At 38.4% G+C, this 115,055-nt stretch overlaps 3 protein-coding genes across 16 annotated transcripts; 1 reads left to right on the top strand and 2 right to left on the bottom strand.

The window, feature by feature from the left end:
* Positions 1-11,661: 11,661 nt before the first annotated feature.
* On the top strand, positions 11,662-16,379 carry f9a (coagulation factor IXa). Of its 2 annotated transcripts, XM_028009285.1 has the most exons (8): positions 11,662-11,803; positions 11,881-12,056; positions 12,133-12,157; positions 12,260-12,373; positions 13,178-13,312; positions 13,389-13,696; positions 13,793-13,916; positions 14,251-16,379. In XM_028009285.1, the coding sequence occupies exons 1-8, from the start codon at positions 11,707-11,709 to the stop codon at positions 14,838-14,840; spliced, it is 1,569 nt and encodes a 522-aa protein (XP_027865086.1). In that variant the 5' UTR covers positions 11,662-11,706; the 3' UTR covers positions 14,841-16,379. The 2 variants fall into 2 exon arrangements, with proteins under 2 accessions (XP_027865086.1, XP_027865085.1); XM_028009284.1 differs by having other exon boundaries at positions 13,389-13,916.
* On the bottom strand, positions 16,065-39,613 carry mcf2a (MCF.2 cell line derived transforming sequence a). Of its 7 annotated transcripts, none has more exons than XM_028009275.1 (30): positions 39,135-39,612; positions 33,524-33,592; positions 33,323-33,437; positions 32,873-32,963; positions 31,246-31,365; positions 30,790-30,906; positions 30,504-30,653; positions 30,303-30,418; positions 30,099-30,225; positions 29,631-29,750; positions 28,787-28,978; positions 28,512-28,703; positions 28,260-28,431; positions 27,528-27,604; positions 26,544-26,629; positions 26,326-26,392; positions 26,102-26,217; positions 25,163-25,232; positions 24,974-25,066; positions 24,589-24,681; positions 24,332-24,457; positions 24,011-24,232; positions 22,783-22,875; positions 22,556-22,634; positions 22,077-22,140; positions 20,469-20,569; positions 19,963-20,075; positions 18,754-18,866; positions 18,516-18,619; positions 16,065-18,428 (listed from the first exon to the last, which is right to left on the bottom strand). In XM_028009275.1, exons 1-30 carry the CDS (start codon positions 39,244-39,246, stop codon positions 18,388-18,390), a joined length of 3,351 nt encoding a protein of 1,116 aa, XP_027865076.1. In that variant the 5' UTR covers positions 39,247-39,612; the 3' UTR covers positions 16,065-18,387. The 7 variants fall into 7 exon arrangements, with proteins under 7 accessions (XP_027865076.1, XP_027865077.1, XP_027865080.1 ...); XM_028009276.1 differs by having other exon boundaries at positions 30,099-30,213; XM_028009281.1 differs by lacking the exons at positions 16,065-18,428; positions 18,516-18,619 and adding an exon at positions 20,185-20,284 and having other exon boundaries at positions 18,831-18,866; positions 39,135-39,613.
* Positions 39,614-40,282: 669 nt separating this feature from the next.
* atp11c (ATPase phospholipid transporting 11C (ATP11C blood group)) lies at positions 40,283-94,858 on the bottom strand. 7 transcript variants are annotated; one of them, XM_028009271.1, is made up of 31 exons: positions 94,306-94,858; positions 73,519-73,638; positions 69,917-70,006; positions 63,286-63,366; positions 62,134-62,241; positions 59,461-59,589; positions 59,077-59,165; positions 58,298-58,348; positions 57,811-57,875; positions 57,649-57,730; positions 57,425-57,569; positions 55,595-55,792; positions 54,361-54,531; positions 53,841-54,067; positions 53,179-53,250; positions 53,021-53,094; positions 52,823-52,926; positions 52,556-52,737; positions 51,812-52,078; positions 51,120-51,297; positions 50,926-51,028; positions 50,682-50,827; positions 50,428-50,487; positions 49,303-49,430; positions 48,294-48,429; positions 48,133-48,198; positions 47,896-47,999; positions 47,647-47,806; positions 46,808-46,898; positions 44,045-44,076; positions 40,283-43,755 (listed from the first exon to the last, which is right to left on the bottom strand). In XM_028009271.1, the coding sequence occupies exons 1-29, from the start codon at positions 94,330-94,332 to the stop codon at positions 46,809-46,811; spliced, it is 3,453 nt and encodes a 1,150-aa protein (XP_027865072.1). In that variant the 5' UTR covers positions 94,333-94,858; the 3' UTR covers positions 40,283-43,755; positions 44,045-44,076; position 46,808. The 7 variants fall into 7 exon arrangements, with proteins under 7 accessions (XP_027865072.1, XP_027865069.1, XP_027865071.1 ...); XM_028009268.1 differs by lacking the exon at positions 46,808-46,898 and adding an exon at positions 45,994-46,093 and having other exon boundaries at positions 94,306-94,857; XM_028009270.1 differs by lacking the exon at positions 46,808-46,898 and adding an exon at positions 45,994-46,093 and having other exon boundaries at positions 47,647-47,803; positions 94,306-94,857.
* Positions 94,859-115,055: the final 20,197 nt, after the last annotated feature.

The raw sequence follows: 115,055 nt of genomic DNA, 5'->3' as shown, positions 1-115,055 counted from the left end.
TAGTTCAATATGCTTTTTTTTTATATTTGTGTTTCTGACATCAATCTAGAAAACAACAGAGCTTTGAGGGCATATTGTGACCAGGAGCGGTGGGAGCTCCACTTTTCATTAACGGTGGCTGAACATCACAAAGCCGCCAGCGACTGTCAGCCTGGCTGCATCACAGCACACAGCACCAAGAGTGGATCTGAGCTTTCATTTTTCATGAAGTCACAGTATAAATGTATCATCAGAACACTATGAGGAAACATGAGCTTTGTTCACTTACATTAGATACTGTCAGCTTGTGCTATTGTGTTTTCTAACATCCTAAAATTAGGAAGCGAATACTGATAGCTCACTGGCACACTAACCTTTCTCTGACAATGACTTAAACTAAATTCAAATTCACTAACTTATACCTTATTTGTTTATAAGTAAAATAAATTTAAACAAGTCACTGCCTTTACTTACAGTACCAGGCAAGAGCATTCATAACCCTGTAAGTTTATTTGTTTTTTACATTTTGCCACTTTAACTTTAAAACTTCTCGCCCGGAAAGTTAGCTGGAGATAGGCACCAGCTTCCCTCCCAACCCCACTAGGGACAAGGGTGTTAGAAAATGGATGGATGGGTGGAACTTTAAAACTACAGACTTCAACACATTTTGTTAAGATATCATGTAATAGTCCAACACAAAGCTATAATTTAGTGAAATGCAAGGAGATACAAGATTTGATTTACATTATTTTGCCAATGAAAATCTGAAAATATTAGTATGCATTTGTATTAAGTCCCTTTTAACTCTTATACCCCTAAATAAATGTAACAAGTCAAAACTTCACATATGTTCAGGTCATATATGACGCCTACATTTAAAGTAGAAACAATAATAGTCAAATAAAAGTGTAGAGTGTATTGTATTCAGCCCAGTGAATCTGCACTATTTGCTTTTATAGCAGCGATCCGCATCCACTGAATGAAGTTTTCACCAAAGCATACACAGCTTTCATCAGCAGGTTTTCCCCTGCATTTAGCTGACTCCATTTTCTCTTTAATTTTGATGTCTGTCCCTTGCAGAAGCAAAGCAACTCCACAGTATGATGCTTCCAACTCAGTAATTAAGTGTACAGTATGTTCAGGGTGATGTGCAAAGTTAGTTTATTGCCATAAATGGTTTGATTTGTTATAGCTGACCAGAGTACTTTGTTTGTGTTTCCTCAAACAAAGGAAACACAAAGTGTGTTTGTTTGTGTTTATAGGGCTATAGGACCAATAGGCCCTATAGGAGCCAATAGGACTCCTATTGGCTTTCTTTCAACAGCAGCTTTCTGTCATTCTTCAGTAATAAAGAAGTGTGATATGAATACTTTCAAAAAGCAGTAAAACTTTCTTCAGGACAACAAAACATAATTCCTTTTATGCGAAAGGGCATTTGTGCAACAGGACAAAGGATATGCAGCTTTAAAGTCAGAAAAAAATATTAATTTATGTAGTAAGCTATCTGAAATATCACATTAATGTCAATGATTCATCAAGAGGACGGGGAAGTAGGCGTTTGCCTTGAGGGACTCTCTGTCCCTGTGGATATTACTGCACAACCTTAAAAGAGGAGTGTTGTGAGGAAGGCTCGACAGCGAAGCTCCACTTTTAGTTTTTGAGTATAAAATGAAAAAATAATTACATTTTTAGTACTCTAACTCTTTAAATGAACATTTTAAAGATTGAAACTTAATCTTTAATGTCTCTCTATTGTTATCCAGGCTTGAAGAGTCACAAAATCACAAAACAAACACAGGATTTTGAGAAAGAAAAGTACTGTACAGCTAAACTAAAATAAAATTAAATAAAACAATAACACAGGAGTGTTAGAACGGTTTGTTTAATAGTTATTTGGGCTTTCTGGATACTTTTCAAAGCTTTTCTTCAGACATCAGCTGCTTTCCTACCTGTCAGCAATAAATATTTAAGAGTGAATCATAAGAAATGTGTAGGGTAAATATACAGAAGCCCAGAGATGCATCAGTCTTCCACTGATCACCTTTTCAACACCAGGTTTTCCACTATGAGTGCTTTGAGAATCACTTGCTGGTTTTAAAATATCTTTTTATTTCTGTCAAACTGTTCCATTTCTGTACTTTTATAAGTAAATGGTAAACTGGACTGAACTTATATAGCGCTTTTCCAGTCATTTTCACCACTCAAAGCGCTTTACACTAGAGTCACATTCACCCAGTCACACTCACAAACACACACACATTTATACACTGATACGTAGATCGGTAGGCAAAAAGTAGACTCTACCAGAGTAATTTAGCATGTCTCGATATTCTCAGCAATATAAACTCTGACTCAGCAGTTGCAGCGGGATATGCTGGATGACAGCTGGAGAACAGAACTCTCCTCAGCCCTCTGCACAAAACGTCAATGGCAATAATTTCATTGCTAATAAAAAATGATAAAACTTCAGAAGCTGAAAACAATGTGGTTCAGCCTCAGGTGCAGGAAGAAATCAACCAGACTAAGAAGTAGATCCTTATCTGGAACAACATGACAGTGACGCTAATGCTAAAAACCTGGCTGCCAAAGCCGTTCTGTAAGCCTGCGCCCAAGTCAAGTCAAGTTTATTTGCAAAACACATTTCAGCAACAAACCATTTAACCGTGCTTTACTTGATAAAAACATAATACAATCGTTTTTAATCATGACTAATTATGAAACATTTTGTCAAATGCCATCTTCAAAATCATCAAGCATAATCATCATCAACTATACATCAAATATATTGATCAATGTTCCAGTTATTATTAATCAAATGAGACCCTAAACAAACGGAGTTCTAAACCGGTGTTTCAGCTGTTTTGCAGTTTTCTGGAAGTTTGTTCCAGATTTGAGTAGCATAAAAACTGAATGTTGCTTCTCCATGTCTGGTTCGGATTGTGGAGATGCAGAGTAGACCAGAACCAGAAGACCAGAGAGGTCTGGAAAGTTGATACGATGACAACAGGTCAAGTATTAATGAGAACACGAGCAGCAATAATCTGCAGCTGTTGCAGTAATCAGTTTGACTAAAGATAAATCCATGGATGAGTTTCTCAAGATCTTGCTGGGACATAAGTCTTTAAATTATAGAAATGTTCTTCAGGTGATAGAAGGCTGACTTTGTAACTGTCTTTATCTGTCTTTGCATGTTCAGGTCCCAAGATATCTAGGTAGAAGACAAATATGTTTTAGCGAAGGTCCATCACAGTCAGCAAGAAAATGTAGATCCAGAGTCAGACTGTGCAAAATGTCACATTTTTAAAGAATGACAAAAATGGAAAAAGGAGGAAAGCAACAAAGCTCCCAAGAAGCTCAGAAAGATTTCACTCTTAAAATGAGTTTTGTAATTATAAAAAAATATAATCAAGTTTTGCAGAACAATATCCAATATTAACACTGGAAAGGACTAGATAGAAACAATAATCTTACAATTAGAAATATTAAATTAAGATCTGCAGGCAGCACTTCCTGTTTATGCTATATCAGCGTTTGACAGGATCAACCATGTTTATTTGTGTACCACATTTCAGTAACAAGGTTTAAGGATTTGGTTTTTGTGTATGTTTCTACATTGGAGTCTCTGTGTTGTTGTCTCCAGCCTTGTTTCCCCTGATTATCTCCCTGTGTATTTAATCCCACCTGTGTCCCCTGCTCCCTGTCGGATCCTTATCATGTCGCTGCAGTCGTGTCTCGTCTCCTTGCCTTTAGTTCCTGATGTTTTGGTTCCAGTTGCTACCAGTGTCTGGGCGCCTTGCCTTTTTGCTCACCTGTGCTGCCTGGATTTTGTACTTTTTGCTTGGACTTCTGTTTTGTTCGTTATCATTACTAAACCATAATTTTCACCATAACCAGAGCCTACCAAGTCATCCTCACCAACATCAAACCACAGTTCATGACACAAGGCAGCTCAAAGAGCTTTACATCATAAAAACACAACAGTACAAAGTCATAGAACACAGTTAACAATTAAAATGTTACATTTTACCAAGTGCTGTCGTTGCACATGAAAATGTTGGTTAGAGTTTGATTTATTATGGTTCAGAAGCAACTCTAAGCAGATGGTGTTTTACTCTAGATTTAAAGAAACTCAGTGTTTCAGCAGTTTTACTGGATGAGTCTCCAAGGCGATTATTAAAATCATGCAGCATGGTAGCAAAGGATCACAAGCTAAAAGACTAAAACATAAAAACAACTTACTAAGCTTAAAGGAATAAATAAAATACAGACAATACATTCTTGGGGAAAACAACTTAAAGAAGTGCCTTATGTCTAAAACTTAACAGTTCAGTAAACTGGCTTGAATTTGGCTGCATGCTTCAGATTTGTGGTCATCAGACCAAAACAGTAAGTTTTTTTGCTGCATGCCTTTTTTCTCTGCTCATCGTTGCTTTCTGTGCTCTGAGTTCACCTTAACCGGACGAGGCAGATGGCCGCTCATGCTGAGCCTGGCCCTGCCAAAGGGTGCTTCCTCTTAAAAGGAACCATTTCCTACCTACTGATGCCAAACGCCGCTCAGGGAAAAGGAGATTTTCGGGTTTCTCTTGGTCTAATTTTAACCATGCAGCCATAAAATGGGATGGTGTGTAGGTTATTGTATTGGTTTTGTACTGTGTAAATAAATAAAAAATGTTGATTAAAAAACAAAACTATTTGCTACTTATATTAAATCAGGTGTGATTTGTTGATTTTAAAGGTTTGGAGCTGAAGGTGTGACATGTGTTCACTCTGGGACTGCTGCTTTCGAAAAGCAACTGTTCATCACAGCGTGACAATGCAAGTAATTAACAGGAATCCATCTTTTACACCAGAGCATTTAGCTAATTATACAAAATAGCCTGAGGGAAGGTGATAATGCATGTGCAGTCACTGTAAGCTTCAATCTTTTATTCTCTTTTTAAAATAAGCTTTTTTTCTGACAGCAATGACTTTTGATATAAATTAATTTAATGAGTTTGTTTTTACTCCTCCATGGGCTGCCACCTTATCGTGGTGGAGGGGTTTGAGTGCCCCAATGATCCTAGGAGCTATGCTGTCTGGGGCTTCATGCCCCTGGTAGGGTCACCCAAGGCAGACAGGTCCTAGGTGAGGGACCAGACAAAGTGCAGCCCAAAGACCCCAATGATGAGTAAAAACATTGGACTTGGTGTTCCCTCGCCCGGACGCGGGTCACCGGGGCTCCACTCTGGAGCCAGGCCTGGAGGGGGGGCACGATGGCGAGCGTCTGGTGGCCAGGCTTTTACCCATGGAGCCCGGCCGGGCTCAGCCCGAAGAGGAAACATGGGCCCCCCCTCCCATGGGCCCACCACCCGTGGGAGGGGCCAAAGGGGTCGGGTGCACTGTGTGATGGGTGGCGGCCAAGGGAGGGGACCCTGGCGGTCCGATCCTCGGTTGCAGAAACTGGCTCTTGGGACGTGGAATGTCACCTCTCTGGTGGGGAAGGAGCCGGAGCTAGTGCGTGAGGTCGAGAGGTTCCGGCTAGAAATAGTCGGTCTCACCTCGACGCATGGCTCTGGTTCTGGAACCAGTCTCCTTGAGAGGGGCTGGACATACTTCCACTCTGGAGTTGCCCAGGGAGAGAGACGTCGGGCAGGAGTGGGCATACTTGTTGCTCCCCATCTCGGCGCCTGTACGTTGGGGTTTACCCCGGTGAACGAGAGGGTAGGATCCCTCCGCCTACGGGTGGGGGGACGGGTTCTGACTGTCGTTTGTGCTTACGGGCCGAACGACAGTTCAGATTACCCACCCTTTTTGGAGTCCTTAGAGGGGGTACTGGAGAGTGCTCCTCCTGGGGACTCCCTTGTTCTGCTGGGGGACTTCAACGCTCACGTGGGCAACGACAGTGAGACCTGGAGGGGCGTGGTTGGGAGGAACGGCCCACCCGACCTGAACTCGAGCGGTGTTCTGTTGCTGGACTTCTGTGCTCGCCATGGATTGTCCATAACGAACACCATGTTCAAGCATAAGGGTGTCCATATGTGCACTTGGCACCAGGACACCCTAGGCCGCAGTTCGATGATCGACTTTGTCATCGTTTCATCGGATCTGCGGCCGTATGTCTTGGACACTCAGGTGAAGAGAGGTGCGGAGCTGTCCACTGACCACTACCTGGTGGTGAGTTGGCTCCGGTGGTGGGGGCGAAAGCCGGTCAGACCTGGCAGGCCCAAACGTGTTGTGAGGGTCTGCTGGGAACGTCTGGCGGAATCCCCTGTGAGACGGAGCTTTAACTCCCATCTCCGGCAAAACTTCGAACACGTCCCGGGGGAGGTGGGGGACATGGAGTCTGAGTGGACCGTGTTCCGTGCCTCCATTGTCGAGGCGGCCGATCGGAGCTGTGGCCGCAAGGTTGTCGGTGCCTGTCGCGGCGGCAACCCTCGAACCCGTTGGTGGACACCTTCGGTGAGGGATGCCGTCAGGCTGAAGAAGGAGTCCTATCGGGCCTTTTTGGCCTGTGGGACTCCGGAAGCAGCTGATGGGTACCGGCGGGCGAAGCGGCATGCGGCTCGGGCGGTTGCTGAGGCAAAAACTCGGGCGTGGGAGGAGTTTGGAGAGGCCATGGAGAAAGACTTCCGCACGGCTTCGAGGCGATTCTGGTCCACCATCCGGCGTCTCAGGGGGGGGAAGCGGTGCAGCACCAACACTGTTTATAGTGGGGATGGTGTGCTGCTGACCTCTACTCGGGACGTTGTGGGTCAGTGGGCAGAGTACTTCGAAGACCTCCTCAATCCCACCAACATGCCTTCCACTGAGGAGGCGGAGCCTGGGGACTCTGGGTTGGGCTCTCCAATCTCTGGGGGCGAGGTCGCCGAGGTGGTTAAAAAGCTCCTCGGTGGCAAGGCCCCGGGGGTGGATGAGATCCGCCCGGAGTTCCTTAAGGCTCTGGATGTTGTAGGGTTGTGTTGGTTGACGCGACTCTGCAATATCGCATGGACATCGGGGGCAGTTCCCCTGGATTGGCAGACTGGGGTGGTGGTCCCCCTGTTCAAAAAGGGGGACCGGAGGGTGTGCTCCAATTATAGAGGGGTCACACTCTTAAGCCTCCCTGGCAAGGTCTATTCAGGGGTCCTGGAGAGGAGGGTCCGTCGGATAGTCGAACCTCGGATTCAGGAAGAGCAGTGTGGCTTTCGTCCTGGTCGTGGAACACTGGATCAGCTCTACACCCTCGGCAGGGTCCTGGAGGGTGCATGGGAGTTCGCCCAACCAGTCTACATGTGTTTTGTGGACTTGGAGAAGGCGTTCGACCGTGTCCCTCGGGGAGCCCTGTGGGGGGTTCTCCGGGAGTATGGGGTACCGGGCCCTTTGATATGGGCTGTCAGGTCCCTGTATGACCGGTGTCAGAGTCTGGTCCGCATTGCCGGCAGTAAGTCGGGCTCGTTTCCGGTGAGAGTTGGACTCCGCCAGGGCTGCCCTTTGTCACCGATTCTGTTCATCACTTTCATGGACAGAATTTCTAGGCGCAGCCAAGGTGTTGAGGGGATCCGATTTGGTGGCCTTGGGATCTCATCTCTGCTTTTCGCAGACGATGTGGTCCTTTTGGCTTCATCAGATCGTGATCTGCAGCTCTCGCTGGAGCGGTTCGCAGCCAAGTGTGAAGCGGCCGGGATGGGGATCAGTGCCTCCAAATCCGAGGCCATGGTCTTGAGCCGGAAAAGGGTAGAGTGCCTTCTCCGGGTCAGGGGGGGTGTCCTGCCCCAAGTGGAGGAGTTTAAGTATCTCGGGATCTTGTTCACGAATGGGGGAAGAAGGGAGCGGGAGATCGACAGGCGGATTGGCGCAGCGTCTGCTGTCAAGCGGGCGCTGTACCGGTCCGTCGTGGTGAAGAGAGAGCTGAGCCAAAAAGCGAAGCTCTCGATTTACCGGTCGATCTACGTTCCCACCCTCATCTATGGTCATGAGCTTTGGGTCATGACCGAAAGAACGAGATCGCGGATACAAGCGGCCGAAATGGGTTTTCTCCGTAGGGTGGCTGGGCTCTCCCTTAGAGATAGGGTGAGAAGCTCAGTCATCCGGGAGGGACTCAGAGTAGAGCCGCTGCACCTTCACATCGAGAGGAGCCAGTTGAGGTGGCTTGGGCATCTGGTCAGGATGCCTCCTGGACGCCTCCCTGGTGAGGTGTTCCGGGCACGTCCCACCGGGAGGAGGCCCCGGGAAAGACCCAGGACACGCTGGAGAGACTATGTCTCTCGGCTGGCCTGGGAACGCCTCGGGATTCCCCCGGAAGAGCTGGAAGAAGTGGCCGAGGAGAGGGAAGTCTGGGCCTCCCTTCTGAAGCTGCTACCCCCGCGACCCGACCTCGGATAAGCGGAAGAAGATGGATGGATGGATGGATGGATGGAGTTTGTTTTTATTTTACCACCAACTGAGATTTTGTAGATAGTCTCGTAATAATCTAGAATATTAGAATTTCTAGTTTGCAGTTGTCACTGGAAGAGATATTTCTCCAAACTGCGATATATTTTCCATTAGGGAGCTAAATCTTCAGTCACTGGTGTCAAAACCTAACTGCACTTTAGGTGAAGAAATTAAGACTATCAATAAATGATCACATTTTTACATTTCAACATGTTGAAACCCCAAACTCCAATTCATTTAAGTGTTATTTTAAGTGATGGACCAACACGAAGTTGTACTCTGAAGTGGGAAAAACTAAATAAATTGCTTTCTTAATTCTTTGCTAGCAAAATTTACTAACAATGCAGCTGCTCTGTGAAAAAAAAGGTTCAAATAAATTATAACATGAATAGGTATGTGCAAACGTTTGAGGTGTATGATACATTTGCAAAGCACCAACTCAACGTTTACAACTGTGGTGTAGTTTATTTGATTCTCCTGAGTCAGATCCACAAAATACTCAACAGAAAATGGTTTTACCAGAACAAAACATGACCCGTTTGTAGACGACAACATGTTCCTGATGAAAAAACCCCCCAAAATAAATAAAACAGAAAAAAGTAAACCTGGGCAGCCTGAACTCCCCCACATCCCAAGAGATGCAACTCAGAAACAATCAATAGAAGAGAGCGAGCATCAGAGATTTCACTCTGCGAGGTCCTGACATGGACCTCCTCTGCGGTGACTAATCTAATTGGAGTCGACTCAGACTCCCCAACTGCTAAAGAACAAGGGAAGACAGACATGTCTGGGAGATCTTCTTTAATCAATATATGTCTACGGATTACTTCATATTATCTTCTCCATTCATACATCCACTCTATCTAAAATAAAAAAGTCAAGTCAGCATGTACGTTTCATGATTTTTCATAAAATTACTGAGAATTTATTATTTTTTTTCTGCTCACTGAAGACTGAAAGCCCAGTCATTTAGAGGTCGTTGTCCTCACTGCTGTTAAACTGGGCTTAGACTGTGTGGAAAGTATGACATTATGAAGCCCACATACTCTCCATGAGGCTCAGCAACAGATTTACATTTAGAAATATGACTCAGGGAAGGCAGTGCAGGGTTTGTTTTGACTGAGGCTGAACAGGAGACATCAGCTGTGGCGAAAGTCTGTTATTTAAAGCTCTGAAAGTTTTTAAATCATGTTATAAACAAACATATTTACTGCTACTGAACCCTGATACTTGTCGTGTGTGGAGATTGAGAAGCTCTTGCATCAAGTAGACAGCGTTAATTACTCAAGCATGAATTATTTAGTTTCTAAACGATTGAGGGAAATAAAAATGCCCGCAGTCGATAGCTGTTAACACTTGAGAGAACTTTGGACTCCCTGTGGGGGGATTCCACAGTCAGTGATAGGTTTCATCTTATACACCGGACCAGAAAATGATACCACAGCTAAATCTTTAGCTGGCATGCTGAATCAGCATCCAAGGTCCCTGAATGCATCATCGTCTCGAGTATTGACTGACCATATTGAATGATCGGTAGAGTGTGTGAGGACAACAGGTAGAAAGAAAAAAACATTAGACAGTTTGGGGTAAGTTCACATGATGTTCAGCTTGTGATTGCTTTAAATAATATAAATAATCAGCATTATATCTTATTGTTGATGCCTTACATACTGTTCTCTAAAATGGGCAAATAAATTAAGAATAGTGGGGGATAAACACTTTTGATCTCAGGAACATCGGTTCTATGAAATGTGTTGGGTACTGACAGGAAAGGTCCCATCTCCCTTCAAAACAATAACTGTATAACTGTAGCAGGGATGGGTATGTAATGCCAGGTCAATAGGTCTGGTGTATATATAGGGGCAGGTCCATTTAAAGCTCTGAAGGTGAACAGAAAGATTTTAAACTCAGACATGCAGTGATCTGACTGTGTCCAGTTGTGAAAGAAAGACATTTACAACCAGCTGGAGAGCAAGGATTTGACCCAGTGGAGTTGAATTTGTCCCAACAAACAAGCAAATTAAATTTTTAACTAAGTTTTCACATCTACATTAAAAAATATTTTAATTTACAATGTATTTCAGTAAAAATATCCACACCATAAACAGATCACGACTTTTTCAGTCTGTCAGTTTCCATTCATGCATTTTACACAGCTGTAAGAACTACTGTCGTCATTAACGTTTTGGACTTGCATTGTTCACCATTGAACTAATATTAACTAATATTTCTGTGGAGGTTTTTCTATCAAATCTTCTTAATGCCATCTGATGGTCACTCATCCTGAACCAGGTTCTGCTGAGTTTTCCTTCTATTAAAACAAAAAGGTTCCTCTCCACTTTCACATGTTTGCTCACTATGAACAATGAGAGCAAGTTACAAACCTGATGCAATTGCCTGCGCTTCAGTTTGGTTGAATTTAGTTAAATTATGTGAACCATAAACTGAAAGCATGAAAGACAATGCAACAGTATATCCTAAACTTCACTGATTTAGTTCAGTTATTCAAAAACGAGTGAGACTTGATGTTTCTGCAGTGAACCTCATCTAACAAGTGATGTGGCGCCACCTTGTGGAAAATCCTTCAAAGTACATTTTAAAAATTCCTCTGGCTTGGCTTTATGCACTAGATGTTTAAATTTTATGTTTTTCTAAAGAGATGGCAGCATTTACATTTCATTCACATTTCATTGTGAGAATATAAACATTCCATGAAAAAAACATCATTGCAGGAAAAATTTTTTTTTAAAATAAAGTCCTGCTCAATTCATGCCTGGACCTCAATGAAGTTATATTCATTTAATACAAAACTGTTTTTTTCTTCCATAATGGTCACCCTTATTCAAATATGTCATCACAGTATATACTCAGTATGAAAACTAATGCAAATAATAATAAAAACGCTTCATTATTATTACCAACAAGCTTTTTCATGTCCATTACTTTAGTTTCTTAAAACTTGTGAACATGAAGAAAACATGAAGCAGTGGGATGGCTTCTTTCAGTTATGTCACCCCATCCAAATCATATATTAGCGATTTGTAAAATTGTGCTATATTTATCCTTTATTTTTCATTATTTATGCAGATTGTTTTCTCTCTGCAAAATGTCTAAATGTTTGACATTGAGGCATTTGTTGTCCAGCAGTTCAGGATAAACCATAAAGAATTGCCATTATTTGTCAGCAAACACACTTGATACAAAGTGGGAAAAACTGTCATTTTTCTTTCACATGGATGTTGACTCAGTCAGGCAGATTGTTTTGATTTTTCTCTGAACAAGCAGGCATCAAATTGTGAGTACAAGTGTGCAAACACGGAGTTGTACTTTGGAGCCATGGCCCAAAGTGTTTCTGTTGGATTTACGCTAAAAGTTAGGATGGCACGAGTTTTTCTGTCTTTGCTACTTTTGGACTTTCACCTTGGCTCGGCAGGTATTAAATAACTTTCAAAAAAAAAATTAAAAGTGGTAATAAGAAGATCCATTCTGTGTATTGTGTTTTATATCTAGCCCCAAACAATGTGCTCCTCTCTGAGAAGACAGCCGACAGCTTCCTCAAGAGACACAAACGTGAGAACACTGGGAGGTTCGAGGAGTTTCTGCCGGGAAACCTGGAAAGAGAATGTATAGAAGAGAAATGTAACCTGGAAGAAGCCAGGGAGATATTTGAGAATGATGAAAAGACTGTGAGTATTTAATCATTGTATTTGGAACAAATTCGCATAGTTTGTGGCCGTGGTCATGACTTACTCTGTGTTTTAGATGGCATTTTGGTCAAGATATGTAGGTAAGGGATCTTTTCAATCTGATATTTTAGGTAGAAGAAAGTGCTTATTTCAGGATAACATGGATGACGAAAAGTTAAAATCCTGTGTTTGACTTTCTTCAGATGGCAATCAGTGCGCATCGAGCCCATGTCTGAACCAGGGGTCATGCAAAGACCATCTGGGCTACTACATCTGCACATGTGTGTCTGGCTTCACTGGCACAAACTGTGAGATCGGTGAGTGCATTTTTCTTTAGCTGGACTCTAGTTTTTTGGGGGGTTTTTTTACCTAAGAAAATTGTATTTTTCTCTGGCGTACAACTGAAATTTGTTTACACCATGGTATCAGTGTCAGAGAATGAAAAAACAATTTCTCTTGTTTCTAAATTGTTTCTAAATTGAATTTGTGACTCATATTGAGCAACAGTCTGGCTTTAGGTTACAGTATTGGATTGTTTGTCTTTCTCAATGTTCTGAAAACAACGACTGAATGTTTTGTGAGCTGCAGTCAAACTGAAAGTGTTTTGTTTCTTTCGCAGCATGAAAGGTAGCAAAAGAATTTTTTTTAAATTGCAAAAACAAATGTGTGATGACAGACATACAAAGTGCAGTTCGTCACAAGGCGTGTAATAAACACAGATGAGACCCAAAATGCCTTAAATAGTACAATACATGCCACATTGTACAGGTAGTGCATATCACCCTGAACACATTAGTCCATGATGAAACATGTTGGTGGTGGGATCAAGCTGTAGTGATGTGTAGGAAAGCTGGTCAAATCTGAGGTTTAGTGTTGCTAAATGAAAAGTATAAGTATAGTATAGTAAAAGTATATTATAACTTCATTATAAAATCTTATTAAAAACAAAGCTATGTTTGAAATTCCTAAAATTGTTATTTTAAAAAGTATTGATTCTTGGGAGTTTATAAAAAAATGAATGCTATACTTGTGAGACATTTTTAAAGGATTTAGCACCAGGTCTTTGAAGGCAGTGTCAAAGGAGAAGCTTAATCCCGGTTCCTTTTTTCTTGTCTACACAGTCTTACAAAAAAGATGTGACGTAAACAATGGAGACTGCAAACACTTCTGTGGCACAATAGGAAACTTTGGGGCAAAATGCTTCTGCGCGACAGGATATGAGTTGATGTCGGATGGGGTCAGCTGTGAAGCAACAGGTTTGGATTTAAACAGCTGAATATCATGAAAAAGTAGAATTGGTTCTTATTAAAACCTCTTTTCCTTCTTTACCAGTTGAATTCCCCTGTGGGAAAACTGGACTAACCGTTGTGAAGCCAGTCATAAGGTCTTTCTACAACCCTGGGCTTTCGGACCACCTGAACGCCACATCTCCAACCAACATGACTCTTACAGCAGCAGCCAGCACCACAGAGCCAGATCTGGATTCGTATGACTATGACGACTTTGGTCAGAATCAGTCTCTTAGTGACCTGCTTTTATGGGAATCCAATCACTCTGAAAACATCTCTTTGGAGCCACAAACACCTTTCAAACGTATAGTTGGTGGGAGGTCAGCCGCTCCAGGAGAGATTCCCTGGCAGGTACCGTTTAGACGCACAGATATCAGGAACATTGTGGCATCCTGCACAACATTCTGTTTCTATCCCCTAGTCTGTTCATCAGTTTCATTTTTCCAGGTTGGACTGATAGCAAAGCCCAGTGGTCAGTTATTTTGTGGGGGCTCCATCCTCTCAGAGCGTTGGGTCATCACTGCTGCTCATTGTCTGAAGGAGGCGTCCGGCTCCTTCTCAGTCAGAGTGGGTAAGAATCACAGACGACACACTGAGCTGCTATTTAAAGCTAAATATCTGCAACAATACAGCCCTTTCCATTTCCTTTTCTTCCCTGATAAATACATTTACTCAATTTTAAATCAGATTTTCTGGTGTGAGATTCTTTGCAACAATATAATTTATTTAGTGGCTTTTTTTTTTCAGGTGGGCAGAAATTGTAAAAGCCACTGTACGTGCAGAAAAAAATAATTTCTTTTTCTATTTATTGCTGTCAATTGGACTTCATATCATTTCTATTCAAGAGCACAAATGGTGGTTAATTTGTATGGAGCTTAATTCATATCAAATTTCTCTGCAAACAGGGGAACATAATACTCAAATCACGGAGGGCCGAGAGCAAGACTATGAGGTGTTGGAGAAACACGCACATCCACGCTACAACGCAACCTTAAACACGTACAACCACGACATTGCTTTGCTCTACCTCAAAGACCCTATCAGCTTCTCAGCAATGGTCCGACCGATCTGCATCGGGCCCATGGCTTTCATCGAGGCCTTAATGAAACAACCTTCCCCGGCTACGGTGAGCGGCTGGGGCCGCACTCGCTTCCTGGGGTTCACTTCCAACATTCTGCAGAAGATTGAGGTTCCCTTCATAGATCAGACTGAGTGTAAAAAAAGCAGCAACGAAAGGATCACTCCTGTCATGTTCTGCGCTGGATTCTACAATGTGGCCAAAGACGCCTGTCAGGGCGACAGCGGAGGTCCTCACGCAAAGAGCTACCGAGACACTTGGTTCCTGACGGGGATTGTGAGCTGGGGGGAGGAATGTGCAAAAGAAGGGAAGTACGGCGTGTACACCCGGGTTTCTGTTTACTACAGCTGGATAAAGTATGTGATGAGTGTAACTAAACGCAGGCTGGCTTCAGATGTGGAATACCCAGACTCATGACTGTGCATGGATGTTGATATACAGCGCAGGCCACATTTTTGGCACATCAATTAGCAAATCACCTCAAAATAAATCAATCTTTCATTACAGCAGCATAGGATCACATCAAGAAAGTGGAAGAATCCAACTTAAATTTCTTTCAAGGAGACATAAGTATGAGACGAACCAGTTTCATAACTTTGCTGTTAATACCATACTACCAAAAATTCTTTATGAAATACAAAAAGCACTTAGTCGTATCCTAAAATGTTCTTGCATTCTTTTTTATACTCTCTCTTTACATCATGTGTCTAACTTCAGTCCTCAACTTCTAATGTCCTGCATCATTTTGAATCAAATGGCTGGACTTTGAATCACAAGCAGAACTTGGTGGAACCTGACTGGTGAACATTGGTTTAATATTCTACAGTCCTCTCTTTAGATCACCTCTCAGGGTTTGTAACAGATTCTGGACTGAGACGGTCTTGGAAGAATATTGAATGCGTTTCTGGTCAATCATTTCTATTGTGTGTTTTGGAGTAAGGACTTAATAATAGCTGATGCTTCTTAAAACAGTTTGTGAGACCAATGCCATGAACTCTAAAGGGCTCCCACAGAAGAGGTCCAATGCATTACAGATCCTCCATCATACTTTTTAACGTAATTGTCATTTGCTTCACTCCACACCAGGGATCTGCTACAGACGAAGCTTTTTACAAAACTTTTAACATTTCTCTTTATTTTAAAATCTTAAAAGAAATAAAAATGTTGGTTCTTTAATAGTGGTTTTTATTAGACATTTAAAATATCTCATATTACATTTACAGCTCTAAGTGAGCCTTATTTACCTTTATAAAGGCATAACTGGTTCTTTGGAGTGTAAAAGTTGCAGATCCCTGTTCTAGAGCCATCTGGAGTGTTTGTTTCCAAAAACTCAAAAATAATCAAGTTTCCAATTAAAGTTTACATTCATAACAGTGAGAAAGGGATATTTTTTTTTCTGGCATTTATCCCAATCAACCAGTTGAGTTGGTGGCTTCAAGGTGTTTCTTTTCTACAGTTCTCTAAAGATCTATAAGGACAAAAACATGAGCAAATTTAAGAATAAATAAACTGTGATAGCTAAATATATTCTTTATATACATTATATGTATTTAAAGCAGCAAGAGCATCAAATAGGAGCCACCAGGCAACTGAAAGAAAACAAACCTTTCAAGGCCAAAGCTTCAGATACTTTCCAAACAATTTTAAAAATATCTAGGATAGATTTATTATTTACATGTTTTTCTGAAACAAGAATACAGACATATTAGTTTACATCCATTGTGTTAACAATAAAATTCAGCTACCCTAAAAACTGTTATTGCAGTGTATATGTTGATATTATTAGATTACTTTTAAAAGAACCAAAGATATTTCAAAAAAACAAAATTAAATAAAATGCCATGCATTTTTAGTATAAAAACAAATGTTCAGCGTATGTTACATGGCTCAGCAGGATTCAAGCAACTTTTTTGCCTTCTGTAGCGACATCTGTGCAAATTGTGCAGCATTTTGGATTAAAAAAGGAGCAAAAAGGGAAACCATCTTGATATTGTCACATCACTTTAACTAAATGTCTAAATAGTTATGCATAGCTTCTTTGTACATATGGAGGTGCGATTTACTTAGGGACTTAACAGATAATTCACAATATGACAGGAAAGAAAATAAATTACCATTTTAGGAGGTGCAGGGTATGTAGCAGTCACTGCCACTTTCTGGACTTGTTTCCATTTCAACTACAGCCTATTGCAGCCACTCAATTTGATGTGATAAATTGTATAAGTCTGTAATCAATATTTAATTAAGTGTTCAACACAAAGCATATAAATTTCATGTTGGCTCTAAGGGATCCCTTTTAACGGGGAAGGAAAGAGTTACTGAGCTGTAATGCTGAGAAATGATTCATTTTTCTTCTGTTGATTGAGCACAGCATCGTTTTCTCCCACCCCTCCTCCATCCTTCTTGTCTGTGCTGTGAATGACAGTCACCTCTCAGGAAAACGTCAGTAAGATGATGGCATCTTGCGCTCGGCTACCCTCCAAGGAATACGTTATCTTCAGTCTCTATCATGTTAATCAGTGTTTTACAGTATCGTCCTTCAAGTGCCAACTGCTGCCAGGGGGGTAATGTCTCCCCTGCATTTCCAGTACCTTAAACATTTAGGGATAAACAAAGAAGCACAGCAAGAATAACGGAAACACAGTGAAAGAGGTAAAGCAGCAAGCAAAGAGCACATTCAGTAGAGAGCAGGTGGATTTCTAGTTAAAGGCCAAGGATCAACAAATTGTATGGCAGGAATACCTAAAAATGTTAAAAGAATGAAAAAAATAAATTACAGTGAGCTTTTACATTGGTTTTCCAGTGGGATAAGTATTTTAAAACACACTTTTATGAAAAAAAGTAGTTTAAAACATCTGGAAGCATTTCTGCTTCGATACATTTTGCTAAGGTTTGCTAAGTCTCTAAGTTACAAACTCCCAGACAACATTTCACCCCATTTCCTCCTCATAACTTTACAAATCGGCATACGGATCTTCACCTTATGAACTCACATTCCAGCTTGAGACATCACTCTCCACTTTCCCTTTGGGTGGACATTGTGCCATGCGGTGGCACCTGCCTGTGGCATTAAACCATAGCATCATTCATCTTCAGCAACTTTTAACTGCATTTTTAATTTGTTTTTGCTTTTCTTTCATAGTTCTCAATTTGAGAGAATAATATCTATCATGAGCTACAAGCCTAAACGGTGCAATAATGATAAATGGCCTTGAACCATAACAAAGCCACCTTTTTACAGTGCCCGATGATGTTTTGTGAGGTCAGTTAGAACCAAGAAAAAGTACATACAAAGACTTTTAAAGAGCAGGAATAAAAAGGCAATAAGGCATGGCACATTTTGGCATTTAAACTCTTAACTGTACAGAAGAGTGACGACATGAGGAAAAACAAATATTTTACACAGACATGAACTGAAATTCATTAAAAGTTTTTTAAAAAAGGATGCAATTTGTAAAACAGTTTAAGGATTAAATCCTGGCTTTCATCCTTTCGAAAAAAAGTGAAAGACAAACTCTTAGAAACAACCTCAAGTATTTGCTGGGAAACACTGAGTCCACAGTTTGTGAAATGAGACACTGCTGCAGTGGCAAACTCACATGCTGACTGCATATGTTGCAGAGGAAGCGCCAGAAGAACAAGAGTTATCACCCATCAAAAAGTGGGAAAAACATGAACCAGGTCAGCTGTTGATTGTCCAGTAGGGCTTTAACTGCTCCTGTGATTGCTACAGTGATCTCTATCATCAGAAAACGTCTGTTCAGAAGGTCAAAAATAAAAACCGAGAGAGGAAATCGGCTCATTTGATTCTGTCTCTTCTTTTAAAGAACTGAAGTGTACTGAAGGAAAAAGCCTCTATGAGGAAAGGAGATATTGGCAGCCTCAGCTATGAGACAACAATGACTCAGTCTGCTCCACCTCTGCTCATCATCCAGCATGAGATTCATCCTCTGTTCTTTGTTCTCTACGGGGAGCTCAGCTTTCTCACCTTTAGGTTCCCGGGGTCTGCAAGAATAAAGCACAAGTTTTGTAAAGAAGAAATCAAAATAAAACGGTAACCATGACTCAACAAAGAAGATAACGTTTCTTTACCTCCCAGTCTGGGAGAGCGCTCGTGGCTGCTGCTTCCTATAATGAGCTGCAGGCTGGCAGCTGCTATGAAGCCCTCCTGCTGCCGACTCAGATTTTTCACAAGCCTTTCCACCACCATGATGAATGGGGGAATTGTTTTGAGAAATATGATGAATGAACATACAGTGCATTTTGCGTGGTTTCATTGTTTTTAGAGGCTTTTTAAGCCTAGTTTATTGAACAATCCAGTGAGGCTCACCAGCGCCCCCTGTTGTCTTCACATTGTAGATGGATAACATCTCCACGTTTGATGATGATGCTGCCTGGTCCGTTTTGGGGACAGTCAGCCATAGCTCTGTACTTGCCTGGAGTCTAAAACAGATTTTAAAAAAGCTAGTGACACACAAAAAACTAATTCAACAGAAAATTGTATAATTTTAAAATATACAAGAGGCACATGGTAACGGGACGTGCAGCGCAGATTCACAGTTCAGATGTTGACTGAGCTATCTAGTAAATCTGTAAATCCGGCAATTATTGAAGAGTAGCTACAAAAAAAGCTTTTGTTAAAAAAAAAAGCAATAAAGCTTTCAACTCATAGTTTGTCAAATTATTTAGTAAATAAAGAAAACATCTGGAAGTAGGTGCTGGGGTTGTCAGTTTTGAAACTGTCACTTTTTGGCCTATAAAAACATTTTGTTTGGTGAAAAAGTGAAGCACATCCCCCTGAACACATCTCCACGGTGAAATATGATTGTTGGTTTTTCCTGCAATATTTGCATCACACTTCTGCAGAGAATGACACTAAAAGTACCAGTAGAAAATGTTTAAACCTGTTGTTGAAATGATGTGGAATCTGTGTGCCTTTCACATCATTTTCCATCCCACAGAAGAAGAAAAAAGGTCTGTCCTTTTTTTGCTAAATTTTATGTTTATCTTTCAATTAAATCAGAAAAATATAGATAAAATGTTGGTTCTTAAAAGAATGACAGCAAATCTTCTAGAGTAGATATTTATCTAAAATTCTAAGTTGGCTTTTTTTCAAAGAAATATTTTGACTTTTGTGGTGATAAACAAGTTTAATTTGGCTGACCAGAGAGTGGAAATGGCACTTTAGGATGTAAAGGTTGCAGATGCCTGTACTACTGCATAACATCCTGAGCAAAGGATGTTGATATGTTAGAGTAGCCTAGCCAAAGTCCAAACCCTAATCCTACTTACAACCTGAATGAACCTAAATTGTCTTGCAACGAAGAATGGGAAAATCTCTAAATCTCCAGATGTGATACCATACATTGCTGCAAAAAGTGGTTCAAATGCACATGACTTTTAAAAATGCTTATTGTAAAAGATCTTTAAAAACCATGCATCATGCATGTGCTATATTGCATTTGTCCATCACATCAGGGGAGCAAATGTCTTTGCAAGACAATGTAAACAGGAATTTACTTTTTTTTTGTCCCCTTACCAGTTTGACCATGTTTTTCTCCTCCGTCTCAGATGGGAGGAAGGCGTCCTGATCTCCAGGCCACTCCTCCAGACCCTCGCAGATGTCTACCGAGTGATGAGCTCCGGGCCAACCTGGAGACAGACGTTCTGCTATAGCTTCTCAAAAAGCCTTTTGTGTCTGCAGTACACCATAACCAGCACCATGTAGATACTTAGTAACTATGTTGACATTAAAACTTACTGGAACATTAAAAAGAATGTAGAATCAAAAGCTAATCTCAATAGCTTTTTTCCACAAAGTCCTCGATGTACCTGGTTCTTCAGATCAAAGTACACTTGAACTGCTGAGGATGAAAAGTCAAATATTTAAATTAGTTTATGGCGGTGGGGCAAATCAGCACTGCAGCAGTGTGGAAAGTAAATATGTTGGGCATCAGCTCCCCTAAAATTGATTTCTATGATTTTGTTACTAAGTATCTACTTGATTATAAAACATGAATGTTGCAGCAGAGACATTTTACTCACTCCGACGGTTCGGCTGGTGTTTAGGGGAGTGAGACTGGGGCTCTGGGCTACTCCTCCCTGACTCAGTGTCCTCTGAGCTCACCGACGCCCTCTGCTGTTTGCTATGAATACAAACAAATAAAAAAAACACCAACAGTTTTAGATCACAGTCATGCTCAGGATAAATGTCTTCCTCAGGGGTTAGCTTTATAATAGATAATTGTCAATAACAGCTCTGTCCTCATGTTTTTCACGCAGCCACAACCAAATATGCACCAGCCAGGTTACACAGAGCCTAGACAGCCATTTGTAAGCCTCCCAGTTCAAGGCAGAAAGCAAAATTTACAGATCTTTAACAGGGGGATCCCTCAGGATTCACATGTTCACAACAGCTAAGATCTGGTCTCGATTTATAAGGATCCAAATTTAAGGAATTGATTGTCTTCTTTATTAACTACTTGGTTAATAAATGATCGATCTTCAACACTGCAAAAACAAACAAAAAAAAGCTTACCAAGTATTATTATTTAGTTTATAGTGAAAATATCTTAGTGCATTTGAAATAGGATAAAACTAACATTTCAGCAAGAAGTAGGAGCTTGTTTTAAGTTGTTAATGTCGATGAAAAAGTTTTAGTTCTACCGGCAGATTATTTAATTTACAACATCGGAAAAATGTCTTGTTATAAGTGTAATAATCTACTAATGGAACCAGCACATTTTCATCAAAGTAAGGAGTTTGGGACTTAAAGAAGCTCCTATATTTTGCTGAAAAGTTACTTTTAAGTTAGTTTTGTCTTATTAACGAATTGGAAGGATTTTGTGTTTTGCAATGAAGAACAGTCTCCCTGCCTAAATTTGGAAAGCTCTTACCTAAAAAAAACGAGCCCAATCTTGATAAAATAATACAGAAAACTAATAAAATTAAACTTAAACTCCATATTTTGCATAACATGCAAAACAGCAGTTCTAAAATCCCCCAAAATTTGGGAGTTTTTGATACAAAGCAACAAAGCCATGGAGGACCTGCCAAGACACAGATGCTGCAAGGTGGAATGAGTTATAAACCACAATGGAGGCCATAGGAAAGTAAGGGGGAGCAGAAAAGGTTTCGTAGTGCAAAAACACAGCAGCAAAGGGTTTCCTGTCCTCATGCCATGATGAGGCGAGCCAGGCAAAGTTTACCACTGAACGTTACGGCAGGTCAGTAGCGCTGGGAGCAGCGGGGCCGCGACCGGGGCCGTTGCCTGGGGCTCCGGGGACGGGGGCTCCGGTACCGCAGGCACACAAACACATCAGCTGACAGAGAGACAAAGTCCAGCCCCGGCAGACAGCCCCTGGGGGCCCCTCTGGATGGTCGCATGCCCCTGCAGGGGGGGGATTTGAAGGAGTGGGGATAGGCAACTACACAGCAGTGAACATGAACAGAGACGGGCCTTTGCCTGTTCACATAAAGTCACCATTGTAACATGAAAAAGAAATCACATTCACTGAAACTTCGATCTCATATGACAAAGCAAATAGTCTTGCATGGCGGTGCCTTTGTGTTTTGAAAATGGTTGTATATTTTTATGCTTATACAACCCACATTCACGCTCCTACCGCACTAACAGCTTCCAACGGTACTGACCTCTCAGTGAGCGAAGGAGAGAGCTGCATGTGTTCAGCCACTGGGCCATGTTGATATGCTTCATCTAGGAGAAGGAGAGGAGCAGCTGGTTGTGAGGAGACATGCACAGAGCTTTTTCTAAAAAAAGACTTCAAAGATGCTATTTCAAGAAAGAAAGAAATATGTCAGCAGAAAAATCTGTAATCTTATAATTTTGGACATTTTGTTAACATGTGTATGTGCAAAGGAAATCAATTAGTGTCTTTAAAGGCCAACTTCATTGTATTTTTAAGAAAATATGAAAAGACATCTAAAATCTGATTTTAGCAAAACCGTCAAAGTAAAAGTCTTATTCATATTTTTATATTCTTTACCTTAGTTTGGATATGCATGCTTCAATTTACGTTTACTATGCTGCTGGTACTCCTGCATATCCCCACTGTGGGACAATAAAGGATATTCTGCTCTATTCTATATTTTAATATACCACGTTGACGAACCTCTAAGCAGCTTCTGTTGGTTGGTCAAAATTCGACGAAGTTCATTGAGCCAGGTCATCTTTACCTCCACGGTGGGAGCCTGAAAGATTTAAAATTTAAAATCATTCCCATTCTATGAACAAATATATTCTGATTATTTGATGATTCTCATTATTTTGTAACATTTTGGTGCTTAAAATGCAGATGTTGCCTGAAAATCAATAATTTAATACAATCAAACCTCTTACTTGAACCACATAAACTTCCTCCCTGCCGCTGTACCAGATCTCAAACTTCTTCACATCACCTTTGACATTTTCTGTGATCCCCACAGCAGTCATCTGCCCAAAGACAGACACAAGGAGTTTTATTACGAGCAACACAAACAATGCCTCAGAATTACACCACACAGCACATCTGTCCCGTTTCAACCCAGAAACTCCTGCTCTTTCAGTCACACGGCGCTTCCTTCCCACATCCTCAATAATAAATCAAGGAGCTGTGGTTGGTGAGAATAACACACCAGATGTGACTCTCTGCACATCAACAGATTTTAAAAAAAGTGTCAAAGGAAGACATCCTGCTCTGTGACCAGGAGGGTGGCTCCATGTTGAAGACACCAAGACTGACACCACTTTGATCTGAGTTATCTGCAAACTGCTTCCTTTCATCTACGTATATATTATTAGTGAAGGGAAATGAATGTATTTTGGAGGATTTTATGAGAGAGCCAGACACAATGGTGTAAAAGTGTAAAATATAAAGAAAATAATCCATAGATTTATGATTCTTCATAAAACAACATCTGAAACATGTGGCAGTCTATGTTCTAAACAGGTTTAAAAATCTAGAAAGACAACATCCAGAAGTTCCACCAGGATTGACCTGTATATGGGAGGACTACACATTTAATTAATTTAATTTAATAATTTTACGCATTAATTTTGTGAATTCCCTTGGATGCACTAAATGTTAGCTAGTTATTTAAGTACCATACATTAAGGCTCTCTGTCTTCAACACTTCTCATTGATCTGCATTCAGCCCCTTTACTCTGATCCACCTAAATAAAATACAGCCATCTGCCTTTAGCTTTAACTTAATTGCTTAATGCATATCTATGGTTTCTTTTCATAAAAATGTTTCTTACACTTTACAATTATGGGCTACTTTGTGTTAAATCCCACAAAATCCACAATTAAATACAATGAAGTTTGTTTTTGTAACAAGACAAATTGAAGAGGTGTGAACACAAGGCGTTGCATCGTCCATGAATTACTAGATTATGATGGAGGAGAGTTTTAGAAAATAACAGTATTCAGAGGTTAAATGTGTTTGGCTTCTCCTTTTAATAATTCCCTCATGATTGTGATGATTGATGGGAACAAATAAATGCTCTGTCATCATCTCCTTGTCCATGACTGGTGAATCACAGCCAAGTACTTCAATCCAAAGCAGCCTGCAGTGCACAGACCAACCTTGAGACAGTGCTTGAAGCTGTAGGAAGGCGTCTTCTCGCTGCCGTCTCCATGATCCTCTCTGCGTTTACACAAAAGCAGAGCCCTCTCATACAAGAAGAAGTGTCTCTGCATTGGTTTGAAGCGAGCCAACTCCTTCATGCGTGTGGAGCCTCTCTTGTGGCTGATCCACACGCTGAAAGAGCCCTGCATCAGCACACGGCCCAGCTCGCAGATTTCCCCCTGAAGTGGAGAAGAAAGGACTTCAGGTTTTTGTAAATAATACTGAGAATTAAATACAAGATAGGAATTAAGACAAGAGAAGAAAAATAATATTTTAACCTCGTATCCTGTAATGGCAATCTGATGCATGGAGTCGTTGACTGATTTGAGCAGATCCAGCATGGCTGTCAGCGCCCCCTGCAGTTCAGAAGTGCCTTCACAATCTGGACTGTACTTCAGCAGCTCCTGAGAATATAAACATGCAAACATATTGGAAAAGATGCACATAAAAAAACATAAAACACACATAAAATATTAAAACTAAGATATTTTAATTAAATTGGAATTGGAAATTGTATGTTTAATGAATTTCCAACCTTGAGCAGCAGCTGGTATTTTGTGAGGCGCTGGACCGGTTTGAGCAAGTAGGAATCCAGGCCCAGTTTGTGCTCCAGCTTCTTCTGACACTCCTTCATGTGGGAGATAAACATGATGATCAGATGCAGCTCTGGTTTTTACTTACTGAGTTAATCACATTTATTGAAATCACATTTATTTAAATTATTAGCATTTGTTAAACACACACTGTGCAACGACTACTCAAATATTTTCTGAAATATTTCTTTGATATTCCTTTTTTTTTTACTATTACCGTATTTGTTTTCATTTATACAGACATTCTTATAGTAATTTTTAAATATTTAAAGTTTCCCCAGACAACATTAGGACAGTTGAAAGAGTAATTACAACTGAAAAACCTACCTGAAAAAAGGCACAGTCTGAGAATTGTCTCCATAGCGCTTCAGAACGTGGCTTATTCTGACAGTACATCTCATACATCTGGAAGCTTTCTTTCTGAAGTTTGAGAAAAAATACATTTTTAAATAAAAAAGGAAAAAAATTCCCAAAAATAATAATGCAATTTTTTTAAATAAATATTTATAATCTCACTCGCTGGAGAAAACAAGCTCCAACAGTTTCAGGAGCCTCCAGACATCCTTCAAGGTCTTGTAAGAAAACGCTAAATTATCAGAAAGATAAAAAAAGGAGCACATTTATTCTCAAGACAAAGCAAGTGAAACAAATATGAATTATATCCTGTAACTCCGCTTTCAGACATAGAATAATACCAGAAATTGATAAATCTCCACTCCACCAATATCAGTCATAAATGAACCTCTTGGATACTTTAGTCAGTATGAAGCTTGAACAGTAAATTGTCGTCTTGTTAATGTTAATTTAATTCTGCTGATTTTAAAGTGTAATTTTACTTAATTTGTATATTTTTTCCTATTGTATTTACTTTATTTATTAATAAGTATTTTTTAACACTCTGGCCCAGGGTGTATTGTTTTGTATGTGTTATATTTCTAACAGATACATGATTTAACCAATATTCAACAGAAGATTAAAGATCAGAAACTCTGAAACAACAACTTCAAATAGATATTGTACGTATTGATCTTTTATTGTGTTTTTCTTTTTTTTGGCCGCGATGACAAAAGTCAATAACTGATGCAGAAAATTATTTTGATAAGTTTCAAAATTTTAACTAATATTCCAAGTCAGATGGTAGCCCTAAGCAAAATTACTCCTAATAAAACTAGAAAGTAAGATTGAAGTGAAATTAAAATTCCATTTACAAAAAAGTTTGTTGTTTTTCACTGGAACTGACAAGTATGAACAATTTAGTTATAATAGGTTTGATATTTGTATTTTTATATTTATCTATTTAATTAAGACATGAAGCTTTACAAAATGTGCAGTAGGGTCTTAAAACCTTGCTGAATCATTTTGTAATGTAACATAGTTCAGATGTTCAGTAAGCCTGTGACTTTCCAACAACAGCACCAGTGTTACTCTGCTTTGGGACTCGTTAATAAAACACACCTGCTGTGAAAGTTGTAGATCTCAGGCATGTTTCCAAAGAGAATGTCCTTCTTACTGCGTAGTATTGGCGGAAGAAGCCCCAACAGAGCTGGGTTATCCATTTCAGCTCTGTAACCCTGCAATTTTTAAGAACAGCAAAGTGTGTTCAGGGAACAAATATAGGTGACAAAAACAAATATCATGAGGTAAAATCCAACTATGAGCCTCTTTGAACTGATTCCTACCAGCAGCACTGACAGCAGCTCCTCCACATAGATTCTCTCAGTCTCTATAAGTTCCCTCATTACATGTCTGAGACACAAACAAACGCAGGAAGACAGAGAAAGACAGCCAGATGGCATCGTTAGCACAAAGCAAAGAGAATCACAGACTAAACATCAAAAGCAGTGCTGAGGACAGACAGACAGACAGACAGATGGATGGAAGGATTTCTCCTTCTTACCGCTTTAAGAAATCCGGGCTGTCGTCTCCATCCAGACTGTACGCGACGCAGCTCCGACTCTCCTGGTAGTCATGAATCACCTCGATCTGAAAAGACCGGAGAAAGGTCAGCACTGAATTTGCTGTCTGATATTAAAGGGATAGCTGGACTTTTGGAGTGAGGTTCAAACGTTACAGGCAGTTAACATCATTCTTGCAGTGGAATCTTTTTTAGTATAAATTCAGATTAGTTGGAGCAGGAGGCTAAAACTAATTGTTAGTCTGCAAGGGATCAAAAAGATCTTCAAATAAAACAACTTTAATCTCAGCAGTGTCACAGTGGTTTGACTTCCAATCCTTTAAACTGTTGTCTCATTTCCACTGGCAAGTTTTTTTTTGTTTTTTTTATGAGAACAAACATTTGTGGCTTTTACTTGCACATCGTCTCACCAGCTTCTGTCAATAACTACCATATGTTAATTTAAACCAGAAAACCCTGCTGATATGCCAAGGAGGGAAATCAAATAGCTGAATTACCTCCTTATCATGTCAGCATGTTCTGCAAAGGCCTACTCTCATCATTCAGGTGTTTTGGAGCAGGAATGCAACTAAAATGTGCAGGACAATGGGACTCGAGGACTGGAGTTGAAAATCCCTGTCTAAAAATAATGTAAAATGCCATTTAGATGAATTGCTGTCATATTTTTGAGTTTGAAGTTGTTTTAATTCAGTAAAAGTCCACTTTAAGCCAAGGCCCCTGTTGGACTAGATTTGGCTTCAGCCTCTGGGCCTGGATTTAATCTGAATTTAACATAAATGAAGATAACAGGAGATCTTATCTACTGCAGGTAAGGCATTAACTGTTAATACCCTTTAACAAAATCTCACCTCACAACTCCTGAACTATCCTTTTAAGGAAAATATCACAAGGACTAATCATTAGATTAAATTGACATTTAATATACAATTAAGCAGGAGTAAAAATGAAGAAACAAAGTTTTCTCACTTTTCTGGGATTTGGACTTTTCCGGGATGATTTCTTGCCAGGAAGTGAAATGTCAAATGTGAACTTCAAGCCATCACCTGTAAAACCCACAATGATGACTCATTAGTTTAATAACTGTGTTAATAGGAGTCAAACTGAGAACCTATTTAAAACCCCAAGTCCAGAACATAAGACAATAAGTGTGAATGCAGCGGACTCAAATGGATTCCCGAGCTGGTAAAAAAGAAAGAGATCAACAGTACATCTTCCCCAAAAATGAAAATATCTGAAGATGTTCTTGCAATAAAAGGTAATTGCTAACTTTTGGCTCTACTGTATGTTTGTTTTGTTCAGCCTCTCTAGAGGCACAGGATGAGACAAAAAGTTATTTAAGTACATGAACAATTAAAGGTAGCATGGAAGCTATTGAGCAGTCACTTGTTTCCCTCTGGACTGACTGATGACAACATCTGTCCTTTTTCTAGCTCATTTTGTAGGGGTGGCAGTGCAAACCCCCAAGGCCATTCAGGCAGACCGTGGAGAGGACCTGTGATGTGATAATCTAACCATGGGAGAAAAACTGCTGTCACTGTGATAGGAGTTGGATTGGACACTATGTCGAATCTAAGAAAACATCAAGGAGGTTACAAGAGTCACATGCACAAGTTGCCAGTCTGCCAGTCTGCCAGTGAGGATCAGTTTTATGTTATGTCTCTGTGTGTTTTCTAGTAAAACCTGGTCTAATTTGAATACCGTGTTTAGGGGAGAAGAGCGGTGACTTGGAGCGAGGTTGGTTCTCGGGTCTGGGGGCCACCAGCTGGATTGGTCGCACATGTTTGTCAGCCAGCTTCCTTAAAGAAGCTTGTCGGTTCTGGATCATCTGCTGTACTGCTGCATGCTTTTCAAAAACATTCCCAATCTGAGTCTGACAAGGAGACAAAAGAAAGCAAAGCTGAAGAGGAGAAAATGGTGATTAGGCTTTTTAGATAATGACTTGTAGCTAACCTGTAGCTGAGGCGTGATGACAGCCTCATATTCAATAGCCAGAATATCATGACCTGAGCTCAACAGAGACGGCGCCCCCTCCAGGAACTTCTCAATTTCCCTGAGAGACATCTGGGCGCCTTCCTTGGACTGGGATTTGTCTACTAATTGGTTTGCTAACAAATACGCTCCATCATCACACCAAGTCTGGGCCTGGAGGCAGAGAGCAGAAAGATGCTTTGCAATTTCTGCACGTCTTTATATGTTTAAAAAGTAAAAGGTGTGTTTTTTAATACCTGCCCGAGACAAAGCAGCAGTTGGTGTGTTTGCATCAGAAAAGAGTGCTTGGACTTCAGCGCAGCAGAGAGTGTGTCACAGTGGTGGCGGAGCTCATTGCAGCGCTGCATGATGAGTCCCATGGCGTAATGGTGACCCGCCGACAGCTGGTGTCCGTGGAGGATGATGATCTGGGCTCGAGACATCACTTCCTGGTAGAGGCAAAAGGAAAATATATATTTTATCCAGATTTTATTTCATAGACCAAATGAAAGTGGTGCAAAAAGTTCTTTTACATATAGAAATCTGAAGAGTGTGACGTGTTTGCATTCGACCTCCTTTTCTCTGAAACTCCAAAGTAAAATGCGGTCCAATCAAATACCAACTTTGTAGACGACACAAAGCAAATTTCCATGTGTAGGAAGTTAAACTGAACATCAAATTACGCTATCTGTGACGGCAGCATCATGATGTGGAGAACATGACGAATAAAGAGCACAGCAGACAGGGAAAGTGGAAAAGTGTGGAAAAGTCTATCAAATAATATTCTAAGCTTTGGACATTTCACCAAGTGAAGATTATGAAACAACTGCAAATTCACCAGGAAATGCAGCTTCACCTAACCTTACAGGCCAAATAAGAAAATAAATTCAGCCCCTTTTTAAGAACAAATGTTCTTAATTTAATCCTAAAACTAGATAACTTATAGAATCAAGTCAAGTAAAAATGCAGTACTTGATGATATGACATATTAAGATATAAAATCAAAATAATCTGTATTTGTTTGGTGAAAAAGACACATTAAATACATGGAATAAGAAACTGGAAATCAGACTTTAACATTGTAACTGGAGAAATACTGACCTGTGCATTAGCTTCCAGGTCGTTGAGTCTTTTCAGAAGCTGCTCTGTTTGAGCCAGAGTGTTCACATTTATGGACAATTCTCTCTCCTGATGCATGAGGTGTTCAAGACACAATTCCATCTATACAAACAGATAAATCAGACATGCAAACATTAAACATTAGTGTTAAAACCTTGGTTTTAACATGTATCTTAAAGCACGTCTGCTACTACTGCCTGCTTAAAACTTCAGAAATGACTGGTACAGAAAAAAATATATATATTTCTGTCTTTCTGTTTGTAAGACATTTGGCCAATTTCTGGTTTGCAAAGACCTAAAGACCTGCAATAAAAGTCAACTTAAGATATAATTTCCCTTTTTTATTGTTTTGCATACTTCACAGAATTAGGGGTTTATTGCATATTTTTATCAAATGTACACAGATTTCCCTCTAGTGCTCTAACAGTGAAAATGACGTAACAACATCACCTCCTGAAAGCTTTGCTCATATCTGAGCAGCTGAAGGTACTGATGCAGTTTCAGATGATGCTTCTCAAAGAAGCCGTCAAAAGCCGACTCCATGTCTCTGAGCTGTGCAAGAAGCCTAAAAGAGGAACTGTCAGTCCATTGTAGCAGAGGTGTAGTGAATAAACATATTATATGGATGCAGGGAACATTAAAGACACCATTTACCTCTGTACTGTCTCCCAGTCCAGCTTCACATCCCACTGGGAATCATCATCCTTCCCAGTTGTTTCCAAGTTGGACAGAAGATGGCGACCCTCCTTTGAAACAGACCTTATTGCATCCTTCCAAAGACCAATTTACATTAAAAAATGCAGGTCGAGATCAGATTTGGTAATGTAAGTAAATGCACCTTGCATGCAGCCTTACCTTGAGCTTTTTGTACTTTTCAGTGTGTGTCTCTAGAAGTTGCTCGATGGCTTTCCCCTCATCCGGCAGCTCTGCCTCTGCCAGCTCGGTGCCAAAGCCCTGCAGCATCTGAGCGATGTCTTTCACCGTCACGGCAAAACTTTCAATAGCCTGTAGTGAAAAGCAAACAAAAAGTATGTTAAATTCTCGAAGACTTTCTTAGACAAAAAATCCTGTGATGACTTAATAAAACTGTTAATAGTTATAATTTAATGTTGGCCTCAAGCTTGTTAGTGAATCCTTTTACCGTCCGTAAAACAATCCAGTCACTGTGACAGTAGTCCAAAGTGCCTCCAAACTCTGATGTCAGCTGGTTTTCATCAATGTAGCGCAGCAGGTCTGTGACAGAACTCAGCATCACCACCTAAACATTAAGACAAACCTCAGAGCTCACAAAAAGACCTGCTTTCACGCGACTTTTTAAGTCTTCAGTTATTCAAAAACATTGTTATGGTCAAAAATTTGAATTATGCCCCGTTTATCCACTACGATGGATAATATGAAACATTTTTTCACTTTGAACCACCAAAAGTCTGGCAAATATCCCAAGACAGCATGGTATAGCATGATAAAAACAAATATTGAAACTGAAATTTGTTTACCAGAAAACATTTGACTTATGGAGCTCCGGTTTGTAACAATAATGAGGTGTACCTTGTCATGAAGTGAGACAAATTTGGTAACTGAAGAGTAGCTGCCTTACTGGCATCTTGAGCATGAAGTCATCCTGGCTGAAGCGGAAACCAATATCTGTTACAGTACGGTGGAAGAAGCTGGTGGGTCGGAGCACCAAGACCAGGTGGAGGTTCCCAGGAAAGGAGGCCTTGATGAGAGAAAAGAAGAACCAAATATAATCACACAGTTTTGCCTTTGGTGGACATCATGTTACCAATAACCAAACTCATTGTTCTTTTCATGAATGCAATACTCCTGATATTCTCATCGACTTTCTCAGATGTAGTCTCAGATGCACTGTACTCCATTGTGCACTTTTGTTTTTACTTTTGTTTTTACTGCAATGTATGAGACTTTGTTGCTTAGGCAGTTGCATTTGATCTGGATTTAAAGTTCAGTTCCCACCTTTTTTTTAAACACCATTTCAACCCTCGGTTGGTTGAGGTCATTGCTTGACCCCCAGATGGCATTCAGACACAATGAGGTCTAATGAAGACAGCAGCACAGTATACTGAACCTATAGAAAATTGAGTGAGCCTAAAGAAAATTCAAGGTTTTTTTAAGCTAACTCATGCAGCAACATTTGAACGTGTGGCCATTACGCAACGCTTTATCTTTGTTTTAGCAGGTTGCAACTTCTTAGATTCCTTTAGCCTGACGCATTTTTATCTTCTTATTTGGAGATAAAAATGTAATCTATCACCGGGTTTGTGCAGGACGTGCAGACAGCCGGCTGCATGACTAAGCAGAAGATCCCTCTGCACCGCAGTGCTACAGTCTGCGCCGCTGCAGCATACACCCTGCCCGTCTAAAAACTTAACCCCAAACTCTTAACACCTAGAACCAGAATACAGAAGGCGCTCGTTACCGGGCTCCTCCGGATCTTTGGCATCCCTCGGTGAAAAAAGCAATCGGTCATGGTGTCGGAAGCCATCTCTAGACAATATAATTTCCCGGTTAACCGCGGGAAATTCGGTGCCAAGGTAAGATGTGCGGCTCCTTTTCTTGACCGCCTGGCAACAGCCGGAGCTCTGCTGCCGCCCTGTGCTTCTGCGATGGAGGGCGGCAGCGCATCTCTGCAACATTTCCTCCGCCCGCCCGGCTTCCTCCTCATCCTTTCTCCCCGCCTGAGCTTCCCGCGTCATCGCACAGTTTTTGCTTATTCATGCGTTTGCAGCGATACGCAAAGGGGACTCTCCCAACAGACGGCATGAACAGGATCCCCATGAAAACAATGCTTCGCCCAAATCAAGCAATTTTAACATTAATATGCAGTAAAATGAGAGGAGGAAAACTTGACCTGACAAAGATCTGCGTCAGGACCATGGATAGCAACTCCTCAATACAGGGTTCGGTTTAAATTCAAACTTTTTCCAGACTCACATTTTCCTGGGTTCATTTTAAAAAAAAAATAATACACCACTGCACAGTGAATTTCTATCAAATATTGAACCTGTTAAAGCAGACAACAAGAGAAAGACACAGCGTGAAAGAAGAAGAGAAGGAAGGAAAGAATCGAAAGAAAGGACGAAACAAACAAAAACGAAGAAAGGAAAAGAGCGAAAGAAACAAATTAACAAAAACGAAGAAAGGAAAACAGAGAAAGAAACAAATAAACAAACAAAGAGAAAGAGTGAAAGAAAGAGAGAACTTACTGCTATCCTGGCTAGAGCGGTTTTGATAGAGGCCCATGTATCCAGTCTTCGGTCTAAAATTATGATAAATTTCACTCCTGGTTGTCTTGTTCTACAAACAAAAATATGCACCCTTGTTATTAGTTTCAGTTATTACATTTATGGCTTATTATAGAAACAAAAACATGAATTCAAATAATACTATTTTATGTAATATCATATTAAGTGTTCTTCATCTAAATGGATTACAGTCTTTGAATAGAACATTTGAGAGGATAATAAGCCTCTGACCTTACAGTCTTCCCTAATCTCCACAGAGACGAGGTTATGACAAAAAGGGCATCAATAGGACATTTGACTCTGAGCTACAGATCAGCAGCGCCTGCTGTGCTCAGAATACAAGGATTTGGTGCAGTGCAGAAAGAGGGAGAGAGTCAGGGAGGAAGAGCAGCTAAACGATGGAGGACGCACCGAGGGATGAGGGTGAGGTAGGTAAAGACTTTGGCTAAAGCTTCCTCTGGAATGTCACTGAACGCTGAGCATTCTGGGAGGGTGATGATGACGCTCGAGTCTTCCCCGCGCCCTCCTGGAGAAAAACAAAAGCATGAGCATCACTTTTTATAACACATACAATATGTGGCACAGGTAACTGAATCACGAAGAAGAACTTACCTGACAGATATGCAACTTGTTTCTCTATATATCCTCCCACTTCCTTCAGGCTCAAAGGGACAGTCACCTCTACAGCATGACACAAGTAGAGAGAGACTTGAGATGCACCACAGTGATACTAACTGGGAATATTTATGAATTAATTTAAGTGTTCCTTAAGCCACTCAGTATTTAATTAAATAAAAAATTTTAAACCAACACAATTTTTTTTATATACTTTACTTCCAATGAGTCAGAGCTCTTGCAATTTTTCAAAGTGGTTTTGAATTATTGCTCCTGAAAGATTTCTCACAATAAATTTTGTTGGCTTCTCTTTGACTCATTTTTTGTCTGTTCTCCAGAGCCAAGTTTCCAGAAAACCAAACCTTGTTGATGCTAAAAATGCAGCTTCAATTCCCATCTTTAAAGCTTCACAGTTCCAGTGATGAAATGGAAATGCATGTCTTTTTGACATTTTGCCAGTCAGTCAAGGTTAAACTTGGTGAATAAAACTGATTCTAATTCAGATTACTATTTCTCAAAAACACAAGTGCTGCCCACTGAAACGTCCCCACTGAAAATATAATATAAATACTTTGTTTATACAGGATATGATGTTTAAATCAGTCTCATTTGTTCTCATGAAGTCATGTGCACTTGGAACTGCAAGATATTTTATTTACTTTTAAGAGTTTCTCTAAACTACAACTTCAAGAGGGCAAATAATGTAACAAAAATCCTAGTAGCACATCTGACAACTGAATGCTAAAACTGAATCAAGGACTGATTTCTCAGGATCTGACATTAAAGGTGTGCACATTTATCTAACCTCATATATTTTTACTTCACCCCCATAAATGTGTTTTTCAGTTTAATTATGCAGAATGTATATCACTCTGAAGGCAGAAAAAGTTGATAAATTGTTTAACATGACGTCAGTTTCTTTACATCACAATTACCAGGGTTGTGTACACATTTAAGATCTCCAGTCCCTGCCGGCATTAAGAGAATTTATTCATTGTACAGCAACATATTCTAGGATAAAGCAGCATTTATTTGGCCATCTTAATTCAGTTGATGTTCCTCTCAGTACTGGAAAGATAGTCATTGTAGTTTATACCAGGCTATTGTCTGCACACTGCAGTGCTCAGTCTGATAGAGAGCAGATGCACAATATTGTCATGTCACTGTTAGCAAAGGTTAAAGTTGCACTTCCAGCTCTTCTAATGCAGATCCTGGTTGATCCTCAAAATAAAGAGAAATGCAGCAAAGACTGCATTACACAGTATGGATGTATTGGTTTATTTGAGTCTTATAAAATATTGCCTTCATCTGCAGCAGATCAGAACACAACGATTCTCTCAAATTTCATCATTTCCTCATAAAAAATTAATCAGTGCAGAGGAGCAGAAATAGGCGAAAAAAGATGAGAGAAGGCTGGAGAGCGATTATAGGAGCAAACTAGGTGTAATTTTCCATGAGGCAACTGCAGTAATCCTGTGCAAGTAATAAGCTCCACTAGTAGCTGCTGAATATTTCATGTGTGTCAGTAACAGAGAGAAGCTGAGCAAAGACAGACCAAAGCAGCAGAACTGGATGCTGTGCAGAGACACACATCCAAGATAAAGTTACTGTCACACTTGAGCTGTGTGATCATTCATATCCAACCCTGGAAGACAACAGCAGAATGGGGAAAGATTTTAAACAGACATAAATGTTAAAGATTATTATTAATTCAATCTATGCTGTAGGGTGATATCTAACACCACAGGAAGTGCAGGGTTAAGTTTTTGCATAAACTGGAATGGATAAATAGAAACTTTGTAAGCACATTTTCCTGACCTTAAGAGGGAAGTCAGTCTAATTAAGTCAGCCTAAAAAATGCAGAGCTCCAGTGTCTATCAAATGAAGGAAGCTCTATGCAGCAAACCGCAGTGCTGTTAATAAACTTTGTAGTTTTTTTGGAAACGCCACACTCGCTCTTGACCCTGAAATACTAGCAGCTCCTTTAATGATTGATTGCTTCGTGCTACTTCAGCGATCTTGCATGCTTTCGCTATAGCAACCTATCTATGTAGTGTGCCTTTCATAATGCTTATTCAAAAGTATTCATAATACTTTTTCACATTTTGTCATGTTACAAGAACAAAATATTTTTGCATATTTCATGCCACCGATAAATTGAAAGTAGTGCATATTAGCAAAAAGGAAAAAAAAGCATTGTTTACTTTCTTTAACAATAGAAATCTGGGATGTGATTTCCGCTGCATAGCTCCAATTTTTCCCCTTTACTCAGACAACCCTAAATAAAATAAAGCATGACCAGTTCAGATGAGAGGAGCAATCAGAGGTCATATGGTAACCACCAGTAAGTAGAGTAATAATCCTTAAGCTAGGGCAGAACAATATGGCTGAAAAACATACAATAGCATTTCATATCAGTTCATATCAATAATTATTTATTTGTTTTAAATATCTGACATAATACCAAACTGGTGGTGTGACCGTTCCAGTTTTATCCACAGCTTTCCATCTCATTGTATTTCATTTTTAAGCAGCTATGAAGCATGGTGGCAAAACCCTACACTGTTGCTACACCAGGTTAACAGGTTGTTGCTAGGTAACCAAACAGGAAGTATAGAATAGAATAGAATAGAATAGAAGTACTTTATTCATCCCAGCAGGGAAATTACTTCGCAGTTGCAGCATAGAGACAAGACACAATAACAACTACCACTGAGTAGTAGTTGTTGATAAAATAAAAAATAAAATATAAAATGCTATTAATATAAAAGGCAATTTAGAGCAGTGAATTAATTGATGCCACAAACCTTCTTAGCTGGCCATTACAGGTTTAGCGGCTGAAGTCTTTCATGTGCCTACATCAACCAGAATGCTGCGTAGTTCAGTGAAATGATTGAATATTCTATCAGGTGTATTATCTATTGGTAATGTGTGTATTGTGGTCTACTGTATATTGCTACTGATATATGGTCCAGCCCTACTGTAAGCTGTACTAATCACAATTACTTGAAAGAAAGGTTTTCACTATAAATCTTTATAATGTACAACTTTCACTTTCTGAAATGAGTGATTAAAAGTATTGAACTTTTTGGGGATATTCAGATTTTTTAAGCTGCACTTGTATGCATGTCTTTGTGTATTAAAAAATTAAAAGAATATCAAAACTTTTCCGTTTTATTAAAAACAAACCTTTTTTCACACTGGAAATGTTTGAACATGACCTCTTTAGCCGGCATGCAGCATGCTGTAGGACACAGTGTCCAAAGCTCTGCTTGCTCTTCTGTTCGTACATAGATAGAAAAAAGAAAATGTGAATGGAAACAGTGATTTACTTCAGACCAATCCCTTCAGTGTGCTTACAAAGCTAAGGGCAGGAAGCTTATCTCTGTTGTCCAAACAATGATAACCATCTACATTTACTTCATCACATGCTGCACCTGTAACAAGCACTCTACATTATATAACTCCACTTTTAACATATATTTAAAAATTAAGTAAAATCATAAGTGAAGAAAATAAGAGAGAGCGACCATTTTCATTTTGTGTGCTCCTGTTTCCAGACATTGGAAAAGAAGATCCAGTGTAATGAAGAGGGTCTGGTTGAATGTAGAGAGCACAAACCCATAAATGCTGCATCTGCTCTGATTTCACAGACACCAAAAAAGCAGAACCTCTTAATCCATGGCAGGCTAAGAAGCACACTCTCACACACAAACACTTTCATAAAACGCTGAGGCCGAGCCTCATACTGATTTTAGGTCATGAGGTTTTTGCTAAATTAAGCTTTAAATGCTTAAGGGATTAGATTGGTTGGTGGCAGGATTCTGGTAGGAACCAGAGTGGAGGAAAAAAAAACACATCCACTGGGATACATGAAAGCTAGATTGGTTTTAGATCAGAAAAGCCAGAAGAAGAAACTGTACAGAACAGCAAATGAAGTGGAGACGATGCTTTAAATGTTCTCTTTTATGGTCCTGCATCCAATAAAACAGTGGTCTCAAACTTGAACTTTTAGATGTGGGCCCTCTCCAACATGCTTGAATTAAATAATAAAACTGCTTACTAGCATCTACTGAGGTCTAAATGAGCTAACATATGAGCCAGGTGTGCTTAAGCAGAAAGACATCAAACAGTTCAGGACTGGAGTTTGAAACCACTGCAGTAAAATAATGTTCCTGCAGTTTTTAAGGATATTGTCTCTATAGTAGTGTAATTTAAGTAGTTCTTAGAGCAATGCCTGCATTATTACAAGCAGTGTGTTCCATCAACTGTAAATGGATTTTCCTGAAATGCATTTTGCTCTTGTGTTTTCTAATTTTTGATTTCCAGCAAACCAAGTCAGAGCCATTATCCACAAATGGAGAAAACATGGAACAGGAACCTTCCAAGAAATGGCCAGCTGACTAAAACTAATAGAAGAAAGTGTTGACGACTCATCCATGAAGCCACAAAGAACCTAGAAAAATGTTTAAAACATTCAAGGCAAATGAGGCTTGCAGCAACATCAACATTAATGATGTATCAAAAGATACTGAGCAAAAATGGGAAAAGTTTCAAGGTGCTGCTAACTAAAAATAAAACAAAACCCTGTCTCAAGAAAAAATATCTTTGTGATCACCAAGACTGTTAGGAAGATGTTCAGTGCATTGATGAGAAAACTAACATGATTTTAGAACCAGGGGATAACATGACAGTCAAACATTGATGTTAATGTGTTTGGCATAATTTGTTGCTTCTTAACCAGGAAGACTTGCTTTAACCAATTTAATCTTAAATTATCCTCTCAACAAAAAAATCCTTCAGTAAAATGCCCACTTAGGTTAATCAGCAAGTCAATTAATCTCGATTGAGATTGTTGCCAATAAAAAAACAATTAATTGATTTCAGGAGGAGGTTAATTCTAAGGCAGATTTTGGTTTGGATAGCTTATTTTGCCAGAGTAAAGACTGTATCATGTATTCACTCTATTTACCTTTGATAGTCCAAATTTGTTTGATGATTTGTGACAATGTGAAACTGTTCTACACACACTCTGTAAGAAGATTAGGGTGAATAATGAGTGGAAAATGTTAGAGTATTATTCTCAGAAAGCCATTTTCAAATCCAGGCCAGATTCAACAAGCAGAAAATCTCAAAAAGTGAATCAGCCAACATGCACTTTTTCAGTATATCCTTCATTTTTCAATGTAAATCTCAACAGTCTTGTGCCCCAACAATAAATATCAACTTGGTCATACCTACTTTTATGAATATTTGATGAAAACTACAGGGCACATTAATCTCTGCAACAGTGATCTACAATACATTGATTCCGGCTACAAATCTTTCCTATAGATTGAAAATGCATCCATCTGGGGTGGCTGAAAATAGCTCACATAATCCCTGCGCTGGTCCACCGCTGAAGCAAAGCTACAGGAACTAGTACATCAATAATAGTGAAGCTGCACATCTCCAGTTACCGTCTGTCGGAACTTGGGGTTAAAGTAAGCGGAGATGTGTTGCAGTGCATCTCTTTTTGTTAAATTGTGAAGAAGAGGATGAAATTCATAAAGGATTGTACTGAAAAGCATGATATAATTCATAAGGTCTGTCAGCATCGATAACTTACGCTGCAGGGTGCTCTCCAGCTGGGAGCCAGCCTGCAGAAGGCAGCGGTAGCACTCCATCTCTGCAGACTCTTTGGCCAGGTCCCTCTCCTCCTGCAGCGAGGCTGGGCCCATTCCCTCTGCTTCTGTCACAGAATCAGGCTGGGACAACCGCTTTCTCAATCGTCTTCTTGCTGGTCCGGCCTTCCATAATACAAGTTTACCGACACCTTTACGTGCTACAACAAGAAATCCATGAAGTTTCCTAAAGGGTTGTCGACCTTGAAGCTGCAGAGAGCGCCTCCACACCAAAACACACGACTACATCACAAACACACAGCAGCAGCAGTTTGTTGACCCATCGCAGCCCCAACTGGGTGTGATGTCTTGTTCTCCTCTGGTTGATACACACCAGTCGACAGTGTGTCCTGCTCTCAGCAGCAGTTAGCTGCTTCAAAACAGAGCTCCATCTGGCCACGGCTGCCTGTCCCTTCCCCTCCCCTCCCCTCCCCTCCCAGAGCATTAGTGCGTCAGCTCTGCACCGAGCAAAGCTCAAGAGTCCGCTCCTGACCGGCTGCCAGCTCCCTCCCTACTTTCCCTCACACTTCTTCATGCAGGCCTCACTGTTTAGGATGACTGCCTATCAGTTAATCTCCTGTTTTATTATGTAATAAATGCACGTTGAAAAGAACAGATTGACTGTTGAAAATAAACATCTTTCTCTCCCTCTGCCAACAAGTTTGGCCCATGTGAAACAGACTTTAATACAGAAATCACATTCAAAACCGCAGAACAAATAAGAAAGGGTGTCATTGTGTACATACTGTTACAGAGAGTCTTTCTCAGCTGAACTGCCCACTGCTCAGCCCACATCTCATCTAAATGGATCAGCACTCAGCAGCTTTATACACACTGAAGAGAAAGACACAGAGGTATGGAAATCTCAAATATCAGGCTGGAGGTTTTCTCCCTTTGAGGCCACACACGGAGCAGCGGCACGCCGACCTCATACTGCGGCCACTCAGCTGATCCAGCTTAGCCTCTCGGCCATCTCATTACTGCACAGCATCTGCTGAGGGTGGCTACAAACCCTGCACACACACACAAATCTTTGCACCAGACACAAACTGCTGACACACCTTCTACCATGATAAATCACAAAAGAAGGTTGTTTCTTTAAAACGTTCAGCTTTATTACAGAAAATCTTCCGTTATTTTTGATATTTCAAAGAGGTACATTCAGCTCGGAGGTTTGGAGTGATGAAGCTGGAGACTCAAAAGGCTGAAGGCGGCAAGGAATCCCTGCCTGAGGTGCCTGAAAGTGTCCACCTCCACAGACAGACAGACACTCACAGAGCCTCTTACTCTCTCTCTTTTCTTTTTTTTTCTTATATAATTTTTTTCTTTAAAAAAGTGCCTGGAAAAAAGTTGCATTAAAAATACAATCCATTCATTTTTAACAGGCAAAATATTAGATTCAAACATATTTAAGCTCTGAAAATAGCATTTCTGAAGTTATTTAAAGGTTTCTCATTTGCTAAAGCAGGCAGCCCCATCCAATGTGACCTTTTACTTCCTGTATTTTCAGTGACGGCTTAAGATTTTCCATTCTAAATCTTTTATCATAGTGAGTAACAATCTAAAGATTTAAACAAGAAAAACACACAAAGATTGTTACAAGAGCTGGGACACAAATCATAAGCAGTAATCAATTTTACATAAGTGTTACTGTTCTGGTCAAAAGTTTACATACACACTTCATCTGCAAGAGTGTTAATAATTTTGGGCTTTTAAAATGTTGAATTTCTAATCAACATTGTCAGAAGTATCTATATAGCCCCACTAATATTTGGTTAAATGTATTTTAGCTTCTCTGACTTTTTACAACCTTCTGGTGTTTTCTGAATTGGACATGTGAACATTCATCAAATCAGAACTGGACGAGCTCATTTAAATTGGTTGATTTCCTGGCACAGACAGCACAGTTTATACATTTTGAATATAATTAAATATTCCAGAATCCTTTTTAATCCTTTCCAAAACCAGTTTTGATGTGTGTTGGTTGGGATTGTTGTCCTGTAAGAACAAAGCTTAAAGCTGTCGATTTGAGGAGAAAAATTTAGATACATTCTCCTTCCTTCATGATTCCTATCAGTAATACTGGCAGTAAAACAATCCCACAGCATGATGCTACTACCACCAGGATTGATAGTTGATTTCTCAGGTTTAAAAGCTTCTTAGCCATTGGCAGTACAATTATATTATTATTCATCACTTTTTTTGTTTTTTTTTAGCATAGTCTCTGCTGCTATTCCTCGTCGTCTTGCACTGTCCCTTCTCTTATTTCAATTATTGATTTATTTTTGCACTCAACAAGGTAAAGGAAACTAATATTTTGTACATATATATATGCAACAATATGCATACAAACATAAAGTAAAAGTAACATAAAAAATAACAGATTCATCCTGTCAATGTTTTGTGATGTGTAACATAAATACGCATGATCATTTATCTTGAATTGACCCCAAACACGCCAAAACTAGTTCTGGAAGGTTAACTACAAACATCCTGAATGAGCCTCACTTCAGTCCCATTGAAAATCCAAGAATTAATCTTAAAGAAGGGCATATGATGAGAGTTAACCAAAAAGAAAAACATAATAAATGGTTTTTTATTTTAATCATAATGCTTATCGCTATTACAGTAGTGCCACAAAATAGCCATATATATATCCAATGTAATTAAAAATATCCTATACAAGTCCCACCACTGTCTATAAAGCTTCAAATTAACATCACATTAAGCCCACAGTGAGTGTATGTAAACCTATAGCCAGGACTGTACTTTACATAGGAAGATGAACAGAATTGGATATTGAATTGGGGAGCTGGGGGGTGTATTGGGAAGGGGCTGCCTGGTCTTTACAGACACAACACAGACTACTGAATGGGACTGATATTGTCTCGAGTTAGAGCCGGACAACAACACATGAGCTCCACTGGTACAAAGCTTAACATTCTCTGAATAATAAAAAGATACATGTAATAAAAATATAACCTCAGTGAGAAAAATTACACTTAATAATAAATATGGCAAGTAGATTTAATATGATAACGAGAGAAAGTAAAAGATATTACAAAAAGAGTATCAAAGTGTCTGAAATCATGTTATGTTTGGATGGAATGTATAAAGAACTACAGATTAAAAGTTAAAGGAGGAAATGTGAACAGTTCACGCTATCAGCACCTCACAGTGACTTTAAGCTGTGCTGATTCTACTCAAACACTTTCAAACCAAAACTCATCCAAGGAGACAAAATATAAACAATAATGATTATAAATATCTTATTTTTGTGTACAGTGTGAGATGATTATTGGCTATGTGACATTTCCTTATCTAACAGATACCGTATGCATGTGATTCGATTATAACTAACATGACCAGATTCATAACAAAGAAACCAGTTTCCCTAATAGTGCAGAAAATGTCAAACTGACCCGAATCAACGAAGTTCAAGTACACCTGTGCTTCTTTACACACAGGCATTTGTGGCTATTCTCATCCAACACATGTATGACCTTCTGTACAACACAAACACACGATATGCACAGAGGCCTGTCACCATAAAGGCCCAACCTGATTGCACTACGTTCATCAATTTGGCTTTGAGCAGATGTTAACATACATGTCTAAGCTATGTACCTTACAGCACATGTATTAATTTTCCTGTCTCCTACTAGAACCTATTAAATTATCTTTGAGGCTAGAAGATTTCAGCTCACGCGCCAAGTAACGTTTCATTGCTGGAGCGTGCTTTGAGTCTTAAACCTATTGCTCAATCTCACACAAACACACTTTTTTGGGCTGAGTAATAATATTTGACCTTTCTTATAAATTATCATTTGAAACTCCTCTTTATCCACAAAAACAAAGAAATAAGCTAAAACTACACTAACAGTCTGTGTGCTGCTTTCAGCTGCACTGATATCACATTTAGTAATGTTTTACCTGGGATGATTTGGATTGGAAGGTGTGAATATTTAATTAAATATGAAAATAATTAAAGAAAAGGAAAGAAATATTGCAAAAATACAAGTGCAGTGATTAAGTTTAAATAAGATTTGCAAAACACAGTGACTAAATATCAGAGAAGTGTTTTTTTCTTTAGCCTTCATGCAGATGTACCATTCTTAAGAGTGGATATTACAACTGCTTAATGGATCAAAGTAGTTGTACTTAGCTACTGGCAAGGCAGCGCTTATTTGTAAGCAAATATCAAAAAAGTAAAAGGAAGAAGACTCATGCCCATCATCGGAGTTATTTTTATAAAATATAGAAGAGCACTGCTCTGCAGGCATGCGCTGAGCAACGTGACTGGGCAAAAACAAACAAAAAAAGGAACAGAAGTCAAAAGACTTCAAAAACAATTCCAACTTCTCCCCCAAGTCTTTAAATTTCTATGATGTTTTTCATCCTCTTCATCTTGATCTCTTGTTTCATCTTTTAATATTTCTCCACCCTTTGAAGTTGCTTTCGCTACGAAAGAAAATCAAAATGAGGAGGATTTCAGTGCCGTGTCCAGGCTGCCTTTTACTCGCGCTCCTTCAGGTGCTTGTAGGAAAGTGGTGTGACAGCAGCGATCTGGAAACAACACAAGATGACAGACTTTTACTTTGTGCTTTCAATCATGAGCTGGAGGCGACAGGAGAAAATTGAGCCATGTAACGAGCTTAAAACACCACAGAATCAACAGTGAGTGGCTACAAAACAATGAAGAAGAAAGCTACAGTGATTACAACATCATCACCACCACTGATAGCTGACACACATTAGTAAAGAAAATCATCCCGTTTTCCCCTCATGTCAGCTGATCTATTGAAGCTGAGAAGGCAGATCACCACACACAGTTAGCGCTACCGTTGAGGTTTACCTGGAAGCTTGTAGGAGGCCACCCTCTGCCAGCTAGAGGGAGAATAAAAACCAGGTTAAAAGTCAAACATTCTTACAAGAAGCTGTGTGCTACTGCGAGGCAGCCAGGGACACTGGTGAACAGTGGTAGTGAAGTGTGACCAGTCTCCTTAGCATTATGTTCAGGGGACAGACAGGTATGAATGTACAATGCCCTGTTAAGATTATTAACTGAAATTTTTTGCATTTTGTCTTTTAACAACAACAACAATCTCCTATGTAAATTATTGTGATTTTATGTAATAGACCAAATCAGATTAGTGCATAACTGTGATGAGGATGAAAAATTACACATTGATTTGGACATTAGATATAACTGAAAAACGTTTCACAGTATAAGGGTTTCACATCAGTCGATATCAATGATTATTGATTAGTTTTTGTTTTAAATATCTGAAACACTGCCAAACTGGTGACGTAGTCTTTTCAATGTTTTATCCACCTTCCTCTCTAGCTGTCGCACTCATTTTGTCCCTTCACTCCATATTGCTGTTTTAAAATTTTTACACAGTTATGAAGCACGGAGACAAAACCTTAAACTGCTGCTGCGCAAGTTACTCAACAGATTGTTGCTAGGTAACCAAAGAGCGAGTGAGTTCATGCTACCAACCTTGCTCAGCTAGCTGTGACAAGTTTAGTGGCTAAAGTCTTTCCTCTGCCTACATCTCCCAGAATGCTTTGTGGCTCTGGGTCGGAACTCAGCGAAATTATTGAACATTATATCAAATGTATTATCTACTAATACTGATTATGTGTCTATCACATCTGGACACATCTCTCATCTATCTAAGTTTGGGGTGTCATCTCATAACATGAGCATCTCTCAAAATACTCCACAGCTATTTTCCTGACCTGCCTGGTATTCATCAATGTCCTCTAACAAACCTCTGAAGACTTCACAGAACAGCTGAATCCTAACGATAATTGGCTGACGTAGATTTCACTTAGAGGTCCCAGAGTAAAGGGGGGCAAATATAGTTGCGTAATACAAGTTTCAGATTTTTATTGGTTTGATTTAAAAAAGGGTTTCCTTCCAGTGTATAATCATGTTTATCTTTGTGTTACATACAATCTTTAAATACTTTAAAGTTTGACTGTAAAAAGACAAGATGTAAAAAAATTTCAGATAGTATAAATCCTTTAGCAAGGTTGTATAAAAACACATTGAGGGACAAAGGAGTTTTCGGAAGTTTTATCCATTTTTTCCTTTGTAATTTGGATGTCTGCACCCTATAATTCAGCAACATTTAGGCTAAGTTTGTGTCAGAGTAACTTCATGCACCAAACCCAAGGATAACAAGCACAAATGCATCCATTATTAACCAAACAAATAAGCAGGCGATGAATAACAGAGATGACCTAACCCAAAGAAACAAAGGCAACATTGCAAATGGCACAAGAATGCTGGAAAGTGGAGCAGTACAGTGACCAGCCCTGTGGTTTGACACCACGAGATAGGAAGGAAAAAGGAGGACAGCTCAGACTCCAAATCAGGAGAACAACTGACTGGAAGAAAGTAAATAAAGACGGAGACATCAGAAGGACATGCAAATAGAAATTTAAGCTTTGCATCAAAAGGAAGGCTGAAAGGAGCATGTGTCTGTGCAAAAATGTGAACCCAAGTTTGCAATCATAGATGAAACACATGCATTATTTAACCATATCATACGAGAGTTTTGGTCCAGAATGACAGAAATATAATAAGTGCCTCTCTTCAGCCAGCCTAATTCAGCTTTCACAACACAGACAAGAAGAAAAACACTTGTTCATTATTAAATATGTTTTATAGGCCATTGGGGTTTTGATTACCTTATTAGAACTTAGCATTAAAAATAAGATGAGCAGCTAGAGGGGTTTAAAATCAAACACGAGTCCCCGATTAAGTTGAATGACCTAAAAGTGGGATGGTACCTGTTTAAATGACAGTATTGGATTCATCTGAAAAGGTTCTCGTGAGCAGGGGCCTGGCTGAAGACTGGGGAGACTGGGGGTCCCCCGCACTCGACTTTTTCTAGAAGGGTGAGGCAGAACACACTGTTGACTTCACTACGCCGCCAGGCACAAACATGCTTCTCCGTATTCTCCTTCCTCTAGCACACTTACACACAAACATATACATTCACACGAGACTAAAAGTAGACAAATAAGAGTAGACAACTCTTGGCAAAAAAAACCTTCAGTTAAACAATTTTTTATAATGTATTTTTTCATATACTTGGATATTTCTCAAAACAAAATTCATGAGACTAAACACAGAACAAGCTGTGGGCTGTGGGTTGAGGATCCAGGATGAGGTTGTGGACTCGTGCCTCATGCAGTTGCGTTTGGGTGCTTTGAGGTGCTGTAGTCACCCAGCGGGACATGCAGAGGCAGCAGGCATTGGAGCAGCAAGGCAGCTGGGAGGAGACACTGAATAATAAAACTGTACAGACAAGAATGAAAGACTGACTGCACGCACAGCACAGACTGCCTGTCCTACTCCACACTGCAGGAAGAGCTGGTAGCACACCCCTCCGCCCAATTTAATAAATTATAACTAGATTAAGCCATTTGAGTCAAAGTTTAAAACAGAGGCTTCCAAGCCAGCTTGAATAAATTTATATAAGGAAGGAGACAGTGGGAGAGGGAGGACACAGTGAGAAGGAAACAAGCAAGTTTCCAAGCAAACAGAAAATCCTCAGAACGAGAATAAAGTTTAAATGTCAACAGAGAGAAAACAGGAGACCTCAGTCGCTCCATGAGAAGCTGTGAGTGCTAGCTGTCTGAGACAGCATGAAGATAGTAGAAGTCCCCGAGGACGGAAGGCGATGCTTCATCTTTGGGGAGGAAAGTACAGAGAGGAAGAGAAGGAAAAATAGGAAGGTGACAGGTAAGAATGTGTGACAGTACAGAGAAGTCAGATTGGAAACTAAAAAAAGTCAAGGTAAATAGAAGAACCAAGAACCAAGTATTTGAAAATCAGACTGGAAGGAAATCAGTTAATCATAGATGTAACAGTACTACAAATCAAGCAAATCTTACATTTTCAATGATGGTATATAAGAGTAAAAATTATAAAATACCCCTAAGACTCCAGCAAATGTACCCTGTAATTCCAGTGCAAACATAAGACTGACAGGATGGAAACAGGAAAGATTTGTTTTCATTTACCTGGTTCTATCAATTAGTATGAGTGACTCTTCTTTGCATTTTAAAGGTAAAAAAACTTTTGATAATGCTTTACCTCCTACAAAATTTCTAACAAATTCAAAATTACACAATTTTCCAGACTTAAATGTAGAAAGTACCTAATTTTTCAACAAACAGTTATTACTGTGAATAATTAGAGATTTTAGAGAAAATAGAGATAGCTAGTCATAACAGCTACCTGTGAAACTTAGCACTAGCTGTAAATATCAGTCATAAATCTAGTCAAACATCCTTCAAAATGTATTCCAAATGACTCAACTAGAAAATGTACCAACATAGCCCTGAGGAAACAAATTCATTTGCTAAAGTGAGCGTTGAAAGTACACAGAAAAAAAAAAAAAAATCGGTGGGTGTGTACATGCAGTTCAGCGTTACCTGTCGAGCGTGGGGTCCACGGGGCTTGCGGAGCACCACAAGCAGGATCTCTGGCAGTAGACTGAGGAGGATGAGCAAGATGATGACGAGCCACGCTGACACAGAGCTCAGCATGTTGGCAAACACAAAGTACAAACGCTGGTGCTTCAGGAAAGGCCTGCTGAAGAATACACACTTCAGATCACATTACCTGTTTCTGATAGCTGACAAAAGGTCAGCTGCAACAAACTTTTGTGTGAATTTTCTGACCATATGATTCCTCCCCAGAAGAAGCTGAAAAACACATAAAAAGCCAGGGAGCCCCATATTACAAAGTGGTTGATCCATGTCCAATGCCGTGTGTCCAGAGCCAGCTGTAAAAAATAGGAGAAGTTGATTAAAAACTACACACAAAAAACATGTTTACACCACAAAATCCTAATTTTACTCTACTTTTAGTCTCTTGTTTGTGTTAAAGTTACAGCTTAGAACAGGGAATACATTTACCTTTAGCGTTACAGTGAAGACGAGGACAGTGAACACAATGGTTCCATATGACCAGTTTCCAAAAACCTGAATCCAAAAAAGACAAACAGGATGTGGTGAGGAGACGGAGATTAATCCATCAGTTTGTCTCATTTATGTTCAGCAGTTGAGTGAAATCAAACCTGGCCGTTGTCCTGCAGAGCTGGGTTACTGAACAAAAACCGAACACCAAAGAAGAAGACCAATCCATGGAAGATTCCAAGTGCAGTCCAATAAAGGAATAGCTTCCACCGCAACATTGCATTCTTAGCAATGTCTCTGAAATTAATTAAAAGGGAGGGGGGGAAAAAAAAAATCACACAGTAACTTTATAAAAATTTACAACAGTGAGTCCAGGGTATGTTGTTTAGAGTTAATTAAGTAGCTTTTAAATACTTTTAAATATATATTTCTAATTGGATTTTTTTATTAAAAGCACTATAAAAGTGGAGCTGAGGGACCAAAACCGAACCTTTATTTTACAGAGGCTAAACTTAAAGTTCTAGTCAAAGGTTTACAAGCATTCATCTGCATGAATATCAAGTTTTAATGTTGAATTTGAACAGTTTTTTTAGTATAAAACAAATGAATAGATAAGATAAAACTGTGGTGATTTAAAAAAAAAAAGAACTGGGTGGACAAGTTTGAATCTTTGGCGTATTTTCTCAAATCCACTGTCAAAATTATACATGAAGGCTGAAATATACATGCACTCCCACATCTTCTTAAATGTCCTATGGCAACCACATAACTTCTGCAGCCATCATCATCATAGTTCTGGTTAGATATTTAACTACTATTACTGGAAGAACTGGCAGAGTTAATTTAAATTGGTTGCTTTCCTGGCATGAAAAACCCTTTCAAAGATGAACCAAACTTCAATAAAGTTTACTTCATGGTTATGAAAAAGTCATTCATTTATACATTTATTCAGTCGTTAATAAACCCAGTAATTAGGTATACTTACTTAAGCATGTCTGTATAATGGATTTGGGAAAATTGTTAAAGGTTGGTTGTTTAATTTTACAGTCTATTCACAAAAAATATTAATAATGGATAGTTCAAAACCCTAAATCAATTTGAAAATAATGAGCACATGAAAACCACTAACAAGACCTACACTTTTAAAAAGGTGCAATACCACCAACTTACCTGTAGAGGGTGGAGTGTTCCAAAAGAACCTCAATGCAAATGTGCTGCTCCAAAAGGCTGTAAGCCAGGATGGGCATAGAGGTGAAGCAGATGTTGTACATCGTCAGATAGGCTGCATCGTACAGGGGCTGGGGAGGACGGAGCAGGAGGAAGGGTTGAAGGGGGAGGATGGAGGAAGGAGGAGAAGGGGTGGGGTGTCTGGGGATTAATATAAAGGAGTAGAAAAAAACTCAAAACACCTATATGTCTTAAAAGGAAGCCATCTGAGGAAGCATAAATATTACTTTCAGGAACTTATAACAGATCTGTTTGTGGGTCACAAGAAAGAATAGCAGAGGCATGAAAAAGTGTTTGAAGCTTTACAGACTTTTTCATTTTTGCATTTTTAGCACTTAGAGTCAGTGATATTTCAGTAAATATAAGTGATTATGTTGTTTGGAAGGGGAAAAAATCTAAACCAATCTTTCCCTACATGAAAATATAATTTGAGAGAAGAAAAAAAAAAACAACCACACACCAATAGTAAAGCATAGTGGTGGCAGTGTGATGGTCTTGGTATGATTTGCTTCTGCAAGGCCTGAAAAACTTGCCTCAATTGATGTAACTATGAATTATACTCTATTGGAAAACATCCATCAATCATCTTGCCTTAAGATCAAGCATACTTGGGCTTTGATCTAAATGATCCAAAACACACCAACAAGACATGGTCGAAAATCCTCCAATGTTAGTTTGGACAGTTTTTTTTTCCCCTCAATAAAAAAGAAAGATGATTTAAAAACTGCAGTTTTAGATTTCTCAGGTGTTTTCTTTGTCTTATATTAAAACCTGGTTATCAGAGTGACAAAAAGAAATAAAAACAGAAGAAATCTGTAAGTGCAAATATTTTTTCACACCACTGCATTTTCCCTGTGGTGCAACCATAACAAAATTCTTGTTATAACTTCATAATAGTTTGATTGCACAAACACATCACCAGGATTGTGATGTATGGATTTTTATTATTTCAACAGAAGTCAAAGGTCACAGGGCCAGTGGGGGTGGGGTAATTTGAGGAAAACGGGCTCAGTCACCTTTAATGATCGTAACATTTTCAAACCTCATTGTCGCTAAGGAAAAACTCACTTGCTGGGAATATCCACAGAAGAACTGGTACAGAAACTGAGGTAAGATGAAGCAAAGATTCTGTGGTAAAAAAAATATAATAAGAAAAAGTTGTTCAAAGTTATGAGTAGTTTAATTTTAACTCAAAGGTTTGTTGTTTTGTTATTTCTAGAAAATGTCTCGCAAAAAGTAACTGATTAATACATGTTTTGAATATGAATACAGCAAGCAGCAAGTCATTAGAACATTAAAAAGGCAAAATCAGTTTTGGTTACCTTGTAAAAGAAGTACTGCACTAGGTGTGCAATGCGAACGTAGTAAAGATGTCCATGAGCCAACAAAAGTTTCTTGAGGTGTTTGAGTTTGGGGATAGCGTAATCACTGTTCTTTACTGCCTGCCGACCCTCTTTACCCTTAATACCTGAAACACCAGGGCCAAACAAAGACAAAGATATACAGAGGGTCAACGTAACCTGCACCAAATGATAGCAGTTCCCCACATTTACATTGATTTCTTACCAATGCCAACATGAGCTTCCAAGATCATGCTAACATCATTTGCTCCATCACCAACGGAAAGAGTAATTGGGTTGCCTTTGGAGTTCTTCACCAGTTTAACAATCTACAGATAGGAATAAAACAGAGAGCTAAATGTTGCCAAGCTTTTGTTGTAAAACTGATAAATCCACTTTACTGAAATAACCGGATCTGACCTGAGCCTTCTGCAGAGGGGCCATGCGGCAGCAGAGAACAGCCGTGCAGTTCTGACAGATCTGCAGAAACAGGTTCTTGTATCTTCTGGAGTTTGGTTCAGAGGAAGAGCTGAGAACCATCGACAAAGAAGCTCCATCGATGATGAAACCGTAATCATGTCCGGCTACAGACCAACTCCTGCAATAAACAGCAGGAAAAAAAGGAAGGAGCTACAACTTCTGATACAAAAACCTTTTAATAACTTTACACAACTTCTTCACATTTTGTTGTTCCACAAACATAATATTCAAAGGGTTGCTATTTTTTTCCTGTGCAGCGTTGATGAGAAGATGTATCAAAGTGAGAACGTATGGCAAAATTTGAAAAATGATTTTCTCAAGCACTTACCATCCAATTTGAGCTTGAGCTGTATCGCAAATAAAAATGGGAAAAATTGCTAGTCCTTAGATGTGCATAGCTGTCTTAAAACATGTATAGCTGTAACTGTATTAGTGACTCAGGGTATAGTCTCACATTTGAGATGTTTATTTGTAGAACATTTAAGAACTATGAATCATTTTCCTTCCACTTTGCAGATTTGTGTTGGTCTATCGCACAAAATCTCCATAAAACACATTAAATTTTGTGGTTGTAATGAGACAAAATGTGAAAACGTTTAGTGTTTCTTATTTTGTAATGGTAAGATACCAACCTAGTAATTCCTAATTTCACAGGTGGGGCATCTTGAACAGCTTTCTTATGGTACTCAAGTAACAGATCATGCAGCCTTTCCTCCCGACTCCTTCCTCCATCCTCAAGAGTGCGCAGCGTTAGCTCCAGCAGTTCTGTGTTTTTCTTAAACAATCCACAAGCATAGCAGGTGGACTTGGCCGTCTCCATCTTGTCCCCCGTCAGAACCCAGACCTTCATGCCCGCTCCCTGCAGAGCTTCCATGGTCTGTGCCGCCTCATCCTGAAGCCTTTTGGGCAAAAAGAGATACATTAGAGGAGAATGAGCACACTTTGCTAAGTAAAACACAAAAAAGGAGTTATGCCCATTTATGTTAATTGTGTCCAACAAGTTGAGCTAAATTGATCAATATTTTGGAAGTTTTGTTTTATTAATAATGAAAATATTTAACATATAAAACCAATAATTTGTTTTAGCATTTTGAAATCTTAAGATTGTGAAGCAGTACATAACCACTTGGTGGCAGTGTAAGACGATAAAGAGTTATTGGCACAAGCTAATGTTAAAGAAAATTTAACAGAAGGAACTCCTAACTAAGACAAAAGAAGGGCACTTAGAAAACCTTGTCAATAGCTTTAGATTTTAAATTAGGTCATTTGTAACTTATAAAACCTTTTAAAGTAAAATACGATCTGGATGACAGGACATGCTTTTTAAAACACTACTTCATCAGTGTTTGACTACAGTATGTGGAGTTAGCACCCACTGATCTTCCACAGCAGTAGCTCCTATTAAAATCATATCAGTCTCCACTCGGTTGTAAACAGCCATAAGCTTCTCCTCTCTGTCCTGGAGAGCCAGTCTAGCTTCTCTCAAGTCTGCATCTGCCCTGGCGTATTCCTGTGCGTTGAGATGTTTGTAGGCTACACACAATGTGCGATAGCCATCCTGAACAGAGAGAAAAAACAATGTTGCCACAGAAAACCTTGACACTGTTTGGAGAAGAAGCTACAACAGTTTCTTTTTCACTCACGGTTGCGTTGCGTTCCACATGCATGCGTATCCTCTCCACCTCCTCCTGTCTGACTTGAGGGAACATAGAAGAATCTGCCCCCTTACAGAAAAGCAATATGTCACCTGAACACAAACAGAAACAATTACAGACACGGTGAACATGGAAAATCAACAGTAAATCAAATAAAAATGCAGCAAATTAAAGTCTTCAGCTCACCTGTTTTGGATCTGACCATTACACTCATCCGCCTTCTCACAGGGTCAAAGTTTAACACATGAAGTAGTTCATACCTTAAAGTAACGCAAAACTGAAATTAAGTTTTTTTTAAAAATACACAAGCATCAATTATGACAATCCAAATGTTACTGACTTACGTTTCAACATCTTTATTCCTGTTAAGAATTTTCATGTTTTTACTTTCAAGGCCCAGAAACGTGAAGCCATACCTGCAGATGGAGACAAATGACTGAAAATGTGCCACTTCTTACTCATGTGTTTGTGTGATACATTTTACTTTGGGCTAAATTTGATAATTTAGTTCAGTACTCTTAAAACTACTTAACACTCAAAATTCAGTATCTTAGAAAATATAAATATTACACACCATCATTCAATAACTTCTCAATGCAGACATAATATTGTCCTAGTGAATCATGTGTGAGACTGCTGACTTGACAGTAATAGTCACAAAACCTCATTATTTAAGACGCTGACTGTTCAAAGTTCAGTATTAAAGCATATTAATGCAAAATTAGGGGGAAGGAAAACATGTCGTAACAGCAACAAATCCAACTCTGAAAGGATTGTGAAATGAAGCCCGGACATTTCACAATCCTTTGTTTTTTTTTGATCAGCTTAACTTTGTGTTTCATTAGCTGTCACCCATAATCAGCTAGATTACTTGAAATTAACACTTGAAATCTTTATGTAATTTGCTGAACTCATTTGTTATTTTTTTTCTTCAAAAATTATTTATTAGTATTCAAACATTATCAACTCAAATTGATTATTTCACAACAGCTCTCATCTTTTTTACCTCATGGCTCCCTTAACCAGAGCAATCTCATCGGGCGAAGAAGCTATGAAGCCCATTTCCTTCTGTGGCGGATGCAGAAACTCGTGATCGACCCCTAAGCCATCGACCTGGTCAATCTGGTCTATCTGGTCAATCTGGTCAATCTGGTCTTGTCTGTGCATTGTAGACTCCTTTATCTGGACAGTGTGGCACAGACAGAGGGCACGAAGGAAAAGCTCCTCCCTCTCCTAACAACAAACAAAAATACAACTCATTAAAGGAAACTAAAATCAAACAAGTTAGCTCATTTCAACACGGCTGAATTTACTTTGTATCAAAATAAGTTCTACAAATAATTATCAGGTGCTTCTTTCCAAAGCAAACATTTTTCCCACTTCATGTTAACTGCATATGTCGACATGTCAGAGACTACACGTGGGTGACCTATGAAGGGTCTTCCTGACCAATGAGCTATGTAATGGCCATATGCTAATGCCTGCGTGACTTCTTGTACCAGATGGTGGGGCAACACAACACTCACCCTGCCAGCTTTCTGCTGGATTTTGTTTACAGGTCCATCTGTGACGCAAAACCCGTCCAACTCTGAGCTCCCGTCCCCATGCTTGTACTGGAAGCCGTCGATGCAGCACTCTATGAACTCCATGTTGTTCTGAGTGAGAGTGCCAGTCTTGTCTGTGAAGATGTACTCCACCTGCAGTAAACATCATGGAGAAAGTACAAAATATAAAACAATAAAAAAATATTAGAAAAAGAATTGCACAGCATGTATCAAATTGGTAAGATGCAAATTCTTGTATTTATTTCAAATGCAGTGTAGCTGCTAAAAAAAAATCACTTTTTGTGATGATCAGATATATAAAAAGAAAATTATTTGCCTGTGTTGCAAATCTACTGCTATGCATCTTCTCTTTTTCTTTTACTGTAACAGGAGTCACTCATAATTCAAGTTATATATTTTTTTCAAGTATGCTAATTTTCTGAAATTTCTGCAACAAAAGTTGAGAAAACCCAAATGTTTTTATTTATTTCTACATTTTATACTAACGTTTCAATATTCTTATGGGAATGCAATAAATCCCATATGTCTAAGAATTCGATATGCTATATCGAATTCGATATGCTATATCGAATTCTATACTGTACAATACAGTTTATCAATTCCAATGAAATATTGCTTATTTGTTGACAAGCTACTCCATCCAAAGTACTAAATATTAGTAATTACAAATATAACTATAAGTTAGACAGAATTGGTAAAAATAAAAAAATAATAATGAGACTGAAGCTGTATAGTGCATAGGGTAAGCCAGTACCACATTTGCTCTACCTAATGCTGCACACTGACAGTCTGCTGGCTGAAAGAGGAAACTTGCATTTTTTTTAATTTTTTTTTTGCTTACACAAATTTAAACTCAGTTATAATGTGTAAAGAAGTGAAGCATAATCCATCATTCCTGTTGCAGTGACATTGTTATAATATTATATCTGGAAAGCTCCTGGCTGCAGGCTCTACCAGAGCAGGTGGCCCCACTAATCAACATCAGCTTGTTTTACTCCTTGTGTTTCTTTATTAAAAACAGAGTAGCCAAAAGTAACATTTTTTGCACAACACGACTAGTAATGAATGTCTATCACATGTTTATTCTTTCTTTTTACTTAGAAATGTATGTTTGGATAACAATGTTACAAGAAAGAACATAAAAAAGAAAAACAGTCAATCAAAAGTGTTATTTGAATGTATCTTGCGGCCTGACCTGTCCCAACTCCTCATTAAGGTCTGATGTGTTGACCAGCGCCCCCTCTTGAATTTCAGGGTCGAAGAAATCTCTGTCCCATGTAATGAAAAAGGACCCCAAGAACTTTTGCATCTCAACTGTGACGTACATGGACACCGGAATGATGAAGTTGAAGAGCACCATGAAGGACAGGAAGTCTGTGAACATTTTTAGGTACTGTTGATAAAAAATTTAAAAAAAAGTTAAAATGAGACACAGGTTTCAAAAACAATAAAACTAACAACTTTTCTACAGTTGAAATGTTCGAAGGTTAGATTTGATTAGTTACAAAACAAAATGATATATAATTTTAAAAAATAGCACATTTAATTGCGATATAAAATGTAAACAAACATGCTGTCAGAACTAGTGTTGAGTAGTAGTTTTAATCCAGAATGTTTTTATGTGTTTGTCTTTTTAAAAATATTAATCATAAATGTTTAATTCTTTACGAATCAACATTTTTATTTTAATTGAAGCTCTTTTTATATATATATATATTTTGCAAATGTAAATAATAACCATGTCCCACCACTATTTTTTATATACAACTACAATATTTCTATTTTAAAAGACTGATTTGTAACATTGCAAACAAAATTTCACAAACTACAGCATTGTTTTATTATTGGGAAACAGGAACAAGATATAAAAAACTAAATTCTGCCCCATTTTCAAGACAATGGCACCATGTTGGGTAACTTGTCTTAAGCAACTGACTTTATAAAACTGTGGGTCAATACCAATGACAAAAAATAAAATAAAATCAGCACCATTCAGTACAATGTCAAAGAAAGTACTGGTACGGCACTTGATTTTTTAATGAAGTTGACTTTGTGAAATTTTGATTGAACTGTGCTCGGTGTTCAGAACATTTTGTTTTCAGCAGAAATCAGCTCCCCCACACAAAGGTTTATACAGCAAATAAGGAACAAGCTTCACAGTTTACTAAAGAACAAATACAAAGAGAAAGGAGCTTGTATGTGATGTAGGTCAGCAGTGGCTAATTCACACGTTTTCTTTGTCCCACACCGTGTAAAACATTATAGATGGGGCAGTGGCCCAAAGGCTGAAGAAATCCCCAGTAAATCTCAACAACAATGTATTAGTATTTAATGTTTCAAATTTGCATTTAGAAGTTGAAGTGAAACCAAAGCACCTGGTCAGCTTTCAGTCTCAAAAAGGACATCCGCAGCCTGGAAAGTTTTATTTAACCAAAGGGTTAGTAAGAGTGAATAAATAAAAAGTTGAAGACTTTCCAGAAGGTTGCATTTAGGTGACAATTATCTTAAAAAATATAAAGTTTCAATTTAACATTTAATTTACTTCTTTAGCAAACTTTTGCTTTTGTTTTCTCATTAGTGCCACAAACTGCAACATAGTATATTTGGATTCCATGTGATAGACACACACATCATTTTCAAACTGTCTACAACAATCTGTGTTTCCATTATAGGCAATAATAATTTCCATAAATGCAACTGAGTCATACCGGCTTCTAAACAGAGTTGAAAAATAAACAATTGTTTCTTGCTTCACATAATTTTTTGTCTTTTAAAATAAGTTGAAAGCTCATTTTCTTATATGTACAAAATGTGAAAATATAACTATGTTACACTGTTATAAAGAAACTGTAGTTATTGACAGGGCAGATCTACACAATTCCACTGTTAAGTTATAGCTTAAGCCATAAACTCTGTTTTATAAATCATTTTTGGTTGACGTTTTGTTGTAAGGACAGCAATGCATCAGTTTTAAAATCATGTACAGATGTTTTTCAATGTTTTTTCAAAACAAAGTTAACAGCACCTGATTAGTGTCCTTCTCCTTCTGCGTTTTCTCGTTGTACCACGGCTCATCGTGTTTGCCCTGCCACACATACTTAAGTGTGGTGCACACAAGAGCTTTGCTCACCAGGATGAAAAGGTAAACCAGAAGGAAGGCGTTGATAGACCTGAAATAACAGTATTAGTTACAACAAGCAGTAAATCAGACATGTTTAATCTCGTCTACAGTTCTCGCTACAGACATACTTCTCCACAGCGGACCGTTTTTGTGATTTTCCCTGGTAGTTGAGGGCCATTTTTGTCTCCATTCCAGTGTAAACTGCGACGCCTTGAGAAGAAAAACAGAAAAAAAAGAATCAGCTTTCAGCAGAAAAGCCCACTGAGTAACACTATTTTCATTTGACTCACCACATATCTTCTGAGTGTTCTTCAAATTTGCTCCTTTCAGCAGTAGGTTTTCTGGGCCTAAAGATCTGCACAATCACATCAGTGGATTAAACACTTGTGTTGCGATTCAGGAGCTGTTCAATCCACACACTCCTCTATTCTGTAAATGGGAACCTGGCAGGGCATCTGGCATCTGTTCTAAAATACGCAGTGACAGCGGGGCTGCAGTCCAGGTTTACACCCGTCCCAGTGCTCTTTAGAAGGACACTGGAATTTGTTTGTGGCTATTACAAAGTAGTCAATGAGAAATGCCAGTGGGAGTACTTTGGAAGCAGTGGCTAAACCCCTGCCAGCCTGTTTTAATGTTAATGCTTGTTTGCAATGAAGGATCAATAGAGAAGTGATTTGTTAGAGATGCAAAGGGAAACAAATGGGTGCTTAAGGAACCATGTTTTGAATTTGTTCCCATTTAAAGTGGATTGAGATTGCTGTGCATGAGAGCTCTCACCTCACATCCGGCTCCTGACTGTTTCTGTAAATGTGCATACGGCCGACAAATCTGGAACAGAATAACATCCACTTAGTATTTAAATACACTCCAAAGAAAGACTGATGACCTTCTCTCACTATCTGACATTAAATCGAACTAAATCTTTGCTAATTATTAGCACAATGAGAGAACATTTTTATGTAATTATTAAAATTTTGAACTTTATGTACACTATATCCAACAATTTGGGGAAAACCCTACTGATGATGTCATGGACTGAGAAGCCACCCAGAGAGCAATACGACATAACTCTAAAAGCAATCTAGAAAGGTTAGCATTTGCAAAAGGACTCACAGACAAGAACTTGTGTTTGAGCAAAACAGCATAAAACATGGAGCTTTTTTATGCTGCTTTTTTTTTACTTTGCCAGTCAATCGTATCAGTTCTGTCAGGAAGAATGGGTCAAAATTCAAATAAATTATTGTGAGAAGCTTGTGGAAGGAAATCCTAAATGCTTGACCAAAGTCACATAGCTTAGAGCAATCGTTTCAAATAAATCTCTAAAATGTTTTGTAAAATTTAAATAGTGTTTGTTACCGACCTAAAACAGGAAGTTGAGCTTGAATTATTGTCAAACAGTGATAAAAAAAGTTATATTTCTTTCCATAAAGAGCATAAAAATATCTGATTTCAGCTGTATCATCTTCATCTTATTGTTAGACATCAGGCTAGCATTTTCAAAAGACATCATAATCATGTAGTGTAAATCTGTTGAGACCACCTGGTGACTGACTTACTTGTAAAGGTCAGGCTGAGGCTGTTCACACTCAATGGTGGAACTGAGATACTGCAGATCACTCTCTAGGTCTGCCACTGTGTAGTGTGTCTAGAAGATGGAACAAACAAACACAGAGTAAGAACTGAAAGCCAGGACTGAGTAAGGCCAAACGGTCTTTTTTAGTTTCCTGTTCTCTTTCTCACTCAGCTAGAGTAAGAGTTGAAGTTTTAAAAAGATACTAAAATGCTGTGACAAATGAATATGAACATAGTAATGTAACAGATAAGAGAAGCCTGTGATGACTCAATGATACTACATTTGTAACTCTAAGACCTTCTGATGATAAAAGGCATATAAATAGGGATTAGGACAGTAATTGGAGATGAGTAGCAGTGCATCTCACTTTATGGTTGGACTCTCCATCCAGACTTGCTGTGGTAACAAAACATGTGCCATCATCTCGGCTGGACTGCAGCAGTATTAGATCACAGGGAAAGGTCTCGTCTTCTTCTACTTCCACAATATCTCCAACCTGAAGGCACCAGACAACAAAAGACCCAATAACACTAAGTAAAATAGCATAATGAAGTAGAATAACAGACAACATACACAACAATAATTAATGTAAATAAAACAGTAAATTCAATTAGAAATGCAATAGGAATCATAAATATTGGACAGAATCATAGATTTCACAAGAATTTAACAAACGGTAAATATCAGTAATTTTGCATTTCCTGTGCTTAATATTCAGAGGCGTGTAAGTGTGAATGTTTGCAGGCAGACATATGCTTCATAACTGTTGAACACATCATTACAAAAAATAGCAGAACATTTAAAATAAATCATTTCCTGGAAGTTTAATTTGTTTTTTGGGGGGTTTTTTACCCCTCCAGGGGGTCTTTTGTGGGCTCTAGTGTCCCTTATGTGACAGTAGGCTGACAGGAAACGGGGAAGGAGAGGGGGGAAGACATGTGGCAAATGTCGTCGGGTCCGGGAGTCGAACCCGCGATGGCCGCGTCGAGGACTCAAGGCCTCCAAATATGGGTCGCGCTAACCACTACGCCACCACGGCACACCCCGGAAGTTTAATTTTTAGTATGCTTAGCTTGCATACTGGAAAAAAAAAACAGTAGTGTGACAGCTCGAAACCTTGGTACAGTTAGGGCCAGAAATATTTGGACAGTGACACAAGTTTTGTTATTTTAGCTGTTTACAAAAACATGTTCAGAAATACAATTATATATATAATATGGGCTGAAAGTGCACACTCCCAGCTGCAATATGAGAGTTTCCACATCCAAATCGGAGAAAGGGTTTAGGAATCATAGCTCTGTAATGCATAGTCTCCTCTTTTTCAAGGGACCAAAAGTAATTGGACAATGGACTCTAAGGGCTGCAATTAACTCAGAAGGCGTCTCCCTCGTTAACCTGTAATCAATTAAGTAGTTAAAAGGTCTGGGGTTGATTCCAGGTGTGTGGTTTTGCATTTGGAAGCTGTTGCTGTGACCAGACAACATGCGGTCAAAGGAACTCTCAATTGAGGTGAAGCAGAACATCCTGAGGCTGAAAAAAAAGAAAAAATCCATCAGAGAGATAGCAGACATGCTTGGAGTAGCAAAATCAACAGTCGGGTACATTCTGAGAAAAAAGGAATTCACTGGTGAGCTTGGGAACTCAAAAAGGCCTGGGCGTCCACGGAAGACAACGGTGGTGGATGATTGCCGCATACTTTCTTTGGTGAAGAAGAACCCGTTCACAACATCAACTGAAGTCCAGAACACTCTCAGGGAAGTAGGTGTATCTGTCTCTAAGTCAACAGTAAAGAGAAGACTCCATGAAAGTAAATACAAAGGGTTCACATCTAGATGCAAACCATTCATCAATTCCAAAAATAGACAGGCCAGAGTTAAATTTGCCGAAAAACACCTCAAGAAGCCAGCCCAGTTCTGGAAAAGTAGTATATGGACAGATGAGACAAAGATCAACCTGTACCAGAATGATGGGAAGAAAAAAGTTTGGAGAAGAAAGGGAACGGCACATGATCCAAAGCACACCACATCCTCTGTAAAACATGGTGGAGGCAACGTGATGGCATGGGCATGCATGGCTTTCAATGGCACTGGGTCACTTGTGTTTATTGATGACATAACAGCAGACAAGAGTAGCCGGATGAATTCTGAAGTGTACCGGGATATACTTTCAGCCCAGATTCAGCCAAATGCTGCAAAGTTGATCGGACGGCGCTTCACAGTACAGATGGACAATGACCCCAAGCATACAGCCAAAGCTACCCAGGAGTTCATGAGTGCAAAAAAGTGGAACATTCTGCAATGGCCAAGTCAATCACCAGATCTTAACCCAATTGAGCATGCATTTCACTTGCTCAAATCCAGACTTCGGACGGAAAGACCCACAAACAAGCAAGACCTGAAGGCTGCGGCTGTAAAGGCCTGGCAAAGCATTAAGAAGGAGGAAACCCAGCGTTTGGTGATGTCCATGGGTTCCAGACTTAAGGCAGTGATTGCCTCCAAAGGATTCGCAACAAAATATTGAAAAAAAACTATTTTGTTTGGGTTATGTTTATTTGTCCAATTACTTTTGAGCTCCTAAAATGTGGAGTGTTTGTAAAGAAATGTGTACAATTCCTACATTTTCTATCAGATATTTTTGTTCAACCCTTTAAATTAAACGTTACAATCTGCACTTGAATTCTGTTGTAGAGGTTTCATTTCAAATTCAATGCGGTGGCATGCAGAGCCCAACTCGCGAAAATTGTGTTACTGTCCAAATATTTCTGGCCCTAACTGTATACCCGCATATAAAGCCCGATGTATAAATAGCACCAGTTTATCTTGAGTTTTTCAGCCTCCATATGCTGAAATTATTTTATAGGTTGCTTTACAAACAGAGCAAACCCAACTCTTAATATTGACATTAAATCAGAGTGAACAGCAACAGAAGACACACATTGATATTGATTATCAGCCCTCTCACTCTAACAACTTCTCACTGCAAAAATATTGTTATTTTTATTCCTACTGATCTAAGTTAGGATGTGTGTGCAAAACGTTACCTTAATTTTAGCACTCATTTTCCGTATCCTCCGGCCATCCTCTAGTACAGACACCCGGTACTCATTCACCTCCCGGTCAGCCTTGTGCCGCAGCCAGTCCTCATATCCCTGTGGCAATGTGTCAAAAAAAATCTAAATAGGTTTATCTGCTGAGCAAACAAAAAATGGTAAACTTTCACTGACCCATTAATACCCATGAGACACTAAGAGCTGTGAGATCAATAGAAAGTCACAGAATGCGGAAAAAAGTGGGGCATGAACACAATTATGACCTTTGAAAATGACAAAAGAACAATTCCTGTAACGTGACTGGTTGATGTTAATTGACCGAAAGAACTACTAAACAGCAGATCAAGAAGATACACTAAGCCAGGTACAAAATAATGCACATTCTGCAGTCAAGTAAGAAATAAAATCTGATTTATTCTTAAAATACAGTGAATACAAGAGTACAAGAGACGCTGAGGGTAGAAAGAAAGAGTTCAACCCATGCCAACACTGATCTCGAGCCAAAATGTGAGATTACAGGGAAAGGTGATGGGAAGAAAAAGTCTGGTTGATTAACAGAAGAATAACGCCAGGGAGAGGATGAAGAGAGGCAGCAGAAATCACTTCAGTCACAGTAATAAAGTTGGGCAGACCTCCTTGGAATCTCTCATCAAAACCTGGCTGAAAGTGCTCCGCTAATATGAGTGGTTCCCTTGTATTTTTGCAGGGAAGTCCAACCACTATTGTCCATTTCAAAGTCCCAGCAGTGGTGCAACTACAAAGCTGATCCTAAAACAATACATCTGACACTGGGATGTTGCAGCAACAGAGAGGAAGAAACGAACACTCCCCCTGATAATTTGTATCTCTGTAAAAGACTGGCTCGCTCATTCTCTCTACATTTACCCACACTTCCCAGGAGCCCATTTCATCTTCACCCCAATCAGAACTCACCAGCAAAGCACATTAGTACAGAACCCAAGAGACCATTAGTCGAGTACTTTATACAAAAAACAACGTGGGAGTTATAAAAACAACAAAATTTAATGTGTTATATGGAGAGTGGGGGGCATAATGCGGTAGAAGACAATGAGGACATTGCAATGGAGAGCTAATAACATTTCTGTTATCAGCACTGATCTGCCTCATTAGACAGGGTCTTACCTGTTTGATAGCAGTTACTGTGATGACAAAAAATAAAGGTAGGCCACTGGTGACTGGGCTGGTGGGGGTGTCCACTATCACCTGCAGGGAAAGAAAAAAAGGAAAACAGTGTGCATTTAAAGCATTAATTATAAATTCCCACTGCGGCGTGTTATTTCTATGGCAGGGACATTATGTGGTGATAGTTGAAAGGATTGGGTTAACCCTCTAAATTCAGGGTGTAATCCATTTCTCTAAGATGCTTACACCATACCACATATTTGGCCATAAGGAGAAACATGAGGGAGACATTTATATTTTGGAGGGAAGCAAAGGAGGTTCTGGGCCAAAGAACTTTTAATCAAGAGAGCCTGGGACAGAGTGCTTAATCTGCAGGCATGCCAACACTTTTGTGTCTCTGCCAAGGCATAGTAGAAGGCCAGCAAGGAGCTTTGTCAAATTCCCGTTACCTCGCCCCCAGCAATGTGGAGGAGAATACAATGTGTGCTTCCACTGAAGCTCTATGCATCTTATGAGTTTAGATCTGGTAATATCCCAACCAACCACTTCAAAAAAGGCTCCAACTAAAGTCTAATGAGACAATCAGTTCTATGTACTCATGTGTCCCTATAAACCAACTAATGGATTTACTCTGGCATTCTTGATCCCGCATAATACAGATTTGCCCCCCTACATCGTGCCACCTAAGTCTCCTTTCTGACGAAACAGTCAGTTTCATTATGACAGCGTGCACAGACATGGCATACTCAACTCATTTATATTCAGGCAACAACAACTAGAAAGTTTTATGTTGCTGTGTTTCTCAATTGCATGACCTAAAACTGGAGCAACATTTCCAAATCAACAGGAATACAAAGCCACAATAAATATGCAGCAAGAAACCCGTTCACATGCACACGCAAGTAAAAGAGTTGTCAAGTCTAACAAAAATAACAAATAACTTGGGCATAAATTAATTTGACACACAGTGGTGCCAAATTTATAACAGCTAACCTCTTTGTTCTAAAAGAACTGAAGTAAATACTCATAAATCATCCAGATGTGGTAGGATATACAAAAACACTCCAAACTTATAGAAAGCAGTTTGAATGCATAAAAATGATACACATGTATCTGCTTCAAGTGTCTCAAAGCTGCAAGTTACTGTAAGCTGATGGATTACTGAATTGAGTAACACATTGTTCTCTCTAATCATTTAAGTTATGCACTGATTAACAAGCTCAGACGTCATGTTCCGAAACATTATTGTGATTAAAGCACAAGCAATTGAAGCAATCTATACCCCCTTTTGAAATCCAACGTTTCTTCAGACAATTTTTAGCACCACCAAACTAACACAAACAAACAGGGACAACTCAAATAAAGCTAAATTTTTTATGAGTTTGGAAGAGAAGTACATCAAAAACTTTTTTAGATGCCAGCTGCTGAAAATGCTTCTTCTTATAAGAAATTTTTAAGCAGGATGAAACACAACACCCAGAATGTACAGTTTAAAGGCAGTTCTACCAAATAATGAATTAATTTATGTAGCTCTCTGAATTAATTGAAAGCAATAAATAATCTCTGGCATTTACCAAGTGTAAATAATTCTGACCTAAAACGTTTAGGTCAGTTTAGTGTGGCTTAATGTCGGATGTCGAGAAAAAAATGGTTATTTCTAGTCTTTTCACACAATGTAAGTAAACACAACTTGCATAACAAGATGTGATGTTTTATAAAATAAGCTTCACTTACTCACATTTGGAGCCACATACAAAGCATTTTAGACATGCCAACAAACAAGTTTGCAAGACAATAAAGTAAACTAAAGCTTAAAAAATGACAAAATATCCCAGTTTTCAAGAACCCTTCACAATATTTAAATGTCTAATAAAAGTGGGAACAACCACAACCACAAGAGCCAAAAAGAGGATACCCAAATGATGATGCATTCAGAAGGCCACACAGCTCAGACTGAAGCTAAAGCATGCAAAGCAATCTTTACTGCACTTTGCATCTTTTAAAGCTATTTTTAAACTGCAGAACTTTGGTCAGGAGCAGTTGTTTAAACTATGGTTTAAAAATAACCTTTACTTGAGCAATCTCAGCACTATTTTGGTGTATCTCAAGTGTACAATAAAGGACTAAAAAAAGAAACTGGATGGTAGGGGCTTTTTTAGTGTCTGGGTATAAAAGTTAGATCTAAAAGAGTACTTCCATCCTCTTTTCACAACAAAACTGCGAGAAGCTTGAGTTGACAAGCTTCTCAAACTCAAATGCATCATGATAGCTTTAATAATTCAAACAGGAACAGAGGAAACAAGGCTGTAGTTGGTTCCATTACATTAATTTTTTTGTTAATATGTGTAGGTCTTTGTTATTAAAGGTTTTCTGCAGAGGGTTTTTTAGTCCTTGTTATGGGGATAGACAGTCTGAACAAGATGAAACTAAAAAAATAATTTTAAAGAAAAAGGTCTTGGAAAGAAAGACATAATAAAATAAAGATTATTTTTAGTAAATAACATTGTAATGAGTAAACAGACTTTGTAAGTTGTACATTATCAACAGCTTTCCTTGATGAGCTGAGCAGTCAGCTTTATTAGAGCTAATAATCGACCTAAACTTCAGATACACAAATATCTGTGTATTTGAGGTAGAAGAAGTAATAAAGTATGTGAGAAATGCTTCTTTTCAATTTTTAAAGTATTATTAAACACTAAGCTTTTCCATTGGTGAACCATCTAACATGCAGAATGCCTTGCTAAATTTAACTCAGCATGGCTTTCAGGCAGGAGTTTTAATAGAACAGCAGAATTTAACTTTAGAAGAACTGCAGTAATATGGAAAAACACTTTGCATTTAAAATAGCTTCATGGTGACGACTGATGTCTCCATTCGTGAGTGGATAATTCAATCCATTCATTGGTGTGTATAAAGTGGTCCAGAACTTACATAAGTTTATAATTAATTTTTCACAAAAATTGTTGTTCTTATTAGTTTTTACTCAACTCCAAAGGTGAGTAAAAACTCAACTCAGATTTTCTGACTGTATGTTCGTAGCATTTTATAACTGTGATCGGTAAAGAACTGATCGTTACACAACAAATGATCAGTTATATGTTTTGAGCAAGTTTTGAATGAGATGGTGATGGTGTTTGATGATCAAAAAAATAAAAATATGAAGTTGTCTAAACATAGAAAATCCTGTGTTTGAGTTGTAATTGAATACAGTAAAATGTAGACTGAGGAACTCGTCTCAACACTACACTTTCACTGGGTTGTTCATTATGCCAAGTATGTTTACATTTAGGTAAATCCATCTGAAGTGAGACAACTACATGTTTTACTGCTGTAGGTAAAAAAGGAAAACGCTTTAGTTCAATTCACCTTTCTCCACACATTGTCTTCCAAGATTGAGCCATTGGCGGAACAGGTCAAGGAGGGAAACACATTTCTCTCCCTATTGACACTTCAGTCCATTCTGGAGGATCACAAGCCATTCACAGGTCAGAACAGACTGTCCCTACAGTGAGTTCTGGGTCTGCACCAATGAGTCCTGGTAGGATATGTCTGGAAATCCTGATCAGATGGCAGAACAACCTCATCCAGTTTATTTCAATGAAGAGGAGCAGCAGTTCTCACCCAATAATGCAAAAGGCACAGCCACCCTTCAGAAAAAGTCCATTTCAGCCATTTGTATCCAGTATCTTGTTCTTTTGGTCACGATTTGATATCTCGAAGAGGAAGGCCGGAGAACAAACATGTTACTACATCAAGATGTTCGCATAACGTCCCATTTTCCATGTCACTGAGAAATTGTAATGCCAAATAGGAGTCCTTAAACTCTGGCTTAGCTATTCCCCAGACTGTTGAATTCTGGTTTCACTCCAAGTTGTTACCTTTAAAAAAAAAAAAAAATCGCACAATGGGTCTTGGGAACATTAGAGTTCCCATCAAAAGACGCCCTGCATGATTAGTTATAAAGACATTGAGTTTGTATGCCTGTATTTTAGACCACTATCCAGGATTTATAACAATTAAAATGTACATGGCTAAAACCTTCATTGTTGCACAAGGCTTGGTGAATTCCACAAATATCTAAAAGGTTCGAGCATCATGGCTCATCACTCTGCTCTGTGTCAAACAATCCAAACCCTCTGAAAAACCTTTTCACCCCTTCTCACCTGTGGTGGCGCTGCACCAAGAACTACTGAAGTAAACAACAGCCAAACTTCCAAAGAAGACATGTACTTTTCTTCTTCACCAAATATAAACAAAAATGGAGTGGTGTCAGATTTTAACGGTTGTAGGATTTCTCTTTTATCTTTGGTAAAAGACCGCAAGCCATTTCTTCCAGCAGCACTACACTCGCTTTTGTTTGGGTTGTATTTACCCAGAATGGACTGCGCTGTTGTTCTCATCTTGCTTTTGGAGCGGATTCCGGTCCACTTGTCATTCACATATGCATTCAAACTCCACCACGGTTCACTTCAATGGGACAGAGGCTTTTAGGTGAACCAGAGTTTGATTGCACTTTCACACCTCCTCAAACAATCCGGACTTTCTAGGCAAACAAACTAAATTTGGATTGAAGAGGACGAAACAGGGCTAGTTTGAATGCACCCTAAGAAAACTAAAATCTACACAAGTCTTTCAGGTTCAGTGATTTTGCCAAACAGTCCTTAGTCGTCAAAAATATTATGCACATCATGTTTCCTGCACAAAAAAACACTTTCAGTTCTCCCACCGCCTTTCTCCAATGCACCAAATGCAATGCCAGAAAATATATAAATAAATAAAGTAAAACTCTGCAGCATGAGTGAACTGTGTACTCCTGCTGATATGCGGGTGTGATTTCAGAGCAGCAGAGCACAGCGGCACTTCATCTGATGCAGGAAATGTGTCAGGGTGAGCAACAGACAGCAGGTCTCGGGGGTCCCCATTTCTGTGCCGTGGGTCTTGATGTCCTCCTACCCCGGCACCCCCCGTTCCCTCCCGCTCTTCCGTTCTCATTTTCAGTTTCTGTCTCTCACAGTGCTCTATTCCTGTTCGACTGAACTCTCAGGCAAAGACATTCAGGGGCTATTTATAGAAGAGTGGTGCTTTTTTATCAGCCTGTGTCTATTTGTGTCGCTGTGAAGTACAGAGGGCTCCCTGGCTGCTGACGTCAGCAGTGCAGCGCTGCAGAGACACGGGGGGCTATGTGGGATAGAGACTGAAAAAGAACGACGGCAACCCTGAAAATAAAAAGGGGATACAAACGGTTGATGGAATGGAGTCAGGGGTTGGATGGCATTAATGTTAGGGTATTTGCATATAGTCTCTCTCAGGGGATGTGAGACGGTTTATTTCTGTCAGAAAAAATTCAAGTGCGAATCAGCGGCACGACGTGTGTACCTGTTCCTCGCTGTCTAAAATCCCGGTGAAACAGAACCGAGGGCTCAACATAAGGAGCTTCCTGCAAAGGATGGCTTTAGCAAAGAAGTGCCAATCATGCTTCAGCAAGCACCATTAACAATCCAGGGAAACCCACTCACTCATATTTCCAGGGAAAAAAAGCAGAAATGTTCTTGTACTAATATTCTACACCTGAAATCTGTATCATGTGGCAACATGCAACTGAAGAAAACATTTTTGTTGGCTTACACACACAACATTGTGCACCCTTAACACCTGCTTTTTTCCCCCCACTAATTCACATGGGGGGAAAAAACACTTGCTTAGGATATATTTGAAGTAAACTGATAAGCTGAAAAGCATAAATCCTGAGAAGGTGTAAAAGATGATCAAATGAAGGAACTTCAATTATATGGCTCGATTTAAGATAGTCAGAGATGTCACAAACAGAACGATGATCTACCTCTTTTGGCTACAGAATTGGACTGAAAGGAGCTGTCAGTTTCAGCTCATTTAGTCAGTATGACACCTGGGAAAGAAGATCCAGCCCCATGAGCAAGCCCAAACTAGAATCTGTCTACTTCAGAGACAGTTCAGGTTCCTTTTAAAATGGGAGCACATAGTTCCCACTTTAAGGGATCAGAAAATGTCACTACAGCTAACAGAGGAACAAAAGCAGATGCACTCTCAAAACCCTTCTTCACTTTAGATACCACACAAGAGGAGAATAACGTCTATACAAATAGATCCTTAGGTTAATAGCTATTCAGAAACTGTTGTAACTAAAACTTCTAAATCAGAAGTTGTAACAGAATACCACCTGCAGGTAAGTGGATATATTTATAGGTAGTAAACACTTAATCAGTCACCGATCTTATTTTAATTTTTCATTTGGCTCTCATATTAATATTTACTCAGTGTATTTACTTCTTTACACATATTTTTCTTAAAACACAAGACGCCAAAATATCCAAGGTTATACATGTGTAATACAAGCTGAATGGAAACATTTGTGCTTCTGAACCATTACAGAAGTACAAATTTCACACATCTTATAAAAGTGGGTGTTGTTAGCATATATAGATGCAACAACCTGCTATTGCTTCACACCACTTCCTTGTGCAAATATACATTCTGCACCACAACTACTGTGTAACAGGATTCATTGTGTCCTTAAAAGCACAGACCCACCCAGAGACGCACATGCACTATCAAACCTTTTCATTGGTTTAGCATACTTAAAGTTTGAACTTACCTGTACCAGGAAGATGATAAGGAAGTAAAAATTGGCAATTCTTCGAAATTGTTCAAACAGGTTCTTTGGTAGAAAATTCCAAACTGTATACTGTAAAAGAAAAACATAAATGCAAGTCAGATATTTTACTTATTCATTTGATTTTGTTAGTGCTTTTATTTCATATACCTAACATTTCAGCAGGATATTTGAACAGACTTAATTTGATAAAAGATAAATCAGCAAAAGAAAGTGACATTCAAAACGTTGTGTGTTTATAAACCTTCTTGATGTAGTCATCAAGAAAATAGGACTCCCAAGTGATATTCAGTTTTTATTTAAGAAATGTTGATATACAGATGTCTATTATTTTTATTCATCTCTGGAAAAGAAAGAAAAGAAGATTTAATTGCAGGAAAAAACAAAATATAAAATCTATTCGGACTGAAGAGGGTTTCCCACACTCCTCACTTTCAGCTGTGTTGATGTTTTAAGGATCTCTTGCATGTAAAGCCTCTTCGTATCAACACACAGCTTCTTATTAAGATCAAACCTACTTCTCAGTCAGTTCTGGATGGATTTTGTGTTATGTTTTGTTTTCACATTTGCATAAGCTTCATTTATTTATTTTACATATGTATCTCACAATTTCATCAAGCACCAGTTACATGGTAAAACTCATGGTGCTTCTTATTGTAGTGAGGCATTACATTTCCAACTTTGTGCTTCAGTCTGTATGAGGTTCTGTGGGGACTGCTATATTTTGCCTTAGTTTGACATGTTTGTTTTTTTAGTTAGCTTGTTGTTTTATTTACTAGCTAATCATGTAAAGCATTTTAATTGTCTAATTGCTGTAAATGTGTTATACCAATACAATTACCCTGCCTACATTTGGCTGATGTCAAACATGCCTTCTGTTCTGGTGTCCAAATAATAAAATTTTAGACTAATGTGCCCAAAGAACATTACTCTTCTGTTCAAATTTGTGTCTGTCAGTCATAGACAAGTTGGCAGAGGTTTCGAATGCCCTCCGTCTATAGTGTATGTGAACATGCATTTGTACAAAACTTATTTACAAGTACCCTTGTATGCAGCTTGTTTATGTTTGGAAACCTCTGCCATAAAAAAGTGTTACCAAAACAAACTAGAGAACTCCCAGCTATAAGAAAAAAATCAGCTTTTGGAAACTTACTACAGTGACAATGGAGAACAAAGGTGGGGTGCACCAAAGCTTAATTTCAGTGTTTTTCATATTTCTCTCTACACTAAATTTAAACATTACGGGTACAGAGAACAGAACAGAACACAGGCTTCGGGCATTCAACCTGCCCCTAATGCCACAGACATGCTCACAGAAACAGACATGAAGCCAGACATCAGTACTATGCCAAGGCAAGTCTGTCCGACATATCGTGGGAAACAATAACAGCCGTTTCCCACACAAGTGAAATTTCACAGTTCATTCCAAGACAACCGGATCGTTATGTAGGATGAGAAATTCCCAGTAAGTTTAATGGTCACTTACTGAAATGCTCGAACATTTTGATCAAATTATTGCGACAGGGGCGCTCAGTAGTGGCTCAGTGGTAGAGTCAGTACCCCCTATGGAGAGGCTACAGTCTTCAGCACAGCTGTCCCAGGTTCAATTCCCAACCCTCCTTCTCTAATTTGAACTACTAACGAGTAAAGGCCACGAGTGCCAAAAAAAACTTTAAGAAAATGTTAGAAGATTTTGACATTCCTTGCTGAATAAAGATAAATAAACATTTCTGCTTGTTTATCTTGCTTGAAAGATACCAAAAATATAATAAATTTTGACTTTAAAGCCCGGATACAAACAAAACTGAAAATTATGTGTACAGTTACACAATTACTTTTGAGATCTCCCTAAATCCCTTACCAAACTTCTTATTTTATATTACTTGAAATGTTAAATATTGTTAGAATTCAAATTCAATTCCATTTAAAAATACTTTATTGATCCCAAAGGGAAATTGAATTTCAGTAATAAATGTCCAAATATGCTTCCTAATATTTGTCTAAAGTTTTTAATTGTGTTTTTAGCTGCTCTATGTGCTATATTTCAACTTTTAGCATTACTTTTAAACAACTTTGGCTATGTAAAAGAAATAACTGCAAAGCAGTGACATTTGAAATGATAAATATTCATACATCTATGTATACGTTTATTGTATGGGAGTCAGAGAAATAATTAGCTTCAGTCACTATTTTTGTTCTTAGTAGCTGGCCAAACAAAGACCTAAAAGAACATCACTGATTTAGATTGCTGATGTATGTCTTTTATTTGGGAACTCTTCAATGTGGAGCGAACCACAGTATCAAGTTGTTTTTGCTCTTGTTTAAGTGACCATGACCATTGATACTACTGGCTATAAAGAAACACATTTTATCTGCTTGACTTTCTGTGAACAAGTCTCAACAAGACGCAACTGATCTGCAAAACAATGTAACACAAATGCTAACACATGCCTGCAAATACATTTACAACACACTTGCACAGAAACAGCATGGAGGCACTGATTATATAGGAAAAAGTCTGCTTGGGGAGTGTTGAAATGCAGTGGCAGCAGAATGGCCCATCTCATTTTGCTAGAGAGAAAAGAGAGTAAAAGTAATGAGAAAAAAGGGGGGTGGCAGCAGTGGGTGGGGGCTGAGGGTGGTGGTGCAGAAGAAGCAAATGCAAGAGAGGAAACGAATGTTTTGGTCATTGCAGAGTGCAAAACCAAAAATATGATGGAGTGCAGAGGAAGCGGTGAACATAAACCCTACAGCCGGAGTAATTAAAGGCCGTTTATCTTGACCTGCCGGCAGGAGCCAATTGATTGGCCTGTACACTGAAACCGTCTGCACCACCATAAATCCCATGACTGTCTCTCTCACGCAGACTTCTCCACCTCCCCATCCCTGTCACTGATGATGCCACAGAGCCAGTCAGCGATACCGGTCTGAGCTTGCTGCTGATATAGGACAGGTAGAACATAGGTGGGGGGAGTCTAAGCATGTAGGGAAAACAACCAATTTCACATGCTTCCAGTTCATTATGAGCAACCATGCATTTCACTGCCAGTCAGTGCTCTCTTGACAGACAAATGATCACCCTTGGTTAAGGGTGATCATTTGACAAGCAAAGACAAGCGTGAGAACAGGAAGATGGAGGAGGAACAAAGACATGGGAATGCTAGAGAGTGCTCATTTTGGATTCAGGGAGTTAAACAAGTGAAGAAAATGCCTTAAGGCAGGTAAAGCACAATTCACAGTCAAGCACAGGAGAAAAAAAAATCTGTTTGGTTTTTATATTCTGTTGGTATTTCTGGTCTTGCAGTGGTGACAAATGTCTTCAGCAACTTGAACCAGCCATTATAATTCAACACGTAGCATTTAAAAGAAGAGTCAGTTGTGGTGTAAAACAGGTTAAAAAACCTGTTAACCAGTGTATTATAATCTAAACGTACTACCTCCTAATGTGACTTTGAGCTGACAGTATTATTTGCATCGTAAAGGATCTTTGGCGCATTCAAACTCGAGCTCTTTTCACAAAGGATCGGCTCTTGTAAGGTGAATGTTAATGCTAGTTCTGAGCAGAACCAAAGTGTGTTTCTTACCTTAGAGGACACAATCCTGTTATCGCAAAACTTGGGCGGGATATAAGCCTCATTGGGGGGACAGGACTTATGGCCAACGTAGATCGTTCTGCTGTGAACTCGTCCCTCATCACCACCAAACTAGAGGTGAAAGTAGGGGATAGAGGTGAGGAGAGGAAATGAAGCAAAATAGAAGAGAAGACATATTTATAATTTAAAAGTTTAGGTACTGAATAAGCAATGTGAAAAACAAAGTTCAGCTTCTTTGAAAAAAGTTACAGAATTGATAAGTGCTTAACTTATTTTGAAAGCACTCTATTGGAAATCAGTTGGACACAAGCCAGGGGAGTATGACAAAGGACAGTGGGCCAAAAATACAATTTGTACAACTTAATTTATTTTCTCCCAACTGGTGACTTATAAATGCAAAGAGATATTAAACTGAAGAAGCCAGGCAAAACAATACTGTTTAGATTTATGAGTAGAGTTTCTTTTTCATGACGCAGCACATTTTATTATATTTCCATGATGCATGGATACACTAACCTATCAACCTTTTAAAAAGTCCTTTAGGAGCTCCAGACATGAAATGCTCTCTACAGAAATAATTCACTGTTTTGATTGTTTTCCACAAAATAAGATACAGAAACCCGGTCTGTGAAGACACATCATTCTTTCAATCCCAGATCTACACATGGACGCCTTCAACCGTGCATCAAAGTAGACCGACCACCGTTAATTTAAAAAAAAAAAATAAAAATCTCACATTTTTCGATAAAATATTTTTGTGCGAGGATAAGGTGGTTTTTCAGCCGTATCAAAATAGATGTATTTTGCAAACCTGCAATGGAAACACTTTTTCGCATTACAAAAGTGACGTGACCAGTATCCAGCTCTTACTGCTGTCAAAAACGATGAATATATCTCACGTAACTGTTTTTTTTAAAAATGGCAGCATCAGATGTAATGACTTATTGCAGGAACAAGCTTATTCATGTGTAATTTTAATGTCATTTCTTATTTAATGGAAACACAGTAATTGTTAAATTTGTGGGGGGGGGTTCAACATTAGTAGAATTTAGACAAATATTTGCATACATTTTTAATGGAAACACAGTTTCTCTTACAGATAACATAATGAGGAGAATGTATGACTTTGCTTGTACTTAAAAGCACACAGTGTATTTCAGCAACCAATATAAACTCAGTCACATCTTACCAAGTACTGGGGAAATCCATAAAACAGATGTAATGCATAGCACTTATTTCAGTGCAATATATTATTCATCACACCCTTTTGCAATATGCCTCCATGTTTTGCAAGCACAAGAGGGCTTTATGTTTTATAGTTATCACATAACTTTGATCTAATGATAGCCTGTGGTAACCTTCCAAGAATTTTGGTGTATTATGCAAGTCTCAAAACAAAAACAAGTTACATAAGCAGCCTCAAAAGAACATGAAAATTCTAATGAATCAAAGGAATCAATTCTTCCTCGTTAATAATCTGTAACCAAGCATAACTTCTTAACTGCAAGAGAAAAGCTCTGATTAGTTTCTAGCCCACAATAATCTAGTCATTAAATTGGCAATTCTGGGGGGAAAAAAAGACAGTTTACTGTAACTGCAGAGGAAATGGTGAATCTACATCCTAATTCACAACTGAAAGCAGAGGGTCAAGTGTTGGGTATGCATTTATCATTATTACACCATTTAACACAGGGAGGCAGCAGAATTAAACAAATTTAGGAGCAAGGATGGAAATGTGATAAAGGTAAATTGTGAAACAACATTTAAATAATGGACACTTCAAGTCATTAACTGTATTTGACTTTTAGAAGTCAGCAACAACCTGAGTTTGTTCCTCAGGTGACAGGTGAGCTTAACTAGATGTTTATTTGCATATTGGCACGAACATTAAATGTGATTACAACCAACACAGGTGGCATTTAGCTTTTTATTGTCAAGTAAAGAAGTATTCCATATGTGGGTAACATAATTGTGTTTGGTAAATAATGAATATTATCTTTGTTTAGTCAGATTTTCCTTTCTAATCACTAAAACATAAAATGGATGAATGAAATGTGTTTTGGGATTTTTAATATTGGTAGCAGTGGGAATAACAAAAACGACCACATTTATGCATTAAAATTTATGCCCAACTCTGCAAAAATGCTTTATTAAACACATAAATGCAACAAAGTATGCTGTTAGTTTGTGGATTTTTAAACAAAATAAATATGTGGGCAATGTTAGGATTTAATGTCTGATGAAGATGTCCATATTAGTGGCTAATATAAGTAAACTAAATATCTTTGCCACAAAACCAAAATATCTGTGTCCATGTAGTCAGAATGTAGATTTGTTAAGAGCAGCAGAACGTGTAAATTTTAAGAAAACATGTATGAAAAAAAATGTCTGGTTGTAAATATATCAAACTTACACTTATTTTGCATTTTCTAATGTCCTAACCTTTTTGAATGCAACTACGATAGCAGAACAGATGGAGTTCCTTCAAGTATTTTGGTAGGTATGCCCCCTAAAATCACTTCTCTCTTTCCTAAAAAGAATATTCAAATGATTTGCCTTTAATTTGTTGCCTTAATATCTTTACCTTTTGATAGCTTTAGGAAAGCCTCACAGTCAGTGGATAAAAGACAATCTCTTCATTAAAACAACATTTCTATAAACTGTTTTTATTATCAAATTATAAAAGAAAATGATTTAAAAAACAGTTTGTATTTTTTGCTTATGAGCATAATTCTCCAGTGAAATGTAATCTGCTTAGACTGGGATCTACACAGTAACTCTGTCACTGACAAGTTGAAAAAAAACCCATTAAAATTAATGGAGTGCACTTTCAGAAGACTTGTCATGTTTAGAATAAAAACCAAAGATGAAAGAATAAATTTAAATGGTAATTACTCAAACACATCCACTGTTGTGAAGGACTGAATCACTTTCAGCAGGATTAGCTTATTCATGCTGCAAACAATGTCCTTCTGTTCTACTGTGACAGTCAAAACATTATCCAAGTAGCTGCCATTCACATTTCTTAAATAACATTATCACTTCCAGAACAAGCTGTACTGTACAGCAACTTTTATGTTGCTGAATTATCATTATTATTCTACTGGCAGGGGATCTGCAGCATGTGGGGTGAGAGGACAGATTACCATGAACATCTGATCCTGGACAAATGCCAGAGAAGGTGCGAATGGCGGCCACCTGGACTGCAGGCTGCACAAAGGCTGTTTCTGACAAGAAGTTACATTAAAAAATATCCTCACTTGGAAGAATAATTCATACACAATAATGACACTGCCAATATGACCTCCACTTAAACAGTTACTAAATTTTAATTATGAGCAAAACAACATCAAATAAATCCAAATCCGTAATGCTCATTTTGAGACAATTCCCCCTTTTTGCTACAGATCAAGCTGGAGAAGAGAGCCAACATGGTTACATAATGCAGCCATGTTCACACCTCAGTATGGATGTCAAGATTAACATCCAACTAAGTATACCGACGCTCCTTCAGCAGGACCGGATGGACCTGGCTGCCAGAAAAGAGGGGAGGAAAGGAGAAGTGTGAGGAAAAAAAGGAAGTGTAACAAGATCTGACGACTCATGCATAACCAGCTTTGCTATGCAAAACGGCAACCAAGACCAGCTATATGGCTCACAGCTGATCCACTGATTGACTGGACTCAGATTTTATAAACTTTTGAATTACTAAGGGTTACCAAGGGATGCACGGATATGATAAATTTGGGCCCATAACTAATATTAATAATGCTTTTATGGCCATTAACTGACATTTACCAATAGTCTTCCTAACCTTTCCACATCATTTCGACACCCCCCCAATCCTGCAGTGCATCATCAAAACACAAACCACAACAAGAGGGAAATAACTATTAGCTGTTATTATCAGCACTCTTTAACTTATGGGGCCAAAATAGAGTGTAAAACATTGGCTTTTACCAATATATAGCATGTATCTCTACTTTTAGGGTGTTTTCACATCTGATAGTCTGGTAGACTCGGTTAGATCGAGCACCCAAGTTGTAACATTTGTTACATTTTCAGCTGGCACGGTTCACTTTCTCACTACATTATGTCAGAAGAACCAAACCTTTGAAAAGTCTGTTCCCTTCCCTTCACTGGTTGCATCAACAACCAGTGAAGGAAACAAGATTAAAACTTTTGAAGAGGACACTCAGAGCAACTTCCTTCTTCACAAGTCAAAGCACAGGTGAAGGAGTCTCGACTTACAGGTCAGGAAGTCAAAATTGGTAATTGGCTGGCCTTTACAAGTTTCAATTAGTCCCTAACACCTAAGACTAAAGACCGAATAGTGCAAAAGGCATGCTAATGTGCTCTTGTTCTGAAGTTAAGAGTCTATCTAGTAGAGTGACCGCATTTAAGTGGATTGGGTCAGCTCCAGAGATGTACAACAACCTGCAGATACCCCCCATCTCTGTTCTCCTTAAAAAATAAAAATAATAAAAATAAAATATTTGGGTAGCAACCAACTGTTGCTGAAGCAGAAGAAAATGAGGTAATACTTGTTGCAGTAGGCCGTTAGTGTTATAAGAGGAACCTTTGAACAGACATTTATGCAGTGGTGCATTAACTGTGAAATATAATGAAGGGCAGATGACAGGCCACACCATTTTTAAGCAAACACGTAAATCCAAAACACATATGAACACTAGCTAGCTGAGAGACAAACATGGAATGCTAATGTAAGGAAAAAAACCGCACTACTTTCTTCATATTTGCTTCATCATCAAAGGTCAAACAGAGCCACTCGAAGCCAAAGACATTAGCAAGTAAGAAAAAGAGTCAGCTGTCAGTATGTCAATATCAGACTGTAGATTCATTCTTAATGAAACAGCATCAGCATAGATCAATAAAGCAAGCATGAGCCAGAAAATGGTGCATTAGAGAATTGACTGAGGTTGAAACTTTACATTGAGTTATGCTCTAAATTGAATTATGAACACATTGTGAAATGAGCAGGGAGCAAAGGGAAGAAGGAAAGATGCTCCACAGAGAGCTGGGAGAATGCAAAGCTGCACTGAGCTACTGCCAAACTCCTGGTGATGACTCTGGTCTGATGACACTGCGTCCTGTCGCACCATCTCCCTGTTCAGTGACTACTCTCCTTTTTTCCCCTCACAATACCCATTCATCCAGTTACCAACCAATAACCGAGGGGAAAATGTCAAAGCTTTCAATGTTTAATTATTCATAACATGTGTAACTTTGATTAGGATAAATTAAATTCATTAACGCGTTTTCGGCTGACCTGCTCATGCATCCCCCAAAAAAATATATACTGATGATAGATTACAGCAATTTATTGGAAAAACTTGATTTATGTAAAGATTTATATTATATTAAGGCAGTCAACAAAAAGCAAATGGTACTAATAAACATAACATACCGTAGATTAACTGCCACTGGTAATTTTTATCTCTGCACACATATCCAAATTAAATCTTTATCCATTCAATTGAATTTATTTCCCCACCATGTCACTACACAATTTACTGGCACATTTTGCACACCTTCTACATGATGGTTATAAATAGCTAAAGAGCAATGGAGTAAACAAAATCTAAATTATTTTTTGACTTTAAATTTTATGACTGGAATAAAGTTCAATATGCAAACCTCAAACATTTTCCTTCCTAAAAACAATGTGTAATAAAAGAGAAATCATGTTAAGCTGAAAATACTGTTGAACACTAATAGAGGCTTCCTAATTTCCCTGTTTGGTAAAGAGCTGTCTAATTAAAAAAGGAATATGAGCGTCACTACTTAATATTAGTTATAGATACCACAGACTATTTGATGGCCTGGGTGAAAAAAATAAATCTGCCAAAATCAAAACTATATTAAACCAATAAATAACTCTCAGTCCCTTTAGTCTCAACCTACAATGTCTTGAATGTTCATATATAACTTCCTGAAGCTGGGAGTCTTTTGATTCAATCTAGAGTTACTTTAGGAGAACTATAAATTTGGTATCCGAGTCCTAAATGCTCCCCTGGGAAGGTTTAAGCACTCCTGTGCAATCTTACCAGACAAACCAACACAAGTGCAAAACACCACATCTAATTGTCTTTGTCATAGTTGTCATGTAAAAATGTACACATTTTGATAATTATTTTCTTCAATTTGGCAGAAAACATTTTATTATACGTTTTATAATTTGCATGTTTAATGTTTTGCTGAACGTCAAGATTTACATGGATCTGGCTCCTACAGTTTACATGTTCAGACTTAAAGTTGACACAAGGATGTGCAGATGGAAAACAAGGTTAGAAGCAACAAGTGTGACAGTGGTATATCATCATTTAATCTGACACTTATAGATTTGCGGCCAACCAAAAATTGATTTTCGCAACATTTTCTAACGAAAGTGCTGAATCAAATTGAAAATTGTAAGCCCAGAAGAATAGAATAGACCCTATTTTGCTCTCATCAGTCTTCTTTTGTGGTTTTGCAGCCGTGTGTTAAGAAAAGAAAAAAAAACAGGCTTCAACAAAGTACAGGACCTATGCCATTAAGCATCAAAGAAAACCACTCAGAAAAAAAACTACTTCAACACATTAAATTAGGAGGGAGCAGTGTAACGAACAGTCTGCATGGGTAAACCCTCTTTAATCCCTGCACCTGTACTTACAACACTGCAATGAGATGAGTCATTAATTATTAGGTCATGTTGCCATAGGAGCTTAGGATCTGTGCCATGCAATTTTATGCAAATAGGAACCAGGTTGAAAACGGATAAAAGGTGACGTGTGAGCGTAAATGACCGAGATCTTTAATGGCATACAATATCTGCTCCAGGTGCCTCTCATCGATTCCATCAGGTTTTTTTATGACGATGCTCTCAGTTCGAGTGGATTTCTAACAGGCCAACTTTACTGTCTCATGCTATTAAATGTGGCATGAGACAGTGATTTTATAATCTCGTTGCACAGGAGGGACGTTTCACAAGGCAACGCTGATCTTTGATGCTGGATATAAAATGTAGGTAAACGTTTAATGGCGAGAAATGAAAAAATAAAAGTGGGATCAAATGTCCCAAAAATTTTGTTTTCATTCACAGAGGGAATTGTTTGGAGTCAGAGTAGTAATGAATATTGTAGTCTTCCTTTGTCTCTCCCTAACATGATCACTTCTTATTACTTTTAACTATGGCTGGGTCATATGATAATATAACAAGGGATTAGAGTGTGCTGACAAAATGCCTAATAAAATTTTCTGTAAGGTAGATAAGCTCTTGTGAAGATGCATCACTTCTATTTCCCTCCTTTCACTGGAACTTCATAACAGTTTACATGAAAAGTAGGTCAATGACAAACATTAAGACACACAAAGGTTTTAAAATTTACAGATTCAAAACTACAAAAGTTTTCCATTCTGCTGTTCCTACAATAAAAAGTCCTTTTAATGAGCTGTCAGAGAAAACAAGTTTTCTTCAGGTGCAGAGTAGGCCCCTCCAACACTTATTGCTGCAAACTGCAAGTCAACTGGCAGGAAGAAGACTAACACATTTCGTTTGCTTACAAGATATACTTTGTATAATTGTTTTGTGTCACAAAACATAGGTAGTCAAAACATACTAATAACTTCTAACATTTCTGATTTGAGAAAACTAGCTACCAGGGCATATAGCCCAATTACTTAAATCCTAAAATGTCTTCACTTTGACAAAGAAGTATGCAATGTAGCACCTGTGATGAAAAATAAAATATTTATGTAATGTTACGTAAAGAGCACCATGACCAAAAGGTGCAATATTTTGTGCAAAAAGAACACAAGATTCCAATTATATTAAGCAGCTGTTATTCCATAATTTACCTACCTTTAAGAATAAAAAAATAATAAATGTTATAGTTTAAGAAATAAGCATAAATGTAACTAACAATGTTAAGTTATTTTAGCTGTTTTCAGAGTAGTATTTTATTAACAGCAATTAGATGATGACATGGATTTGGTCTGCATACTGTGTTTCACTTAGCTGGATGTTTTTCACTTTTTAAATTCAAAATACAGTTTTTCAGTTAGTTTGATGGTACAGTAAAAAAGAGATTTTCAAAATTTCAACTGTCAAATTTTCATTCTTTCCTAAATTTGATGCACTTCTGTCACATTGGCACACCCAATCATAAGTTTATTTACTGAAATAACTTGATTTAAATTACACCTTAGCAGGTACAGATTACATCTATTGTCTGGAGACAATCAAGAGTGAAAAAATGAACTGCTAACAAAGACAGGAAGCAGGCATGAACAATAGCTACATTATTCACCTGTAAATCAATCAAACGGTTTTTAAGGCAGTCGTCGTTATATATTCATTAATTAGACCTTCGGAAAGAGGCTCAAAACTTTTTAAAAGCATTTAGCAACTAAACAAGTCCCATAATGCAAGAGATCTTCACATAATACACAGTGACAGATGGTAAGAACAAATATGATACATAAATATAATTTAATGGTTTTACAAAAAGGATCAACATCAATAAAACACCAAATATGAGATTTATAGTGATACTATAACAATGTTTACCTTCATTCTGGATTCACCAACACCTGGTCTGTGTATAAAAGCCACATATCAAAGTCATTAATCCCTGCCGTCTGCTGTCTGCACACAGTGATGAATAACCTCACAGAGGAGCGACGGCCCAGCTTGAACTGAGAGCTGATGCTAAGGAGCTGTTGTGGATAGGCAAAGGCTCATTGTTCTTCTAGAATCCCTACAGAAGCACAAAACACAAAGTGTACAGTACCATTGGCTGGTACTGGCCTACATTAGAGTATGTCCCTCGACAATGTGGAGGAGGGGAACTCATCGAGACTTCACACTGCAACTTGTTTGCTCAATCATTTGGCTGCCTCGAAATGCCACAGTTAGATATTTCGCAAATTATTTCTGCAACACCTAGAGTTAAAAAGAAGTTTTGAAAAGTCAAATGACTACCACATGGTACTACCAACGGCAACAAGTGGAAAAGATGCACAACTGACTTTAAACTACAGTCGAGGCTAGAAGCTTACATACACCGAAAAAAAGATATGCCATTTTTTTTCCCTCACTGTCTCAATTAGGTCAGCTATAATTAACAAAATTATTTCTATTTTCTAAATGCCACACTAATAAGAGAAGGAATCTGTCAGAGATTTGTCATCAGCAGTTTACATACAGAATGATTATTATGTCTTTAAATAATGAAAGAAATTCCAGCTGATGATGTCATGGTTTTGGAAACTTCTGATAGGTTAAATGACACATTGAGTAAAGTGGAGACACACCAATATATTCCAACTAGGTTTGTCAAAATAATCAATATTTCAACATAACTGATACAGAATTGATACAAACTTTGCCCAAATTGTCACATTCCCTCCAACAATAACAGACATTCAGCTCATTTCCTCTCCAAGCTAGAAGTTGCTTCAAGTTTTAAACTAACATGGCAAACACATACAAAACAACAACAACAAAAAAAAACACTACCCCCTTTAGCCAACATGGTAAACACAAAAGCGTTGTTGGGAGGTACTTTCCCTCAGAGACAGACAGAAACTATTGATGGATGCCACATCCTATCTGTGCCAACGCTTAGAGCTAGCGCTACAATACTGATGTTTGAGAGCACCGTAAAAAGGTCAGTATAGCTCCTGTACCTGCATCAATGAAGTCGTAAACCTTCCAGACAACATAATACACCATTGTCTGTTTAAATATTAGCTTCACAAACACAAACAGCCTAATGACAGATCTCTGTTGTTCTGAGCTAAAAGGTTATGAATCCTGCAAAGATCCTTTCTACTGCGGTACGAATTAATGCAGGAAAATGTTAATCAGCTGACAGCTCAGTCGGCTACTACATAGTGAATCAACTACACAAACCAGTGCAACTTACCCTGGTGCTCTAGTTGATCTCTAAAAAAAATATGCTTTCCATGTGGCATGTCCATGTTTGTTTCAAAGCACAATTCATGTATAAAATAAAATAACAGAACTTCCATAATAGCTGTCAAGAGGGAGAAGGTTATTGCTGTTACTAAATTGCTAATTACAGCTGAAAGAAACTCTGATCACGCTGGCATCTCAATAAAAAGACTCTAAATAGAAGGAAAAGTATTTCACAATGTTTTTGCAGTTTTGAAATGGCAACATTTTAAAACCTTGATTTACCTTAACAGCAGTATCCATACTTATACACGTTTCAAACTTTATTCACATACAAGTTCAGAGACTTGCTATCCCAAAAAGTCCTACATAGATAGCTTTCACAGGATATTTTCTAGAACCTCTGAACATGTTGTTTTAAGGTCATAAAAAATTAGACAATTTTAAGCTGCAGCCTAGTAACACTTATCTATAATTAAAGAGAGTTTAAAGCGGTGTCGTCTTAAATGGAGTATGGCATTTCCAGGCAAGTGCACACAGTTTCTTCCCTCCATTTGTGTGTGTGGGACAAACTCTGGCACTTAGACAAAGGTGCTTGATCTGGCCGCTGTTTTCATGTGGAGCCTGGGTTGAAACTTAACTAAACTGCACATTACAATAGCTTTCTCCTCCCACCGGTGGCTGGCATGGAGCCATGCAATACCAACGAGAAGGCAATTACAGTACATCCCACTGCTGACGTGCTTTAAAAATCTCCATCTCAGCTACAGCACTACTGATGACATTATCTTTAATAACGGGCTGTGCTACACTAGCTGTAATTGCTATTCAATTAATTATTCTTGGACACCACTTTGGAGGGCAACAAGACTAATGACAAAAATCAATGTGGCTTTATTTCCTTTCAATACTAAGGGCACATGGTTGATTGTGGTTTTCTCAACAGGCATTTCCTCCAAAAGAAGTGTGACATTAAAAACTGAAACTTTCTCGCTGTGACCAAGCTACACCACAGGCTTGGCTGGAACTGTATGGCAGAGATAAACAGTGCAACATACACCGGGTGATTTTTTAAAAGAAATATTACCCATTAAATCTCAGTGTTCCCCATTCTTAAATCCAGACGATGTCTTCATTAGATTGTTTCATTACTAGAATGACGAAACGTCACAGATGTTGACACCTCTACCCCGTTTCAACCTCCTGAGACAGAAAGAGAAATAGCTGCACACAGTCCAAACACACACAGCTCAAAATTCTCTTCACATCTCACTGCGAACACTCCGACTAATGCTGAGGCTGGAGTCGGCAAAAGGGACGACTGTTTATACATATATGGACGATTTGGAGGACTTCTAAGTGCTACTAGTCTGAAGAAAATATAGAGATTGAGAAAAGGGAGGAGCAATGTGAAAGGAATTCAAAATAAATGAAGTTAGCTGAATTATTTAGAGGTACAAACTGAGAATTCAATCTGGCTTCTGGTTGGAAGTAGAAACTGCCACAAAAAGCTATCTTTGGTCACTTAACCAGAACCCCACCCCCACTCCTATGTTATCCACATCTGAAAAAGTCTGTCCATTAGGCAGAAAAAGTGACAGAAGAGGAGCAAAAAGGCAAGGGTGTACCCCTCCGGTTTTCCTCTTGCTTTTAAGTGAGTCACGCAGGGCTTTGCAGTCTCCTCTACCATATTTCATCCGGTTTTTTCTTCACACCGCCTTCCTCACCACACTAAATATATTTATTATCCCGCTGCGTGTTGCAGATGAGCTCCTTTGGCTGCATTTCCATTATTGGACAGAGTGCAAGAGGCCAGACGGAGAACGGAGAGGAGAGAAAGAAATCACAGTAAGCAATTCTGTTCGCCAGCAGCAGGTTCCCGGCTGCAAGAATGATGGCGGCAAAACTGTGCACGGCTCTGATCAATACGCATTTTTCTTGATCAAACAGGCCGGATGAATCAAGCACCTCTACTTTCCAAGCATGGTTTGTGGCCCCACAAATAAACTATTATGTGCTCAACCAAGAGACTCAATCAGACTTGTTTCCAGAAACAAATAAGCATTTTTCTTAATCAAAACTGAGTTATGAATATTGTACATTTTAACCATTACAGAACATTCAGCAAAACCAAGATATCAAAATCATGACAGTCCTGTGAAAAGGCATATTCCCCTTTACAGATTGTCACAGTTCATTGGTTCAAGTTATAAGAGAGTAAGCAAGTTAATACAAAATTTGGGTTTCAAGTTTTTATATTCATTAATGAAATACAAATTTCCTTAGAATAACAAAAAGCAGCCACACCAACCTGGCCTTGAGTGTTTTGCTATACAGCTGCCATCAACCATTTGAGTATTTCATATCGCCAAAGACAAATTTTAGCCCACTTTTATTTGTAAATTTGCTTAATTTTAGCCACAAAATTTAAGCAGTCCTCTCCAAAACTACCTTCTTCTTTTTCAAAGCCACTTGAGGAGTTGCTTAAGATTAAGGTAAGGAACTGGTGTCCTAAAATTGTCTTCCAAGATTTTCTGGTAGAGAGCAGGACTCGTGATTAAAGCCCCAGAGCATCATACTACCCCCACCAGGTTTGTCTGATGCCTCATGTTCTTTTTCTAAAATGTGGGTGAGTTTTACAATAGAAGTGACACAGATTTTCCAAAAAGTTTTTCTTGTCTATCCAAAGGATTGTTAATATGGCCTTTTTTTATTATTGTTTGGTGGAACGGGAATACAATTTTCTGCTGTCTAGCTCTTCAAACTGAACCATACACACAAAGTAAGTGAGGCCTGCGACCTGTCATTTAAGTCATCCATGCACTTCTTAGAGTAATGTTAGGAGTAAAAAAGAGCAAGAAAGTCACATTTTCTCCATGTCTGGAAAATGGCACTCACTGTGGTTTGCTGGAGTCCCAAAGCCTTAAAATTGGCTTTGTAATCTTTTCCAGGTGATAGATCTCAGTTAGAGCTTTTCCACCAGAGCGGTTCAAGTGCTTAACCAGAGTTTATTATTTAACAACCCGAGAACCCACTCGGAGTCGCGTCATTGCGTCATAAACACCTCTTCCAGTAAATGTTTGTACCAAATCAAAATAACACATACAAACAATAAGATAAAAACTTTACTGTTCATCAAATGGAAATTTGGTTTAGATAATTTGTCAGATGCCTCCTATAAAAACAGCACATATAAAACATCATGAACATTAATTACAAAAAAAACTATTTATCAAAGATAAGACAACTAATAATGTCTTATAACGTATAGGTTTATTTTTGCAGTAATAGTAATGTGTTAAAATAAAGCAATCAGATTATGTTTAGTGAAAATATACTGTGAAATGGTGGTAACAGGAAAATCTCCTGCTGGTCTAACGTAGTCAATGGAATGGAGCCTGCAGTCTTTTTTTAAACACAATCATCACCGGCTTATTTAAGTTTGGTTGTTTACATAAAAACTGATCTCTCTGAGAAAGTTTGTTCACATGTGCACCTCACAGTGCGGCGCCACTCAGCAGGCCAGATGGTAAGAAATGAAAACAGTCCTACCCTTACTGTTTTTCTGGCAACTGAGGTCACAAGAAAGTAGCTAAAATTTGTCCAAAAACGAAAAAAAAAACAACTTATTTTTGGATGCGGTAGATGTGAACGATCCTGCAGCTTGCTGGTGTTTTCTAACCAATACAGGAGAAAGATGATGAGAAACTGAACTCTGTTTGAGAGGAGAAGAATACGCTGCAGGGAGACAGTGAGGGCTGACAGAACTTTAGTGCAAGCAAAGTCGTTGCCCATTGGCAAGTTTGCTGTCATATTGCGTCAATAAAATCAACTACAACATTAAGCAGGTAACGTCGTGGCTGTTATGTTTATTGTAGTATATTTACTTTGCATAAACTGCAAAAACCAGTACGTCAGTAAACATGCACAGACATCCGTTGCTCTTGTAAATGTAACTGTGCGTGACTGTGTATATCAGGCCTGAGGTATCATCCTTCCTGACCTGAAACACAGTTTGATACAAAACAGAAGCTTTAAAATACAAGCAATTCTTCACACCTTTCCCACATATCCCACATATCAACACCTTGTGGTAAATAAGGGCCTCGGGCAAGCAGAGGTATTGTAAATGTAAGCTTCAGTAAATATAGCTTCAAGATGATGGAAAACTTAACACAACAAGAAGAGGTGGACCTAAAACAGAAACTGTATAAAACTAGAATAAAAAAACTACATGATTGAAAGGTCAATCTCCTCAGCATGCATTTCAATCAAAGTACAAACCATTCTTGAAACAAATCATCTCTTTCCAAACAGATCTACCATTTTATACCCACAGTGCTATAAAGTAACATAATTATCAGAATAAACAAAGTCCATCAATTGCAAATGTATGATGTGACCTAGATGTGGCAGAATGCATCAAAATGTGGACATGGATGATTCTGACTTCATTAACAAACTTAATTATCTTAATGTTCATTTATGACCCAATTATGAGGAAAACTATGAAGAGCTAAGGGCGGTACCCAGGCATGCACAGAAAAACCAGTCAGATAAGATGTGTGCCATATGTAGGGTGTGTGAAACCAAACCACAATTTTCAAATTGCTACACCATTACATGTCTGAACCTGGACGTGCAAAACAGAGTGAACTTCATGCCTTCACAAAAATAATATCAAAAGTAATTCTTCCTAAAAAAACAAAACAAAAGCAGTGTTAATAAAATTGCCATTTCTCTTCATAATTTTCTCTTTCCTTTCCTAATTCAGCAACAATGGTGTAAATTTCAAACGGCCGAAGAGGATTTTGTTCTGTTTGAAAGCCTCTAATTGTGAGCTTGCGAACATTATTTTAAGCTTTACTTTTCATAAGCAAACACCACTTTTCATTTCTTCAGTTTAGAGTTGCAGGTAGAGCATGTCACATTGATTTTAGACACACTTTGTGTCTTGTAAAATGAGCATGTTTCCATCACAGCTTACTACAATTGATGTGAGAAGCAGCCATATTGAAAAGTAAAGTTTTACAAGTTATAACTGTGAGTGATTGGAGTTTTTCACACTTTTCCAGTGGGAAATCAGGCTTCGGATGGCGTTCCAGTTGATCTTTCTGACTGGAACGCAGCACGTCTTCTCCTCTTGTGTGTCCTAAGTAGCCTCATTTCCAGCATATCCACACAGATCTTTTTCTTTTCTTTGTGACAAATAGTACAGACCAAAAGTTGGGCAATGTTTGATCCAAGCAGCAGCAGTCAAATGCTTTTTCACCACCATCACATCGCTAAATGATGTTTTTATGCGGTCCTAAAATCCATGTGATCTGCAGAGAATGCTCATATCCACATTGCTGTGCGGTGAAAGAATGTGTGTGTTGGGCAGATCTCTTGTACTGGACTCTCAGCTTGTTTATTTTTAAATTTCTTCAAAGAACTTGTGTTTGGTTTCGCAGTGATGTTTAATATTCCCGTTTTTGATCAACTCCACAGCTTCACAGCGTATGAGACAAAGGTTTGGAAAATGAACCCAAACTGGTGAGATTGGCTTCTCTAACCAACTATAAACACTACACATACCATAATGACTGGTTTATCTCCACAGTTTTACAATAAAGCACAAGGTGATCTTTCAATTTTTTGGAGACGAAGCTAACCTCCCTCTACTCTAAAGCCAGTTTTACAATGGAACTGGGAAGACTTTAGGAGTCATAAAAATTCTGTAGGAAATTTTTCTGCATTTCCTGTTGTTCTCACATGAGCTTTATAATAGCAATTTCACTTGGAAGATAAAAAAGAGCTTGCAGGTCAAGAATAGAAGAGTGTTTCTGCCTATAGTACACAAGAGGAAGGACATGATGCATGAACATAATGTACAGAGCAAAAATAAACAATTGGTGGAAACAGCAGCTAAGATTTTTTGTGTTGGTTTAAACTATAGTTTATTATAAGGTAACTGGGCAGATTAGTTTTACAACAATTAGATACAAGTTAGGGACATGTACTTCAAAATTTATATATTTCTGCAATCCCTCCCTTTTCTATTAAATGCAAAATTGCCTCCATCATGTAACTTGTAGCACATTTTCTTGTTGTTGAGGCTGTTTCTTATAGCTATAGGTATGTAGTAATAGTACTTGCCAACCAACAACAGTACTAAAAATATTCTGGAGGGCAAATGTTAAGAAGCAACATGATGATCCAATTTACTCCTGAACACAGAATTAGGCAAGAATAAGTATTCCAGACTTTACAAATAACTATTAGGTGGATTTTGTTTTATAGCACAATGTTCTTTTTTTACTGAAAACAAACATCAATTGTGTTTATATCTGACAATTTCCTACCATTGTGCACAAGATGAAGGCGCCTGGAGAGAGTTTCTCTTCTTCTCCAGAAAAACCTAGTCAAACTTCAGCACTAATGTGGTCTGATTCACTAAAAGTTGAAATATAAAGTAGAAACTTGATGCATAATTTCACTGAGCTAGTGAGTAGGAGGAGATTTAATAGTTACCATGGCGCAAAAAGAAATTGTTTTTTATGTGAATGTTCTACAATCCGATGACTGAAGGCAGGGGCTCCCACAAAGAATACTATCACATTTCCACCAGGCTCCACCTCTCACAGATCACACTGCTGCCTTCAAGGCCTTGAACGAACATCAAAGCAAGCTGTGGGTTTTTTTTTGCATTCCTGTCAAGAGCATTACAACCGCTGGAGCCTCCCTTCCTCTCAAGGAGCCCTGCACCACACATTCCCTCAGCCATGTTTCATGAAAAGCATCAAGCAGGACACGAAAAGCTTCCTCTGTTTCATTCGGTTTGAGCAGTCACTCTCGATCTTTCTACCTCTTCGTGATGCTTGCGCACCTCCCGTGGGCAAGGGGAGGGCGCTGTGAATCAAGACGAAGAGAGCCAGAGTCTGAGATAACGGCACGGTGCGCATCAGTGACAGTGTAGCTGGCTGCTCTGCACAAAATATTATTTACGGCTCACACTGAGGAGAAATTACAGGAGCAATCCTCTTCAGAAGCCGGAAAATCAGCTGACCTGGCAACACTTAGAGTGGGGCTAGGAGGAGGGTCAGGCACTATAATTATTATATTGCCTCTCCTTCTTCACTGTCAGTATCTATACTGCTCACACAGCGTGCTGGGGATTCAGCCCACCGGTGACAACAAGTAACTGGTGCATTAGTGAATGATAAAGTGGCAGAAAAGGGGCTTTAGCATTCATAAACCCTGCAGATAGTTACCCACTTTCAGGAAGCGTTCTAATGATTACCACAGGAGATAGAAACGGCTTTATGTTAATTAAATCTTTGTGTACATGATATTGTTGGCTTAAATAGGGAAAAAGTAATTAAGCGCCTATAATAAACCATTAGATGCAAACATAAAGTCATAATAGCAATTGCCTCTTTTTCCACTAAACCACTATCAGCTTTTAAAGTAGAGTAATAATGTCTTTTACATGATAGTCTAGTTTAAATTGCAATGCAGTTGTTTTTAGAACTGCCACTAACTCTATGATCTGTGCGTCATAATTATCAAGTCCAAATATGAAATATGAGAGTCCTTAAATGTCACTGAACTACAGCAGAGAAAGATCTGCAAGAAGTCAAGGGATTGTAGAAATAGTGTTAAAAACACAATGCTTCCTTTGAGTCTCCCAGTTGTTGATGATTGGTTCAATTACAGATATCTTATTACTTAAGTCTCAGTAGCCTAAAATGGAGTGGGTGGTTTTGCTATTGCTTGTTGTTTATTTTATGAATAGTTATGATAAAAAAGAAAAAATACCCTCTGGTGGGGATGTGCAGTTGATCAACTTTATTCTAATTTTGATTTTCTTAGAAAATCAAAGAAAAAAAATTGTTACTCAAATGTTCTGTTTGTCAGCGTGTAGAAAACACAGATGAAGAAATCCACTGTAAAACTAGACTATTGTGATTTTCTTTTAAATAATTGGATGTAATCTTACAAACGAGTTCTCCAAACAAATAAATTGTTTATCCATATAGTGTCTAAGACATCAGTCTATAAAGTGTTTTCCAGATTGTGAAATATTTAAATTTACCAGCAAGTGAAAACTAAATGAAACCCCAAATATGTGCAAAATCTGTAAACTGCATTTAAAAAAGAGGTGTACTTTCTTTTCATTATGAGTGTGCATATACACCTACACAGATTATGAAATTTCTGGATGAAAAAGCACATAAAGAAAACTTAAAAGTAGTGGGTGAGAAGCTCTGCAGAAGCACCATAAAACCTGTGCTGCCATCTAGACACAGATATGGAGTTTTTAAAACAAAATGCAAAACACAACATGTGAGGGTACAATCATGTCTCCACATGTCTCCACTGGTTTCTACATCAGGCTATGTGAGCTCCGAGCGTCATGCAAATCTGACAACTCCCTGATAACCCTCCACTCTTCACACTTTGTTCTGTGAAAATTATGGTGGGTGTGGCAGCCGTTTGCAAATCAGGTCATTTACATCACTGCTATGCATGTGTAGCAAACTAGACCCATAACAAATCCCCCTTTTCTGTCCTTAGCCTACTTTGCAAATAAATATATGAAGTTATTATTTGTTATCAAAAAATAATAATATTTGGAAGAAAATTATATATTAAAGGCTGGGTGGATGGACACTCATATACTCTAATAACAGAAATGTCAATATTTAGGCAGAGTGGTGCGGGAAACATGATCATGGAAAAAAGGACAAAGAAAAATATGGGTTCATATGTACTCATAACAATATTGTAATATTGCACAATATCACAGCTCAATGTTTTCTTAAAATCTTGCCACCTAAACATAAATACACAGGTATGGTCCTCTCAATTTCCAACACAAACCTTTCATTAAAACTAACGAAAACCAATTTATATCAAAGTCTAACATTCACTCTTTAAAATGGGGAAATTTCCCCTTACATGCTTCACTTTGGGTAATTGATATTCTTTGGGACCAGGGCTTGTCTGCAGGTCTTATATTACCTAATACATGGTATTAATTTGTTGTCTCTTTCTGCCTTCCTGTTTGTCATTTTAGCTGCTCTCTCTTGTTTCTTTGCCTGTTTCGTTTTCTCTGGTTCATCTCGCTGACTTCGTAACATATGGGTTTAAGGAAAATTATATTTGTTAGCATAAAAACTATTGAAGAATAAATGGCACTAGAGTTTTACTTTAGTTGAAGACATTTATTTATGTTCCTTCATTCTCTACTTTTCCTGTAATTGTCCTTCTCAGTTGTCTCCTCTCCACAGAAACAACTTTGTTGGAAAAAAAATATTTTAAGAAAGTTGGCAAATTGATCACGACACATGTGATAGATAAGTTAAAGTATTCACATTCCTATTTTGTTGCCTTTTTCATTAACTCTTTTGGTTGCCTTTATTTGTTCTCTTCTCTGCTTCATTTCTTTCCAAACATAATTGTTTCTGCAATAAATTAGCCAGATGCTTCATTGTTTCTATGGAGGACTGATCCTGCCAAAATTGGTAGTAAAACTAGGAATAAGTAAATGGCTTGATAATGCAATTAAAGTAGCAAGTATTGCATCCAAAAACTAAAAAGTTTTCCAACTTAGAAGCTGACTGAATTTCCACCCATCAAGCTTCTTTTCCCAACACTTCCCCCCTTTAAGACTTTACCTGCTGCAAAGAAGGAGGTCAGAAGCAAAAACAAAAGAGAAAAAAGGAAGCAAAAACTATAAATCAATAAATAAACAGACAGAGAAAGTAGAAGGGGAAAAAAATCCCAGTGGAAATACTACAGATGGAAATAAGTCAATATATAAATGAAATAAGTGACAGTAAATTAAAAACATTTTTCAAAAAAATACAGACTATAAAATACAGGACCTTAGCTCAGGTAAAAAACTTCTGACATCTATATATAGCCTATCCGTTGTAGCCTGTAACCTAGATATGTGTGTGTGGACGTGTGTGTGTGTGTTGTATCCTGAAGAAATACCGGCATGAAAATCACCCCCAAACTATAAATGGGGGTTTGGCTTCACAATCCTCTCAAGCTGCCAATTTCCTGCAACTTATTCACCTTTTTTGCTACACTTTATCCTTCCACTAAACTTTTCTTTTATGTGTCTGGATGCAGCACTTTGTGACCACCCATTTTATTGAGCAATGACTTGTTGTGGGTTACATTCTTGTGGATTGACGGTCAGCTGATTAACTGTCAAGTCAGGCGTTTTCTTCATGATTTTGTTGGCCATACAATAACATTTCTGGAACATTAAACATCTAATCAAGCTAGAGTTAAATTTACCAGAAATACATATCATTCTGATAGTAAGGACTTAATTTGCTACGAGTTTCATATTTTCTTTATTTAATTACTGAAATAAATGAACTTGTTTAAGTTGGTTGTAGATGCACATTTTTTAGGTGAAGAAGCTGCCCAGAGCAAAATAAATTAAAGCGCTATCTTGCGTCACCTGCTGCCTGCATTAAATGGTCCTTTACTTTAGTATGTGCACTGTTTAATGGAAAGCCTCCGGGAAGAACTAAAATAAAAGTAACCTGAGTGGATGGACTTCACTTACATCTGCATACTTGTGTAGTAAAATTCCTGGTAGATAAAAGGAAAATTGCATGAAAGCTGCCTGGTTACCAGTGAGAGCTGGGAAGTGCCTGCAACAGTGTTTGCTGTAAAAACAACCAGGACGTGTTGTGCCATTCTGGCGGTCTTTAACGATCAGAAACACAGCCTCTATAACTGGATGTCCAGTTTTAGCTTCCTGTCGTTCCAGATTTTGTCCATGGAGTTCAAGACAGCTGGGTGTCATAAGCTAAAAATCTGTGCGTAATAATGATGTCAATCACACATACCAAGCGGTTCAGTCTCCTCCGAAGCATCCTCTTGTTTCTTCCTCCTGTCCGCACTGATGAACTCCTCTGATTCAACAGACACCTCCTGCCTGGGCTCCGCTGCAGCTCCTCCGGGGAATAACTTTACATGTATATATGTTAGTTACTGCGCTAGCTCCTTGGCTATCTACTCTCTACTCTACCGTTAGTTCTAGCTATATGGAAGGCTGGAGCGATGCTACATGGTTTCCATTTTGTTTGGTTTCGGTATCTTCGCACCATTCGCATTCTCTCCGCCGCGCTGAATGTTTTCCGCGTTGCGGTGTACTAGTCGCGCTCTCCGCGGCTCGGGGCTGAAACAGTCGCTGACATTTCGCTCCGTGCCCTGTTGCTGCTTGGACTCCGACAAATCATTTGTCGCTCCCGGGCTGGCCTCGCCGCTGACCGAAAAGCTGCCCGCCGATGCGGTGTTGCAACAACTAACTTATCGTGTCAGTCCCCGAGCGCAGGTCTCCTCTCCTCCTGTCAAACAATTTTCACTCAGCAGCAACCCACGGACGTTCCCTCGTTTGTAAGCTCCACCCGGCGAAGGTGCGGTGACTAAAGCTCGCACTGCATTCTGGGTGATGTAGTCCACACTCAGGATTTCCACACATTCTTGAGAAGCAACTTTTGGCTCCTGTGGCTCTCATAAAGCCAAATAAGAAATGTGTTTCATTATCAGGGGTAGTTTTAGCAATATTTAAGGCTTCTTTTACAAAGTACGAGGCTTCAAACTATGTGTTTTATATTTTAAAGTGGACAGTGGATCTTTATTTTCTTTACTGTAGTGACTGAAATGCCTCACTCAGCTGGCCTCATTTTACAAAATATTTTTTCCCCTTTAAAAAGATTAGATGATTTGTTTTCTAAAGTCTGAAAATATCAATCAATTTTAGTTTAGCTTCCACAGCTTTAAAAATTTAGATTTTATTTAGTAGGGGTTGACAAAATCTTTTAAGGCTCTGAAATTAAATGTTTGTTGACAAAAGAAAAGCAACAAGAATTAATCAAAAAGGACAATAAAATGAAGCATCATTAAACACGCAATAAAGAGCACAAATACTATTTGGAAAAAATTTAGATCATGGCTGAAATTCTCAATTTGATCAATAAAAGTCAAACTCAAAATGTTGAACCTTTTATTGTTCTGAAAGTATTTCCAAAGTGCCTGAAACAGTGGGAAAAATTATAATACAGCTTATTTATTTTTAATTAACATTGTACATTGCATCCCAAATTATTTACACCCTTAGCAAATTTAGGATTAAATTAATCTTTTAATTTTACCAACATGTTTCCTCTGACTGGAAGCGCTATTAAAGTTTTTGGATGGCCCAACCACAGTCCTGACTTTTCAACTGGAAATACTTGGACTTCATTATCAAAGATAAAAAGTAAAAAGCTGGTCAGCAATAGAAGGATTTGCTGTCATGCAAATAAAGATTTTTTTCACTGATTATTAAGAAAGATACATTTTGCTATACCATTTTTATGTAAGAAATCAAATTAGATAAATTTCTATTTTTTAAATTATTCATAAGTTATTTACATTGTTTCATTATTTTTTGACTCCCTCATTTCAAATTAGAATAAACTTCCTAAAGGTTTGGAAATTATTTCAAAAGTAGATCAGTGTGGGGGTATCAATAATTTTAGGCTTAATTGTCAGACTTTTTGAATAGTTGCCTTTTTCTACATCGCAGAAAATAAGAATACTCCACAGGAGCCATCTGGTTGAAAAAATCACTTCCCTCAGTAAATGAGCTTTTTAATGAGCGCTGAGTTACATTTGTAAAGCTCAAAGCTTGAAAAATGAAAGGTCTAACCTCACAAAGCAGCAGGAGAAGGATTAACAAAGATATCACAGCATTTCAAAGTGTCAACAAATAGAGTGAGAAGCACCAAGATATTCAAAAAGAACCACACGGCACAGAACAAGCCTGAAAGGGGAAGGAAGTGAAAAATTTCAAAGACCCTGGAAAGAAAACTAGAAAGAGATGTCCCTAAAGACCTCTGAACAACTGTCAAGATCTTGATGTAAAGCATTAAATTCACACTCCAGAATTTAGAAAACACAAGTTAGAACTTAAAACTTAAGTTATCAACTGCATTATTCATGTAATAATCTAGAGAGGTGTGGTGTAAAAGAAATCAAGACCAATTTAAATCTAATTACATACTTCCATGTATGTAAATCCAATTATTGTACTCCAACTATTCTGCTATTGTAATCTAACTCAATTTAATCCAGTCCCTCCGATCCAGTCCAGTACAGGTATTTCGAGTTACAAATTCCATAAGAAAAGATAATGAAAGTAGAGTTACCAGCTGTGACAACAATGTTAATATGCTTCAGTTTTAATTTTCAGGGGCATCCAGCAAAAATGTATATGATTCTTCAGAGGAAATATGATTTGCTGATTGCTTATTAGCATTATGTACCAACTGTGTGACCTGAGCTGCTTTGCTTGCGAGTTTGCATCTTTCCTCTGGTAAATCCATGCAATTAAACAAAACAAGGATGTTGTGAAAGGTCAGATGATTGCAAAAGAGTAAAAAGATTAATAGAAGAGATAAATGTAATTAGCTCATGAATGTACATAATACGGAAGAGGATTAGGGCCACCGAAGAAGAAAAAAAAATAATTCTGACTTTAAACTCAGAATTCTGAGATTAAACTCAGAATTCTGAGATTAAAGTCAGAATTCTGAGATTAAAGTCAGAATTCTTATTTTTTTTCTTTTCGGTGGCCCTAATCCTCTTCCATAACATACAACTGAAATAAGAAAAACAATTTTATCTTCAATGTTTTGCATTAAATCTCTCTCAACCTTTAGGATAATAAAGCATTTGCTAAATGATGAAATAATAGATTTTTTAACATATTCATTTTCTTAAGATTCAAACAGTTTAAATTTATTTCCTGATAGAAATGCATTTAAAACTGCATGACTTGGCCAAACATTTTGGGTTTCCTTTTACAAACTTCTTACATCATCTTACTGCAATCCCAGCCCATTTCTCTGAACAGGACTGGTTTTACTGGTTCAGACTTTTCGGCTCACAACTTTTCTGTTCTGATGACGGACTTTTTATGGTCCTCCACCTGCAGTAAAGCTCCCATGCAAATGGTGCTGCAGTGCACCTTGTCTATTTCACAGTTTCAATAATGTCAGGACTGCAAACTTCCCCTCTTTCCTCAAAATGTAAATATTATAAGGACAGTCAAACACTTCAAAATCACCTCCAAAACTTAAGGCTTTAGTCCCTGAGAGTATTTGAAACTGTAATCTGGCTTTTTCAGTTGACTTTTGAGTGGGATGGTTTTCCTTCTATTGAGAACCTTTCAGAAATCTGCTATTTTGTGGTGGATTCACACATTTGGCACAACATATCTAGGACAAAAAGTATGATGACTCAACATTGCCATGCTGTTTATGATTGTATATCCAGTAATTGTTTGAAAAGATGAATAAAACATCTTCTAGCATCCGGAAATAATATCCAAGCCTGAACTGAACTTGTGGAGGCTCTTAGTACTCTTTGTAAATCACGTGGTGTCTGAGTTGTGCCTAATTTGCATCCACAGGTGCCAGAGAACTCAGGTGATCTGAAAGAACCTATTAAAAGCGTAGAAAGTCATGACTTCATACTCGGGACTTTCCCAAATAGCTTAAAGGTACAGTAATCTTTGCTGTTGACGTGAGTTTGGAGAAAATCTTACATAAAGCAAAAACAAATGACGTTTCTAATTATAGCTGACGTAAAACAGAAAACTTTGATTCTGATTTAATGTCAGACTGTAAGAAACAAAGTAGATACCAATATCTATTTTTTCAAGTGTTTGTCTCAAATTCATTCTATGTATTTTAACTAATTGGACATTTCCAGGCACATTCAACCAACAAACTAAATGAAAATCACTGAAGCAATTTCAAATTCCAAATATTTGTTCTAAAACAGTTTTTGTACCTGGTGAAAAATATTTAAAATACTTGAACTCCTTTTTCATGTGGTGCTAATTTGAAAAGTACTATTCAATGCTTCTTTTTACCTTATCAATAATTTGAGGCCATTCTTACAGGAAATTACATAAAATACCACATAATAATGCTTCTGTATTAAATATGAATATAAAGTTAGCCTTTTTCTACATCAGGTTTTGTTCTTTCCATTTGATTGCTACTCTTGTACTATATGGTGTCCCTGACAATTATTTAAATATATATTTTTCAATACTTTAGGTGACGAAAATAAATACGTAGAGAAAAAGCTGCTACATAAATGGACTTATTGCATAACAAGGAAGTGTTACGTCACACCACATCCGCTGAAATAGCCACACTCTAAAGTTAAACTATATCCCCATCTAGTGGCCAGATAAAGCATTGCACTCACCTGTTAGATTCAATATTGTTTGAAAAATTCCTGTTTTAAGAAACTGGCAGACTGTCACAATGTTACTACAGGGGGACAGCTAACTATTGAAAAATAGAAACTTGCAGTCAATCAGTTTTAATCACCAATTTATCTATAAATAAGCACAATTTTACACAGAATGGCATGGGCATTGTTTCATCCTAAACTAATTACTAAACCCTGAGAAAAGCAGTTTTGTTTTGTTTTTGATCTGGTTACTTCAACAAATGCTTAGGTAGCCTAACTGAGTTATTTTTTCTAAAGGAAGAAACTGTTATAGTTCTAGATTTTTAAGTTTCACAAAAATATTCTCGTAGTTACAATGTGATGTTTGGCCAACAGGTCTCAGAAAATCCTATACATCGCTCCTTTAACCCTACCTGCCTAAATTTCTTTACAGCTATAAAAAAAAAAAGTACTACAATATTTTAGTTTTTTCTTTCTAAGAGGTTTTCTAAGTTAACTAAAGATTAATATTAATTGGAATGTAGAGCAAATTAGACATAAATATATGCTTTTAGAATAGAAATTAATTGTGAAAGTGAAAAGCAAAAATGTAATCTCAGGTTAATATTGCTCCATATTAAAAGTTAGATCTATTTTCCTTTTTCCCATGATGGATGTTATAAAATATTTTAAATGTATGAAGCATTGCTGATCTTCTAAAGCAATTCTACACACATCCTCCTGAAGAGTTATCTAACTATTAATTCACTCTCTTTAAACAGATGATAGTTTGATTCATTACACATGATGTAACAAAATGCCGAGATTCAAACTGGTGATGGGAAATCCCATTATGTCCTGTGTCAAAGTGTTTGAAGTAACTTTTCCACAGCCAAAACTGAAATAATAATTATAAATCTAACACAATAATTTTAAAAAGTAAAGCAGAAACTATGTAAATTATTTTATTTTAAACTTTTTTTATGACAGGAGACCAAAAAAGGTGTTTCCACTTACAAAATTGGTAATACACTAATGAAAGGAAACGTCAAACATATTTTTGCTGCATGTAAATGTATAATTTTGTTTTTCTTTGCAGATAAATGATGTGTAGCTCAGGATGTCCACATGGTGGCACCCCTGGAACATCTATGAGAAGTCACACACTTGTTGCACTGAGCGTAAGACCAAAAGAAAAGTGCTGATTTACCCATACTTAGTTTATTATTATTATTATTATTATTATTATTATTATTTACAGCTAAGTATGACTAGAATTTGGAGTAAATGGAAGATTTCCCTGAACAGAGTGTAGATAAATAAATTATGAAGTTTACAACAACAAACTAGTGAGTTTGTAGATACATCTCTATGCTCCAGTTTGGTTCATTTTTTGATGGAAAATGACTGAATATAATCTGTTATAATGAAAGATTGGACAGTATATTTTTACCTGGTCACATTAAATTTTATGTTAGAAATTTTGTTGAATAATTCAGTTAAAAAAAATCATAAAAAAAGACACCATGTTATGATGAATTAAATGAAAGGCAAAATCTAATTTTTCATAAAAAGTTTGATTCATTTGTACATTCATATCCTGAGACAATGGAACAAACACGCTTTTATCTCACTCTGTGATTTTAAATGAGGCTAAAATTATTTTCATTTGCTAAATGAAATTTAAAAATGTATATATTTTTTAGTTTCTTTGGAAAGTCAAACCTTCACATAGACAAGGATATCCTTCCTTCAAACTTCTTCGAGGTTAATTAACAACATTTGAGTTAACTGGAGACAGACTTGTTGATATGTTATGCACACCTCAAACAAAGCTGCTTCCGTCTCTGACATAAAAAAAAGAAATCCAGTAAGATATCAGTAACTGTGGATTCTTGGAAGTATGGGTCAACCTTAGTTACAATTTCCATATGTTTGAAGATGTTGCATTCATTTGATGAATCCTTAATACAAGAAAACACAACTGGATTGTCATGTCATCAAATGACTCAGGAATCAATCTGTATGTATGTCACTTTCTGTATCTGAGAGATTAACATGTGAATAAAACACAAAACAAAAGCAAAAGACTTTGCGGAGATGTCGACTGAATCGAATGCATCCAAGGCCGAAATAGAAAAACAGTTTGCATATAGTCAGAAACCAAGACTATAATGTTTAGAGAGATGTACCAGAATTTGGCTATAAAGGTGACTGTTGCATTTGAAAGGAAGACATTTGCCATCCTGAGAATATCCTCCTGACTGAAATAAGAGCAGTAGAATAAATTTGTGTGTTTCTTTTTTTTACTGCAGGAGGTACTGGTGCACTCTACAAGCTGGACGGTATCATGACGAGGAAACATGATTCGGAATTGTTAAAGAAACATCTAAAGACATCCACCAGAAAAATTATGGCTTGAGAGCAAACATGTCTTCCTAATAGATAGTGGCTGCAAACAAACTGCCAGCTTTGTTAAAAAGTGGCTTCTGGATCATTAGATCAAAGTTTAAGAGTAGACACCACAAAAAACTTTAATCTCAGTTCCATACAAAATGAATGAATGAATGAATGAATAAATAAATAAACAAACAAATAAATAAATAAATAAATAAAGTAAAATGTTCAGAAAAGATGTGTGTAAGCAATGAAACCTAAAGAACTGACCCAGTCACACCAGTTCTCTCTGTAGAAATGGGTCAAAACTCCAGTTTGTCTGAAGGCCAAAATTCAAAGCTACTGTGAGAATATTTATGAAACATTCCTCAAAATGTTTTAGCCGTACAGTTCTAACCAATACTAAGAAAATGTAAATCTTACAAACAATATCTCTAAGAAATTCTATCTCTTGTTATTCTGAGGTTTGGTAAGAAGTTAGAAAAATGCAATTTAAGTCAAGGGAACAAAAGTTACAGTTTTTACAGAGTGTAAGTAAATATCTGGAAAGTAAGGGCGTTTCAAACAGCTGATCTCAGACAGCTGGAGATTTACCGCTCTAATGTTCAGAGCAGTGTAGAATCTGGTTCTGTTTGCTCATTTTCTGTGTGTTTTATCACTAAACCAAGGCACAAATCTTTTCTCCAGGTTTGATGATGATTATAAGCAATAATCTAAAACAAGGGCAGAGAAACAGAATGGTGTTTCTCTGCCCAGAATGGAGTGTTTCACCTCCTTTTTGTCAACAATATGACAAAAAGTAGGTGAGAATCAGCTTCTTGAACATACTTCAAAAAAGTACTCCTATATTGGAACACTTTACATTTAAATTTTATTATCAGACTCTGAACAGAAATATAGAAAACGCACATTAATTTCTTGATGATAAAAGAAGTAACATTTCTCAGCAGGTCTTTTTTTTATTATTGGACTAACTTGCCAGGCCCAAAAGGCAACTTAGAACCAGCAATCAAGTATCAACTGCTATATTTAAACATGTAGAAAATTGTTATTTATGTAATCATTGTTGCTTTATTTCATTGCATGGCCTTTTCATGTTTTCTTGGGAAATTTGCAAATAATTCCTATTTTTATCGTCACGCTTTGCAGAGACAAATTAGCCTTTCAAATCAAGAATGTAAATTTTTTTAGAATAGAATAGAAGTACTTTATTCATCCCAGCAGGGAAATTACTTTTTTTCTTCATCCTATGTAATAATTCTAGAATCTATGAGTTTCAGTCAGTATCCCCTTCTTAACATATGTCCTATACAAAGTTCAGAGACAGCAACAGGTTGTGTTCTCTTCTTGGCGAGGACTTCTGGATGTAATGTACAGTAGCTGCCGGGGTTGTTGGGCATTCCTCTAGTGGTTCTAGCCCTGGTCGTCTCATTCGTAGATCTGAATTCAAACTGACAGCCCCTGCAGAGGAGTCGGGAGACTTCCCCAGCCATCTGTCTTAAAGCGGCCCCCCTCTTCTCTCCCTCCACACATCCCTCATTCCCACACTGGGTCTTTGTCAGCAGTTCCTGTCCCTGGACTAGGCGTGGCGTGCGCTGAGGCCAGGGTGACCGTGGGTGCTTTCAGAGGCACCTGCAGATGGGACAAAGGGCCAAGGGTGCTGGGGCTGAAGACAGATTGATGCTTTGTGCACTGAGGATGGAGAGAGCCCGAGTGGGAGAGAGGGGGGATAGTTAGCTGAGAAGTTTTCAGGGAGAGGATTTTAGGGGGAACAGGGGCGAAGGAGGGGGGAGGTCTGTCACTCCGGTCTGTGTGAGTCCAAGCTTTGGAGGACCCGGGAGAGATTGACAGCTTTTGTGGACTGCTTCCCCGCACAATGGTTGCGCTTTAATGGGCGGTAAAGCAGGAGCAGGGCTTTGGGGAAGGTCCGGAGGGGAGGCGGTTTTCGGTCGTGGTTGTGAGGGTGGCGGCGCGGGGAGGCTCAGAGATGGGGGGCAAAGGCTTTACTGCTTTGCTTGGTGGGGACCAATTCATGGGTATTCAGTCCAAAGCTCGTTATTCACTGAATGCATCCAGTGGAGGAATGCAGTAGCATCAATTAGAATGTGTTAGCAGATAGCAAAGCAGAGAAGAAAAACCTTTCTTTCCCTTTTGCTTGCAGGACAACACGGTCCCACTATAGGAGGTGTCAGAGCCACAAAGCCTTTTTTGGGTCTCTCTCCATTACACTACCACCGCAATATGTAAGGTGGGGACTCTTTTGATTTAAATTAAGTGGAAAAAACACTAAATCCCATTTTTATTCAGCAAGGATAATGGTGTTATACTCTATAAAGGTCTTTAACTACTTATGTGTGGCTTAAAATCTTCCCTGGCTCCCTTTTCACTCCACCTCAGTGTCTTATTCTCATTGGGGGCATTATATTTATTCAGTGGTGGAGGGTCAAAGACAGACTGTTAAACAAAGTTGCTTGTAGCCTTAACTGCCGCATCACTTCTAATTGTGTATCAGTGGGTCAGCGGTTTGTTGTGTTGTCCCGCAGTAAGAAAGGAAGAGCGGATATGAATTTAAACAGTGTCTTGTAAGGTATTGTCTGGAGTGGGCACAGGCCGCCACTTCAGACGCAGAGGGCCTTTTAGAGGAGAATTTTCTTTAACTTTTAGGACAGTGATATAAAGGAAGAGGATGGAGAGGAAAACTGTTTGATGGTGATCGCATGTTGGGGCTGACGCATCATTCTCTTTCACAGATGTAGTAAGGGCCATCGCACATGCAGTTCAAACTCATGATAGCGCACTTAGACTAATATTTCTTAAAAGATGACTTTAAAAAACATTCATATCTTTTAAATGTTGTGTTTTTATTACATTGGGCAACATTAAACTTACACAATTTAAAGTATTTAATGTATTTTGCATCAAATGAGTTATAGGAGATTCTTCCTCTCTGCAGCTGATAGACTCTATGACCTTCACTGCTCCCAATAAATTGAATAAGTGTTAACATACATGCTGTATCTGCACAACCTTACTACTGCACTGCTTTTATTGTCACTACTCGTAAATAGACTGTCTTTTAATGCTCAAAGAGACATTCACATTATGAAAATTTTTCATTGAACCATTTCAGTTGCACATTACTCTGGACAGGAAATTTTTTTATAACTGCACAGTGTTTGTATTGAAATTTTGTTCTTACTGTACTATAAATATACAGTATATACTGTATATATATATATATTTGCTCATAGGGGCAATAAAGGATATTTCTAATTCTATTCTAATGGGTTTAGATCAGTACAAAGTAGTACATAATTATGAAACGGTGGTAAATGGAAACATATTAAGATGTTTGCAAACAAAAATCCGAAAACTGTGGCATTCATCTTCATTATGCCTCCTTTACCCCAACTAAAATTTGGTGTGCATAATTCAATCATACTATGAAACACTTCTCTCTTCTGCCTTCTGGCAGATGTTATGGAAGTAGGAAAGCAAGAACTAACAGAATGAAGAACAGTTTGTATCCCCAGGTTATCAGGCTTTTTAAACTCAATGTAATTGAAGGTTTTGTGTAGTTTCTATTGCATGTGATAAAAGTGTTTTCAATGTCTTATTCTTAATTCATGTGCTTTTTTAAAATGGTGTTGAAGGAAACTTGTGGAGCACATATTTCATTTAAATGTTTTCTATTTCTTTAGCTGTTCTGTGAAAGTTTGCTGGAGAACATTAGTGAACAAACAGCAACATGAAAACCCAGGAACACATCTGACATGTCAGGGACAAAGTTTTAGGTTAGAAAACATTGTCCACAGATTTGACCATCTGACAGAGCACTGAATAATTCATCATAAATAAAATCTAAAGAGGATTCAACTGCAAACCTGTTAAGACACGTCTATCCATAAAAACCTAGCAGGCTGGGCAAGGAGTAGAAGGCCAAGGTAATTATTATGCTCTGGTCAGATAAAAACAAAATATAGCTTTTAACCCACCAGCAAAAAGCTACAAGTGATGAAAAAGTTGAATATTACCCTATTTTCCATGTTTGCTATTGTGGTGACAGTGTCATACTGTGGGAAGGAAAACTGGTCAGAGTGCAGATGACTAGAGCTAAATACAGATCAATCTTCTTTAGAGGCTGCAAGAGTCTTGAGACTGGAGCTGAGTTTCTCCTTGCAGCAGGACAACAACACAAAACATACAGAAACACAAATTAATAATTTAAATCAAAAGGACTCCAACAAATGGAGTTTGAGCTATTTTTCAAAGAAGAATTGGCAAAAATGTCAGTCTCTAGAAACAATGTCAGTCTATCTGAAGCTGCTGGAGACACACCCTGAATTCCTTAATAAGACATTAATTAATATGGGATGAGAATCTAAATAAAATACATTGAAGTTTGTGGTTTTAACATGGCAACATCTGAAGAAGTTGCAAAGATATAAACACTGCTGTATGGCACTCAGTAGTTTTTGTCTCTAAGTTTAATTGTGAGAAATTTCCAGAACCAGCATCACTTTGGAGAAGGTTTCTCTTCTCTGACAAACTTGCACAAACTGATTTTCACATTTTCCGTCCATGCACTCTGCGTCCATTTAGACTCAGATTTCCTAGCTTTCACCACAAGAAGACACAGATGGCACGCGCTCTGAAATGAAATTGTGAATTTTTGTTCTCCTTCGGTTTAACGAGAACTAACTGGAAGGAACCTCTCATAGAAAGGTGTGGATTTCAATGTGAGCAATTATGGTTCATTTGAAGCCAAATGAGCCAAATTTGCATCCCCTGAAAAGACAACCAGAGTTAAACTGTATGAAAAGTGCAGTAAATTGGGGCAAACATCGCAACATGCAGAAATGCATCTCCGCTGTAATTGTGTAATTGTAGAAGAGCTCTAAATGCACGGCCCAATTAAACTTGCTTCTTCTGCAAGGCAAAGAATTGGCAGGTTATTATGCAGGAAAGTATCAGTACAGTTAAATAGCTGCCTCCTTCGTGGGTGGGGATGGAGGGTGAGATCATTTGCAGCAAAATGGAATATCTGATCAAATATGGACAGATGTCTTCATACATGTCAAGCGGCAGTGAATTGGATTGGAAGAGGCAAGATGGATGGATGGCCTCCTCTAAGAGATAGAGCTTCCTGCCCTGAGTGCTGAGGGGGCACAAGAGGAAGAGGGTGAGAGAGGGGGAAGGTTATGCTTTCAATGGGGGGAGACATTTCCCTGAAACACCAGTTGATGGGTTTCTCCCACAAAGGGTGGAGTGACGCAGTCTGCACTGCTGCATAACAGCCTGGTCTCTGTCTGGATTAGGCCCTGCATCGCACAAAAGAGAGCTCAAGTAAACGGTTCATGAATGTTGATTAATTGATGCCATTTTTTTGCAGCGTGCCATGGAGATTCAGAGTGCAGGGAGCGCAAACGCTCGAAATGTAAACTGTACTTTATAAATATGCAAATCCAAAATGGTTACTAAAGATCATGAACTGGCATGAGTTTGATTCATAACTTTGGTGGAAATTCCTCGAGCTTTTTTCCACCTTGATAAGAATGATGCTTTGTGGGTAAAAAGTTCAAAAAGCTTCAGCTTTCTTTGGCGGCTTTGACTCCCAGCAGTGCCTGTCAGATGTGCCCAGCTGGCATGGAGAGCAGCTCAGGTGGCGGAGGCAGCGACGAGGTTCCCACGATGAGGTTTAGGGGTACAGGTGTCCTGGGAGAGTGAGGGTGGCCCACGGCGCGGAGGGGGGAAGCACTGGCCCATAGCCCACCTCAATGGAAGGATCCCAGGGGCCAGCTCAATAGCCTGGGTTCCACTTGATGGAGAGAGAAAGGAACGTTTCAGCCGCTGCCCAGCAGGAAAGATCTGGTTGTGGGAGACCTCTTTCAGGACTTACTGTTTGTCTGAAGGCTGTCACAGCAGATGAGTACTCAGCAAACAGCGTGAACAAGGATTTGAACCAGAAAACCAACAGAGCCTTGACAATATTGTGATTGGGCCTTGTCTCTTTAGAGGGGGCTGAAAGCCGAATTGAGAGCGGTAACAAGTGCACATTCAGCTCCGGACGGGGATGCCTTTGGGTTGTGTTTTATGGTTTTGTGGCCTGTATGTGGTGGATAAAGCAAAATCATGTTAATCTCTCTTTTCAGCAGCTTAAAAGCAAAAGGAGTGAACCTGTGGCACTTTAATGGTCCAACCAAAGTCTTACAAAGTCATTCTTCAGTCAAACTTGAATAAGACCTCTGTAATCTCTCGTCCCAAAACAATGGTGCATTTTAATTACGTAAATATGAGACAAGAGAATAAAACAAGGTTGTTTTAAACTTTTTTTCATCCCAATATTTATATGAGCTGTACAGTTCTGCAGCTTGCAGTGTTCATGATACAGCTGAGAGGTGACAGAAAACTGAGGAGGATTTCATGCACATTTTGGAGATATGCATACAATTACTTTATCCAACCAACTTCATGAATTATTGCAACTTTCATAGTTACCATTGCTCCTTATTTTGTTCAAAAGGAGTTTGAAATTTGAGGAAATTGCCCTAATGAAAACAACCATTCAGATTTTGACTAACTTTCTTTGTTCATTCAGGCACCTGTTTATTCTCACTTGTTTGACTTTAGAAGCTGTTTTTCAAGATGTCTTCTCTGTTGATATCCATCATTCTCCTCTTGAGGAATTGGCGAAATCCAACCAAACTTAAAACAAACCAATTATATGCTTCGGTTTTGTTTCCCATCTGACTTTGTATACTTTTATTGACCTATTTATCTGTCCGATGGTGGGTGAAAAGAGGGCACAACAAAGAGCGATGTTGTCTTTTGGAGGAGTTTGGGCTAACTCGTGAGGTTTCTGAAGAGAGAGGGGCTTGTGATGGAATGGGCCGGGAAGGACTGTGACTTCTCCATTGAGAGCAGAGGGGCACGCTGGATTAGCTTGATTTGCCTGTGAATGGGCACTTTCCATTATTCTTGTTAGGGAGCTGTCACATCGAATTGAGAAAGTGAAAACCTCCCTTTATCAACCTTTTCCAAGTGAAACTGAGCAGGCAATCAATAACTGAATTCAGACCCAGGAGAAAGTCAAGCAGAATGATATGGGACTGCTATAAAGGGGGGATTTGTCATATTGCTAATGTGGAAAATGGATAACTGATGTAAATTTGGCTCCAAATGCTTTTGAGAATAAAAGAGTAAAAAAAGGAAAATATAGTATTTAGGGCATAATGGGACAAAAATAGTTTGGTTCTGAGCAACAGTTTAACAACGTTTATCAAAATAACTTCTGCAAATGTCACTACTGGCAGAAATACAGATAAAAGCATTGATATTTAATATTTTCATACAGTATTATAATAAATATTTAACTTTAAAGTAAAAAAGAAAAAAAAAAGCTATTTCAGACATTTAGATTTCACCCCTAAATGTTTTTATTTGAATAAAAATCATTTATAATAGTTTTACATTCTGTCCTGCATAACCCAAACAACATTGCAAGGCTAAACAAATCAAGAGCGGCTTGTGTTTTATTGTATAAATGGCACCATATTGTTTTGGAGTTTCATTATATTGACCTTATTGTGCCATTGTGCTTGTTCTGACACCATGATAATGCCTGAATACAGAGGGAATTATGCCCTGTATAAATAGATCCCATAGTCAAAGATCGCCTCAATTATCCCTCTACACATTGACAACATGAACAGAATAAAAACTAAAGCCTCAGACCAAGCTGGTCTCAAGGCGCTCTTCAAACATTGTTCGGCCCATTGTTGGAGGGGTAGAGGAACATCATCAGCATCAATAGCAGGAGAGAAAAGAGTTATATTCATCTGATATATTAACCTGTTTTATGCAATGCAGTGAATTGATGGAAGAAAACGCATACATGCAACTAAAATATTTATTTTACTCCACTTTAGCAACATTGCCTTCTATTTACAGACATGCATAATGATTCATTTCTGCATAAACCTATTCATGGTGTAGGTGGGCCTGGACACAGGATGAATGGATGTGCCTATTAAAAAACAGTTTAACTGTGTTCTTTTACGTAGTAAAGAACATATTTTATTCTGAAGCTCTTTCGGCACATTCACACTATCAATCAACAAATTGCCTCATATTGCAGCTCCCCGTTTTTTCCGTTGGATGAAGAAAATTAATCGGATCATTTGCCCTCATCAATCAAACCAGTAATTGATGCCTTAATCATTATACACTTAAGTGAGCACCTTCGTTCAAAGCACACAGACAGACTTCCGAGCAAGGAGCATGAAACATTAAGGAGGATTTCAAACTAATTTTATTGGGAGTTTTTTTGTTATTATTAAAGTGTTAAATATGTTGACTTTCCCTCCTTTAAATTCATACTGAGAAAACATTTTAAATGGAACAGATTTTACTCTTTGTGGACACAAAACTCGCTTTGAAATGATGACATAATGATTTTGTTGAGTGTGCGAACCCCAGCTATGTGAGGTTGTTATCATCATAATTGTCATCCATCCATCTTCTGTGCACAGTGAGTTGATAACAGCCAATGAAAAATGACTCCTGGCTGTAATGAGTGTCTCACCTCTTAGCTTTAAGCAGGTTCACAGCACTCCACGGAGCACCAATTCTCCATTTATTCCACTTCACTGTCTATACTTCACCCTCATATATATTCCTGCCCTTAATTTTTCATATAAGAAAAAAAAGTCTCTTTTTTATGCACAGCCATTCCTAATATTAGTAAAACACTGAAGGCCTGGGTGAGTTAAGAGTCAGCTTTCATACAAACATACTCTGTATGTTACAGATCGAAGCAGAATCCTTAATTGATTCACAGAATACTTTAATTACGACTGTTTCCAACCTTCCTGCGCTGTAACACAATATGAGCCAGCAAGGAAGGAAGAAAAAAAATCCTCCCAGTATAAGCCCTGGAGTGCAGCTGCGACGCAATTATCATCAAGCACCCCTGCATCTGTGTACAAACAATCTCACAGCTGCTGCCATTGATACTGTACATGCAAAAGAGAACAGGTTGACCCCCCGGTCTCCAGCGCCGCCTCGGAGATCAGTGACCCTCTCATTTGGGAGGAATTTGTGACACCTACAAACCACTCAACCTGCGTGCAGTTTTAAAAGAGCTGGCACCTGTGATTTACCACAATATTTGCTGCTCTTTGTTGCTACAGAACAAGAACATTAGCAGGTTTATGTTTGGAAGAATGACGGTAATTACACGGTACCTACGGAGGAGCAGATCTAAGGTGCCAAAACCTGTCTGTGTAACATGCTACCCTCGCACAGGACTAGTTTAGAAAATATCTTTGAAATATGGAGAGGTGAGAGAAACAGTCAGTGCGAACAGAAACACATTTAAAACTCAGTGTTCATTTCCTTCACAGGGACAGTTCAGACCTTTTTACAGGAAGATCTGGGAAGTTGTTTGTTTCCCAACTTGTTGGAGATAGATGTCATTTCCTCTGTGTTTGACAAAAGGTGAAGAGATAGTAAGAGAACATCAAATGCCAGTCAGAATGGTCCCCTGTTTTAGATAATGCTTAGCTTAGTTAAGTAGAGTTTTAAACAAGTTAAACTAAAACATATTCTCCATAAAAAAATCTCTATTTATTTCTGTTCACAAATTACACTGAACTCTTTGATATATTTTTTTAATTTCTTAAAATCGGGGTTTTGTGGTGTCCAATCCAAAACATTTACTTTGTTGTCCATGAACCATAATTTTTAGCTAATGTAGTGGAATGACGAAGCTAATTTGAAGACCCATTTATTCCAAAGTTCTAACTTTGGAATAAAGTTATTTCCACATGATTTATTTATTTCTTGAAGTCATTTATTTTGTGAAGTACACAAAATTATTTGCAGTAAAACACACACACAAAAGGCCACCCAGTGTTTCACCTCCAAATACACCAATGCAGCAGTTATTACAGCCTAATATTTTAATTTTAGTTTTGTCAAACTACAAATTATAAATGCACTTGCGCACAAAGACCTTGATTTTTTGGTGATACCTCTTCTGGTCTGCCTTTCTTGTTCTAAACCTGGAGAAACGGCTTCTTCTTCTCTGAGCAATGTTTTAGCAGACGTACATGCAGGGCTTCTTCACTGTGGATAAATGACACTCTAACCAGTTACACCAAGCATCTGCACAAGGTCCTGTGCTTTTGTTCTGAGGTTGATTTGCACATTTTGCACTAAATCTCTCTTTTTTTCTGGGACACAGAAACTGTCTCCTCTTTGGATGGTGTGATGGCTGGAGATTCATGGTGTTTATACATTGATACAACAGTTTGAATGGATGAATGTGGCATCTGTGGACAGCTGATATCTTTGTTGATTTCCTGTGATTTTACTTCAACGTGTTTCCTTAAAACATGTTCACAGGTATGCCTCTAATCTTGTGAATTAGATTGAGTGAGATTGATTTTTTTTCAAAAGTTAGAGCTAGGAAAGAAATCATAGTAGAAGTTAACAAAAGCATGGGATTATCATCTAAGCCTCCCTCGTATATCTAAAGACTTTACAGTCTCGTTTGAAGAAAGTAAACATTCTTCCATTTTGCCTATTTGGTGGTTTGAGTGAAAGTCAGTTAGTTTAATTGAAATAGACCAATTGTTGCTTTGTCCATTACAGTAGAAAATTATTTACTTTTACAATCAAAATGGTGAAAAAAACCCTCAGTCTTGAAGCAAAAATACACCAATCTTGAATTATTCCTGCATTTTTCAAATAATTAGTTGTAATGAACTGTTAAATATAAGATTCAATGTTATTTTTCATTTTTGATGGAATCTGAATTTTGAGCTGCTAATTAAGCACGTGTTTATGTCTTCAAATTGATAAAAGTGATTTTTGGTGAACAGTCACTTGAGACCCATAGCATAAAACTAGGTTGAAATAAACTTTTCTGCTTAACTTCAATAGCTAATAAAAACAGTTTTGGTGGAATGAGGCAGCCTGTAGAAATCCAACAAATGTGATTGGAGCAAAAATGGCAGCAATTGACTTCTGCATAATAGACCTCATTTTTATTTGAAATAATAATAAAATAATAATAATTTAAATGTTTTTACAGCTAAACAGTTCCTGCTACTACACTAACTTCTCAATGGTCAATGTTCCTGACTGTATCAATCTTATTTTTATTTATTTATTTTATTCATTTACAGTTAAACATGAACATGCCACATGTTGATGTAAACAAATGCTTTACATGACAAGCATTCAAAATCTTGTACAGTTTACCTCTTCTTTGAAAAGTCAATTAGCTATACCATAAGCAACTAAGAATCAAGAAACGTTAATCATTCATCTTTAAACGCAAAACAGGCAATATTTATATATAAAAATAATAATAACAAATAAGAAAAAAACATTATCTTGATACGGTACTCTACTGAATCAATGTGCTTCCTTATACCTAATTTTCTTTGTGCATGTCACAGTGCAGTCAGTTAATATCCGCAAATAAATCACATTATTTAAACATATTCAGTCTGAGTCATTTCAAACTGTTAAAAAGTTTCAACAGTCTATACAATGTTTCAAATATGCCTTTACATTTCCGGGCATTTCTTTATTTTCTCACCAGGTTTACAGGCGTATTAAAAAACATTTAATCATTGCTGCGGGATTCTTTGTTCGCCGCCAGGGTGGGCAAATGTGTGTCCAAGATGGATGAATGTGTGTGACCAAGAATGCGAGTGGGCCAGAGAGAGTGCTTGAGCTGTGAGGGGAGCGCTGTGGGATAGAAGAGAGACGGTGGATGACTTTATGACACGAAGGGGACGCGATCAGGGGCAGAAACACAGAGCGGAGAGGGTCTGCCCAAGCTGTCAGCTCTGAGGGGCTGCTGGAAGGCTCAGCGGGAGCCCAGCGTGGCCCCCAGGATGCCTTGTCACCACGGCGAGGCCCTGGAATGCGCCGGCACACAATGAGCTCCCGGGGCTTAGAGGGCACTCCGATTTGATAACCACATTAAAGTCCTAGCAACATCTGTTGGGGCGCAGGAGAAAGGACTACTGGCAAGCTTTAACCCCCGAAACTGGAATCATTAACCCTCACCCCTGTGAGAGAAGGGGGACAACAGCCCCCTATTTGTCAGCAGCTCTGCACAAGGGCCATGGGGGCTAATATTTTACCAAAAACAGCGTGAGAAGAGAAGCAGCCCTGGGCACCAGGAGGAGTGCTTCCAAAACACACATTACCAGAAAAATACCGTCTTATTTCTTTAAAAGTTTGTAAAAAATACTTTTGTACACTTCTGTGTATAGGTCACTGAACGGCTTAGCACCAAAAATACATTAAAGACCTTATGTTGTTGTAGCAACCATCCAGACCTCTTAAGTCTTCTGGTTCTGGTTTGGTCTGCATCTCCAGAACCAGAACCAAATATAGAGAAGCAGCATTAAGCTTCTTTGCACCACAAATCTGGAGCAAACTGCAAGAAAACGGCAAAACAGCTGAAACATTGAGTTCCTTTAAATGAAAAGCTAAATCATTTTTAGTGCTGCTGTTGATTCATAGTGAATGGGACACTGATATACACATTTGATGTACAATGAGGATTTTGATTATGGTATTTGACAAAATGTAATGTTTGTTGTTTTCACATTTGGTGACACTAAGATGTTTTTATGACGGAAAACACTTTGAACTGCCTAGTTGCTGACATACAAATAATTGACTGAACTTATTTCATTCAACTATTAAAATATTTGCCTCATCTCCCGAAATAAGGCCTTCAGAAAATGTTGCTGATTTACATGGTGGATAAAAAGTAAGTTTTTCATGCTGTTCATTTCGTTTCTTTAAAATGTTATCCTAATTTAATCACACTGCAAAAACAGAAAATCTTACTAAGTATTTTTGTCTAGTTTCTATTGTAAATTTTTCAGTACACTTGAAATAAAACCAAACTAATTTACAAATAACTTTTCATCAGAATGTAGGACCTGGTTTTAAGTAAATTATTTCTTAACATTAATAAAAAGAACTAGTTTCACTGGCAGATTATTTCACTTATAACATGGAAGAAAATGTCATTTTGCAAGTGAAACTTGAACTTTTTCATCAACATAAGAAAATATTTACTTAAAACAAACTCTGATATATTGCTGAAAGTTACTTGTAAATTAATTTGTCTTAATTAAAGTGTATGAAGATATTTGGTCTAGAGAAAGGACAAAAATACTTGGAAATATTATATGTTTTTGCATATATAATTTAAGGGCTTAAGGGGAGAAAAGGCAAAGTTGATGGAGGATGGAGAAATAACAGGTGTCCTGTCACAAAGAGACATCTCAGGCTGCAGGATGCTCTGTGTTTCATGGGTCAGCCCCAAGCCCATCCACCTCCACAGGTTTCAAAGCAAAGGCCACTTCTCAGTAATGAATAATTAAGAAAACAAAAGCCTCCCACCGACCTCCCCCCAGTCCTTTCCGAAGGGGTGAGAGCTCAGGAGAGGAGATGGAAGCGTCACAGGGCCTAATGCAACCAGACCAGATGTGACGAGGAGAGCTGAGGTTTTTGGCCCCTGCGCTTCATAAAAAACATCAACCTAAATGTGTTCCCTGGAGATGAGGGCCTGCAGGAGGTGCCCCAGCGTGCGGGGTCTTCAAGTACCTCCACACAAGTAATTCCATTCACTGCAGCTCATTACATGGGCAATTAAGTGCTGGGGTGGAGGAGGGAGGCAGGGTGCAGGGGCGATGGCAGGGAGTATGTATGTGCGCATGTTTGAATGTAAGTGTATGAGGGGGGATGCTTACTGGCCCATCGATGGGTTTAAGGATCGAAACCCCCTACCGATCTCATTCCCCATCATCTGGCGTCGCCTTCGCCCGCCGGACCCCTCCCCTCTCCTTCACCTGGGCGGAATCTCTGTGGACACCTGCCTCTCCTAATGAAGATCCATGTCTTCATTTCCATTTCTGGAGTCATA

The sequence above is a fragment of the Xiphophorus couchianus genome, chromosome 23, assembly GCF_001444195.1.
Source record: "Xiphophorus couchianus chromosome 23, X_couchianus-1.0, whole genome shotgun sequence".
Lineage (NCBI taxonomy): Eukaryota > Metazoa > Chordata > Actinopteri > Cyprinodontiformes > Poeciliidae > Xiphophorus > Xiphophorus couchianus.
Note: the sequence above shows the minus strand (reverse complement) of the source record. Positions and strands in the feature narration are given on the sequence as shown.

Excerpts from the sequence above, each read along its gene's own strand:
- f9a (XM_028009284.1), top strand. The coding sequence starts at position 11,707 with ATGGCCCAAAGTGTTTCTGTTGGATTTACGCTAAAAGTTAGGATGGCA. Across the intron at positions 12,057-12,132 it reads TTGAGAATGATGAAAAGACT|ATGGCATTTTGGTCAAGATA; the intron begins GTGAGTATTTAA and ends TCTGTGTTTTAG. Across the intron at positions 12,158-12,259 it reads ATTTTGGTCAAGATATGTAG|ATGGCAATCAGTGCGCATCG; the intron begins GTAAGGGATCTT and ends GACTTTCTTCAG.
- mcf2a (XM_028009275.1), bottom strand. The coding sequence starts at position 39,246 with ATGGGCCCAGCCTCGCTGCAGGAGGAGAGGGACCTGGCCAAAGAGTCT. Across the intron at positions 28,979-29,630 it reads ACCTGGAAGCTAATGCACAG|GAAGTGATGTCTCGAGCCCA; the intron begins GTCAGTATTTCT and ends TGCCTCTACCAG. Across the intron at positions 26,218-26,325 it reads AGCTGCTGTCAGTGCTGCTG|GGTTACAGAGCTGAAATGGA; the intron begins GTAGGAATCAGT and ends TAAAAATTGCAG.
- atp11c (XM_028009269.1), bottom strand. The coding sequence starts at position 94,332 with ATGCTTCGGAGGAGACTGAACCGCTTG. Across the intron at positions 54,068-54,360 it reads TCCAGCAGAAAGCTGGCAGG|GAGAGGGAGGAGCTTTTCCT; the intron begins GTGAGTGTTGTG and ends GTTTGTTGTTAG. Across the intron at positions 52,738-52,822 it reads ATGTGGAACGCAACGCAACC|GATGGCTATCGCACATTGTG; the intron begins GTGAGTGAAAAA and ends CTCTCTGTTCAG.